Below are 109,568 nucleotides of genomic sequence, written 5' to 3'. Positions count from 1 at the left end.
ATATGTGTTTATGTGTGTTCACACACGATTACTATGAATCACTGAACACAATAATTTCTGAGGAATCAAAAATGTGGGTTATCAAAAGATCAATGGAAGCTGGTATTCTGGGCAGAAAAGTGCAGTATTTTACCAATGATGACTCCCATGCAAAAAAAAAATAGTATAAAAATGCATGATCATAAAAGGATGTCAAGATCCTGGGAAACCAATGAACAATCTGAATGATTCAATGTTATCTCCAGAATATGGACTGGCCTAAAAGAAGGCTCCTAGTACAAAGTACTACAGGCGAAAATGTCTTATCTGCCCTGTTGGTCTGCTGCTTATTCCCAGGGGAATCTTCAATTCAATTCAATACTGTTCAATTAAATAAAAATGCATTAAGTATCTCCTATGGAAGCATTTGAGCAAGACAATGGGATACAAAGAGAAAGCAAAGAGTCACCAGAATTGTGCGCAAGAGGGGGAGATTGCAGTGGAATGCAACATTTATACAAGTCAGTAATAAAAAGAATATGCAAAGTGGGTCCGAGTACAGTATTTTAAAGAGGAAGAGTGCTAACAACTAGAAGGATCAGCGAAGGACTCCTGGAGAAGGTAGAATCTGAGCTGTGCTTTGGAGGAAGCTGGGGGGATTCTTTGAGGAGGAAGAATTTTGCTGATAAGGCAAAGGAGAGAGCCTGGGCAGAGTCATAGAGGCAGAAGATGAAATGTCATACATATGGTAGAGCAAGCAGTCCAGTTTTATTGAAACAGAGAGTGCATGAATAGACATCGTAAGAAATAAATCTAGAACAATTGTGGAGAGTTGTAATTTCTAGGTGGGGAGTGTATTGTATTGTTTTATTGTATTGGATTGCATTGTATTGTATGTCAGTTCCCCTTTGTGAACTACTTAGCTCTTTTTCATTTCTTAAGTGAAGGAATTGAACTAGATGATCTCTAAAGTTCCTTTTAGCTCTAAAGATTCTCTAGTTCTGGAAACAAAGTCAACTGGGAAATGACCAAATAAATTGTGGCACAGGAATACAATGACATGTTGCTTCACTGTACGAAATAATGAGTATGTAATGAAATATTACAGAGAAGCATGAGAATACACATGTGAATTAATGAAAAGTGAAGTAAAGCAGAACCAGGAAAAACTATATATGACTACAACAATATAAGGGAAAATAACAATGAAAGTACATGCTATGAAAATATAATGACCAGGTAGAACTTCAAACAAGGAATATGAGAATGTACTTTCTTTACTTCTTTGAAAAGGTGGGAAACCATGAGCATGGACCACTGCATCTGACTTTTTTGATGCATTGCTTAGTTTTGCTGATGTTTCAACCCGCTCACTCTTAGCATGCACTTCTCCATAGCCCTCTGTGTGATGCTTATCTTGAATTCTTCAGAGGCTGTGGTTTTCAACGACTTGCAACATCAGTAAATATTAGAATTTGAAAATAGGCTTTTGTTTTCATGGAAAGCTGTGAGTCAGCAAAACAGTCAATTTTCTGACAGCAACATAGCCCACTCCCCTTTTTAACTCTGGACTCAGCTCCTTGTCCATCTGTAAAATATGTCTCAGACATATATACTGTTAGACATGCTCCTTAGGATGACCATTCAGGTGTTGAAACATGGGTGAGACATTGCTTATCCATTTAGTCTTTCCTGTATGGATGTACATAATTTCTTTGAGTGATAACAGATCTCATCCCAGAGGTTCTGAAATGTCTAGGAGCTTAATGCATTACTTCATCACAATACCAGTCACAAACAGGAATATCTGGAGGACCTGATTATCTGCAGAGAGCCCCTCTTTTATCTGCATTCTGTACCAGATCTCTTCTATCACAGTGGCAAATATTTTTGATGAGCATACAGCTCTGCTTGATGTTTATCATCAAATAGTCGTTGAACAGAGTTCAACACAGGGGAATAAGTAAATAAAACCGATAAAAGGAGGAAAGAAAAATGAATTCCTAAATAAAACACCAAAAGTAAGGGGTAACAAATGGGAGGGGGTGATTAGAGGCGAAGAGTACAGAGCCATTGAAAATAGGGCCACCTTGAAAAGATTAAGTTAAAGTAACTGAAGGGACATAGTATTGTATTTATAGCAGAAGAGGGGGAAAATCATAGCTTGAAAAAAAACAGTATTAGAGACAAATGGAGGAAAATATAAGTCTACCTCTCATAAATATAAATGTATTAAACAACACAATAAAATGAAAAGGGAAGATAGATTGGAAAACAAACCAAAAGTGTATTATCTATTGCTTAAAAGAAACACATTTAAAAAACAAAGACATGCACAAAATTAAACTGAGGGGATGGAAAAAAATTTAATATGGGTGAAGTAAATTTTTTAAAAATCAGAAGTTGTAACCATGCTATCTGACAAAGCAAAAACAAACATTTGATAAATAATGCATAAACGAGGAAACTACATTATACTGAAAGCTACCATAGACAACAAATCAATATCAGCAATAGACTTACATAATCCAGATGCCTTAGCATCCAAATTCAGAAGAGAAACATTAACTGGGCTACAAGAAGACATAGAAAGAAACACAATGATGACAGGGGACTTCAATGCCCCTCTCTCAGTTACAGAAAAATCTAACAGAAAGATAAACAAAAGGGAAAATGTGGAACGAACAAACTGCTGGAGAAACTAAAGCTAAAAAATCTGTGGCATCTTCTATTGGTAATATACAATATGCTTATGATTTGCATGGGTTCATATTATATCCTACAACTTTCCTGAAATTGTTCATTGTTTTGATTAGTTTTTTAATTGACCCTCTATATTTCTCTAAGTAAGCCATCATGTTATCTGCAAAGGATGATAGTTTTGTTTCCTTATTGCCCATGTTTATTCCTTTAATATCATTTTCTTATCTTATTTCTATAGCTAGCATTTTGAATACAATATTGAATAGTAACAATGATAATGGACATCCTTGCTTTATCCCTAATCTTGGAAAGGCTTCTCTACCTTATCTCCTTTACAGATAAATACTTACTCTCAGTTTAATATAGATACTATTTATCATTTTAAGGAATGTTCCCATTTATTTCTGTATTTTCTAGTGTTTTTAAACTAATTTTTATTGATATTTTCCATTCCTTACATCACTATGGTATCCCACATATCCCTCCCTCCTTCCCAGAGACCCATCCCATATGACAAATAGTGTTTTTTTTTAAGAAAGGGGGAAAAATAGCAGAAGGAATAGATGCATTTGAGAAAGTCCAAAAATGTGCAAAGTGTAACACTCATGGGCCTTTCACCTCCACCAAGGGATAAGTCCAGGATGTATTCTCATATCTCTTCATTTGGGTCCTGCTTGATTTTTATAATTTTGTTTCATTTACCTTTGATTTTTTTCATTCTGCTTACCTTGTTGTAGTTACAGTGTATATTGGGGTTTTTTTTTTGCTTTCCTTACTTCATTATTTATCCGTTCATATCAATCTTTCCATGCTTCTTTGTATTTGTCCCATACATCAGTAATGTTATAATTTCTTGAAATATGTCTCGGAGCTATTTTTTGTTCATTGCTTTCAGGTAGGCAGTGATTCTTAAATTATCTCTACCTGATCAATTTTTCAGGGCAGTTATTTTTCCTATCAAAAACTTCATATTTTCTTCTATTTTTTTCAATCTTTTGACTTTGCGTTATTATTTCTTGATGTCTCATGAAGTTGTTAGCTTCTATTTGGACAGTCTTAATTTTTAAAAGTTATTTTCTTCAGTAAGCTTTTGTACCTCTTTTTACCATCCTGTTAATTCTCTTTTCAAGATTTTCTTAATTAGTTTTCATTTTTTCCCCATTTTTTCCTACTACTCTTATTTGATTTCCAAAATATTTTTTGCTCTTTTTTTAATCTTTCTTTAAATCTTCTGGGAATTCTTGTTGGGCTTGTGGCCAAACTGCATTTTTCTCTGAGGCTTTGCTTATAAGTGTTTTCAAGACATTGTCTCCTTCTGTATTTGTGTCTTGAGCTCCCCTGTCACCACAGCTTCTTTTTTTATTTGTTTGCTTATTCTTTCAGCTTACTTTTTGACTTTCAACTTTATGTTAGTATTGAGCTCTGCTCACTTCTGGGGTTTGGGGGTAGGGTGGTAGTATGTCTAGCCCAAGTTTCTACTGCTTTCATAGCCTGAAGGCCTGCACTTTTTCAATGCTTCCAAAGTGGTGTGACCAGGGAGAAGTCTATCCCTAGCCCTCCTAGTATGAACTGGTTCCAAGTTCCTGACCCAGGTTTGCATCTGTTGGCTCATGTTGAATTTCAGTAGATTTTTTTTCTGGTCTCAGTCACAGCCCACTCTGAGGTTCTACAGGTTTAGAGCAATTAATCTGCTGTTTCCCCTTTGGTCTTGTTCTTTAGCTCTGATTTGTCCTCTGCAGACTTTTGTGCTAGGTTAAAGTTTAGAACTGAGTCACCACTCTGTTCCTGTTCTCAGAGCCACAGAACTAAGTTTCTGGAATTTGGTTTGTGCTCAATACTCAACTGGGGTGCTGTATTCCCTCACAGCTGTTCCTTTCCATCCTCAATCAGTGACCCAGAACTGAGTAATAGGTGACAGAAGTGCTAGATGGCATCTGTTCCTGCTCCTAGCACTAATTCTAGGATCTCCTAGGATCTCCTGCCCTAGTGCTCTATCTTATTTCCCTTTCTGCTTCTGGATACTTGAATGCTCCTAGTCATCTACAGGCTTATATACTGGGCTAGAGGTGAAAACAGAGTCACCACTCTGCTCCTTTGCTCAGATCCACACAGGAAAGTCTCTGGTATTTGTTTTGTGCTTAGTACTCAGCTAGAGCCCTATGCTCCATTGAGGTTGCTCATCTCCACCCTGGCTCAGTGACCTAGAACTGGGTAATGGGTAACATTGCAGCCAGATTGCCCATTCCTGCTTCCAGGGCTAGTTCAGGGATCACTAGGATCTCCTTCTGTCACAGTGCTTCCTACCGTGATTCCTTTGCCATTCCTAGGCAATGGAATGTTCATAGTTCTGCCATGCTGCCACTACTACTGTGACTTGCTCCTGGCCATTCCCCACCCCAGTGTCCACAGACATCTCTTCCTGTCTTCTTAAGTTATTCTGTACTGCAAAAATAACTCACTGTGACTTTTTCTTGATTTTTCTGATCAAAATTTGGTCTGGCACATTTTCTAGGTTGTTGTAGAGGAGGTGTATTATATAAGCTAAGCAAAAATGCCAACTCTCACTCCACCATCTTGACTCTACCCCCCACTTTCTGGCATCTTCTAAATGGGACTGCAAAAAAATACATATTTCTCAGCACCACATGGAACTTTTACTACATTTGACAATCTATTAGAGCGCAGAAATATTACAAATTTTAAAAGGCAAAAAATAGTAAATATGTCCTTTACAGATTGTAATACAATAAAAATAGTCATTGATTCAGAGACCATAAAGAAAAGACACAAATGGAGGCTTAACAATGAAATCCTAAATAAGGAGTAGGACAAGGAGCAAATCATAAAAACAATTAATAATTATGTTTAAAAAAAGATGATAATGATGAAACAATGTATCAAAATTTCTGGGATTTGGTTAGAACATCCTCATGGGGAAAAAAATCATACCCTTACAAATATATATTAACAAAATAGTAAAAGAGAGGTTTAATGAACTAATATACATTTCAAAAATTAGAAAGTCAACAAATTAAAAAACCCAAATTAAATACAAAAGAAAATTTATTAAAAATCTGAAAAGAGATAAATTAGAAACAAAAAAAGCTATCCCAGAGGAACAGTAAATAAAACTAAACCTGGTTCTTTGAAAAGACAAACAAAACTGACAAACCTTTAGCTAATCTGATTAAAAAGAAGAGGGCAGAAAATCAAATCAATAAAATAGCAAATAAGCAAGATGAAATCACAACAAAGTCAGAAGGAATGTTGTAAATAATCAGAACATATTGTGTGCAGATATATGCTAAACAAACAAACAAACCCAAGAACGCAAAGAAGTAGAGGAATACCTTCAAACGTATGAAATATGCATACTATTAGAAGAACACATAGGAATCTTAAATAGCCCAATCTCAGAAAAGGAAATATATCTAGCTATAAAGGTACTATCAAAGAAAAAAACTCCTGGTCTTTTTGGATTCATAGAAGAATTCTATCAAGCTTTTAAAGAATAATTAGTAATCACACTTCATAAATTATACTCAAAAATTGAGAAAGATAGAACTCTGCCTGAATCCTTTTATGAGACAAATATGGTTCTGTTGTTCATCCTTCATACTTGAAGAGGACCAATGACATCACAATGTTGGGGTCAATGTACGGTGTGTCCAACTGTGGCTGATTAGTCTGATATGAACTTGGAAGGCTCTAACACAGGTTGGGCACAAAGAGTCCATTTGAACATTTGGGATGAAGATGTCTCTAGATTTGTGCATCTCACATTTCCTTTGTGCTACTGTGATTCTGCTTTGCTCATGGAATACAGGGCCTTCTTTGATGTAGGCACGCCATGCTAGGCAATCAGTGCCAGCATCTCCCCATGTCTCACACTCTATACAAAAGTTCTTTGGAGAGAACTTGAGAGAGACCTTGTACCACTTCATCTGACCTCCATGTGAGCTCCTGCCTTGTACAAGGTCTCAGTAAAATGGTCTCTTCTCAAGTGACTGGGAAGCAAGCACTGTGGAGTGCTTAGAGCTTGGTGAGACATGGAAGACACCAAGGTCATTTACTGCATTCTGGGCCAGCACCAGTCAACCTGACTTTTGCCCTGCCACTGGGCTTCAATAATTGCAAGAGAGAATGAGGCTGACAAGTTTAGGCAACTCTGCCTCACTTAAATCCAATTTACAGGCAAGTCATTGGTCCTCTTTGAAAACAAAGGACAAACAACAACATACGTGTATATATATGTGTGTGTGTGTGTGTGTGTGTGTGTATGCACATACATATAAATATATATATATATGATTAATAACTATTCTCCAAAAGATAAGTGGTCAGAGCATATGAACAAACAATTCTCAAAAGAAGAATGGTAAAATATTACTACCATATGAAAGAATGCTTGCAATATTTAAAAATTAGAGAAATGCACATCAAACCATCCCTGAGGTTTCACCTTACACCTGAAAATTGGCAAAGATTCAAAAAAATGTCAATAATCAATGTTTTAAGGGATGTGGAATGATAGGCACACTAATATATTGTTGGTGAAATTGAAATAGTACAACTACTTTGGAAAGCAATTTGGAATTATGCAAATAAAGTAACTAAGATGTCCATATCCTTTGAACTAGAGACTCTGTTACTGGGCTTATACCCCAAGGAAGCTATTGATAAGATGAAAGTTCTTATATGCTCCAAAATATTTGTAGCAGAACTTTTTGTGATAGTAATGAATTAGAAACAAAGTAGATGCCCATCAATTGGGGAATGGCTAAACAAATTCTGCTACATTCATGTAATGGACTAGTACTGTGCTGTAAGAGATAATGTATGGAATGAATATAGAATAGAGAAGCATGGAAAAATTGATATGAATTGATACAGAGTGAAGTAAGCACAGTCAAAAAAACAACATATACAGTAACTACTATAATGTAAACTGAAAGAACAACCACACATACACAAATTTAAAGTGAATGTAACAAAATTATAAATGCAATCCCTAGTTCTAGTTCCAAAGCTTATTGCTATGAGACTCTCTCTTTAGTGGTGGAGATAAATGCCCTGTGTCTTTGTGAGGAACAATGGTGGTGAAAACGAGAAAGAAAAGAGTTCTTCAGTTCTTTTCAACCTTCAAGTTGCTTCACTTTGGCTTTCAATTGTTTCAGGTGATTCTGGCTTCCAACTTCAAGACAGAAGGTGGATGAAGCCAATCCCACTTCAGGGGATGATATAAGAGTCTCTATCATGTACCTATCCCCAATTGTCTACACTAGAGACTTTGGGGAATTTCCCCTTGTGTGAGATCTGGGACTTTCTCTCTTGGTTGAGCTGAGTTACTTTTCTCCAAATGAGAACTCCTTCACTCTCTAGTATTTGATGTATTCTCCTATGTATATATTCTCTATTTCTGTTTTGCCATAATTGGGATAAATTGGTTTCTTTGATAAATGCTATGTGTGTTCATTGTGGACCTGGTGTTGGGGGGGCGGGGGGTGGTGTAGGGAGTCAATCCTCAGATATAAAGCCTGGGGTCCTCTTTCCCACCCAATAATGAAGTTAGCCTGAAGTTTTTATATATATATACACATATATATATGTATATATACACACACACGTATATATATATGTACACACACACATATATATATATGTATGTATGTATGTATGTATATATAATTCTATCCTCAGATAGTAAGGGGTCCCTTTGTTGGTACCAGAGGCAGGGATCTGTTGCTTTGCTCATATTTGGATCTAAGTCCTAGTCCTGGGTCTTAGGCCCAGGGCAAGGAGGAGCACTAGCACACTAGAGCTTGTGGCCCCAGGGAAACTGGGACCCTGGTGACAGTTCTAGTGCAGAAAAGAGTGCTGGTGGTCACTGACAGACCAGAGCACAGGCCAAGAGAGTAGTAAACACATCTATCCCTAGATCATACCACCTTGGAAGAACTGAAGACTTACAGGTGCCCAGAATTATCTCCGAAAAAAGCTGCACAAAAACCTGAAGATTGGGACAGTGCCCCCTCCACTTCAGAAGCAGAGCCTCGCTATAGCATAAAGTTAAAAGTCAAGAAATAGACTGGAAAATGAACAAACAGCAGAAGAAGATTCTAAAAGTTATACAAAGTTACTATGGTGACAGGGAAGATCAAAACACAAACTCAGAAGACAAAAAGTTGAGACTGCTATATCAAAAGCCTTAAAGAAAAATATGAATTGGGCTCATGGAAGAGCTCAGATTTTAAAAATCAAGTAAGAGAGGTAGAGAAAAAATGGGAAGAGAAATGAGAGTGATGCAAGAAAATCATGAAAAAAGAGTCAACAGGTTGGTAAAAGAGGCACAAAAAATACTGAAGAAAAGTAACACCTTAAAAAACTAAATAGGGACTTCCGGGGGTGGGGCTGGAAAGCAGGGACTTGCTTAAGCTCCCCACCAGGTCCCTCCAAAAACCTATAAAAATGGCTCTGAACAAATTCTAGAACTGCAGAACCCACAAAATAGCGGAGGGAAGCAGGGATCCAGCCCAGGACAGCCTGGATGGTCGCTGAATGAGGTCTATCGCGCACGGAGTGGAGGGCAGCAGAGGGGAGCTGAGCTCAGCGTGGGAGGCAGCAGGACCAGCCAGACCAGGAGCTAGGCAGAACAGGCCCTAGCACCCTGAATCAGTGAGCTGTGGCATTTACCAGACTTCTCAACCCACAAACACCAAAGACAACAGAGAAGGTTAGTGGGAAAAGCTGTGGGGGACAGAGTTCGCAGTTCGGCCACCACCCCAGGGGAAGCGGAGGAGGTGCAGCTACAGAACTACAGCTGCAGTTACTTCCAGCCCCAGGCCCACGTGGTGGGAGGAATTAAGTGCGGATCAGAGCAGGAGTGAAGAGCCTACTGAAGATTTGCGTCAGGTCCGGGTTGGTGGTTCTTGAGGAAGGAGGAGTGCTGGGGTGGCAGAGCTGGCTATATAGAAATAGCTCTGAAATCAACGGCGCATCCCCTCAAGCTTGGAACAAAGTACTCTTTGCTCTACAAGCAGTCATACCCCGACGAAAAACTCAAGGGTCAAGTAAGTTGGCTGGGAACATGGCCAGGCAGCGAAAACGCACCCAGATTCAGTCTCAGACTTTGGAATCTTTCTTTGGTGACAAATAATACCAAAACATACAGCCAGAAGAAGTCAACAAAGTCAAAGAGCCTACACCAAAAGCCTCCAAGAAAAACATGAACTGGTCTCAGGCCATGGAAGAGCTCAAAAAGAATTTGGAAAAGCAAGTTAGAGAAGTAGAGGAAAAATTGGGAAGAGAAATAAGAATGATGCAAGAAAACCATGAAAAACAAGTCAATGACTTGCTAAAGGAGACCCAAAAAAATACTGAAAAAAATATTGAAGAAAATAACACCTTAAAAAATAGACTAACTCAAATGGCAAAAGAGCTCCAAAAAAGCCAATGAGGAGAAGAATGCCTTGAAAGGCAGAATTACCCAAATGAAAAAGGAGGTCCAAAAGACCACTGAAGAAAATACTACCTTAAAAATTAGATTGGAGCAAGTGGAAGCTAGTAACTTGTTGAGAAATCAAGATATTATAAAACAGAACCAAAGGAATGAACAAGTGGAAGACAATGTGAAATATTTCATTGGAAAAACCACTGACCTGCAAAACAGATCCAGGAGAGATAATTTAAAAATTATTGGACTACTTGAAAGCCATGATCAAAAAGAGAGCCTAGATATCATCTTTCAAGAAATTATCAAGGAGAATTGCCCTGATATTCTAGAGCCAGAGGGTAAAATAGAAATTGAAAGAATACACAGATTACCTCCTCAAAAAGATCCCAAAAAGAAAACTCCTAGGAATATTGTCGCCAAATTCCAGAGCTCCCAGATCAAGGAGAAAATATTGCAAGCAGCCAGAAAGAAACAATTTGAGTATTGTGGAAACATAATCAGAATAATACAAGATCTAGCAGCTTCTACATTAAGAGATCGAAGGGCTTGGAATACGATATTTCAGAGGTCAATGGAGCTAGGATTAAAACCAAGAATCACCTACCCAGCAAAACTTAGTATCATGCTCCAAGGTAAAATATGGATTGTCAATAAAATAGAGGACTTTCAAGCTTTCTCAGTGAAGAGACCAGAGCTGGATAGAAAATTTGACTTTCAAACACAAGAATCAAGAGAAGCATAAAAAGGTAAACAAGAAAGAGAAATCAGAAGGGACTTACTAAAGTTGAACTATTTTGTTTACATTCCTACATGGAAAGATGATGTGTATGATTCATGAGACCTCAGTATTAGGGTATTAGATTTTGTCTGTTTTCTTTCACAACATGACTAACATGGAAATGTTTTGCATGAATTCACATGTATAACCTATATCACAAATTGTTTGCCTTCTCAATGAGGCAGGAGAAGGAGGAGAGAATTTGGAATTCAAATATGTTTTTAAAAATATATTAAAATTGTTTTTAGAAGTAATTGGGGGAAAATATTTTTTAAAAATTTTAAAACAACATGATCATTAGCATATATGATTGTAAAAGGAGATAAGCTTGTCATGGGGTAAGAATGGGGGATAACAACAAGATGATGAACCTGAACATGGCACTGGTATTCACAAATTATTAAAAGCTCCAAAGGAAGTTCTCACGTGTTAGGCAGATCACAAAACCTCAGAGTGAAAAGGAACTTCAGAGGTGATCTAGTCCAGTGAGATCTGAACAGGATTCCCTTCTACAATATATGCAAAAAAGTGGTCATCTAGCCTTTTCTTGAAGCTCTCCAGTAAGGGGAAACCTACCACCTTCCAGAGGGGTCCATTTTACTTTTGAAAAACTCTTATCATTACAACACTTAAATCTATGTGTCAGCAACTCTCACTCATTGCTCTTAGTTCCTCCCTCTGAGTCAAGCAGAACAAGTCTAATCCTTTTTCCACAGGAAAGCCTTTAACGTACTTAAAAACAACTATAATTTTCCATTTTAAAACATCCAAACGTGGTCAGACTAGGGCAGAGTCCAGTAGAACTAGTAAGTCCTAATGTCCTTGAATTGGGGAATGGCTGAACAAATAGTGATACAGGAATGTAATGGAATACTATTGTGCAATAAGAAATGATAAGCAGCTAAATTTCAGAAAAACCTGGAAAGACTTGTACAAACTGATGCAAAGTGAAATGAGCAGAATCAGGAAAACATTGCACATAGTATCAGCAACACTGTATGATGATCAACTATGAATGACTGAGCTCTTCTCTGTAATACAATGATCCAAGACAAGTACAAAAGACTATGGTGGAAATGCTATCCACATCCAGATAAATAACTGATGGACCCTGAAGGCAAAATCGAAGCATACCTTTTTTTTCTCCACTTTTTTTTGTGTTTTTTTTTCCTTTTGATCTGTTTCTTCTTTCATAACTGTGACTAATACAGAAATGTTTTACATAATCTCACATATATAACCTATATCAAATTGCCTACCATTTTAGGAAGAGAGGAGGGAAGGAAGGGAAGGAGAAAAATCTGGAACTCGAAATCTTGTAAAAATGAATGCTAAAAATTGTCTTGACATACAATTGGGGAAAAAAATACTATTTTAAAAAATGAATGTTAAAATTGTCTTTACATGTAATTAGAAAAAAATAAAATACTATTTTTTTAAAAAAAGAATTACTAAATCCTAGACAGATTACCTCTCTTGATCTGCCTAAGATTTCATTTATTGATTGCTACATCATTATTGACTCATTGAGTTTACAATCCACTGAAACCCCTAGATAGCTTTCTATTGGATGTGGTCTAGCTGTTCTTCAATCATCATCCAATGCCATCATTTAATCTTTTTAATGAAGTATGTCAATCAGTGACCATTCAAGTGAAGGGCATACTTTCCAATCCTTCAAATGTTAAGGAATGTTATTTATACAAGCTGTCTTCAAAGACAAAGAAAATGGTTTATCCTTTAAAGTTGTCAACTTGACCATCCTCCTCTTGGTCATATTCTCTCCTAGGTTATAAATTCCACGAATGAGGGATTATGTCGTACCTAAACTTTTTATTTCTCCCAGGCTATTGTAGCATAATGCATACAATAGGCACTTAATAAATATTTGTTGGATGATTAATTAAATGAAAGGGGAAAACTTAGTTAACCTTATTCTAATATGTAAGCATAAATTATCATTACAATTAACTTTTTAAAAGGCAACATGTAATGCTATAGGAATGATAAGACACAAAGTACCATGGCACTTCAAGGGAAAGATCTTGTCTGCTTAGATGATCTTGGGAAGTTTCAGACTGAAAATAAGTACAATGAAAGTAAGATCTGAGATGGATCTTGAGTGGTAGATAGAATTGCTGCAGCAGCTGCAGCATCCTCAACAAAGCATTTATTTATTCAGTTCTTACTATGTGCCAGCCATTGTGCTTAGTGCTAGAGATATAAAGAAAGGCAAAAATAGTCCTTGCCCTCAAGGAGTTCATATTTCAACCAAAGAGACAACATATAAACAACTATATACAATAGAATACGTAGAGTACAAGTTGGATGTTGCTGTTCATTCTTCCTTCTCAAAGAGGACCAATGACATTATAAAGGTGATGTCTTGACTTGCACATGAGCTGGATATGAGTGAGGCAGAGTTGTGCATATGGGGAAGAGAATTATAATTAAATTGGTGTTATATTCACAACAAAAATTAAATTATAAAAAATAAAGATGTTAGCCATCTTCACCAGCCAGATTTTTAAAGAAGATAAGTTTTACATAAAGAAATTTGAGAATTAAAAAAAATTTTGTAAAGCCTATTCAAAAAAGGCAAATGAACAAAACTTTATATACAAATAGAGGTATTCTTATCTTTAAAGACATATGGTCACTGTTAATTAAGCTAATTTGAAGAGAAAATGATGACCTTTTCAGTAATTCATGATATTGTAAACTTTGGGCTGCCGTAATGAATAAAGGGCCAGTCTTAAAAGAGTCCAGCTTCTAAGACAAATACATTCTGTGACCCTGGAAAAGTCATTTAAGCCCTCAATGCCTAAGGCAGCTCTCTAAAACCATAAAGTTATAGAACAGTTATCTAACTGCATTCGTAGAGGAAGTTTGGAAATTAAATCTACTGTACAACATTTAAATGCTAGTGTTGATAATAGATAAATTGGATATAATACCAGAGAGAAGGCACTTGCAGTGATGGGGGAAGTCCAGGAAGGGCATCTTACAGAAGGTGGGATTTGAGATGAATCTTGGTCAAGTAGTGGGCCTGACTGGGTACAGGGCCTGGGAAGCCGTACCCGCCCCCCCCAACTTTCTTTGAAATTTCCCACATGGCCAAATCTCTGCCGTTTGCCTGAGGCATCCACCCATCCCAGTGAACTGGCCTTTCATTGTGGTCCAACACCCAAACCTCCAATTCTCTATTCTCTAACCTAGCCCAGCTCTTCATTGTTTAGTGCCCCCCTACTTCCCACTCCCAATTCCACCTAGACCCCTTCTGTTCACCCCAGACTACTTGGTCACTCCTTAATCAGAACCAGATGTTCCCAGTCTTTCAGTATATAAGGGCAATCTTGCCCCCCACTAAATTGCTCACATTCAATCTGGCCTGCTTGTCAATACAAGCATCACAAATGCTCAGATTCTTAAAATCTGGCCAATAGCACAGGTTCTTAAAATTTTGCCCACCCCAACTGGTGTTCTAATAAATCCTGTCTCTGGCTGAAAGAAGGGTTGAGTCAAAAATTCCTTTGAGGCAGGACCCATGTCATTTGCCCTTGAATTCTGAGGTTCCCAACACCCCTAGACCTCAATAGGCCTGGAATCAGGAAGACTCATCTTCCTAAGTTTAAATCTAGCTTCACACATGCTAGCTGTGTGAACCCGGACAAATCACTTAATCCCTATTTGCTTCAGTTTCCTCACCTGTAAAATGAGCTGGAGAAGGCAATGGCAAACCACTCCAGTATCTTTGCCAAGAAATCCCAAATGAGGTCATGAAGAGTCAGACATAACTGAAAAAGTACTGAACAACTTGAAGGAAGACAGAGAATCCGACAACCAAAAGAAGTATTTATTAAGCTCCTACTATGTGTCTCATGCAAAGGCGAGAAGAGAGAACATTTCAAACATGGAGTCATCAGGTAAAAAGGATGGGATCAGGAGGTCGAGGATCACGTACAAGAAAGTGCAAGTAGGCCAATATGGCTGGAGGATAGCTTGTGTGGAGGGGAACAAAATATAAACACGCTGGAGAAGTAGGAAGGGGCCAGGTTGTGAGGGGCTTTTAAAAAGCTGTAAAACAGAAGATTTTGTTTGATCCTGGAACTTAGAGGGAATGACTAGAGTTCACTGAGTATAGGGGGTAACATGGTCAGAACACCTTTAGTGATGGTTTGGAGTGCAGAGAAACCAGAATCAGGGAGAACAATTCAGCAGGCTATTGTAATAGTCCAGGTACAAAGGGTCTGAATTACAGTGGTGGCTGTGTGAGGGGAGAGATTTGCAACAGATGTGGAGATAGGACATGATCTAGAAACTGTCTGGGCATGTGAGATGAATGAGAGTGAGGAGCTGAGGATGACTAGGAAAATGGTGGTACTCATGATAGTAAGAGCAAAGTTCAGAAGAGAGGGTTTGGTGGGAAGAATGAGTTCAGTTTTGTACATGTTGAGTTTGAGATATCTACTGGTATCCGGTTCAAGCAGGTGATGGGAGCTTGGAGGCAGAGACACGTTAGGGCTTTACAAACAGATCTGAGAATCACCTACATAGAGATGACAATGAATCCATAAGAGCTGATGAGATTCCCAGTGACATAGCATAGTATAAGAAGCCCCCTTCAGGGACACCAGCAAGTAGCGGGCATGGTATGGATAAAGACCCAGCAAAGGAGCCTGAAAAAGAGCAATCAGAACTTGGAAAGAGCAGTTACAAAAATCTAGAGGACGGAGTATCCAGGAGAAGGGTATGACTGACTATATCAAAGGTTGCAGAGAGGTCAAAAAGCATTGAGAAAAGGACATTAGATATCAGCAATTAAGAGATCATTAGTAACCCTGGAGAGAGGAGTTTTCAGTTGAATGAGGACTGAAGTCAGATTGCAGATGGTTTAGAAAGGAACTGATGCTGTTTCCCATATGCCACATTCCATCTTCTGTGCCATGCATAGGCTGTCTCTGGGACCGTCCCACAAACTGAAGTGTACTCTCTCCTCACCTCCACATCTTGGAATCCCTAGCTTCCTTCAAAATGTTCCTCCAGAGCCACCTCCTACAAAACGGGACTTTTCCTGATTCCTTGAGTTGTTATGCTTCTGACCCATTAAACTACTTTGCATTTACTTACTACATATGTGTGTTTTATCCCCTCCATTATAATATCCTTGAGGGCAGACTTTCGTTTTAGTCTGTATTCCTAGTGTGGAGTGCCTGGCACATAGAAAAACTTAATGTTCGTGGATTTGGATTGAAAGAATGAGTTCCCTGAAAGATTTTCTTTTAAGTCTGCTATATTCCAAAAGTTCAAGTGCATTTAACTATTCTCAGCAATACCATGATCAAAGACAATTCCAAAGGACTTATGATGAAAAATTCTATCCACTTCCAGAGAAAAACTCATGAAGTCTGAGGGAGGATCAAAGCATACTTTTAAAACTTATTTTTCTTGGGTTTTTTTGGGGGGGTAGGGGTGGGGGAATTTCCTTCACAATATAACTAATATGGAAATATGTTCTGCATGACTACACATATATAATCTGTACCAAATTGTTTGCCTTCCCAGTGAGGTGGGAGGGGAAAGAGGGTGGGAGAGCATTTGGAACTCAATTTTTTTTAAACGTTAAAAATAGTTTTTACATGTAAATGGAAAAAATACAATATTAATTTTTTTAAAAGGCAGCATGTTTTCAACTCAACCTGATTCAGAAATCCTCAATAACCAGGAGACATCAGATATGAAAAAATTTTTTATTTTAAATCAAAATATCAAGCAGATACTGGCAAAAACAATATACAAAACAGAACTCAAAATGTCAACCCTTCCTCCCAAATCATCTCTGACCAGGCACTGATAGAAAACAAATATTCCCTTAGGAAAAGCAACTTTCAATTCCAGCTCTTCTGGAAAATGGAAGCCAAATAAAACCAGTCTGTCTGAATTTACAATTTTCATTTTATGGCAACCCTGCCTCTTGTACATCCTTACTTCTACCTTTGGGGTTAAAAGTCCTGACCATGTAGGGAGAGCAGTACCCTTTGATGGGCAGATGAGGGGAACAATGCTAACTGGGACCTGTGTCCTAAAAAGATGGTGTGTAGAATATACGTGTTACACTGTGAATTTACATAAATTAAATATAAAGAGGAGGACTTGGCGGGAGGAAGTGGGGGAGGGAGCCTGTTGCGTGCTGCCGCATATGAAAATGTTAACTACAGAAGCCGACAACTAGCTTGTAGATGAGTTTAAGTGGCGTATGATTTCTGTAAGTATACATCAGTATCTTCCAGAAGTCACACCTTTCCTAGTTCAGGCCCCTTCATCACCCAATTCCATATCCTGGCCTTGCCCCCATATTTCTAAGTGAAGCAAAAGATTCAATTATTAAAATATTATTTAAGGGTTGAAAATAACAAGAACTTTTCATTCAGTTGAAGTCAGCTTTTATTAGGTGCAATGAACACTAAAAGTTAACTAAGGAGTCACTACTGACAGGGCTCAAAGATCATTGTAAAGAACAAGTGGATCTACACCTTCACATATTTAAAAAATAAAATCCTTTCCCCTTTAAGAGAAAATCATTTTCTAATTATGTTGGAAACTTAAACTGGTAGCATTATCCTCTAAGACTATAGCCCAAAGGTCTGAGGCAGTCCTTCTCTGCTTGATTTTATCTAACCAGCGGCAAGTCCTTAAAAAAAAATACAGGTCTTCAAAAGATGCACTTTTAGAAAAGCACTTTTTAGTGCTTGTGGTTTATCAACTCTATTATAATGTTCTGGTGGTGGAGTGAGGGAACAGGGTTAGCAAAACCATGAGCTAGAAGTCAAGAACATGCTAACAATATGAATTTTGTTTGTGGCACTTAATTGTTGCTTTTGATTTGTGCTAGGTTGTGAAACTGAATTTTCCCCTCACCATGGGAAATAGGGGGAAAAAAAGGTTTTCTGCTCTTGCTTTAAGAAAAAGAAGTGAAACTGACCCACTTACTCTATTTTAGCCCTTTAGCTTCTTTCATTGAAGAGATCATAGGATCATAGATTTAGAGCTAGAAAGGACTATGGATGTCATAGCATGAAAAGAGAAGAGTGCAATTAGGTATTTAAAATTGAAAACCATATGAAAGGCTTTTCCCAAGGGCAACAACCATTTTTTTTATTAGTGACATGATTCTTATCCCAACAGCACCCCATTAAGAAAGGAAAATATGAGGGTGACCATTGATAAGTCTGATATTCACTGAGTGTACAGAGCCTTCAAGATTGAAGACACTGACAAAATCAGCATAGCATCCTAGGAGTATCAGAAAAAACCTGTTGCTAGGTTGACCTGCTGAATCATTGCTAACATAGTAAAGCTACAGGGCTTAATGAAAGTGGTAAGTATACTTTAACCTACAGCACTGGGGGAACATTTAGCCTTCGGACTTAGGTTTGTTACATCATGTATAAGATAATTTGAGTCAGTACCACCACTCGCTTTTTAGTTCCCTATACTTATTATGTCAAGAATAATCAGACTCCTACAGGTAATATGACTCATAACTGAAGTATGAAAAAATTATTTTAAAAATGAGTATCTATAAATAAGTCAATACTGGTATGTAACCAGATGCTTCATAACAAAAAAGTGAACAAAATTTAACAGAGAGGACACCAGGGCTTCAGTAATCTGACATGGTGAGAGAGTAGCAATATTGGATGAAAGTCACAAGTGAGAAGTGGAAATGTCAGGAAAAACAATAGATTTGTATATGAATCAATTCAAAGATGGAATATAGTGTGGTTCATTTAAAATAAGGTCCACTCAAAGCCAGACTACATTAAATTAAGTCAGTTTTCTAAGGGTTTTAAATAGAGTAAAGAGATACTGAGTGACCTACTGGTTGCCCTGATGTACTTAGGAAAAAGGATCCCCACAATAGCCACCAGCCAGACAATGAAATGAATGGGCTGCAGGGCTGCAAGACTGTTACAGGAAACAAATGTAACTGGCTTGACCTATAAGCAAAGGCATAATTAGTCTATGAGGGCAGGAACTGGGCTATGGCCAAAATTTCCTTCAAAATACATGCACACACAAGTACACGTGCATGCACAAACATAAAGAAAAATATATTTTAGGCCAGTGATGAGATTGTATAGTTTTGGCTGCCCTAGTAAAGTAAACTTACAACACAGGACACACTCTATACCCAGAAAGAAGTATAAGAAAATTCACTTCAATAAATATTTTCACTTCCTTCTATTTCTTAAGAAATTATACCTGACAGCTTTCAACTTCCTTTATCACCAAGCTCCCTGGAATAAGCTATGAGGCTGCTGGAAAGAAGAACACACACTGGAGCAGATCAGTATTTCCCAGTCAGTCAGGGGGCAATTCGAAGAAGGAATTTAAGAGTCAGCAAAGGCCAGAAAATTATGAAAAATAAAAATTTAAATCCAAGAATTTCCAAATTGGCAACTTTAATTAAAATTGTGACTCAGGCACTTTCATCTTCCAGATTACTGTAAGATATTTTCCTACAGGAAAATGGCCTTAGTCTTTAAGAAAGAATTTTTCCCTTATTTAAAAAAAAAGGGAAACTTCAAAGTTGATTGCTGCAAAATCACTTTTTCTTCTTTTTCTTTGACCCAGAATGCAACTTAGATTCTTTATTCTAAGACCACTTTCCCTAGAGTTATGAGCAATGCTTTTGAGCACAAAATACCTCAGCAAGTTGCTCATGACTTCACAATCAGGCAGCATTCAATGGTTTGATTCTTTACTATGCTCTGGCTATGAGCTTCCTAAAACCAGATCCAGAGCACAAAAGACCATCACTGCACATGATCTTTCTGCAGCCATCTATTTGTGCTGTTTTAAACTTTTAGGACTAGCCACTTGGACTTCATGATTTAAATGTGATTGGCAAATCCAAAGAGGTGCTCTGAGGCCAAGGAAAACCATTGCTTAGGCACATCCAATTCTGCTATTTAAGCAGGATTTGTATACACCAGGTTTCTAGTTGAAGGCTCAGGTGGCAGAGATAGACTAAATCTGACAAAGTGGCTATAGTGGTGGCTGCTTGGGATAAATCTATGCAAACAAAGCTGCACGTGTGAGGTATGAGAGCAACATTTAGTAACCACCAAATTTAAATTTGAGAATTTTATAACCCAGTAACAACATTTAACATACCGTATGTACCTTATTCATAGATTTACAAAGAGCTGAGTGTCCTATTATTATCTAAATCTTACAGTTATACTTCTAGCAACCTGTTATTGTTTTAATATCTATTTGGTGCATCCCAACACCTGGGCAAAACCTAATCACAGGAATGCAGGTTCCTAGATAATAGGTGTATACTTAAGTTCCCAGGGTTCCTTCTTTACTACATGTGAATGCAACACAATTTTTAAAACAACCTACAAGCTGCTGTAATGGCCACTAAGAACCCAGGCTTACTTCTTCTCACAACAGAGTCCCCAAGTCCTAGCATAGAGAAAAGCAAAGTAGTCCAAGAATTTTCATTATTGGTTCAGATAAGCTCATGAGATTATCTGATAAAGATTCTAACAGAATGCTAGGCCATTTAAAAAATATAAAACATACAAACTTCAGAGTCATCTTAGGAAAACTATACATGTAGCATTCTTTTGTTAAAAATGCTACAAGTTTAACTTTCTCTGAATGTTGAAATGATTCTTTTTGAAATATTCAAACTACTTGTTTAATCTGGCCTAGTCAGGATCACATATAGGACAAATAGACTGACTCATTAGCTCAATCTTCCTAGTTTGGGGTAAAATATTCACATTTATTGGCCCCTTTTATGCCCTCTCCCCTCTTAGTATCCACCTCGAGACAGAGAAAGGAAGTTTGTGTCTCAGTGTGGCCTGCTTTGAACTCATTCACCTACACCTTGAAGATTCCTCTAAAGTTTTCTCCCAGACCTGTGTGTGTACACATATACATTATATAAACATATAATGTATATATAATTATAAAAGGAAGGGGGAGGAAGGAAACTATCCAAATTAAAACCTACAGAAAAACTGTGGGAAGACACCAAATCCATAGGATCCATGGATTTTCCACACTTGGGTATGGTCCCCAAGACCTTTATTATTGTCCCTTTTTTCCCTTGAACACTTCTCAGACCTCAGGCAAGGAACTTGGCTAGAATTGGAAAAAAAAACAAAACAAAACATAACAGGCACATGTGACTACTGATTTGCACCAAGTTGTGCAGATACTTGCCACCCCAAGCTCCTAAGTCTCATACAGACCTCATCTGGTGCAAAAATGCGTTAACTGAACTTTACCACATACCTTATGCTGTAAACCAAACTAACCTTCACAGGAAATGACAAGAAAGCGACAGAAAACCCTGGAATTGAAACCCCAAGAATTGACATATGTTACTGTTAGAGAATCAACATTTTCCTGAGGTTCTTTAGGTCCGCATCCACAAATATCTCTTCAATCTTTTTCATCCTCTACTTTTCATCCACCCTCTTATTTTATCTAGACTTGCTTCTTGCTAGTCACTCTTCTGCTATTTCTAAATGTGAAACCATGCTATTAAGCAATGGATGGAAAAATACATATCCCAGGAAAAAAGGGGGAGAAAAGTTTAGTACTTGAAAACTTTTTATAAGTTGGTATAATTCATCTAACCTTTTTTTTCGTTTTTGTTTTTGGTGTTTTCTCTCTCTCTCTCTCTCTTTGGTTCAGCAGCCTCACCATTACCCACTTTAGCCAAGTTATCTCCAGTTTTGATTCCTTCTACCTTTTTTACCCTCATTTTCTTACTCTGCAGCACAGACTGGGAAAAGGCAGCTCTCAAAGACACAATCCATTTTTAAGTGTTCTGTTACAGGTCCATCTCCTCCTTTTTTAAAAGTTATAATTTTTTTTACTTCTGATCATGATCTTCTGACACCGTGGTTACCTCAATGGTGGTATGCTCCTCTGATGTTGCCCCACTCTCCACAGCACTAGATGGCACGGTCACAATTGTACTACCACTAGGAGACACCTGTGTTACGTTCTGTATGGTGGTGCCCAAGCCAGGCAAAGTGAGCAGCTGGAAAGGGCTCACTACTTTAACCACAGTGCTGCCATCCTGCATTGCTGCTGTGCTGAGTACAGTGAGGTTGGAAGCATCAGGATGGATCTCTACAGTGCTGGGGAAATTAGAACCCGAAGAGGCCAGTACAGTATATCCTCCAAGTAGTGGTGAGGCTGGAGAACTAGCAGGAGAAACTTGGGTTGAACTTTTCCCCAATATGGTAGATGGAAGAGTAGATACCACTTTGCTCAGTGGCAGGTTGGCAAGCTGAGACACTGGTACTCCTTGAGTGAGGGCTATCTGTGCAGACTGGGTCAGTACTTGAGAGGTTATGGCAGCTGGCCCAGATGTAGCCCTTGTAAGTCGGGGACGTTTCATGGGCGGTGGAAGAGAGACAGGGGTCAAAGTCATTAGTACATTATTCAGATGTTGGGATTTATGCTTCAGTTCCTTGGCTCTTTTCCGGTGTTCATCACATTGCTGCTCTAAAGCTGAGGGGGGGAAACAACAAAAAAAATGAGGCAAGCCAATGATTGTGAAAAAGTGCACCATCTTCAACTGACATGGAATTCAAACACAACGAAAATGTATCAGATGACATACAATTATGCTGAGTACTGTGCTATGGTCCTAGTTTAGTTAAGATACTACAGAGGCAAACAAAGTGCCATAATATGAGCACTGTGGTTTGAGAGGGAAGGTTGTCCCTGACAGGAGAACACAAGTTTCATGAAGAGGTGATTATTTGAGTCACATGTTAAAGTATGGGTAAAAATTCAGCACACACAGAGTGGGAGAGAGGATGTGAGCAAAAGTTAGACCAGAAAACATCATGGAGAACTACTCAGAAGAGAGAGTGGTTCAGTTTGACTGAAGCGGATCATGTTTGGAATGCAAAGAGGAGAGTAAAATTAATTAAGGCTAGAAAGCAAATGTGACATGAGCTTGTAGAGGGCTTAGATTTACAGGCAAAGAAATTTCAACTTTATTTGATGGTTAATAGGGAATCGCTGGAGATTCTCTTTTTTTAATGAAATCTTTTTGTTTTTGTATTAGCTCCTTTGAAAAATATACCTTCTCCCTCTCTCGACCCCTTTCCTGTAAAGCAAAATTATCTCCTGTAATGAGGATTTATTTTTTTTATAAAGAAAAAAAAATCAGGTAAGCAAAACCAGCTAACACATCACCCCACACCAGGGGCATTTTCTTTCTATCCACCATGTGGCTATACACTCCAGACCAAAGACCATGCCTGGAAAAGTTAAGCCTTTCAGATCTTGAACTCCTACCCAAAGGCTCATGCTGCTCTGCTGGTGCCTTCTGATGACCTATTATATCTAAGACAGCTCCAGCCTTGCTTCATTCTATACCCCAGCCATTTTCTTGCTATCTAATCTGTCACTAAGCATGTACTCTGACCACCTTTCCAGCTCTAGACTCATAATCAAATCAGTAGTACCACTGGGAATGGATCTACTACCCTATGGCTCACCCACCATCTCTGTGACTTACCAAAACACTCCTTCCAGACACTACTACCCTATATGTATTATCTCCCACTATTAGAAAGCAAGTACCCTGTCTCCCTTTTGAATTTGTTTCCAGCAGCACTTAGCACAGTACTTTGCACATAGTAAGTCCTTAAAAAATGCTTTTTTTATTCACAACCGAGGAGAAAAAGGTGCATTTTCTCAATTCTTCTCCAAAGCCAAACTTGGTCATTATAATTACACAGCATTCAGTTTTGTTTTCTTATTTGCACTGTTGTGCTCATTGTGGATATTATTTTCCTTGTTCTGCTTACTTCTCTAGCAGCAAATGAGTACAACAATGCAAGCTGATATAAATGATACAAATAATAATTTCACACCTGTGTACCTCCTACCTCTACAAAAAGAAATGTGTTCTCATATCTCTTCTTTGGGACCTTGCTAGTTCTTTGTAATTTTTCAACATTCACTTTTGTTTTGTGGCTGCTGTTCTTTATATTGACATTGTGGTCATTGTGCATACTGTTTCCTTGGTTCTGCTTACTTCACTCTTCACCCAGTTCATTTAAGTTCATACTTCTCTATAGTTATTACATTCATAATTTCTTACAACATAGTAATATTCCATTGCATTCATGTACCATATTTTATTTAGCCATTGCCCACTAGATGGGAATCTAGTTGTTTCTAGATCTTTACTACCACAAAAGGGCTACTACAAATATTTTGTTTTATGTAGGACCTTTCAACCTCCTTGGGCTATATACGTAACAACAGGATCTCTGGGTCAAAGGGCTTGGACATTCAAGTCACTTTTTACTACCTATCAATTAATCAATCAACAGGCATTTATGAGCACTTACTTGCAAAGGCAAGAAGACAGGTGATGGCTGGGTCAGGATGGGCTGAAGTAGAGAGGGACCTAAAGCAAGGAGACCAATTAAGTAGGCTATTGTAATAGTCAAAGTAAGAGATGAAAAGGGCCTGACCAAGGGTGGTGGTTGTGGGAACTGAGAGCAGCAAAGAATGCAATAGATGTGAAGAAAGGACATGAACTGGCGACTGACAGGATATGTGGAGCGAGTGAGAACAAGCAGACAGGGACAAGACTGAGGTTGTGAACCTGGGTGACTATAAGGATGGTAGTACCCTGGACAGTTCTAGAGAAGTTCAGAGTTTGAGATGCCTATGAGTATTCCAGTTCAAAATGTTAAACAAGCAGTTTATGTGGCAGGATTATAGCTCAGGAAAAAGACTAGGACTGGAGATCCATATTGATCTTCCCAAGCCTGAGTATTGGAAGCTACTTTCGCTTCTTCACACTTCCCTTGTCAACTTATTATCCCACTCTCCACAGAGACTCCTTCAAACTTCCTCAAATCTCTCATGGCTTCACCTCTCCCTCTCCTCACAGCTGAGAATCTGCTTCATATTTTACAGGAAAAATCGAGGCTACTCACTGTGAGCACCCTCTTCTACCCTCTTCCTTATCTCTTATCACTCAGATGCTTTCTGCCACTATCTCCTCCTTCACCCTTGTCTTAGAAAAAGGCCTTTCTTCTTAATAAAGCAAACCCCTCTACCTCGACAAGCAATTCCATTCCATTCTGTCTCCTCCAACAGACTGACCTCCCTGTCATCCTCTATCTACACACATGCCTAAGACTCCCTCATCCTCAAAACCCCTCATTTGATCCTTTCATTTTCCTGTATCTCTTGTCCTTTAAGACAGAATTCTAAAACAGGTACCTCTACTTTCTCTCCTCTCACTTTCTTCTTAAGCTTCTGACCTTTTCATTCCACCAAAACCACTCTCTCCAAAGTTACCAATGATCTTAATTGACAAATTCAATGGTCTTTTCTCATTCTTCTTGACCTCTCTGCAGGCTTTTGACATTGTTGAATATCCTCTTCTCCTTTATTCTCTGACACCACTCTCTACAGATTCTCTTTCTACCTGACTACTCCTCAGTCTCCTTTGCTACATCTGCCTCCAGATCACAACCTCTTAACCATAGGTGTCACAAAACCTCCTGTCCTGCGTCCTCTTCTCTTCTCCCTCTATACTACCTCACTTGATGATCTCATCGGCTCCCATGGATTTAATTATCATCTCTATGATGATTCTCATATATATATCTATCTGTGTATAACTTCTTTACTGACCTCCAGATGGCTTTCTTTTACAGATGGCTTTCAAACATCTTGAACTGGATGTCCAGTAGACATCTTAAACTCAAAATGTCCAAATAGAACTCATTATCTTTCCTCCTAAACCCTCCCAACAACTGCTTCATTATTGTCAAAGGCAACACCATCCTGCCAGTCCCCTAGGCTCATAATCTGGGATGTCATGCTTGACTTCTATCTCACCACCACCACCCCCATATCCAATCTGTTGTCGTGTGAGTTTCACCTCTGCAACATCTCTCAATTATACCCCCTTATCCCCTCTGACACTACTGCTACAGTGGTGCAGGCCCTTACCACCTCACACCTGGACTACTACAATTGCTTGTTGATGGGTCTGCCTGCCTCAAGTCTCTCCCCACTCCAATTCATCCACAAAAGTAATTTTCCTAAAGTATAGATCTGATCACGTCACTAACCCCACTCCATTCCCACTCAATAAACTCCAGTGCTATCATCTCCAGGATCGAATACAAAAATGTGTCTGGTATTCAGAGCCTTTCATAATGTAACCTTTCCACTACCTTTTCCAGCCTTCTTACACCTTACTCCCTGGCAAGTACTCTTTAATTCAGCAACACTGGCCTCCCTATTATTTCACAAATCTCTTGGCTCCAGGCATTTTCTCTGGATATCCCCCATGACTGAAAAGCTTCAAAATGGCTGTACCAAATCAAAGCTAAACCAACAGTGTATTAGAGTGCCTGGTCTTCTACAACTCCTTCAACACTATTACCATCTTCTGTCATCTTTAAATTGTTCAGGGTGAAGTGAAACCTCAGAGTTGTTTTGATTTGAATTTCTCTTATAATTAGACATATGGAACGATGTCCCATATCAATAACAGCATGTTTTAATATTTCTTTATATCTCATGGAGTCATTAGCTCTATAGGGTCAATTCTAGTTTTCAGGTGGTTTTTTTATCCCCTTGGGTAAGGTTTTGTACATCTTGTTCCAAGCTGTTAACTCTCTTTCTGTAGTCTTCTTACATAACTCTCATTTCCATTCCAATTTTTTCCTTTATCACTCTCATTCAGTCTTTAATCATTTTTTAAACTATTGCTTTATCTCTTCCAGGAATTCTAGTTGGACTTTTACCCAAGCTGCACTTTTTTGAGGCGTTACTTATAATTGTTTTGGAGTCATTCTCTTCTGAGTTTGTCTCGAGTTTCCTGTCACCATGACAACTCTATTTATGATAGGACTGCTTGTTATCACAACCTACTTCCTGACTTTGGACTTTATGTTGGGGCCAGGCTGTGCACACTTCTGGGGGGAATGTTTCAGCTGAGCTTCTGTCCTCTTTGGACCTTCTGCAGCTTTCTTGCCATATTGGGTATTATATTATTCTAGTATTTTAGGGACCTGAAACCTTCAGTGCTCTGAAAGTGGTGTAATCCAGGGCAAAGTCTGGTCTGAGCTCTGCAGGTTTCTAACTCTGATTTTGATCTCAGCAATATGCCTGTGGGTTTGTCCAAGGTTGAAATTTCCAGCAGACTGCTGTTAGACTCAGCCACTATCAAGCTAGCTGAGAAGTTCTGCAGGACAGAACTCTAGGCTCCCCTTTTGTCTGGGATCCCTGCACTGGTTATTCCACTGAAGACTTCAGCGTAAGTTGGCAGAACTGCTCTCCTCCAGGGGTCATAGCTACGTAGCTATTATTTACTTCTGAACTCGTTTCTCTTTCAGCGCACAGTCCAAGACCCACAACCTCATCTTGGAAGGCCACCCCTAGGCACAGATGCCTTCTTCTTAGTCCTCTCTGGATCTATGACTAGGATCAGGATAGTGAGCAACAAGGTTCCCAGATGGCACCCATTTGCATACCCTGCGACAGTTGAGGGGAGGATTTGGGGGTGGCACCTCTTCCTGTCCTGGTACACAACCTTAAGTCTTCTTTCAGTACCCAGTACCTGAGTCTTCATAAGGCATACTCCTGGCCAGACCCTTCCCTAATGTCCATACACCTCTCCCTGTGCTAACCTGGGCTGCACACTGCAACAATGACTCACTGGTTTTTTCCTTGGATTTCTTGAACAGGTCTTGGTCTGTGTATTTTCTTGATCTCTGTGGGAGTGCTGAGGTGGGGGTGGGGAGAATGGGGGAGAGAAGCTGGGCTATACTTCTTCCGGCTACACTGCCATCTTGGCTCTGCTCCCCAGTACATATTCTTAGTGCAAGAACTTTTCAATTTCATGTAACTGAAATTCTATCCCTTGCTTTCTTAAGAACTCTCCCCCAAGTTATATCTGTAAAAAAAAAATACCTCATCTCATTCCCTGTCATCAAAGATTTTTAGAGCAATGGAGATTAATTTTGGACTAAAGAATGTGCAAAGGATGGACTCAAGAGCAGAAAAAAAATGTAGTTAGGAAGATCTCTTAAGAGACTATTACAAAAGTCCAAGTGAGAAGTAGTAAGGTCATATACTAAGGTGTTGTTAGTAGAAACAGAGAAAAGGGGATGGATACAAAATATATTATCAGAAGTGGAATCAAGAGTATTTGGAAACTACCTAAGTAAGCAAAACAGAATAATAAAAAATAAAACCAATATTTCAAACATAGGAAGTGCATGATGTAGCAGAAAAATCACTATTTATAATCAAAAGGCTCAGATACCTGGATCTGCATTCCAGCCTGACATTTACTGTGTGACATAAGGCTAAGTGACTTTACCATTATAGATCTCATTTTTCTCATCCACGAGATGAATCTGAAGGAATAAATTATCTCAAATGATCTCTTCCAGCTCTAACATTCTGACTTCGTGGGTAAAGGGTGGCACCCCTCCCTTGAAATAATGAAGCTATAGGGGGCAGCCAGGTGGCGCAGTGAGTAGAGCACTGGCCCTGGAGTCAGGAGGACCTGAGTTCAAATCCGACCTCAGACACTTGACCCACTTACTAGCTGTGTGACCTTGGGCAATTCACTTAACCCCAACTGCCCTGCCTTCTTCCTTCCAAAAAAAAAAAAGAATGAAATTAGGAGAAGCAGGTTTATGGCAAAAGATAATTTTAATTTAAAGTGATGGTATGACATCCAGCTGGAGCTGTCTTGTAGATAGTTGGAGATGCAAGTCGAGAGCTTACCAAAAAAAATGACAGAGAAAAACATTTTGGAGTCATCTACATAAAAGCAGAAGCTAAAGCCATGAGAACAAATGAAACTGCCTTGTGATAACACTATAAAGAGAAAATGGAAGATGAAAGAGGGCAAAAGTTTGGCAAACATCCATTTTTAAAGCATCTGGAAGAAGATGTAGAACTGGTAAAAGAGACAAGGATAAGATATCTAGGTAGGAGCACTATGAGTGCAGTGTCTCAGAACTTCTCTAAGTTTATAGCTTCTTTTCTTATCCTAGCTGCACTGATTTGTTGGTGCAAAAGTTTTCAATTTCTTATAACTAATATTACCTATTTCATCCTTTGTGATAGACAGCCATTATCCCTTATATGCTTAGGAACTCTCCCTCCAGCCATATCTGTGAAATATCTGAAAAAGTTTTAGTAGGAGTGGTCAAAAGTGTAGAATGCTTTGCAGAGGTCATAGCATATAGATACTTCACTGGACCTGTAAAGCTAAATGATGTGGGTATTTCCTCAATGATGCAAACTACAACCCACCCTTTGTTACTCTTGTCCATGTTCTCCCATAAATTTGCCATGGGGCTCAACCCAGTGGGCTGGTGGGCCTTCGTCACATTCTTTTCATATTGCATGGATACCAATGAAGAAAGTATGAAGGCTGTCAGTTATCCCTTGCTCTTGTTATGTGACTAGCCCATCTTTTTTTTCCGTTGTGCATTTCTCCAATAGCATCCTTTACACTGATTCCTTATTTGTAGCGCTTTAAAGTCTGCTCAAATTCACCATGTGCTTCTTCCTTGCTTGAGGTGGTCCTCAACTTCAGTTCTCTGGAAACTATGGTATTCCATGAATCACAGTTATACATCACCAATGGAAGAAAACTAGTGTTCTAAAGATGGATCTTTGTTTAATTTTAAAAATCATGTGGATTCCCAAAGGCAAATCTTCTTTTCCTGTTCAATCGGACAAGTTGTCTATGTAAGTGAACACAGTCTAAACAATAAACACTGTTCATCCTTTTGGTTTTCTATTTTGATAAGTAGGCCTTAAAGTTGAGTGATTATGGATTTGGAGACTACTCCATGATATTCTGAGGCTTGATGTGATCAGCATAATGTCACGCACAAGCAAGAATACCTGGAAGTCCTCATGGCTTGATGTGGATCTCTCTTAAACTTAGACTCTATACTGATCATCTTCCATGATGGTAGCAAATGCCTTTGTCAAACATACCTCTCCATGCCTATGCTTCACTTGATACGAATAATCAGAGATTTGTTGAACAAAGTTCTCCCTATTGTTATATCTTTCAAGGTACTGTCTATGATTTTCACATATACATGGGAAAAACCTTCTGGAAGAGAGCCTTTAGAGTGACATTTTTCCTCTACCAAATCAAATGCTTTTTTATAATCATCAAACAATAAGCACAATGGAATCCTGTAATCTCTAGAATTCAGATAAAATTATGTGACTATAAAGATGTAATCTAATGCAGAATATCACTTATGAAAGCCTGGCTAATGACTTCATTAGGAACTCCCTCAGTGTGTGTGTGTATATTACTCTCATGAAAAACGTTGTAGAAATGGGAAAACAGGCATGTGGGTCAGTAATTACTGATATTCTTTCTGTTGCCCTTTTAAAATAATAAGGTTCATAATTTCCCCCCACATCTTTGGTCGTATACCTTGAGACTTCTACATGCCATGTATGCATACATATGTATGTGTTTGCATGTTGTGTATAATATATATGTATGCATGCATGTATTCTTACATGTACTCTTGAATATATACCTATAGATACATGAATGTATACCTATACACACTCCACAATTATTATTTTGCTCTTTTATCATCCTTGTCGATCTAATAAGTATTTATCACATGGAGGCACTTCTACTAAGGGCTAGGACTGGGTGGGGAAGATGGGTCAGTTGGTGGACAGAAAATGATACGGGAAAAGAAAAAAGTTATACTTCATTCATTGAAATTAATTTAACTAAATGTGGCTATTAAACAAGTTTAAGTAGCTGTAATAATGTTCACTATTAGGATTTCAAGTAAAAGCTTAATTAAACAATTAAACATTTGAAAATCTGTACCAAATCACTAATAATAAAAGAAATATAAACTAAAACAATTCTAAGGTTCTATCTCACAGGCAAAGATGTCAAAAGAGGAAACAGCCATTGTTGGAGGGGTTTTGAGAGGACAGGGTCATTAATTAACTACTGGCAGAGTTATGAATTAGCTCAAACATTCTAGAAAACAATTTGAAATTATACTTCTAAGGTCACTAAATTATACTTTTACTCACTTTTACTTTTACTCACATGCCTATGAATAGTCATGTACCCCAAGGAGATCAAAGACAAAAGAAAAGGATCCATATGAGCAAGAATATTTATAGCAACACTTTTTGTGGTAGTAAAGAACTAGAAACAAAATAGGTGCCCATGAATTGAGAAGGGGCAGTACAAATCCTGGCATGCAAATCTAATGAGACTTTATTGTTCCATATAAAGTGATGAATATGATGGTCTCAGAGAAATATGGAGGGATTTATGTGAATTGATACAGAACCAGGAATGATAACAGTAATGTGATAGGACACAACTCTGAAAGACTCTGACTTTAAAAGACTAGTAATAAAACAACTTCTCATACCTCTTAGAAGAGAAGCAATGGACTAGAGGTGCAGAAATCAGACAAGTATTCTCAAATGCGATCAATGCATTGGTTTTCTAACAAGGGAAAACTTTTACTCAGGGATTCAGAGGAAGGTAGGTAAGTACTGATAGATTCAGGGGAAAAAGACCATTAATAAATTTTATTTTTAAAAGATGCACATCCAGGACTGTAATGTTAAAATTCACATGCTCATTACACTACCCTTGCACCCTGACTTCTGACTTCACCAAAACACTAAAAATACATTCTCTAAGATTACCAAGAATTTCTTAATTGCTAAACTAACAGCATTTTCTTGACTTCAACTTCATCCTTCTTGATCTGTTTAGGGTTTGACACTACTGACCATCCCATTTGGATAACTCTCTTACCTGGGCTGTCCTGTTTCTCCGATCACCTGTCTGCTCTCTCTCAGTTTCTTGCTGAAACTTCATGCATTGCCCCTGTATGTTCTCTAGAGGTCTACCCTATCCCCTCTTCTCTTTTCTCCATGCACTCTCATATAAGCTCCCATGAATTTAAATATTCTGTAAGAATCACTTCCAAATCTATATGTCCATCTCTTATTTTGCATATTACCAATTATATTTCCACCTGAATGTCCCATAGAAATCTCGAAAATGTAACCACCCCATCTTGACCAAAGACAGCATAGTAGAGTAAAAAGTCAGAGGATCTGGGTGATTTTGAACTAGTCACATAGACTCCCTGGGCCTCAGTTTCCTCATCTGTTAAAAAAAAATGAGTGGGTTGGAGTATATGGCATCTCAAGTCCCTTCATACTCTAGAATTATAATCCTAAATTCCTTATGTTTATTGGGGGCACTACTATCCTCCAAACAGTCAAGTACAAAACCTCAAAGGGATCTTTAATTCTTCTCTTTCTCACCCCTCATACTGCCAAGTTTTCTTGTTTTTGCCTTTACAACATCTCTCTCATCCACCATCTCCCTCCATTCACCCAATCACCAACCTATCTACCTGGCCCTTATCACCTTTCACATAAATTGCAATAGCTTCCTAGTTGATCTTTCTGACTCCAATCTCTCTCCTCTCCAACCAGTCCATCCCCTCAGTTGCTAATGTTCTCCTCCCTCCCTCAAATTATTTTGTACTTATTCTATGCATACTTTCTATTTACTTATCCATTTACACGTTGTTTCCCCCCAACAGAATGTAAACAATGCTTGAGCTTGAGGACAAGAACTATTGTGTTTTTGTCTCTGTTTCACCAGTATATAGGACAGTGCCTAGCCCATGGAAATGTTTAATAACTGTTTGCTGAATTGAATTGAAACAAACGTTTCATACTTATTGTTTAGTTGTTAAAATACAGTATGCATCAACATAGGTATGACAGCACATAATCCAAAAATAATAATGTGCAGTTCTGAATTTATACAATGTTCATTTGCTGCTAGTAATGGAGATAATCATTATTTGACAGATTTCTTAACATGTATTCTGGGAAGACCATTGTCTTCTAAAGCATGATACTTGGCCATGATTATGGCTGGATTTTTCTGTACCCAGTGGTACATACCTGCCAAATCTCGAGTATATTGTTCTCGGGAGCGGTCCATCTGGCATTTGTGACTAGCCAGGACTTTCTTCACTAAATCCAACATTCCAAAGTTCTGTACAATGTTGTTGAGTAAGACAGCATCTTTAAAAGAAAATGTGAGACAGGAATAATAATCTCTGAAAGACTGAAAACTTCCCAAAGGAAGAGCTATACCTTTTCCCAGAAGGGAAAAGTTTTTCTAGGACTTTTGAATTGTTTTCAGGAACACATACTAGAAACCAAACCCCAAAACAACTTTTTAAATGAGCAAACCATCTTGGCATGTTCCTTAGGAAAACAACAATCCAAGATACCAGAGTAAGAGCTAAGTAATGGAAAGAGGTTATAAAAGGTAAACAAAATTTCTTCAAATCTTGAAGATTCCTTGATATAGGTTCTTACTACCAAAGGTGAAATCTTTCATCTAGGTCTTACTTTGTAGTCTATATTTCCTTTAGGACTTGGATGCTATTCATATAATACAGAAGACTTGACTTATAATAAATTAAATAAGGTACAATTTTCTTAACTGGCAGCAAGAATTTCTAAAACAGTTGAAAAAATATCTGGCTGACAGATTAAAAATCAGACTTTTATAGGACAGTTAGGCCCATACTATAGGATGGATATTAGCTACGATGCTCCCAAACTTGCCTCTATTGAGGCAGGAAGATAGAACTAAAAGAGGGAAGGAGATGTACTAATCATCAAATAATACAAGGAGAAAATCTTGTGACTACTGTAATTATAATGATAGCTATCAAATTATCACCTCGAAGCTGTAAGGGAGGATCCTGGACCCGCTGCTGCAATCCCTTCATCATCTCTACAAACTCCTGGTGAAACTCTTGAATCACTTCTTCTAAGAGACCAGCATCCTTCAGCCCTCGCCAAAAGGCAAAAGTCTCATCTGGAGAAATAAAAAGAAAATAACCTCTGGTGTCAAGAACGAGGTTTCACTGCAATTAACAATGTCTCTTTCTTCTCAGAATTCTATTCAGCAAAGGTTAATTACATACTTTCTATACACAAGGTGCTATGGTAGAGTCTAGGGCTACAAAAACAAAAATGTTATAGTCTCTTGCCTTGAGGAGTTAACATTCTATTGGGGAGAAACAACATGCAAACAATTAAGCATAACATAATGTAATTTGAGGAAGGAGAGACTACTTGCAACTAGGTTGGGAAGGAAAGGTGTCACACGGTGGGTGGCACTTGATCTAAGCCTTAAAAAAAAGTAGAATGGAATTTAATATGGTCCTAGCATATAAGAAATAGGTCTTTCATTTCAGGATTTCAGAGTCCCAGAGTAGGAAGAAAAATCCAATCTCCTCTAGTCCAATCCATGGCTGAACAAGAATCCCCTCTATAACATTACCAATGAATGGTCATATAGCAATAGAAAGCCTACTACCTCCTAAGGTACCTCATTCCTCTTTTAGACAACTGTAATTGTTAGAAAATTTTTCCTCACATTAAGCTATAAACTGCTTCTGTAACTTCTACTCATTGCTCCTAGCTCTTCCTCTGGGAACAGGAAAAATAGTGGCCTTTCCACGTATTTAAACATAGCTATCACATTCTCTTCTCCAGGATAAACAAACCCAGTACTTTGAAACAATAAACATATAACACGGTCTTCTACCATCCTGGTTACCCTCCTCTGGACCACCTCTAACTTGTCAATGTATTTGCTAAAATAAAGTATCCATAACTAAACCCAGTACTGTAGCTTGATCTGACCAGGGCAGAGTCACCTCCCATGTTCTAAATACTAAATGTCTATAATGCTGCCTAAGAAGAAATTAGCTTTTTTGGTTGCCATGTCATACTACTGACTTGTCCTCATTTCATAGATCACCAAAATACTCAACTCATTCTCAAGAGTTATTGCCTAGCCAGGTCTTCCCTTTCTGCATGTCTGCTGATGATTTCTTGGACCCAACTACAGAGCTTTCTTATTTCTATTTCCTCTTTGTAGAAGATATCATAGGAAGAAGGATGTACCCCCCCCCAAAAAATGGGGGAAAAAAATCATAGACTATAGCAATACCTAAAAGGTGACTAAGACCATCAGTAAGTACTGACCCACAATGACTATTTAATCATTTTTGTAGAATCTTAGAAGAATCTACATATGCATCCGTGTCATACTTGATATTAAATGAGAAGAGAACAGGGAGATTTTCATAAAGGACTGTCTATAATAGACCATATTCTTTAACTGTTCCAAGTGATTCAAAGGTACATAGAATACAAGATTCTATTTTTTATTGTATGTTGATTACAAAAAAAAAAAAAAAAAGCATTTGACTCAGTAGAGCAAAATAGAACCTTAAGGACTCTCCTTTAAGGAATAAGGAGTTTCTCATGCATATGCTCAGATTACACAAGACTCCTTGATAAATGCAACCACAGAAATAACTTTGTTCAATGACCTTTTGACTATTAATACCTAGTGAGAAATACACCAAGGAAATGTGTGCTTGTCAAAGATGTGCACACTATCATTAATCTCTTGAACAGAGAAGGTCCCAATGGTAGAGGGAATACCCATAGATGATGAGGATCTCCAGGTATTTTTGTCTGATAGGCAAAACTTGGCACTTGATGTAGTCATCCCATTACAGAGCTTCCTCAATGCCAAGAGATTAGCGAATCAATCTAAACAGGAAAAACTAAATGGATAGAAATGCCTATTGTGGGGACCACAACATGGCTTTGGATAGCTGGTTCACTAAATTAGTACGACAACATAGACATTTGGGGAAGGCACAGTGAGTTGGGTAGCAAAATGAACAAGAGAAACAGAGTAGGCTAGGTTAGTGCTGATAAACTAACACAATGCTTTTAAATGATGCCAAGATGCTATAATATCCAAAGAGTCAAGAGTGGGTGATTCAAAGAACAGAGAAGTATATGGTAAGCACAAGCAGGCAATAGCATGTTTCAAGTCAATCCAACTCAACATGTATTAGGTGCCTACTATGTACCAGGCACTGTGATGGGCACCAGTGACATAAAGACAAAAATGAAACAATCCCTGCCCTCAAAGCTTACATTCTACTGTGAGGATACAATATGTTTTCAAGTAAATACAAAGTACGTATAAAGTACTACAAAATAATTTAAAGTTGAAGAGACTGGTAATAACTAAAAGGAACAGGAAAAAGCTTCGCATAGGTAGTGGCACCTGAGGAGTGCATAAGTTTAAGAATGCCCATACCTAATCTAAACAAAATACTTCTAACTTATGAAAGGAATGGGAGGAGAGAAAAAAAATTTCCTACAATTTCTTGCCTATGTATAATAACTAGTACTGAAACAAAAATCGCTTTTTTTTTTGAAATTCAGTATGAATAAAGAAAAAGTTACCAAAGAGACTCCTTTAAAGGAAGATGAAAACAATACCAAGAAGACCTTCATTACTGGGATATAAAAAAGTAAAGGATCCTAAGGAGCATCTATGATTTCCAATGATGACATCCCATCTACAACTGGAGTAAAATATCATTAGAAAAGAAGTTGAGTCAACTGTGTGTTAAAAGATGGATAGCCAGAGTGTTCTACCAATATTCACAAAATGTAAAGTTCTAGAATGCCCTCTGGACCTTGTCTGGACCCTCTGTTGGAAGGAAATCTTACTATGGAAGATCATAGTAAGAACTACCCAGTGAGATAAAAGCTGGATGAATTGAGATTTGTACCAATGGAGAGTATATACATGATGAAGTATAAATTTCATTTATTTGGTTCATAATTCTAGACCAAGAGTTCTTAACCTGGGGCCCACGGATAGATTTCAGGGGACCTATGAACTTAAAAGGGAAAAATTACATCTTTACTTCAATACAATTGATTTCTTTTATAATCTTATGTATTTTATTTCATTCATTTAAGAACATTGTTTTAAAGAATACCTAGTTTTCACCAGACTTCCAAAGGGGTCTACGACACAAAAATGGTTAAGAACTCTTGTTCTAGTCTGTCAATTTTTTTGAATCCTGATTCTGTCATCCAATTTAGTTTTCTAATTTTGTGTCATCTACAAATTTAATAACTGTGTCACCTATGTTTTTATCTAGGTCACTGACAGAAATATTGAGCAATGCAAGGGATCAATCCCTCAAAAACCAGTCAAGACCTCTTCATGCTCTGCTACCACAAATTAAATAATTGTAGAATTTTGCCCAGAATTAAAGTTAAGCTCATAGACTTACAAATACTGACACTCTTATTTTGAAAATCAAGACATTCCTCTATGTCTCTCTCCAGTCCTGCAGCCACTCATTCTCCATGATTTTCCAAAAAGCACTCAGACAACAGTTCAGAAGTCTCACCAGCCAGTTCTTCAGTACTCTGGAATGTGATTTGTCTAAATCAAGTGACTTGAAGACACTGAAGACAGACAGATGCTCTGTTTATGTTGCCTTACCTATTTCTCAAATGCCTGTCAACCATTTTTGCTGTATCCTTTCCAACAGAAAACTGCTCTCTTTTGATACTGAGCACAGAAGCGAAATCAGAAATAACTAGTTGTATCTTTTCTGTCACGCTACTGTAACCTCCTCTGTCCAGAATCTTAGTGGTTCCATCCCTCCTGCAAACTTTTGGTTGCCCTCAGCAGTCACTGCCAGCCAGCTCATTCTAAGCTTTAGCACTCTTGGCACTTTTCTTACAGGACTGTGTCATTCTTTTATGTTCATCCTAATACCTGCCTTTGCTTCCATCTTTTATATTTAAAAAAAAAACATGTTGATCAAGAAATTTCCTATACCTCCACGTGACACTTTAAAGAGTTTCACTATTCCTTCCTGAACAAAACAGTTTGTGCTTTTGGAATTTTATTTACTTAGTTTCTCATCCATGCTATGCCAGCTTCCTTGGTAGAATTTTAGGCAATAAGGTCCTATCTATCCTGTCCCTGAATTCTTTGAAATCAATTCCTCCCAAATATAGGATACATAGTGGATTACACCAAGCTTTCCCCCTCCTTTTCGACAAAGCTTAAAGATGCAGCGGTCACTTCTTCCCAAGGTTTCCGTGGTTTCTATCTCAACTAACAGTTCCTCTTTGCTGATCAGAATCAAGTCCAGAACAGGAATTCCTATGGTCATTTAATTATGGTATTTACCTTTTGAAGAATTAAATGATAAAGCAAGTCAAGAATGTATCAACTGCTCTCCTTCTGGTAAAGAGTTCCACCAGATATTCAGATGGCGTTTGTGTCAAACTTGTAACATGTTTCCTGAAATTTTCATCTACTTCATCCTTCTGGTTAGTGGTCTTTACTATACTTATGCCACAATATAATATCTGAATGATCTTGATTGACTGTCATTGAAATATGCTTCACCATGGTTTTCCCCTCTATTTCATATGCTAACTTTGTTCTTAACTACTAATCCATTTGCTTTGAATAAAACTAACCCTTCTGTCATCACAGTCCAATCATGAGTAGCAGCCCACCAAATTTCAATGATACCCAGGAGGTAGTGATTACCTTCCCCACATTAATAAATTTGTTCACATTGTTTATTACTCATATTTTGTATAGATAATATAGATTATGAGGTTACATGTTTCCCTCTTCTTGGACATCATCTGCTTTGAAATCCTAGTTCTCTTGAGTCAGAATCTTCTTCCTATTTACCACTTGTTATGTTCTGTAGTATCTACTTTAGTGGATACATATGAGCAGTTTTTCTCCTGCACTCTCCATTTTCAGTTTAAAGCCTTTTTGATCAGATTCACATTTCATGGCAAAGAAACTTTTTTTTACTAGCTTCTGTTGGCTGTACTCCATTCCAGATCTATTCATATTTTTTTATTTTAAGCTATATAAAGTCTTTTTTCTGACACTAGCTTCTTAGACAGCTATTCTCCTTTGCTTAACAAATTCCAGTTTCCAAACTTTGCCTTATCATGTGCACAAGTACAACATAAAATATAGTTCCTATACCCTAATAGCTTACCACACATAATTTTTACAATGCTGTATATATAGCACCTTCCCTTCAGGTTCCCTTGTTTGAATATCTCCTTTTTCATTTCCTCAAAGTTCTAAAATAAGAGTTTCCAATTGTATGATTAATGACAAACAAATGGTCAGCAATCACTACCCTTTGTCTTGTGGTTTTCATGCATTATACCTCCAATGGTGGTAGTCCAGTCACCAGTGTCCTCACAAGTTTCTATGGTGATTGTAGCAGGAGACCCATTCACTGTAACCAAAACAAAAACAAAAACAAGAACAAAAACCAAACCCACAATCATTTATACAGATTTTGTTTTTCAAAATAGTAGGCAGCTTTTCTTTGTTAATTTTGGTTTATTTCCTTTTGTTATATTACTGCTCTCCTTAATTTCCACTTCCAAAATAATGCTATATATACATCTCAGTACATGAATATTTATTGCCCTCATATTAAGTTCCTACTTTTATTTTCTCTATTATTTACTCTACAATTCATGAGATCTTTTCCATGAATATCAACAACATGACATAATGTAGGTATTTTTCTGCTTGAATCTTTTCTATTTAGAACTGCAGAGGTTCATCCTAGGAGTAATCATTCTTATTATCATACAGGACTATAACAGATATTTTTAAGTTTCATTGATGATATTTTGTTTTTCTGTAACTTCTATATTTCTATACTTCTAGATTTAAAAATTGAGGACTTTTTATGTCGTTAGGAGAAATACCAGGAGTTAATTTGTCAATCTTGTATCTAAGAAGAGTAGCATAGTATAGTGGAAACACTGGACTGGAAATCAAGAGACCTAGATTCTAGTCCCACATCTGTTACAAAATATCTTTGTAATCTTGGGCAAGTCAACTAACGTCTCTGGCCAAAGGTTTCTCATCTGTAAAGTAAGGCAATTGCATTAGAATATATCTAATCCAATTCATATCTGTTAAGGCCTATATGCAAGGCACTATGTTAAGCAATGAGAATAAAATAAAATAAAATAAAATAAAAAAACAGCCTCAAGCTTATATACTAGATGACCTAGAAGGCCTCTTTCAAATCTAAATTTCTATGATTTAATATAATCAATATATAAAATATAGTAATCCAAGTACCATCTCAGTTTATACTAGAGGACTTTAATGTAAATGTTAATATTCCATCAAACACTCTAGACTTGATTTATCACAATTTCTTCAAATACCATGACCTAGAATAGCTATTCCGAATCTTCTTCTTCTCTCTTCAAGTTTCCCACATAGTCCCCCCTCCCTACAACAGAGAATTTTGACTCATACTTTTTTGAAAATATAGAAGTCTTTTGCTTGGAACTCCCTCTCTTCCTCTACTCTTCATTTCAAGACCCCCTGATTTCATATCTATTCTCTCTTCCTCTATTTTGACCCTAGGTTCTATCTCCCCCAGCAGGTTGCACACTGCCCCATCCTAGCCCCAACTCTCAATCATATTAATTCTTCCTCCTCCCCCCCTCCCAGTTCCTTCTGTTATGGCTAAAATTATGCTCAGCTTTCCCTCGTTCTTGAAAAACCTTCACTTGACCCTTCCATTCCTTCAAGCTATCATCCTATTTATCACAGCGATAGTCCTAGGTTCACTGCCTCTACTTCCTCTTATCTCATTTGTTTCTCAGCCACTCATAATCTGACTTCCAACTGTATCACTCCTCTGAAACTTCACTCTCCAAAGTTACCAATAATTGCTTAATTGCCAGATCCCCTGGTGTTTTTTAATCCTCTTCCTATTTGAGCTCTGTGAAGCATGTGACACTGATGACTACCTTCCCCTCATTAATACTCTCTCTCCTTCTCTCTTGGTTTTCTTCATACTTGTATGACTATTCCTTCTTAGTCTCTTTTGCTTCATCATCAACAGCATTCCTGATAACTATGGAGACCTTGTTCTGAACCCTCATCTTTTTTTCTACACCCTTTTTCTCAGCGATCTTATCAGTTCCCAAGGCTTCATTCATCATTTCTATGCAGACAACTCCAAGAAAGACACACACACACACACACACCGCCAGCACTAGCTTCTCTCTCTCCTGGGCTCTAGTTCCAAATTGTTAATAGCCAACTGGACACTTCGAACTGAATATCTTGTAGATACTTCAAATTCAACATATTTAAAACAGAATTCATTATCTTTCTCCTAAAACCCTTCTTTTCTGAACTTCCTGATTTCAGCTGAGAGTCCCTATCATCCTGACTCACAGCTTAAACTCTCCATGTTCTTCTACCCATTATATCTAATCAGTTGCCAAGGACAACGTAGTCTACCTCCACAATATCTCATATCTCTATCTCCTACTTACCCACATGGTCACTATCCTAGTTCAGGCCATTAGCTATTTCTTCCCTCCCAAAACTACTTTTTATTTACTTTGTACATATTTTGCATTTATTTGCTATGTACACATGTTGTTTCCACCAAATGAATTCAAGACTCTTGAGGGCAAGGACTATTTTGGTCTTTGTGTGCCCAATGCCTAGCACAGTACAAGCCCCATAGTAGGCACCTAATAGATGTTTGTTGAATGACTAAAAACTAGGGAGACAATATGGTACAGTGGAAAGGGCACTGAACTTAAAAGTTATAGGACCTGAGTTTAATCCCAGCTCTTCCAATTACTATCTGTGTCTTGGACACTGGAGAAGTCACTAAGCCTCTTTAGTCCTCATTTCACCCATCTGTAAAATGAGGGAGTTGGACCTCTAAGGTCTCTTTTCGGTCTTGATTTATAATCCTATGAATGGAAAGTCTTGAAAAGGCACTTTACTAAATTATTTAAATATATCTCAATTTGGACATCCTGTGTTTCCTCCAGAATTTCCAATCAAATCTACCATTTACACATAATATTTTTAAAAATTGAACATACTCTAGCCTTAACTATATAAAGTAATTTAATTTTTAAAAACTATAAAGATCAGGTACTTTAATTTTTTCTTTGGGCAAGACTGACAAATTTTTATGAGCATTTTTGACACACTGATAATGCATTATTTAGCAGAGAACATGAATAATATAGAATGATGGGTTAATATTCTCTAATAAGCATATATTCTTGCTTGTCAACAGCTTGATTTATTTTAGGCCTAGAACAATTTTTAATTTCTTTCAGATGCTAGATCTATGAACTGATGCTAATTCTAAATTAGTATAAAGTACTTGCATTAAATGTTATAAGAATCTATTTAGAACAGAACAATCTCCAAGCCCTCAATGAGCTGCATTACAAATTTTTCTTCTTTTGTACTTATTGGGTAGAACTGTCACAGGTCTTATAAGACCCCTTAGTTATTTCAAAGTTAATTGGTGTTAATGTCACTGATTTATACTTTTATTTGGTTAGCTTGCATTGACTAGGGAAGATTTGTTTTTAATACAACATGAAGAAAATTCATCTCAGTGTTGCAGCAAGTATAGAATAGGCATTTATAATATTAGTGCATAGAGAGCATTTTCCTAGTAATCAGAAAACAACTAATTAACTGGGTGATTGTGGTTAAGTCATTTTAAATCTGCCTCGCTTCAGTGTCTTCTTCTGTAAAATCAAAATTATTAAATTATTCCTAACATCCCTTACGTGCTAAAAAAAAAATTCTATTTCTTATTATATGCCTCAATACTGATAAACCATCTGTAGGCATTAGGTTGCTTTTTTCAGAAACTGGGATGAATTTCTGAAGATCCATGCAAAGTCTCTGAACCAACATGTGACCAAAAGCATTGATGTGTGTGACTAGGAAAATCTTTGTAATGAGTTTCTCTGACAAGGGACTCATTTCCAACTCTATAAGGAACTGATTCAAATTTATAAGAATAATAGCCATTTCCCAATTGATAAGTGGTCAAAGGATATGAATAGGCAGTTTTCTAAGGAAAAAAATCCAAGCTATCAATAGTCATATGCTCCAAAATCACTACTAATTAGAGAAATATAAATTAAAGTCACTCTGAGATTATCCATCTCATAACCATCATATTGGCAAAGTTTACAAAACAAGAGAATGATGTGAAAGACTTGAGGAAAGATTTGCAGCTTTGGCACATAAAGCTAAATAACCTTTACATAGCTCTAACCTACAACTTCACTAGCAACATGCTTTAATGTAACTTAGGTACTGAAAGTCCACCTTTCCCTCATAACATGCAAAAGAAGCATCAATGACTATATGTCTAACTGCCTGAAGCTTCTAGGTCTTGGGTTTCTTGGGCATGCCTTTTAAATGAGATACTGTTTAATCACACATTTTCTCCTCAAGAAGGACCATACAAACTTTTAAAGTTAGTGTCATATTAAATGGACCTAACACTCCCAAAATTCTTCTCCAAGTACTAAAAGGCATAAATGTGCTATAATTGAAGGACTATTAGAAAAGAACTACTGCTTTAGGACTAGTAAAAAAAAAACAAATGCCCTTTCAAATGAAGTTCTTCAGTTAACAGCTGAGAAAAACATAAATAAAAGAGTTGGAAACCCAACTCTGCCCACTAAAATATTATTAGTTAAATTTAGGATTTAATTATGGCTTTCAGAAAACCCCATAATTTAGAATTCTAGGGATTACTTAATTCTATCAGATGAAAATGATAAGTAATTCAATTAAGGCAAACTTCGGTGAAAAAAGTTAAATGACTTATTAGTCATTTGTTCATTACATAAGCCGGAAGAAAATGAGACTCAAAATCCTATATGAAGTAGTAGAGTGACTATAAAATATTCTCACTAAAAACAGAGATAAACAGAAAGAGGCCAACACAGTGAGGCAAAGAGGAATTTCTGTAAGTCTAGGGAGGCAGTCTCACTTATTCAGCTCTCCTTTTGCAAGCAGAAACTGCTAAAAGGGGGAGTTTATCACAACCAGACCTCATTTATTTGAACTATCTAAATTAGCTTATGTGATTATGTGATTATTCTGTTATGCCTAACAGAACAGTAAATTAAGAAAGGGAAGCAACATAAATATAAAGCAAAATGTAACATAAAGCAAGAGAAACAAGCCTGTACCTAGGATATAGTCACAAAATATAAAACCATATTTATATAGCTCAATCAGTGATGGGCACGGAGAAAACATACCATCTGCAGAAGCAGGGGTGATAGGGATGTATTCTGTTGATGTCTGACTACTTAAAGACACTCTGGCACCAGACAAGTCGATTTTAGTGCTGCGGCAGGTGTTAGAACAGACCTTGTCATGCTGATAAAAGTCCAGCTCTCCAGAATCCATGATCTTCCTGTGGCAAAGGATTATATATAAGAGTATAATCACAAACTGATCACAAGCCACCGAAGGAACACTGAAGTCAAAACTTACAACCATCCGAACTGAAATATGAACTATTTATCTTTCTATCTAATCATCTTTTATTCTTCCTTAACTTGAAACAAGTGGGAAAGGAACAATTTACGCTCAGGCAAAAGAAACTTCTGCAATGATTTGAGGGCATCTGAGAACATGTTAAGAGTCCTGTCAAGCAGCACCTGCAAGTTTTGGGACCTATATGCTAAAGGATCATAGTATCAGGTTTAGATCTGAAAGGAACCCTACTTCAATAACCTAGTTCAACCCCGTCATTTTACAGAAGAAGAAACTGAGGCCCACAGACATTAAATGACTTACCCATGGTTAGAAAGGTATAAATGGCAGAGCCAGAATTAGAAGCCAGGTCCTCTGACTCCAAATACAGCACTCTTTACACTAAACTAAAAAGCCAAACAGAAAAGTCACAGTAGCTATAGCATTTAGCAGTAGCCTTCAACTTATTCAAAGGTTTTGCTAATTTAGTAAGAGATATTTACATAATCATCAAAAATCTCTTAAATGACAAAAAGCAAAGAGAAAATGTTATGCAGTAGAAAAGGCACTGGGATGTGAATCAGGAGACCTGGGTTCTAGTCCTGGCTTTGCCACTTATTTGCTCCCTAAGCTTTCCTGGGCTTCATTTTCCTTATCTATAGAAGAGTAGGATAAAAGGGAAGCTTTTTCTAAGATTCCCCCCTTGAGCTCTAAATCCTATGACTGTGATTGTTCAGAAATATATTAGTAAAACTGCATATATTATGAACTTGACCAAGATTCCTCTTATCTTTTTTTTTTCCTGCATGGGAAAAGTAAAAAAGCCAATGAGAAACAAGTAATGGAGTAGAAAAGACAGAAGGAGGAAGTAGTTGACAAAAGCTCCTCTCTAAACTACAAATACTGAACAAGTCCCTGAATTGTAACTGGGTCTAGAGATTATTTTGCTTTACAATGAATGAAAGGGTAAGGGTGCCCTTTCCTATGTTTTTGCTTGAAAATCCAAATGCCCCACTACGCTTTTGTAAAGCCAATGAAGACAGAAAAACAATGGTGTTTGAATTATAATGGACTATTTTCTAATTCTTGATTTAGCAAAAATGACTCATAGATACTGGTAAGGAGTAATTTGAAGAAGGTTTGTAGAAACCAGAAGGAAAGAAATAGCACTTAAGAATTCTGGTTATTAGTGCAAATCCCAAAGTATATGTAGAGAAAACCATTATCTAACAAAAGGAACTATTAAAGAGTCCCCTCTCCAGAAGCAAACTAACATGACAATTTCCAGGCCATTCTACCATGTCATTCTAGAAGCAAAATTCAAACAGAAAAAAATAGCAGAAGGAAATGGACAACAAAGTCTTAAGATATTAGAATATAAGAGCTTGTATAATTTATTCTCTCTAACTAAAACCTAAGAAATAAATGTCAGAAAACCTAGTGCTGGTAACCCTTCTGCCTTGGGCTCTAAGGGAATGGAGATAACATGGTAGGTTATTTTCATCTCTGGCTTCCTTGATACTCATTACTGCTAGATAACTATCAGATGTATTTTTAAAAGTTACTATATGAATGAGGATTCTCCATTTCTTCCTTCCTATAGCATCACTGCTTAAGCAGAGGTTCTTCCAAAGAAAGTTTCCATCTTTTTCCCTATAGCTCTGATCTCAGGCCATATTCTACAAAATCAGCAGCTGACTTATACTTCCCTCTGCCTAATGAGATAAATGGAACTTAAAAGATAATACCAGAAATTCCAGTTTGAAAAAATATTAAGTGCTATACAAGTATAAGGTGTTACTGATTTGTGATTGAAAGGAAGAAAAAAACCAAGTTATACTGGCAAGGGAAAACTAAGATATAAAGTTCATGAGGGGGTAGGGCTTAGTTTTAAAGCTTGTTTATTTGTAAATCTGTGTCTAAATATTTTAAAATCTGTTTGCCAATGTCTGGCACAGATGGATTGATCATTTTGCTACAGAGATTCTGCCAAAAGGCTCCATTTTTTCAACCAAAAGTTTATATTCTGCTGGAGAAATGGCTTCTTCCTCAGCTTTGGCAAACAAAGGAATGAGAATGAGGTATTAAAGGTGATAAGGTCTTCTGCACCTTAGGCCAAACTTGAAAAGAAGTCATCACTGCTAAAATAGCCAGGCAGAAATCTGGTTAAAAATTAATTGGACTGGAAGGAATATAATATTCAATTTTACTTAACAGTAAACTTTTCTAGAGGTACCAGCTGAAAGATGTTAAGTCCATACATTCAGCCTGAGTGTGTCCCATTCCTTCTTTTTCAGATTATTAAGAAGGATAGTATGCTAAGCATTCTAGGATTGACTGTGTAACCAGAGGGCTCTAGGTACTTAAGCAGATTGTAAATTATCAAAGGAAGAGAGTGAAAGGGGCTTATCTCAGAGTCTAGACCAGTAATTCTAAAAGTATGGTCCAGGGTCAAAACTATTTTCATAATAATATTAAGTTTTAATTTCTAAAATGGTAAATATCAATAGATAAAACCCATGTAAACAAAAGCTCTTTGGGGGATCCTCAATAACTTTTTAAGAGCATAAAGAGGTTCTCAGACCAAAAGGATTGAAAACCAATAGTCTGAACAGACACAATTATACTCATAAGGCAATAGGAAAATATATACAGGAAATCTTAAAATGAAAAAAGATACTGGGAGCTGCCACTAGGCAGAGAGGGCAACTTGAAATTATATCTCTAAACTGGAAGTACCAAAAAAGACCCTAAGGAATATATGCACAGCAATATTAGACATGTCTGAAAATATCAAATATATTTCTAAAACTGATAATAATAAACATTTGTAGTTGACAAATCCCTATATGATCACGAACAGTTTCAGAACCTGTTAAGAGATTCTACAATGTAAAGCACTTTGCAAACATTAAAGCACTATATCAATGTTAGTTACTCTTATTAAATCAAAGGAAATATTAAGAGGGAGACTAAATTGACTCAACCTTTCAGCTTACTAAAAGTCGTTCAAAAGGATGAGTTCAGCCAAAATGAAAAGGAAGAGGGAGAAGAGGGAAAGAAAGAGGAAGGTGGAGAGGGAAAGCGAGAGAAAAGAGGAGGAGAAAGAGAGGTAAGGGAAGAGGGAGAGCTCAGAGGGTGGAGAGAGAAGGAAGAAAGAGTTTTTGAGAGCAATATGATAAACACTTCAAGCAAGATATGCATGGAAGAACTGTTGATTAGAAAAAGCTTCCTTTACACTCCCCGTAGGAAAACAATATGGAAAACAAGAGCCTAAGAGCTTTGCCACTAACTTGCTCAGGGTCACACACCTAGTAAGTATCTGAAACCACATTTGAACTCAGTTCTTCCTGACTCCAGACCCTAGTGCTCTATTCACTGAGCCACCTAATTGGCTCAAAGACGCAGTTAGCTGAAAAGGTGGAACTGGAAGCCAGGTGAAATAAAAATTTTTATCAAGTTGGTTTCAATTTCTTGTCATTGCTATGGCAGATTCAGTGAGAATAGCTAGGAGATTATTTGCACTGGAAAGTAGGAAAATCACGCAAATGATATAAATTGGCTTCCTAAATAGAGAAGGGAAAATTAAAAAGCTTATAAATGGGTTCTCTAAAATTCTAAAGCAGAGATTTCTGTCTTCCTCATCTAATCTCTGTCCTTGTTTAACTAGGAACTTAGCTTCATTTATTATCTCCAATTATCCAAATCTATGATCTTCCCTCCTGCTAACTAGTCGCCTGTCCTTAAGTCAACTGCAGAACTTTTTGGACATGTAGCCTCATGCCAAAAACCAAGGCCAATTCCAGAATAGCTGAGGATTTTAGCTGAACTACTAACTTTTAACATTCTAAGCAGGAAAAATTACCTACTACTAAAGTTTGGTTTGTTTGGCTTTTTTTAAATGGAGAGAAGATTCTTGGTTCCTGTCACCAAAAGACTTATGAATATCAATAGCTTAGCATTAAAAGGCTTACCCAAATGCAAATGAGCAAATATAGAGGGGAAGTTTTGGCCCTGGCAACTGGGCTGGTTACTTTGGGTATTTCTGATGATAATCATAATGACAAATGTGGATGATTAGAGTAGCAATGATTCATCAGTTCAACTTCTGGATCAGAACCTGTTGCTCAGCCTGAGATCCTCCCTAACGGGGAGATTATATTGTCATCCAGGTGCTTGCTACCAAATAGGCTGACCTGAGCATGATCCCATTCATGCGGATTGCTCTTTTCCAGTCCTTCAGAGTTGACTTGCCAGCCAAGTGGACAAACTCCTTAGGGCTGATCACATGCTCATCATACTGAAGAAAAAAGAAAAACAAAACAATCAGTAGCTAAGTGTAAAATTCTGACTACATCATCATTAGCAAAACTCTACGAAGTATTCAAAGATTACCAGGAATTTATTCATTCATTACATTTACCACTTATTTCATGTGCTTCTCATGTGCAAAGTACAATGCTAGATACTGAAGGAGGTACAAAGAAAATTAAAAAGTAATCCCTGCCCTCTTGGGGCTTACAATCTGTGTGTGACACACAAATTTGAAAAGCTATTCAATAGTTATAAAGCTACAATAGTGTAGAATAAAACATAACAAGAGGCTTAGATAGGTACAAAGTAATATGCAAGAAGGTAGGAAATTTAGGATCACTTTCTACGTCAGCAGTCTTCTAGTAATAAGTAACGTTCACTGCATAGAAGTTATTAGATCAGGCAAAATCTTTGGTTCTATCAGGATTTGGCATGGTTCTAGAGATAAACCTAATTATTCAAAAAGTCTGAAGTTGATGAAAACAAATGATTGGCTAACAGGAAGGGAGCTAAGAGTCAGTAGAAGATTTCCATGAAAATAAAAGATAGCAGAAGCTAGAGATAGCATTTTACCTTGGGAGTTAGGAAGAACTAGATTCAAATTTTGCCTTTCCCTTTTAACTGGTTGATTAACCATAAGCAAGTCATTTAAACTCTCTGAGCCTCAGGCAACTTACATATATGGACTGGAATCTGCCTCAATGGAGGAAGTTCCATAACAACAAAATCATAGGTCTTTGATGTATGATGCACTCCAACTTTGGAAATTAGGGGGAGATATCCTAGAAACATTGACATTCAAGCTGGATCTTGAAAGATGAGGATTATTTCAAAAGGGAGAGATGGTGGCAGAGGTACTCCAGGCATATGAAAATATTGGCTATAAATAAGAGATTTCATGTAGTCCAGTTTGGATGAAACATAATGCATACAGAAGTGGGCTGTGTAAGATAAAATTAGAAAGGTCACGTCATTTTCTTCAGTGAAAAGAATAAACTTCTATAGAAATGCTCTTAACATTTCATTTCTACATGTCCTTCGGATTTAATCTATAAATGCCTTTGGAATAATCTAGCTCAGTTGAACTTCATGCCCAGTTTTCTGGGGACTTGTTTTCCTTCTACAGCTTTTCACTGTTGTACAGGATTGCTCAAAATGTTCCATCCTTCTCCTCAACGTTTTACAATTGAGCTTGTATTCTAAACTGTTGTTACCTTGGCTACCATGTCTCTCCACTTGGCAAGGAAATTGTTTGTTGGCTAAGGCAGTTTCTAGGTTCTTTTGGTCTCCTAGTTAAAGTTTAAGAAAAGGCAATAATCACAATCAATGTCTTTATTTTTGTCTACTTCCCATTTTCAAAGTCAACATCTCATTTAAATGAGTCATTATGATAGCAGTTTCTCATCTTCATTTTTTCTTATAATTTAATATTTTTGCCTTTCAAACCAATCAATATATAGATGTCTGATTCTGAAATGACTCCCAGAGTAACCAAATGGGTCTGTTAAAGTATTACTAGCTTAATTTTTGTGATGTCAGAAAGAAATTATTTGTAGTATAACCTTCTGAATAATATATGAGCTTTTGACTCCATTTCTTATCCTGAATCACATTTTCCCAACATAATTTTCTACTTCTGTGTACTCACCTTCACACTGCAGAAACCAAGTATATGTTAATGTGGTTTGGTGGAACCTGTCTTGTTCCTTGCAGAATTTCTCTACTTTTTCATCCTCTGCAATAGATGATGGCTCATAAGCTACAACTATGTTCGTGGCAGGGTGGTGCCCTTACCTACTTTCATCATGAATACTGCAAACATAAAATAGCCAAGTGTTCTTTGAAAAAGTGTTTCTTGTTACCCTTGAGTGTACAACGAAACCAATGCAGATAACTTCTTTAATTGTCTTTCAAGAAGAGCTCATGAAGCCATCCTTCCACTTACTTGCAACTTCCTCTTGTGTACTGGTTTCATTTATATTGAAACTGACCTCATAAACACAATTTAGTGGCATATCAATTCACCCAACAGTTAAAGCTCAGAGATGGCCTAAAAACTAGGAAATATCCTCTGCCCCCTCCTCTACCACTATGGATATAGAAAGGAGACACAAAGGAATAAGGGACATTTTGGAATTTTACCTGTTTCAAGAGCTGCCATGGTCAAATAAATCGTCATTTAGTGACCAACATGTTGGTCATAAGTTACTGTACTTAGATTGCTCCTGAGATTACAAATAAATGTTTTAAGGCCTATGTTTTACATCATTCCAGCTTGGTATGACCTGCCAGGGCTTGCACTTTGCTGGTATAGCCTTAGAAAAGAAATTGGGTTGTCTTCCACAGCACAAGACAGCATTAAAGTAAAACTCTAGGAAACTTCCTTTACATAAGAAAGATTAATCTGGCAGTAGTGTGAAGGATGAATGGGGGAGGAGGGGAAAATGTCAGCAGGAAGACCACCAAGGAAGTTTTTGTAGTAGTCCATTGAGAGGGCAATAAAGGTCTATATTAGAATGACATCGGTGAGAACAGAAAACAAAGTCCTAAAAATGACTGAAATGGTACAACTGATAGGAATTGGGAACTGACTGGCTATAGATGATGAGAGAGAAGAAAGAATCAAAGATAGCATAGAGATTTTGAGCAAGGCTGAGTGGATAAATGGCAGTGCCACTGACAGAAACTAAGAAATGAAAATAAGGAGTCAGTTTTAGGGAAAAGGAAAGTTTTATTTTGGGTATGTCGAATTGGAAGTGCTATCAGCACACTGAGATTGGAGACAGGCCCCTGGAGTTCAGGAGAGAAATTAGTCCTAGGGATAGAAATTTGGAAATCATCCCAATAAAGATGAGATTTGAAGCTGTGAGAGTAGATGAAACTTCTGAGGGAGAGCATTCGGAAGGAGAATAGAACCCTGAGAAGCCACCACTTTAAGGGGTTGGGGAGAAGAGTCAAAGAAGAAGCTACAAAAGGTACTAGACAACATATAAATGGATATAGTAGGTAGATAAATTCTATGTGTGAATTCACATTAGATTATAAACTCCTTAAGGGTGGTGACCCTCAAGGAATTTATAATCTAATGTCAAATCCTAAAAGTCTAAACATATATAATATGGGTGATTAGAAAAAGGTATTGTCTGTATCAGGGGTGTCAAATTCAAATAGAAACAGATCCCTCTGGACCACATGTTGACTTAGAAAACCACAAGTTAATATTATTGATGCTATACTGCCTTTTCATTTATTTTGTTAAACATTTCCTAATTACATTTTAATTTACTTTGGCACTCAGGAGTTTTGCAGGCTGAATTTGACATCTGGTAGAATAAACAAAAAAAATCCATAAATACATATTAACACTTATACAGAAGGACGACTTAGGTGGAGACCACAATTTGATATAGGGTATGAGGTACATATAGATTAATAAGAGAAGGCTTCCTAAAGGGGATGGATTATAAATATGGTATGGAAAAAAAACAGGATGATATAGCATGGCAACTTAGTCTAAACAGAGGACAGTTTAGATAAAACATTAGATGTAGCAGGAAGGACAGAGGATGACATGTAAATTGATCTGGCTACAACAGCAGAAAGCAGCTACAGTTAAAATAAGACAAGTTTATGGAGTGTCCTGAGAAAATAAAATAAAGATCGATGCTTGCTTGATCTGTTAGGTGGCTGGATGCCTAGTGAAGATATCTAAAAGTGGTTATGACAGTCTGTACAATTGATAGCCTATCCTGTCTGCAGTACACAAGATGGACTTAAATAGAGAGAAAGAAGGTATATCAAGATATTAAGATGGTAAACAGAGAGGCTCTCCCTCTAACAAAACAGACTTTATAATTACCATCTTGAATAAACAAACAACTGTTAGGGCTAAATAGTCAAATTTAGGAAGCAAAAAATAAAAAAGTAAAAAACTGGGGACAAGTCACTGTCTCCTGGCAGAGAGAAAAAAAAGAGCTCTGATCCTTGCTTTGCTTATAAAAACTATGCTTCAGGGAGGAAGACTCTGTGGACAATTTCCTGATTTCCTAATAGAATTTGAGCTAAGAACGATTTGTAGAAAAGTGTCTTTGCTTCCCACTTCTCCTCTTTAATTATGCTTATCAGCTTCCAGTAGTTATTTGGTCTTGTAGATCAGAGGAACCAATTCTTCTTACAGTACAGATTAGAACTTCATGCTACCACTACATGTGAATGTAAACTCTCTCTTACATCTATAAGATGACCAAAAAAGATCTTGTATGCTTAACAGAGATATCTATAAAACATCTAATGCCTTTTAAGGTTATCATCTTAGAACAGTCTTCTATATACAATTCATATTGCAAAATCCAATTTTTTTTTCTTAAAGAGCTTTACAATCTTAAAAGTCATAAATCTCTCCCTAGGCCCCATAAAAACAACTGGGAATACATATACTCTGCATATACTAGCCACTTAATACTCGCTGAATTAATTTGTTGACTAAACAAATAGTGAAAGATCTTAAGTGAAGTGATAATAAAATCTCATGCTTTGCTGACAAATGAAGGTATAGTCTAGTTAACAGTTTTCTTTGTAGGTATGATTCCAATCAAAGATTTTCTTAAGAGAATTTAGTCCACAAAGTGTTAAATATTCGTTTAATTGGTGGATGAACAGAGATGATCCTTAAAGACAATGTACAGAGGGCTTGAAATGTCTAACAACACGAAGTTCCCACTTATAGCTTCCTCCTGTAGTCTTTCAAAATATAGATCTTATATGTGCCTATATGGACACACATGTTGTCTCCCCCTCCCCAGCCCCTACCTTTAAAATGTAACTTCCTTGAGGGCAAAGACTATTTTTGCCTTTTTTTGGTTTGCCTAGCACTTGGCACAGTTCCTGGTCCTTAACAATCACCTAGTATATTCTTGTTGATTTAATGATCCAGATATCACAAGGCAATCCTAATACTGTCACTTGAGCAGAATGTGCACCTTCTAATCTCTAGAACCTACGAGTCCACAGGAAGAGCTTAATTCCATGACAGAAGGGGTTACATTTTAATCTTCTTTAATTTTTCAACTGAAAGTCTAATTGTAACTCATGATCATATATAAGTTCTGGTTCACTCTCAGAAATATAGTATCACCACTAGCCTTCCCACTCAAAAATAAGATGTCTGCCTTCCTTCAATGTCTCTCAAACCCAGAAGAATGTTAAATATCCTCACCTGAACACACTTCACATTAATGCCAGGACATACAAACTTCCTCCATATCAAGTTGGCTTTACTATCTCCACAGGTGATGGGGTAAACAATCTCAGTCTCCAAACTCTCCTCCTCTTCAGCCATCTTCACTTCTCACAAGGTATACAGATAGGAAGAAGGAAAGGAAAGAAAATCAATTACAATCTCTTAGTACCATTTTCTGCAAATGCAGAAAGCACAACTAATTATCTACAGACTGAAAATTCAGTTATAAGCAGTTCCTGAGACAGAACACTTAATTTATAAACATCTATTATATTCCAGGGAGGAAAAAAAAGACAAGAGTGAAGGACTCCCTTTTGCTCTTACTATAGAGCAAATGTGTTTTCACCATCCTGAATTCCAATTTGGCAATCCAAAAATTATCTCCCATAGAAATAATGCAAGGTGGCTCAGTGAGTAGAGCACTGGCCCTGGAGTCAGGAGGACCTGAGTTCAAATCCAACCTCAGACACTTGACACATTTACTAGCTGTGTGACCTTGGGAAAGTCACTTAACCCCAATCGCCCTGCCTTCCCCCTTCCAAAAAAAAAAAAAGAAAAGAAAAGAAAAGAAAAAAGAAATAATGCTTACAAATGGTGTTGAAGTTCTCAAGATAACCCATTACAGTCTATTTCAATTCAATTTGTTTATTAAGCACCTACCATATGATATGTAATGGACCTTAAGGACCAAAAGATAAGACCTACCCTCAAAGAATTTATCACAAGACAAACATTTAGATAACTATAAAAAAAAATCCACATGCAAAAAGTGCCTAAGCCCATAGGAAAAGTCATAATAGAATGGTAAGAGAAATATGAATAAGGGATGATTACTTCATAGCTAGAGGGTATCTGAGAAGATTCTATGGAGGTGGTGTCACCCAAGCTGGGTCATAGGAAAAGAAGGATTTCAACAGATGGAAGGAGTGTGTTCCAGTCATGGAAGACAGCATGTGCTAAAGCACAGAGGATGAAATGACAGAATGAGGCTGGGAAAGCCAAGTAGTCTGGTTTAGCTAGAACCATTTAATCAATGATGTAGCTTAAATTATTGCCACTATAGTTCAGCTACAACATGAGCTACAATCTGGATTAGCCTAAAACAGTATTTCTATGGGAAATTGTGATCTAACTTCCAAACAACCAATATACAAATCAACTTTTGGGCTGCTTATAAATCAAACAGATATTCATGAAATGCCCATCAATTTAGCAAAGTCAAAAGTACAGAAACTGAAGAATCCCTTGAGGAGGTAAAGTCAAGTTTTATTTAAAACAGTTATACTGAAATTTCCTTATACTGTTTGCAATTATTATGAGATTTTTAATTTTATGGAAAGAAAAATACTAAAGTTGTTATAAAAATATCTACTAGCATCTTCTGTAAATAGTTACTGATTGTGAGTTATCAACAAAATCATAACAATAAACCCTGATAAATTATTCAAATGAACAAACTAGTAACAAATAGTAAAAGAATGAAACAGAAGAGGGCAGCAAAGTGCCATCCTAAGCTCTGACTTCATCAGAAAAATTACTAGCAGAGATGTAATCATAGACTCAGAATTTTAAAGCTGGAATGACATTAGAGATAATCTAATTTAAGAGAAAATTAGGACTATTATGATAGAAGTTAAAAAAAAGAAAATTCATTAAAAATGACTGTAGTCTCTCCAAAAAGAAAAACAGGTCTTCTAAGTTAGAGGATAATGTCCAATACTGATAAAAGGCAAACATAGTCCTTTAAAATATTCTGAAGTAAAGTAATGGGAATGAGTGATGAAAAAAGAAATGCTTTGCATGTTTCCTACCTAATACTGCTTCCTTCAGCTGTGAAGAAGCTGTGAAAGCAGCTGCGGCTGCAGCTGCTGCATTTTCTGTTTCCATGTTGTCTTCTGTAAGGTCTCCCCTGATAAGCAATTAAAATTTTAAAAATTAGTATACATATCAAAACTACTGAACTTTTAGTGCACAGTCTAATCTGAATAGTTATTTCTCTTGAAGAGAGCTCAAAGCTTCCCTTTGAGACTGCCTTCATTACTCAGTATATTTTGTATGTATTTAAGTTATTTTCATGCCATCTCTTCCACTGGAATTCAAACTAGAGGAGACCTCTGCTCCAGCCTTTCCTTTTATGCCCCTCTTAGCACAATGCCTAGCACATATTAAACACTTAGCCGGGCCTACTGGCTGATTAACTTATTTTACTTGTTAACCGTTCAGTCAAGACCACTTTTCTCGTTTAACAAGATGTCCCATGCTGAACCGATAATCAATACACTTCTGGTTTCTGTTCTCCAACAAGAAATAGGTAGAGATCACAGAATGTTAAGAGTTGGAAGGGATTTTAGAAATTACTTTATCCTTAATTTTACAGATAATCACTTCTAATATTCTTTTATTTTCAGTCAATCAAACAACTACTTGTCCTTATTTAGGAACGGATGCCCAGGACAGTTGCCCTACAGTTAAATAAAGTCATGGATCCCTAAAGTCCTAGGAAAAAAATCCTGAAAGCTAAGAAGTATTACATGTGTGACTAGGTAGCAAAGTGGATAGAATATCAGGCCTGGAGTCACAGGGACTCATCTTCCAAAGACACTTAGTAGCTGTGTGACCCTGATAAATCACTTAATCCCTTTTGCCTCAGTTTCCTCATTTGTAAAATGAGCTGGAGAAGGAAATGGCAAACCACTCCAGTATCTCTGCCAAGAAAACCCCAAATGAGATCACAAAGAGTCAGACACAACTGAAAACAACATTAATTCATTAAAACCAATTAATCATAATTCCAGAGCTAATTTCCTAAACCTGGTGTTCCCTGCTCTTTGTCTTTAACTTTCTTCTTGACCATCTGTTCAAAAGTTACTGTGGGACCAAATAAAGCTTTTCCTTTCTAGTTCTGCATGCAGATTCTGGAATTTAAGGTTTACCAGACTTTACTCTCTGTTCAGGGAAACTGAAGCCCTGGAAAGGCAACAGCTTTCAGGTAGTCAACACAGCATAGAAACAACGACAATAATAATAACCAAGTATTAGAAACTCAAGATACTTAAGCTTTCTTAGCATAGCTAAACTCTGACTAGAAATCATCTCACTGAAACGTTCTGGTTCTGTCTGCCATTGCTCAGTCCGTAAGCACCGTCACTTAAGCTGTGTTGGTTGGAACATGATTCAATTCAGTAAGTATTTATTAAGTTAGGCAATAAGCATTTATTAAGTGCCTACTACGTGCCAGGCACTGTGCTGTGATTGTCTACTACATACTAAGTACAATCCTAAATGCTCGGTATATAATCACAAAAATGAAATGCTCTCTGCCCTCAGGAATTAGTTACATTGTAATATGGGATTCTATGAGATAGAAATGAGGAGGAGAACAAACCAGGCACGAGGGACAGCCTGTTCAAAAGCAAAGAGGTGGAAGAGATAAGTCAGCCAGTCTGGCATACAATGGTATATAATGCTAATGAGAAAAAGAAGATGTATCTGGACGCAATAAGGGCCAGTTAACTGCATTCTATTTCATGATCAAAGACTGTATCACCAATGACTGACATAAATACTAGCTATCAGTCCCAAGAAATGAAAATATCTATCAATCAATACAAATCCACACAAGCCTATGGAAAGGATCTCATAGTATGTTTGTTCAACAAACAGCAAAAATAAGCTATGCCAGGAACTGGAGGTTACAAAGATAAATAGGACATTCTTAATGATTGTCCTCAAGAATGACTGTAAAATGTAATAAGGGAGGGGAGATAAGCTACATACACATAAAAATACGGGGTGTCCAAAAATCTTAGTGCAGTTTAAGCTATTGAGCCACCCTTTATAATATAAAACAGAATGTGATAAACATATGAGGGGTACAAAAAAAGGTTACTATCTGACCACATGTATAAAGCCCCAGGTATTTTCCATGGCCTCCTCAGGCATGCTGTCTGCCGATGCACGAGTGTTTCCTTGTTTCCATATGTGCATTCATCATAGTCAGGCTAGAAGGCAGAGCATACATACTTTAGGACAGTCAGCCTTTGGCTGATATCATTCAGAAGGAATCTGACACAGGCTGAGCTCAAACCCCCTTGTGACTAATGACAACTCTGTTATATGGTGCTTTAGGGTTCAAGAAGCACATTTCTCATAACCCTGCAGCATAGGCATTCTCTCTATATAAATACTAAGATTCCTTCTGCAAAGCAGAATGGGCACCAAGACTCCTTTAAAGATTATGTCTGGCAATGAAAAGCATCTTGCTTAAGATTTTTCTGTCCATCCTAAGGGCCATTAATAACCTATTCCAGTCAAGGACCTAAATTAATTGCTATGGCAACCACCCTTGTGGTTGCCAGTGAGCTCGGTACTAAAAAGGGATAATTAACTACTTTCCAAAATTTCAAAGTTTTGTTCTACTTTAAACCAGGTCAGAAAATAGAGTTTATTAAAAATGCAAACTTGAAATCTGTTCATTAGCACTCAGGATTGATTATATTAATATGATTCACTGTCTGGTTAAAGTTCAGGAATAAGGCTTTGAGGTGAAATTACGAAATTATAGCCCTAGGAGTTTCTTCCCCACTCTCACTAAGTTACAAGATTCTTGGGAGTACATATCTGGAATCTGAAAGCAGATAAAAACCAGGGACAGGCAGTGTGATGCAATCAATCAGAAAACAATCATTTGTTAAGTACCTACCAAGTATGTGTCAGGTATGCCAGACCTCGAAGGCAGAAGACCAGAGTGCAAGTTCCACAGTAGAGTCATTATACTACCTTGGAGAAGGCTATCTCACTTCTTAGTGCCCCAGGCAACTCTTTAGACTAAGTTGAAGAGTAGTTATTTATACGTTTGGTAGAGTTCCTCACACGAGCTTCTTACTTGTTGTAGTTCAGTAGTGTCCTACTCTCCTTGACCCAATTTGGGGTTTTCTTTTTTTTTCTTTATTTAGTATTTTATTTTTCCCTAATTACACGTAAAAACAATTTTTAACATTTGTTTTAAAAATTTTGAGTTCCAAATTCTCTTCTTCACTTCCCATCCCCTCAATGAGAAGGCAAGCAATTTAAAACAGGTTATACAAGTGTAATCATGAAAAACATTTCCACATTAATCATGTTGTAAAAGAAAACATAAACCAACTTCCCAATGAATAAAGTTTAAAAAAAAGGACTCATCGATTTGTATTCAGACTCCATCAGTTATTACTCTAGGGATGAATAGCATTTTTCATCATAAGTCATTTGGGGTTTTCTTGGCAAAGATACTGGAGTGGCTTGCCATTTCCTTCTCCAGCTCAAACAGGGTTCTGTGACTTGCCCAGGGTCACACAGTTAGTCAGTGCATGAGATACTATTTGAACTCAGGAAGGGGAGTCTTCCCAACTTCAGGCCCAGAACTCCATCCACTTCGCCACCTAGCTGCCCTTATACAGATGAAATTATAGGCTGTCAAGAAAAAAAGTACCAGGGACCTACTAAGTGCTGGGAATACAAAGACTTTTAAAAGCAAGAGTCCTTGCTCTTAAGAAGTTTACTTTCTACTGGGGGAAAGTATAAATTATATCAGGTACAAATATAAAATAAATACGAGCTCTGTACAGCATAAATGGAAAGTAATCTCAAAGGGAAGGTACTAGCAGTGGGAAGGAAAGGTCTCTTCAAAAGGTATAATATATCAATGAGAAATGTAGTTTAGGGAGGTAGGAGGGAGATGTACCAATAGAAAAGGCTCCATACAGAAGCTAGGAAACTGGAGACAGAGAGCCACATGGGTGTGTGCATCTGCATGTGTGCGTCTGCATGTGTGCATGTTACACCAAGGTGGCCAGTTTGGGAAGCAGATTAGTATATAAGACCAGAAAGGTAGAATGTGGCAGGGCTGTGAAAGGCTTTAAATGCCTAAATGCTTAACAGAGGAATCTGCATCCGATTCTAGAAGCAATAGGGGCAGCATACTGGAGTTTATGACCAGAGCTGTACTTATGGATAATCACTTTGGCAGTTAAGTAGAGGATTCATTTAAATGGGAAGGGACCTGAGGCAAGAAGACAGTACAATAGTCCAGGTGAGAGGTGATGAAAGCCTGAACTAAGGTGGTGGCTATGTGAGTGGAGAAGGGTAAGAGAAGTGGTGGAGGTCAAAACATCCATATGTGACAACGGACCAGATAACTGGGGCAAGGGGGAATGAGGCATTAATCATAATGCTAAGCCTGGGAGGCTAGAAGGGTTGTGGCACCCTTAACAAAAACAGGGAAGCTAGAAAGAGGGACGGCTTTGAAGAGAAAGTCCAGTTTTGCACATACTGAATTGAAAATGTCCTCGGGACATCTAACTTGAGATGTCCGATAGACAATTGGTAATGTAAGACTAGAACTCAGGAGAAAGACTGGGGTTGGATATATACAAACTGGAGTCACCTCTAGCAAAGGAGACTGAGGAAAAAGGTTAAAGAAGAAAGACTCAGAAGAGAATATAGTCACAAAAACCCAGAGAAGATAGTGTCCAGGAGAAGGTAGGTCAACAGTGTCAAATGCTACAGAGGTCAAGATGATTGAGAACTGAGGAAAGACCATCAGATTTGGAAATTAAGAGGTCAATGGCAACATTGCAAAGAGTTCATTCAGTTGAATGATGAGGTCAGAAGCCAGAGTGTGGAATTCAGTCAGTCAGCAAGCATTTATTAAGCACTTACTGTTTGCCAACACACTGCGCCAAGGGCTGGGATATAAAGAAAGGCAAAAATATGGTCACTGCCCACAAGAATTTTATATTCTAATGGGGGAAATAACATTCAAACAACTCTAAACTTATGAGCTCTGTACAGCATAAATGGAAAGTAATCTCAAAGGGAAGGTACTAGCAGTGGGAAGGAAAAGTCTCTTCAAAAGATATAAGGTATCAATGAGAAAAAGGAAGGAAAAATAGTTCTGGTTTTAGAGGTAGTACATAGTAGACAGAACACTAGACTTAAAGTTGAATTGGAAGAAACATCTACCAGTTAGGTGACCCTGGACAGGTCTTTGTGCCTCAGTTTTCTCTAAAAATAAGGAGGTGGCACACAATGGTCTCTAAAGCCATTCACCACTCTAAATCTATGACATATAAGTCAGAAGACCCAAGTTTCATATGCTGTTTTGCTGCTTGACCTCTTTGAGCCTCAATTTCCTCATCTGTAAAATGGAGGCTTGCATTTTGCACCTTTGTAAATGCTTTCTAAACTTTTAATTCACATGAAATAATCTTATCTTGGTGGAACTAGTTATAGCAAAAACAAAACAAAAAACAAAAGGCAAGAAGGTTAAAAAGTACCTTCACCTCAGTGCAAGTCAGATGCTGCTTACTTCCAGGTTCAAACAGTATAAAAATCACCACACTTTAATGGACACATGAGCAAAGCAGAGGTGAAAACGTGAACTTTTCTCATATCTTTACTTAGGTGATTTAACTATTAAAAATAACAATTTACATTTTTAGAAAATACAAAGCACTTTACATGGAAAATCTCAATCCTCACCACTCCCTGTGAGGTAAAATGGAAGAGATTATTTTACAGATGATAGACCTGAGGCAAAGAGAGGTCCAGAATACTCTCATTTACCCAACGTTCTTTCCATTGTTCATGTTAAAAAAATGTGAAACTCCATTGATTTATTTATATCTTTTCTTCAGACGGAACAGTGTGGAAGCTGGATGGCATGGTAGAGAGAGAACCAGATTTAGAGTCAGAGGACCACGTTTAAATGCCCACTCTTCTACCTGCTAGCTGTGTCAACTTAAGCAAATCATTTAAGCTCTCTGGACCTCAATTTACTCATCTGCAAAATGAAGTGAGTGCTGGAGATCTGACAATTTCCCAAGTCTCCTAGCAGCTTTAAAATCTAGTATCTTTTGACAAGCTTCATCAAGTGAATTCATGGAGGATGGCTTCTACATGGAAACTGATCACTGCTGCAACACTACATACTGATCACAGCTAAAGAGAGTTAGAGTTCACTAAAATTTGCATTTAGGAGTACAGAAGCCTTAGAGATCACAAACTTTGAAGCAAAGGCTGGTATATACTGCTGAGATAGAAAAGTGCTATGAAATGTTCCTTCAAATAGATGCTGAAGGAGACATTATAAAACCAAGAATAGCAATTTGGCCTTCCCCCTTCCTCCCCTTTTCAGAGAGGGAGCAGAATAACTGTCCATTCTAGTAAGAGAAAATGGAAAGAGAAAAAAAGCCACACAATATGTGTTTCATCCCCAGCAGTACATATTTCCACCCAACAGAAATCAGCCAGATTCCAAGACAAAACAATGGAGAGGAGAAAAAGCAGTACTAGAATTTCATCAATGGGGAAAATTTCCCCCAGAAAAATACCCGAAAAGAAAAGATAAGCGATCCAGTGCTCACAAAGTAATTGGCTCATCTCTGCTCTTTTAAAACAAATTTCAAACTCAATCAAATCTCTGTAAGGGGCTGGATAATAAGAAATTCCAACAGGAACAGAGACAAACCCTTTAGGCCCTTTAAGTAATCTACCTTAGTTGCCTTAAGTATTAGATTCCTGCTCAAAGTAGAATGCACAGATCTGCTTTTCTTTCTGTGACCCAGTGAAATGAATAATGAACTTTGAGTCAAAGGACCTGAGTTTGAATCCCAGCTCTGTCATTTACTAACTGTATGACCTTGGGCAATTTCCAACTTCTGTGGGATTTACTTTCCTCATTTGTAAATAGGGACTTGGACTAGATGACCCACAATGTTTCTTCCAATTCTAGCTCTATGACTCTATGAATGTCTAACAAATAAAGAGCAGTTCTTTAGAATTATACACATAAGAAATAGGACAAAGTGAAAAGTGACAAACATTTGCCTTTATTGTTAGTTCTTAATTTTCTTTAAAAGTCTGTTCAGTATAAAACTGAAAGTTCGTTAATAGATTAAAAAAAAAACATGCTAGAACAACAGAAATTATAAACTTTGTAAGAATAAAACGAGGCAGTTTCTGGAAAGCTAATAAACCCATGACATAACCAAGTTAAAGAATGCAAAAGCTAATGTTTAGATAGCCCTCGTGTAACTGGCAGATGAGGCACATATATAAAGAGATCATAAAAGATTTTTTTTAAATCATAGCTTTCACATGGGTATTAATAATCACCTACTTTAACAATTTTTTTTCACATTTCCTCTTCATGATTTATAGTTAGAAAGGAAAAAACTCTCAGAGCTAAAACGTGGTTTGTGTAGACTTTGAAGTTGTACCTCACCGACATGAACAAGCTAGAGAAAGAGGGCAGGAGGCATGCAAACTTTCACCTTTAAATCTATACTTTAGAGATGCTCTTCTACTAAGCAAGAAAGTTTAGATGCATACATATTGTATTTTTCAAGTAGATTCTAAGTAAGAGGGGGAAAAAAATCCCAGGGAAAACATTAAATTCCAATACTACTACCCAAGGGCAATTTTGAAAGCAATGGGAAAGGGGAGTCTCAAAGCCTAGATAGATTAAGAATCATTCTAAGTTACAAGCAAATATCTACACACACAAGCCTTAAGTTCCAATTATTTCTATATGGTAAATCAAGCAGTTTAGTGGCAGGACAGTAGGGAGAGCTCACTCATGCTGCAGTAACTGAGTTAACAAGAACAGTATCTGCTAAGTATCCATATCGGAACTTGGGCAAATAAAAAGATTTATCATGGTCCTGTACTCAACGAGTTTATAATCCAGTAAAGGATTAAGGATAGCAGTATAAAATTGATCATCATTTTCTAGGTTTAAAATGTTAAAGTACATTCTACTCTGCACATAAAGTGATACTGAGGTACACAGCAGTATGGAAAGAACACTGGACTTGGAGTCAGGAGACCTGGAGTTGCGTCACAGCTCTGATGTTTATTAGGTGTGTGACCTTAAGGAAACTATTTCACTTTTCTGAGTTTCAGTTTCCTTATTTGCAAAATGCAAATAATACTACCTACCTCTTCATAAGGATACTTGTAGGAATAAATTTTTATAAATCTTAAAGTTCTCTCTCTATGGGATGTATATCACCATCATTATCTTTTTTATGGGAAAGGAAAGACTGATAATCATTTTGGTCATGTGGCTGCATTTTTACTTACAGAAAAGTCAATGAAAACAAAATATCAGCCTCTTATTAATCAACATTTCCTTATTGCCACAGATTATTATAAGATTAGAAAAATTCACAAATGAAGTTATTAACAGAAATTTAATAGAAATCATCAAATTTTCAATTCTATCTAGAAAAAGTGTTTAAAGGTCTTTAATAAGAAAAATCCATAAAGCTACTACCTCCATGGCAGCTCACCTGATATGAAAACAAGTATTAGGACACCAATTTGATGTAGGCAAATAGAAGACAAATATCATGAAGTCACAGCTAGGTTTTCTTAGATTTCAGACAAAAACTAATTTTTATTTTCTCTCAAAAAAAAATCACTGAATACATGAATTGACTTGATTCTAAAATAAATGTGACCAAGTAAAAGAAGGGGGAATAAGCATTTATTAAGTGCCTACTATGTGCCAGACATTGTGCTAAGCAAGTTGCAAATATTATCTCATTTGATCCTCACATCAATACTGTGACGTAGGTACTATTATTATCCCCAATTTTCAGTTGAGGAGCCTGAGTCAGACAGAGTTAGTTAAGCAACTTACCCAAGTTCACATAGCTAGCAAGTGTCTGAGGCTGTATTAGAACTTGGGTCTTCCTGATTCCAAGCTCAGGGTTCTATCCACTGTGCCATCAAGCTGCCTCTAAAAGAAAAGCTTGCAGAATGCTACTCTTTAAAAAAAAAAATCCAAGAAAAAACATATTGGGTATGATGAGGACAAAGTCCTAACAAGATTCCAATTTTTAACCTTGCAAAAAGCAAGATGAAAGATCATTCTTACCCATGAGGAGCCAGGTTTGTTGTCACCAACACAGTTTTCACTTCTTCCACACCACTGCCATCAACTGCATTGTCAGGTGTTGTCACAACCACTACTTCCTCCATGTGGACACTCACATCGGGGGTTGCCATGATTAGTCAGATGAGGATACTAATTACCAGTAATGCAGTGACTCCCCCAGGATTATAAGTCCTGGCCAAAAAATAAATAAGATCACAAATGGGTCACAGGGAATTTTTTAGATAAAATAACTACAGGGCAAAACCAAATATTTTTCAAAATTGCTATGTGTAATATAAATAATTTCCCAATCCAACTGCTGGCACAATTATTTTGAGCAAAAGTTGTTAACACTAAAATTCCAGTACAACAAAGAGATCACAGCAGTCCTGTCCAAGTTATTTTAAGAAGTTTTGACACACAGAAATTGGGGTGTTTTGGTAAAAGTCACTAAAGAAGAAAATGAACACTTACATTTCTATTACAATATTTTTCACATTGAAATAACACACAGTGTACATGGTTATATAAGCTTTATCTGTTAAGTCTTGGGCATATAGGAGTATTCAAAAAATAAAAAACTTTTGAGTTGCAATTAACTGATAAAAGGCAAGGATCCATCTTTTACCACAATCCTTTTCCCCTTACTTGAGATAAGAATATTAACAGCATATCCTAGCAATTTTTTTGACTCAGAGAAATGATGGGACTTTAAGATTTGGGAGGAACAAGTAAGTATCTAAAGTCCAATCACTTCTCTGAATCTAAAAATCGCTAGGATAAGGTACTACTAAGCAGCCAAGGTCCCTCCTCCAGTTCTGCCTAATGCTCTACAGAAAAGATTCTAAAAGTATGGCAGCACTTCAAAGGAAGTGTCACAGGCCTCAACAAACTCCAAGTTTAAGTAGCAACTGATTTTCATCAGCAGCTGATAGTATCTTTCCGAATAATGTGGGAATTTGTGAAAAGAAACTTGTCAAAGAACATCCTGGCTGCACCATCACCCACCAGTGGTCTCAGCTCTGAGAAGCAAAATTCAACTTACTAAGTAAGGAAAACTGTCAGCTGGATAGGCTTGCCTCTTTCTCTATCAAAAGTACATACCAGAAAAGAATGGGCAGAGTTTTTTTAATCATTTGAACTCTCCAAAGAAAAACCTAGGAACCTTGTGTTAATACACTAAACCATATATAAAGTGACACTGGCCATGTCAAATTTCATAAAACTCTCAATTCCAATAATTACTAACAAAACCTACTGTTCCAGGTACTATAAAAAGTGTGCCATACTATACTGTTTGCTACAGTTCAAGAGATCCCTAGTTTCACCTTTCAATAGAGTGCTATCAATACAATACCATCACTAAGACGTGGGTTTTGAGTTGCTTTTTTAGTAGAGGTGACAGATTTGCCCAGAACCATACACATTCTCACCTAGTCATTTTTGTGACCTGGCATGTTCCAGAAAACTGGCCAATTCAACACTGCACAAAATTGAATGGCTCAAGGTAAATCTAAAACCTTTGCTTAAACACATACTCTGTACTTACTTAGCACCTAAAGTTTCTTCAAGGCATAAAGTTATATAAAAGAATATTTCAGTAGTTATCTCGTTTTTAAAAAGCTATAAATATTATTTTCTCTATTTAATATAAAAGGACACATATGGGCAGTTAGGTGGTGCAGTGGATAGAGTGCAGGGCCCATGGTCAATCTTCCTGAGTTCTGGTCTCTGACACTTAGTAGCTAGGCAACTCTAGGCAACTCATTCAACCCTCTTTGTCTCAGTTTCCTCATCCATAAAATGAGCTGGAGAAGGAAATGGCAAATCACTCCAATAACTCTGCAAAGAAAACCCCAAATGCAGTCACAAAGAGTCAAATATGACTAAAAAACAAAATATAAAAGGAAGAAAGGACAAATTTTAAGTAACTCTACCTGAGTACTCATGAGTTAGCTCAGGGTATTTGATACTCTACCTTTTGAATAGGAAACAAAAAGATTAGACCATTTAGCCACTGCAATCATACTTACGTACAAATTTTGCACTAACAAGAAAAGACATAACAGTAGCTTTTGATCTAAATTCATTTGGGTGGGGGTGGGGGAGAATGTGCATACCTTTACAAAAGGTTTGTTAAGTTGGATATTCAGCTGGCTATTAATTCTTGGTCCACAAATAATGATAAAGAGAAAGGGCAAATATGAGGACCGCTGTACTACCCCACAACTTTTAGAATCCTCCTCTCCCTGAGAAGGGCCCCTCCAACACTCCTGATTCAGCAAGCAGAAATAAGCAAGTTTGGTAATAAATGAGGTGAAGGAGCACGGTGACCAAGTGGGATTTACAGGTCCACCAAACTGCAAATTACAGTGCTTTTCTCTTTAGTCCTATATAAAGCAGAGCCAAGAAATCGACTAAGTATGAAGACAGTACTTATATAAATTTCTAATCAGAGAAAAGTACCATTTAAGGGCCCGCTAGGTGGCGCAGTGAGTAGAGCACTGGCCCTGGAGTCAAGAGGACCTGAGTTCAAATTCTGCCTCAGACACTTAACACACTAGCTGTGACCTTGAGCAAGTCACTTAACCCCAATTGCCCTGCCTTCCCCTCTCCAAAAGAAAAAAAAAAAGTACCATTTCTCAAAAAAAAAAAAAATCCATGCTTCTTAGGGAAAAGTACCAAGAAAAAAATTATAGGTGGATGTCTTAAGAATGTGGTATTCTTCTGAGATGGAAGGTTTAGGTAGGGAGGGAACTGTGAGAAAAAAAGAGGGAAGAATTCCAGGAATATAAACAACAGCTTGAGTAAGACTCAAGTTACTTCCAAGTTATTAATAAGATAAGGGGACTGCTTTAGAGGACCATAGGAAAGTGATGAATGCAGAAAAACTGTAATAAAAAAAGTAAAAGGTTTAACTACATAAATAAACAGCTCCAAAAAGTACTCTTACATAATACATTGTTTATTAACGTTTCAATTTCAAACAAAACAGTAAGCTAATACAATATCAGTATGGAGTGGAAGGGAAGTGTTCACATGTGCATGAGCATATCTTCCAGTTGTTGCATGTGACCCAGCCTGTGCCAGAATCTCCAGAAGATGGACTCCATTTTCAAACAATTCTGTGAGAGAAGCTGCAAAATTGAAGCTAGTTATATTTACAGTTTTAAATTCATACTCCAAAGTGTATTAAATGCTTACTTTATGAACAGTATACATTTAAAATAAATTTTGCATTTACATAATAAGCAGCTTAAAGCTACTACACAAAGATTTGTGAATTTAAGATACATACATAGACAATTATTTTTAAGTATGTCACAGTTTTTAAAAAAAATCACATTTAATAATTCTGAAATAAATATCCTACACTGATTCAAGTTCTAGTTCTTTCTTAATTTTAACTTTTCTTCTTAAATGTTAGCTCTCTTCATAACTGGAAACATTTAAAGACACTCAAATTTTCTTATCTTTATTAATAATTTACTTGCAGAAAACTTAAGTAGACTGAGCTCTGAGCTTGCTGTTACACTAAAATAGTCAAACTTAAATAGAAACTTGACTCTCTTAGTGTCATGGGCACATCCTCAAGTGTAAATTTCTCAAACATACATGTTTGTATACTGTCTTCCTTGTTAGAATGAGCTCCTTGAGTGCAGGAGCCATGTTTTTGCCATTCTTGGCATCCTTAGCAGTTAGCAGAGGCTGGGCACAGAATATGCGCTTAACAAATGTTTGGAGACCATCATTATTGAATAAACTCCAAATTCCTTACCCAGGGATTCAAGGCCTTCCAAATCTTGCTTGACTAACAGATAATGCTGAACAAAATTCTTATTTCTCCAACAGAAACTGGAATACTTTAATATTAAACTGGAAGTAAGGGGCAACTAGGTGGCACAGTGAGTAGAGCACCGGTGCTGGAGTCATGAAGCCCTGAGCTCAAATCCGACCTCAGACACTTGACACACTAGCTGTGTGACCTTAGCCAAGTCAATTAACTCCAACTGCCTTGCGTTTCCCTCTCCGAAAAAAAAATTGCAAGTAAATTTAATACAGGTCATTTGTACATTATCCTTGGCTACAAAAATAAACTAGCTACGTGGCAAAATGTTACTAAGGTTACAAAAGGTATGACTTGATTCCACAGTGTACCTACATAACTTTCCATACCTTCAGTGAGGTCCAAAGAATCTACACTGTGTGATAAATTCAAACACAACAGAATTCAGTCTATGCCCAAATGGAAATTATAAAAAGCTATCAACCACATTTTACGTAAGAGTCTGTACATAAAAACAAGGTAAATATAAATACAGTTTCAACTTTAATGTGCTATATCAGTACACTCAAAATGCAAAGCCTAGCTTTTCCATTTCTTATGGAAATACCACAGTCATTTCTCTTTTTGACAAAATGCCACATAAAACAAAGAAATGTTCATGGAAACTTGTCTTTTTGTTCTGAAAGCACATCTTAAGAACCTTGCTGGTAAAAATTAAAGTTTGTTGAAAGGCTTTTTGGGAGTATATGAATACACTTGGCAAAAGTGTCCTAAATATATGTGTGTCTAATATATACAAACATTTTATCCAAGCTTTCTTCCTAAAAAAACTTATGAATCAAAATCTGTTTTATTCCTCTTGTTATGCATGCCACCTATTTCGGCTTCCCTTTTTAAAAGATAACCGAACTAGTACAACTGAAACCTATGTTGTATATAGTTTATTTTCAGAGAATTAAAACTATTTTTTTCAGGAGCCAATTTGCTAAAAGAAGTAACAGAGGGAAATAAGAACTATGACAATAAAACAATTTTATGATACTTACCAAGTTTTTACTAGTTCAACGGCTAATATAGGCCATCCTGTATACAAGGAGCTTTTAATCCAGTATAGAAGATATGACACCCACAGACATCCAAAAAATAAACTTAGCATGGTTATGTGAGTAGGCAATGCGGAACTTATCCTTACCAAAAAATAATATATAAAACACATGCACAATATGTGTACCATACACATATGTACTGAAAGCCAAAAGATGGCATACAATTTTGGGGTGGGGGGGGACTTGTCAGTAATCATTTCAGTATTTCCTCCTCAACTAGGATCATTATGCTTTTTTTTTAAATGAGCATGTTGTTTGGTATTTAAAATTCATCTTTCTTCAAAGGAAAGTAATGCAAAAAATGTACTTATCAATGAAAAATGTTTTCTATACAGAATACAGTCAAGTCCATATTAATCCAGTTCCTGTAAATGGGTCTATTTTCAATGCAAAAAGAGCAGGATAGCATTCTTTAAAATATAATACCTAACCTCACAATTTTTAAACCTTGATTGTTATATCATGTCTTTGTGAAAATAGAGTTCAAAGTGTTTTGTTAAAAAAAAAACTGTTAAAGAAGGCTACACAAAGTGGAATATATTTTAAAATGAATGCAAAGTGAGAGCAAAAGACATTAGTAACACAAATATTTATCAGTAGTCTCCTTTCCATTTTAACTATTCAAGAAATTTCATTAAAATTAATTCCTTAATCTTTAAACTAACAGGCACTATCAATTAGATTTATAGTTAAATTTTACTAGTCAGCTAAATATAATACTGCAGCTAAAGATGGATCGTTCACACACAGCTGTATCATCAACCAATACTTTGTTCCTTTTAAAACTATTTTTAAAACATCAGCTTCACCCACAGAGGTATGTACTCCCCCACATCTCAGCAACCAGAAAAGAAATACATAGATGAGCTTCTCATTTTTACACAGATACTCTACACCCACATAAGTTACATGGACAAGTTCCCACTTGAGCACACCTACGGTTGGTTGGTTTGCTCACTCACTTTGCTAAATGCATTCAGTTCTTTGTAAAGCAAAAACATTGCTTAAGTTCATCAAATCTAACGCTCTCCATAAGAACTGATTTTGCACACACTTTTAGGGCACCACTAGTCTCATGTCCGCAAAAAGATAAAAAAATCTCTCATCACCCACCCTTGTGACACAGCTCCAACTCAGAATGCCCAAGAATATTACTGCAATTTGCATTTTTTTCCTAAATGAAGGGGGAAAAGACCTAGAAATGATCATATGAACTTTCCCCCTCATAGTTTACCCACAAAGCTAGTAGGTCTGCACAGTGAAGTTCAGTCGTTCAAGAATCTGGCTAAGTAAAGGACGAGTATCTTAATTCAGAGAGACTGATTTGGGACCTTAACTGTATGGACAACAGTGCTGTGCGTTATACAGTACTGTGTAATACCAAAGACACCCCCTTCAAATAATCCAAATCTTGCACCAACTGTGCAGTCACAGGGATTCTAGCATATTAAGATTTTTCTAAAGTTATTTTTCGTGTTCATGAGATACTTTAATACTGATTTTACAACACTTCTGATCCCCCACTCCCCCCAAAAAGTACTTGTTTTCCTTTTACAAGGCAGCATAAAGCTGTTCAGCAAGGACTGCAGTGTTTCGCCATACGTGTATGGTGGAAGGGGGGGAGTGTCTGAAAAAAGACTTTCCTCAGTCAATAGAGGAGCTCGTGGGGGTTAAGGCTGGGGGCCGTGCGTGGCCAAGTCGGGTTAGTTTCTGGAGCGTCGATGAATCAGTCGCCCAGTAGCCTCGGATAGCAGCGCCTGGGGGCCCGGGAGGAGCACACGCCAGCAGGGGCCGGGCGGGGCGGGGGCTCCGGCGAGCAGCCCCGACACCGAGCTGGGAGGGCAGAAACGCCGCCTCCCAACGGCGTCGCAGAGAAGGGCACAACGCCCAGCCCCGTCCAGCGCGGCGCGGGGGCCCCCTCCTTCCTTCTGCCGCCTCCTCCTCCTCCTCCCAGCCACCCGGGCCGGCCTGCTCGGGAAGAGCCAGGCCAGGCAGCCAGGCGGAGCCCGCAGACCCAGCTCGGGGGACTTCCACTGGGGCGGGGGGAGCGGGATCTTGCAGGCAGCACCACCCGGGGCGGGGAGGGCTTCGGATCAACCTGGACACGGTACATGCAACTGCTGGGAGGCCGCGCGGTGGCGGGCGGGCGGGGAAGGAGGGGGGAGCCAGCTCCAGGCATATAATGGAGAGAACCAAAAGGGCGCCGCAGGGAGCTATTCACGGGGCATGCGGATGCGGAGCGGAGGCCTGCATGATGCATGCAACCGGGGGAGGAGGAGCTCCTGAGGAGGGAACAGGCGAGCGGGACGAGGGAGGAGGCTACGGGAGACTGCGCTCTCCAGGAAGGAGAGGAGCAGGCCGGCATGCACGCGCCGCCCGCCAGCCCCGGGAAGCCGAAGGAGGAGGCGGCGGGGAGGGCTGGCGGGGACGCCACCAAGCTCCCCCAACCCCCCTACCCAGGCCACTTTTTGCAGCACGTCCCAGTCCCCTTCCTCCCCTCCCCCACCTCCCCCCTATCCTACCCCTCCCCCCCCATGGGGGCTGAGGCGCGAGGCGAGGGGGAGGGCGTGGGAATGGCCTGACGCACGCGGCAGCCGGCTTCGTCTCACGCCGTATTTACGCTGCAGTCACTGCCGCCGGCGGCCGTTGCGGCCGTTGCCGCCGCCGTCGCCGTCGCCGTCGCCTCCTCCTCCTCCTCTCCCCCCCTCCTGCCGTAACGTCCTGACGCTCCGCAGGGACCCCTGACTGGACGGACGGGTGCGTGAGGGGAGCCGGAGAGGCCTCGCCGCGGGGGGGTAAGAGGGAGGTGAGAGGAAGGGATCGGGCCGAGGAGACCCCACTGTGGCTGTCGCTTACCTCGGGGAGAACCGAAACCAGTCTTGCTCAAACGCCCAACGACAGGGGCACGAAAGGGGACTGCGGCGGCGACTCCGCTGGCGAGGACGGCGGCCACTGGGCTCGCTCCTTGTTGGATATTCGGCGGCGGCGGCGGCAGCTCGGGCGCGCGCCTCCCGGGTGACGCAGGAGGCGAGGGGCGCGCACGCAGGAGGGGTGCGGAAGGGGGAGGGGGTGACTTTTTTGGTGCTCTTGTGATTTGAAAAGCCTCCGTAGGGAGGCGGGAGCAGGGCTGATTGGGAACTGTGAAATAAGTCGTGGGCTGGCCCCTACGCGCCTGCGCGTAGAAGGCAGGGTGCATGCTGCGGCGAGCAACCGCGTTAGCCGATTCGGGCTTCAAGTTGGGTGGAGAGATCAGGGCGGCTTCTCTGGTGTCGTCCTCCACTGAGGGAAGCTGTTTGTGGGTGGACCGCTAAGTGAAACTAGAGAAGAAAACAGGAAGGTAGCTCCAATCTAGGGGTGATGGGAATGTCCAGAAAGCACCTCTCCCCAAATCCGGCTCTTGGAGCCTCTGTTTCCCCACCCGTAAAATGGGCATCATAATACAGGTTACCCCTTTCACCTTGTAGGAAATTGGACACAGGAATGTTGTATTTTGATGACAGACCGGAAATCAAATTTTTACTTTGGGAGAAATCCAGCAGGCCAGGATAGAGAACAGTCTTGAGTTTCTCCTTGAGGTACACTTAAGTATCCTGCAAATTCCTCAGTTTTGCCTACATCTGACCCTGCCCCCAACAGCCCTATGAGAAACGTATGCGTCAGAGTCAATATTTGAACCTCTGCTTTCTTCATAGCCAAGTTCAGTATTTTTTTTTCTTCGTTACTCCGTTCAAGTAGTATATATAGGTGTTAATGATGTTCCTAGTCCCCGTGAGAAAAAAAAATAAGTGGCTGCATATGTAAGCCCTCGAAATCTTGAAGAATCATTCCCGAAAACACCATGTACTTTCTCATTGTTTAGAAATGCCTGATAGTTATGCCAAAAGGAGTAGCAAAATAATTTTGGTCACCTGGAGAAACACTTGGATCTTTGTCCTCTATGGTGTTGGTAGCCACAAGGTTCCAACTTTATATTTCTCGTATCTTAATATCTCATATCTCAGTGTCTTAATTCTTGGGCTTCTTTTAGTTATATGTGATCCTCAGTCCTTTTAATTCTGTCAAGTTTTAGGTCTTTTCTTGCAACCACCATAGAGAGGTATCCAGAGTAGGGAGAGTAATTAACTCATTAAATTGTTTGGGGATGCTAAGGTAAAGAAGTTGTGACTCTTTAGGGATTCCACTTTACCATGATCTTTCAGCTATAGTGAGCCTAGCTATTGCTTGTGGTCTTTTTTTTTTTAAATTAACGAAGGCCAAGTATTCCATTATGTAAGCCAGAGAGGCAGTATGGGAGATAGAAATGGAAGTGGTCTTGAGTCAGAATATCCTGATTCCACTTGGCTCCATTTTGGAGGGTTCTTTTAATTTTTCTGAGCCCAGGTTTCTTCACATGTGAAGTAAGTAGAACAGATATGATTATTCCCATCTCATCAGGGTTGTGAGGAAAGTGCTTTGTAAACTTTAATGTGCTACATAAATTACTATTCCAAAAGATTCCTACAGTCATAAATTTGTAAAATTGAAGTGAACTCTGTCCTTGGTCCAAAGCAACATGTGGTTTGCATTTAGGGATGTGTATGCATATCCTGTATTATAAAGGAAACTTAGTGAAATTATTCCGAGTTATCACTTGTTAAAGAAACCTTTATCCATTTAGGTCACTTCATAAAATATAGTAAAAGATAAAGTTTGTTTTTATGCTTTTGCTCCATATTTATATTGATTTGGTTTTGAAAAGCCAAAGGCAAATAGTAACATTTGAGTAATAAAATATTACTGTTCGGTCAAAAATGGTAAATATAGGGGAAAGGGGCAAGGCTTATAGAAATGATACAAAATGAAACAAAACCATGTATATAATGACTACTACATAGTAAGTAGATGTTATTCATTTACAAAAAAAAAAAGCTAGGTGGTACAGTACCTGGTGTCAGAGTCCCGAGTTAAAATCCATGCTCAGACATTTACAAGCTATGTGACCCTGGGCAAGTCATTTAACCTCCCTCGATTTCCTTAACTGTAAAATGGGGATAATGATAGCATCTACACAATCTAATCACAAGATTGTTGTGAGGAACGGATATTTATAAAAGTATCTAGCACATGAGTGTTTAATAAATGCTGATTTCCTTCCAAAGAGGAGGTGAGACTGTAACCCCACCTTTTTTCCCCCAGAGATTGAGAGCAGTGTGGAACACTGCTTAGAATGTCAGGCTTTTTTGATATGTTGGTTACTTTTGCTAAACTGCTTTTTCTTCTTTATAGGAATGGCTCTGAGAGGTAAAATGGAGTATAGAATGGGAAATGTATGTGATGTAAAAGCAAAATATGTCAATAAAAACTTTTAAAAGCCAAAGGAAAGAACATTAGTGGATTTTGTAGCTCACTCAAAAATAGGTAGGCTATATAGCTAAGGCATGTTTAATTGTGCTTCCAGCCATTTGTTTTAAAATGACTTAATTTGATGGGTGGTTCTTATGTCTTCCAGTATTTTACTATAATAAAATCTCATTCCAGAACATCTCAAGTCATGTCAGTATAGGGTGTAATATAATACTTTTCATTATAGCAGGTAACATGTATTCTGAAAACTTGGTCTAGTTCATTCATGTATATCCATGTTAGTAGCCAGAATAACAGTCTCGAAAGCAAGTACAGCATGAAGTGAATGTTAGCTACTGTAATATAAATACCCTAGAAATTTGGAGATTGTATTGGATCAATATAGGTGATAGTAAAGTTTATTAGTTCAGTATTTGGGGGCATTTAGTAGAAACATCGTGTTTGAGAAAGTGATTAAGTACCTTCTTAAGTACATTCTTAGGGAAACTTCGGGCTTATCTTCAATCCAGATTAGTGGTAAAGTAATTTTTGGATTCTTTTTTAATTAATATTGTGGAAAATATTATACTATTTTATATCATTTTTGTAATTTCAATAAGACTCAGGGCCTGAACTACTTAATCAGAAGAAAAGCCTGATCCTAACAGTCTCTTTGTTCTCTGAGTAAGCTCAGAGATAGCTCTATCTTATATCAACAAAATCCAGATGGAGCATTCCTTGCTCTGTCCATGGCCATTAAGGGTGAAAACCTTGACCAAAGACACTACCTTGAATTATGTGACTTTTCCTTATCTTAATATTTTATGGGCATATACTATGTTGTGGAATATTAATGGCCAATTAAACACAGAGATCCTGGGGTTGCAAATCCAATTGACACTGACAACTATCTAATTTGTTGTATTTACAATCTATTCCATTAAGGAAAATCCTCTTCTTGTATCATGGTTAAACATACATGGGGGTCATAAAAATAAGGTCATACAGGCTTGCTAGCTCTGCTAAAATAACGTATATAAGTTTTCTCATTGCTTTGTTCAGGCAGCCAGAGTTTATACTCTGACTCCTTGTACGTACAAGTAAGCTAGCTCCGCTATGCTTTAAGGGAAAATAATAAACAACATGGATTTTTCTATCACCTAGCTCTGTTGTTTCCTTCAACCAAATTTTCAGGTTTAACAATATATACCTCTGACTTTCTGGGCATCAGAAATTTTCTTTAAATAAAAAAGAAGCACGTATTTTAATACCAACTTTATTCTTTTTTATCATCATTTCTTTTGCACAACAACAACCTTAAGTTGACAATGAAATGCACTAAAGGAACTAGATGATGTCAGATTGGTAGGAAATCCATCACAAGCTTCTTGTTTTATGTATTTGAAAGCTGTACACGTTGTGAGGAATGGATCCTATGTAGGGCCAGTGACATTAAAACCCAAACTTGATCCATTGAGGGCTGTGCTGAGTGCCTTTTTGGCTTTGACTTTCTTTGTCAGTGATCTGGCTGTTTTTAAAAGAAACTGGATTAATTACATAGAGGATATGATCCACCAGCTTAATGATAAAAGAAGCCTTCATAGTGGCCAGCACTCCCTCTTTGTTCCATAAAGGACACCTAACAAATGCATTATTAGTCCTAATATATCACTTTATCCCCTAGCATGGTTAGGAACTAAATCACTATAGCACCATAATCAGCCTTTCCCTGACCATGTGGGGATAAAAGTGTGTCAGTGTATACATATTACACGGATGTACGTAACCGTACATCTACGTACTTCGTAGTGGATGCATACACATTACAGATGTATGTTTGAAATAATGCAGGTTTGATAAAATGCTAGAGTACAGCAGATAAAGGTGAACTATGCAATTAAGATGATTGTTAGAAAACCACATTGGCCCAGGGATCAACCCAAATGAAACATTAAAATTTCAGTTTTAAATGGATACTTATAGTCTTGGTATGGAGTGTGTATTAATTTGTAAACAACTACTTACACTGACAGTCTGCAATCAGTATTTCTATTTTATCTTTATATTTCTACCACAAAAAATGTTTACAACAAAACCAACCTCCCTCCTACCGAATGACTACAACGTTTATGTGGTGTGAATATTATACTAGGACTACCCTGATTTGACAGTTGGGTGGGGGGGATAACCGAAAGTTTAAAGAGGAAATGGGCTATAATTGCAAATGTCCTAAGACCACAGATCCTTGTCATATACACACACACTCTTCCCAGAATTGCTAGTCTCATCTGACAGCTGCACAGAGAAAATGGCATTGAATTGTTTTTTTTTCCTCCTTACCCCTTTTATGAAATCCCAATCTCTTTACTGACATTTTTACTTCCCCAAGGTTTCTAATGATAACTTTTTATAATTTTTTTATCTCCCTTATTTTCCTACTTTAAAGCCATGGAAAGTGAAAACACCTCTATTTCCTACCTTCTCACAGGAATTGCTGTTAAGGCTTCCCTTCCAGCCTTAAGGAACGATTGATAATGCCCAATGAGCTAGTAGGAAGAGGGGGGATAGTTGAGGTTTTTTAGTCAGATGTAAGGGGCGGGCATTGTGCCTTAGGAATGGAATTTGAAAGCTAGGTAAGCTCAGAAATGACTTGCAAACATGATTTAAGGAAGGTATAACCCTCCACATTGTTGATCTTACAGGAAACCAACAGTAGTACTGTTTTTGTGCTTGAGGGATCAGAAACAATTTCCAGCACTAAAGATAATTATCTTTAATTTCTACTGAGTTCTCCACCACCAAGGGATATTACCTCCCTCTTTGCAATCTAGGGAACATCAGGGGCTCAGCACAGCATGAAGGAATCCCCATAATTATTTTAAGATTGCTATTCCTTAATAAACAGAGGTGGGGAGACATAGATAAAGAGAGTAAAGTTATAGTAATTAGGTGAAGAGATGGAGGCCTTTCCCAAACTGCCAAATCCTGACACAAGCTAACCAAACAACCAGCTTGGACAGTAAAAGTAAGTTAGCAAGAAAAGCAATAGGCAAAGCCACCAAGAAAGAGCCCTTGGGGATTGGCATTGGCCTTCTCTAAGGCTGATTCATATCCTCTCTGCCAACTGATGAGGGCATTGGAATGCTGTGTCCTGTGAAGCAGTTAACTGTCTTTCCCAAAGAAACCTAGTAGCATCCAACGACTCAGGTAAGGAATATGAAGTTTTCTATTCACAGATATATGAAACCTTAGTCTTGATTCTTACATCTTAACCATTTCATTTTCTTTTAAATTACATATCCCTTAGGCCGTAACAGGACTTAGGAGGAAAACTGATTACCATCAGTTACTACTCCCAGGAAATCGGTAGTTTAGGCTAAAGCCCTCTGAGAAAGAGGCACTGGCAAACATCCTTAGCTTTAAGTCCAAATCTACTCAGAATGCCTCTTTAACCCCAACCCCACATCCTCCATTTGAGAGTGGCTTCTGTACCCCAAGGCTGTCCTATTTCATAACCAATACCCTTCCACCCCCTCCTCAAAAGGGAAAATGGTTTTGCTGTGTTGTATTCAAACTCATGAGTACAACATTTCTTAGGATTATCACTAATAAAAAGTATTTACAAGTTTCAGTTTGGAATTATACCCCAAGCAAACAGTTACAGAGAAGGACAGAATTAATAAATTGCAGACAGTTTCCCATATCCCACAGATGTAGGACACCCACATTTGGACCATTTCAACCATTACTTACACTCTAGCACACGCACAGATTTTATTACTATTAATTTAACTTAAGTAATTCTTAACTTTTAAAATTTACCTTATTATATGAGTAAGATGAGTCTGAATTATAATAAATTTCTGCTATGAGAATTGCTACCTGCTAGAAACTGGTGACTATTAAGAAATTCAACCTTCAGTTCCATTTCTTCTTCCCTTTCCCTGCCCCAAGCAACTTTAGCCTTTGGCCACAGCCAAATCCTAATCGTGGCCTCCAGCTCCCTCTGGAGGCAGTCTTGGTGGTAAGTCTTAAGCAACTTTATGGGGACTCAGTCTCTTTGATGCTGAATGGCTGGGGCCCCCACCAGTAGATTTAAGTCATACCTAGCACCTGAACATGAATGAAACACAAAGTAGCACTAACTTCAACACTTCCCCATCCCTGCTTCCAACATAAAAGAAACTAAAAGTGGGAAGCAAATCGCTACCTGTTACAGTTAGCCAAAAGAACTCTAGACACCTGCTAAATTTTTGTGAGAGTACTAGATTAACAGCTTTGTGTAAAAGGAATATTTTGGCCAAGGTAAGGTAACTGTGGATGTCTACCTGTCTTGGCTTTTACTCATGAAAGTGCTTTAGGAGGTAAGAGGAATTAACCTAGTTTTTTCTACTAGATTCAGCAAATGTATGAAAAGGCAAATTTGTTCTCAGTTCCCAGATTAGTTTAAACAAGGCAGTAAGATGGCCCTGACAATTTAAGAGAAAGGAATTGCAACACTAATGATGGTCCAACCCCATTGGAACTGCCAGAGAGGTTTGGGATTTTTTTGTTGTTTATTTTTCCCATCAGTAAAATAGAAAATGTAAGCAATGTTTGGGCGATATTCAATTGAGGAAATACTTCTGTGGATTTCAGCCCTTTTCACTCTTCCCAGACATTTAAATCATCAATTGAATCGATGAAATTTCTTCTACTACTATCTGACCTAGAACAAATTATCTATGTACCTCAGTTTCCTTATCTGTAAAATGAGGGAGTAGGATTAGGTGACCTTAAAGATCTCTGCCAACTCCATCTCAGGGATAGATCATGAGTCTTTGATCTATCCATGTGCTACCTATGCCGTATGGAAGAATCCTCAGCTGATGTAAATTATTTACACTACCAGAGTTGAGTGCCAGAGAGAGGTAAATAAAAATAAGTATTTAATAAGGTTGCTAGAAGTTAGAAGCAAATGGTATCCAGTTTTCACAAGTTTTAAAAATATAAGAAGGAAAAGAATTAAAATCTTTACTGTCCACCAAGCATAGAGTGGTAGAACGCAATGGATAGAAGAACAGCCTTGGAGGCTCGAAATTCTGAGGTCAAATCCAAACCTATGACAGACAAGCTATGTGACCAGAGAAAGTCACTTGACATCTCAGTACAGTCAAGGCAATTCTCGAGACAGTAAATTACAGATGAGTTGCTAAAGTCGGAATCACAAATCTGGGCTAATGGCTGCAGTTTGGCTGTCTTAAAAAGGTGAAACGTCTAGGTCATGCTGAGTAATTAATTGCCTTTTATGTTGTCTTCTAGTATTCAACCTACTCCCATGTATGGTCTGGATCTGGAATTTGTGTCCACCTGGGTGGTTGTTTTCATGGAACAAGTAGACATTCCAGAATGTTCACTCCTCTACAGTTAGCAGAAAACCTGACCTTCCATCTACCATACAACAGAAGTGAGTCTACCTGTTGACCTTTATCTTCCAATTTTTGAGCCCTTTGAAGAAAATAAACTATGGACTTTATAGCCTTCTATAGATGGATAAAGTAGAGCTTCCGGTGAACTTTTCTCAGTAGCGCTTGAGGAGTTAACTCTGTTAGTACTAACTACGTCTTCCTAAAAGGTACCATATAGAACAAGTTACCATACCCTTGTGGCAAAGTTTTGGATTTTCAGTGCTTTAGATAGATTAATAGTACCTAATCCTCTCTGACCTAATGTTTTTTTGTGAAAATTTCTGTCCTAGGTAAGAGACATGTCCATGTTCCTGATTGGAACTATCATAGACATCCCCAGACTTCCCAACTCCAAACTTCATTTCTACCACAGAATATAGATCTTCAATCTCCACATCTCCTCTAAGCACTGATATGATTAATAATGGAAAACCAGCCATGAGTTAATATTTGACATCCATATATTCAGTCTCCCCACATTTGTTTTCTAGGAATAAAGCTAAGACACAGACCATCTAAACAAGCCCACTAACAATTGTCCCCAGGTTATGTTTATTTTTTGGAACTTCATCATGGATAGAACCTGTAACTCAAAGGGAAACTGCCATAATTTTAATTTTCCCACCCAATTTCCTTCCTTCTCTAATCCTAAAGACATCTGGATATATTTATTATTCTTCCTCCCATGGTTTACCATCAAAGAATAAAGTATTACTTTTGATTCCCTGTCCCCTAGACACTGAAAGCTGGCTCAGAATAAATTCTCTTAAATGAAAAAAAAAGTATCATGAACAAACTTTGGGTAAGAAATCCACATGTCCATGCCACTGTTGGTTGAATTTATTAATGTCTCTATCTTTTACATAAGTTTAAGAAAGATTCCAGGAAGGAACCAAGTGAATTGATTTGTCAGTTGATTAATGTGATTGACTCTATATTCATATGAACTAGTGGCTACTCTGTTTAGAGTTCTCCAAGGCCAGCAAGGCCCTCCACAAGGACTGGACAGATAAGGATCCTAAGAGAGAAGCGTAAACTAGGGAAGTTAGCATAGGAGTAGGCAGAAGAGAAGGGGGAGGGTAGTAAAGAAACAAAGTTGCATCTAGACAAACAAAATAAAAATGTGGGTTTGTTTTTTTTTATATCAGGAACCAGGTGCTAGGCACATAGAAAAGCCCATTAACCAGAGATCTCCTCCCGCTGCTCCTTGTTCCTGCGGACTTCAGCTGCATGAAGTTCCTGCAAAGACACAGGAAGGGTTAAGCAAGGAGAAAGAAAAGACCACCTAGAAACCTAATTTTCTTGACATTCTTATTTTCCCTCCTGATTGTTGGTTTCCTCATTCCTTCACCTTGGAAAACTTTCTTGTACCTAGGTTCAGATCCTTCAACCCCCACTTTGACTACTCATTCTCTATCCTTCAAGGGTAGATGAGGCCAGATTAATGGGAAAAACTTGGATTCATGGCATTAGGTTAGCGTAATAGGCTCTTAGGCTTTAAGAGTAACGTGAGTTATCCCTCCCCATTCTTCTTGTCATTCCAATGTGAGTACTGTGATGGGGCAACCAAAAGAACTGTGTTATTAGGCCAAGTCAGTAACAAGAACAGAACAGTGCTAACAGAAGTGTCTACAGCAAGAGAAAGAACTACTGTATTCAGCCCTGGCTGAAATACTAGGTCCAATTCTGGGGATGGGGATTGGGGGTGGGATTAAAAAGGTCAGTGCCATGTTTTAAATGAGTCTCTTAATTGAGGCAAGAGGGTTTGGGGGGCGAGGGGAGGAGGAGAAAAGGCTTCTGAGGATTGAATGACTTGAGTTTCAGTCTTCTCTACCCACTGCCCTCCCTCCCCATCCCCCAAAAGTACATAAGACAATTTGGGTTACTTACATTGAAAGTAACTAGCCTGGAGAAAACACTTTTTATAAGCGATGTTTATAATTCCAACCCACAAAGCCCAGGTACTAAGGGTCATTGATGACTATGGAAATTGCATTCTTTCTGTTGGTTTTACATTGGTATTCATCATATGGGGATTTTTAGGGTGGAGTAGGTAAAGTTAGTCTTTCCTACTGGCCTTGAGAAGGATTTTCATAAGGATTCTTGGTCCTAAAGAAGGAGAAAGGGAGTGGGATGAGTGGGAAGCCGGCTGCCAGACTCACCTTCTCCCGAAGCCGTTCCCTCAAGGCAGCCAGGTGAGCCTCACGAATCTCCTTACTGAGTTCCATCTTGTAGTTGAGTTTCTCTTCGGCCAGACGGCTGAAGTTGTTATTCTCCTCCAGGGCCTTGTGTAGAACCTCTCGCTCATGCTCCCGTTTCTCTGCCAGCTGCTTCAGGACCTGCGCCTCCTGAGTCTGGCAAACCAAAGGGTCCCAGTGAAAACGAGTGATCCTTTCCTGAAGGGGCCCCTCTTCTTTTCCCTCCCCCAGACATAAAAAGGCTTTGCTTACCTAACTACATAAACAGTCATAGAGTAGTCTTCCCTTGGCACATATAAAGTGGGGAGGATCAAAGACGTATTCTTTATGCAACTTACATAGAGTAACTTTCCTTAACGTGGAACACGATCAGTAGAAATGGGGCACATAATTTACCACGTTTTCAATAACAGACTTGTGGTGTTGAAGCTATTCTCACAAACCTCTCAGAGGCTCACCACCGTGGGATTAGAAGGTTGTCCCCATTTCACAAAAAGTAATCTTCCCAAAGCCACTACTTTGATCACATCAGTCCCCTGCAGTCCCCTTTCCTAGTTCTAAAACATCTAACCCTCCCTATTCAACAAACATTCATTAGGCCTCTCAAATTATGTGCAAGACCCCACCCTGGCATTAGGAGCGCAGAGATGAAAAAGATAGTTCTGGTTCTTACCTCCCCTGACTTTGTCTGCAGTAGCCTCCTAACTGAACCTCCTGCCTCAGATCTGCCTATTCCAATTCATCTTCCACTGGGCTGCCAAAGTAATTTTCCTAAAGCACAGGTGTTGCCATGCTACCCGTCTCCTCCATAAACTGCAGTGTTTCCCTGCTACCTCTAGGATCAGATGTTAAAAGCTCTTCATAACCTGGCCCCTCCCTACCTTTCTAATCTTCTTACATGTCAATCCCATCCAAAAACTTTACAATCTAGTCATATTAGCTGTTCCTCACACATAACACACCATTTTCTCTGTATTTACATGGGCTGAACCCTATGCCTGGAATATTTGTCTTTCTGTAACCCTCCAAGGTTATTTTCTATCTACCTTGTATGCATCCTGTATATACCTAAGTATGTACACATTGTCTAACCTTTTAGAATGGAAGCTTTTGAAGACATTTTTTCTTTGTATTCCCAATGCTTAGTACAGTGCCTAGCACATTGTAAATATCTGTTTAATTAATTGAAAGATGACAATAGCTGACAGTATTCTCACCCTCCACAAGTTTTCTTTCTTTCCTTTGCCTCCATCACACCCTACCTTGTATCTGTGAATATATTGTATTGTCCTACGTTCTCCCCCCATATAAGGTCATAGAAGACCGAACTATATTATTTTATAATCTTTATTACTCCGCCACCCACCAGTGGCTAACACAGATGGAGCAATGAATAGAATGTTGAACTTAGAATCAGGAAGACCTGAGTTCAAATCTTGCTTCAGACACCTTCCCAACTCTAGCTAAGTCACTTAACCTCCCTTGGCCTTAGTTTCCTTATCTGTAAAACGGGGATGATAATATCACAAATTTTATGGAGTTGTTGTGAGGATCAGATGAAATAGTATATGTAAAGTCCTTTGCAAACATTAAACACTACAGAAATGCTAGCTGCTATTATTAACATAAAATAAGTGCTTAATGTTTGTTGAATTGAAGGAGCCCGTCAAATAGGGAGAATGAGGTTATGAACTTTACAAGGTATCCCCAAAGTCTTAGTGCAGTTTTAAGCTTTAATATTACAGCTCACATTTTCTATAGCACTTGAGGAATTCTGCCTCCTGTTTTAATCACAATAACCCTGAAAGGGTAGGTCGTACAAGTCTTCCTTCATCTAATTTTGCAGATAAGGGAATGGAGCCTCAGAGATGTTGTAACGTGCCCATAGTCATACAAGTTTTACACAGCTAATCAATGTCAAAGGTGAACAGTCATGATTCCAAGTCTAGCCCTTGCCAGTGCAACTTGATACCTCTTACTACATTATGCCTGCTATAACCTTTATGTTTTTAAGGTCAAAATTGAGTGTTCCACTTCCTTGAAACCTTTCACCCCAGTTAGAGGGGAAGCTTGGTGGTACTGGGCCTGGAGTCAGGAAGACCTGGGTTCAAGTTTGACCTCAGACACTTACTGACTTTGTTGCCCTGGGCAAGTTACTTAACCTCTGTCCATCTCAGTTTCCTCATCTGTAAAATGGAACAGCGCCTACCTCTCAGGGTTGTTGTAAGAATTAAATGAGATATTTATAAAAAGCACTTAGCACTGTGCATGGCACATAATAGGTACCATATAAATGCTTATTTTCTTCTCCCTACCAAAGACAAGTCTAGTTCAATCTTGCAAGCATTTGCTAGTGCCCACTATGTATAACCCTGTTTGCCTCAGTTTCCTCATCTGTAAAATAAGCTGGAGAAGGAAATAGCAAACTACTTCAGTATCTTCCAAGAAAACCCCAAATGGGGTCACAAAGAGTTGAACACAACTGAAACAACTGAACAATTGGGTATAAGTCACTTGGCTAAGCTCTGTGAGTATTCCACAACATTCTGCTTAGACATCTGTGTGCTTGTTCTATTGTGCTACATCGCCTACTTTTTATATTTTCCTTATCCCCATCACAAGACTACAAGATTTTTTAGAAGCAAGAACTGTTTTGTTTTTGTATTCCTAGTGCACAGCACAGTGCATTTGCACACAGGAGGCACTTATCAAATGTATGTTGACTTGAATGAATTTTGAATACTACCAATACCCAGAACAGGCTAGACACAACACAGCTACTCAATAAATACTTGCTGAATTTAACCAAATGGAATTCTGTTCAATTGTGTACCAGTCAGCCGGAGCTGAGAACAGATAAGTGATCAAAGCTAAGTGATTCAGTAATAGTGAGCAGATTTTGAAAAGATGACTACCTCTCTAGTAGATTAACAAGACTAGATCTTATTTAGGAAACCAAAATAATGGGGAGGCTTTGGCCACAAGGGCAGGGATAAGGGAATGAGACTTAGCATTTCAGGGGTCCAAGAGATCTAGTGAGGCAGGGAATTTGGCAACAGAATTTTCTGAATAATATTAATTCCCCTAAGACCTATTGGGTCCAGAGATGCCAATTAATTCTACAGTGATGCAGAAAAGTCCCCAAGGGGAAGCCATAGAAGGGGAAAAAAGGCCCTTGTGTTGGGTTATCAGGCGCCTCATTGTCCGTACCTCGAAACTAGAAAAGCCTTAAAGAAAACAACTCTTTAAATTATATTTTTGAAGTGTTTTCCAAAGGACTCAGGGAGTAACTGTCCTGCCCACTAGGTACTCCTGGTTAGTACTCCCATTAGCCCAGTGCTAGAAGGTGATGCTTTGGGACACAGAAAAGACACCCCTTCTGGCACACAGTATTAGCTGCAGTCAGTCAGTACTTAATATATTGTATGCAAGCATAATGCTAGGCAAGCCCTCATAGCAGGAGTTTTTAAACTTTTTTTGTGTCATAGAACCCTTTGGCAGTCTAATGAAGCCTATGGACTCCTCCAACACATTATTGACTGCATTCAAATTAAAGAAATGCTTAATTTCATTTAGAGGTTAGTAAAAATAAAGATGAAAAAAATTTTCTCATCCAAGTTCATAGGTCTCCTTGAATCTATCCATAGAACATTTGAGGTTCTGTGAGCCCTAGGTTAAGAACTCCTGCTGTAGCAGCTGGCCTAAATCAAGGGTGAGTTAGTAAATGTTTAACAACCAGCTGGGGGGTGGGGGGGGAGGGATGTATGCAAGATGTACTTTTAAGTTTGATTTGCATTATTAACATATTCTCCATCATTTTCTTAAGTCTAGACAATCAGCAAAAACAAATCAAACCCTGATCTGTGTTTGCTGATTTTAGAGGTGTAAATATCTCACTGAAAATTTAATAACCAGCTTTCAAGAACCTGTTCAAGCTTGCTCTAACATAGTTCTGTAGTCACTTGATAAATGCCCTGTCACCCGTTAAGGTCCCACATTCTGAGATCCAATGAGGGTGATATGTTTCATGCAAGCTCTCCAGAATAGTGTGATTTCCATGGGGATGAAGCTGCCTTTAGTTCCTGCATCAAACTGCCAGTTCCAACAACTCAGGGTAAAAGTCCAGACTGCTGAAGATCCCAGCACCCTTTCTATAATCCAGTAGTCTTGGTAGAGAAAGGCAGAGTGGAAAGAACTCCAGAAAACCACCTGCATTTTACAAAAAGGTCTGTGAGAGGGAAAAGCCCCATATAACTTAAGCCACCAGCCCTGCTGATCAGCATTTTCACAAGCAAAACTAGAGAAAATAAGGTTGCCACACGTCTTCATATTTGCATATTGATGTACATGACTGATAGAGCCAGAGCAGGAAAAGCTAAGGTCATAGCCACCATCATTACCTTCCTTCTCTCCTCGGCAGCCTCCAGCCTCTTCTGCAGCTCCTCCAGAGAAATGTCCTTCTTCTTGGGTGGGGAAGAAAGTATAGGACTCTCTGGAGACAGATCTGAAGGTGATTTCAAGATCACCTCAAAGCTCTGGCCGGATGCTCTCTTGTCCAGTTGCTTCACCTCCATGTCTATGAGAAGGCAAGTTTGATACATTTATCATCCATACTACCTAGGGAAAAGCTGGACTAAAAGGAGGGACTTAGAAGAACCCTTAGAAGCTCTTCAGGGCACATCCATGTTTAAGGCAGATATGTTGGAGAACAGGGACATACCTCTTAACTTCTGGCTAGATTTTAAACAGCATTTTCCCTGATATCTTTACTCTAAATTTTTTTTTACTAGGTTCCTTCTCTTTCTGATTCAAAGCTTCTCATTCATCAGCTGTGCCAAACATTTTAGCCAGGCTCATGAATGAAGGGCCAGAGTCAAATATAAAGGCTGAGGGAGGGGAGAGTAAGATTTTCTGGGTTCTTGTTTCTCTCTTCTGTTTAATCATATAGCAAATATAGAAGGAGATGCCAGAAGTAGTTACCCCACTCTGTTCCTGACTAATAAAGGAGTGCCAGTTCCCTAGTCACCTTCATAAGCCAGGGCAGCCTTTGTGAGCTGGTAGTCATTCACCTAGCTTTGAGGCTCTGTGGCATGAACTGAGATACTTTTAGTAAAGCCAGAGAAGTTATGGGAGTAGGATCTTGCTGGCTGAAATGGTGGTGGACTGGGCACTTACCTCCATATTGATAAATGGTGTTTGGGTGTGGCTGGGTATAAAAGCAGGAGCAGATCAGTGAAAGCACAGACAGCTCCTTCATTTTCTCCTTGTATGCTACAAAGATAAAAATCAGAATGGAATGAGAATGAAAACAATGTTCCCTGTGGCCTTCCCATAAAAACAAACACACTCAGACTCTCTCTTGCATGCACACACATGTACATGTACATATACATACACATATACATGTACGTATCATGCAACAGCAGCAGATAGAGCTCTGGACCAGGAGTCAGGAAGATGCAAGTTCAAATGTGGCCTCAGACACTAGCTTTGTGACCCTGGGCAAGTTACTTAACCCTGTTTGCCTCAGTTTCCTCATTTGTAAAATGAGCTGGAGAAGGAAATGGCAAACCACTCAAGTGCCTTTGTAAAGAAAGCCCCAAATGGGGTCACAGAGAGTCAGACATGACTAGTCATCCTTTGTCCTCTAAGAGGACCAATGACATCACAACTGAAATGACTGAACAAAAATTAAATAATACTAGACAAGTCACTTAACCTCTGTCACAGATTCTTCAACTATACCAAAGTGATCATAATAGCACCTACCTCACGGGGTGGTTGTAAGGATAAAATAAGATGATATTTGTAAAGCATTTAGCACAGTGCCAGGAACATAGCTGGCTCTTAATAAATGTGAATTTCATTCTAAATGTGAGAGTTCATAACTAAAAGGCCAGCTATAAAAACCCTTAGCTCTCATATCCAGTGTACTAAGCCAGTGAGTACAGAACCAAATAGATGTCTCATAGCTCAGTAGTTTAGAGGGGCCTGGAGGAGGTGTCTAGAAAAACAAAAGAATAGTTTCTGAGAGGGTTTCATTTTGAGCAACTGCTACTAACATTTTAAGATAGAAATTCTAGGTAATTGTCACATCCTTCAGGGAAGGCATGCACAATGCTGAGCTATTCAACAGAAGGTATAGTAGAATGCCAGTACTGTAGTGTTGAGCTCAGAGAATGAATGTACACTCCTGGTCTGGGATTGGATGTCAGAAACCAGAAGGTATAGAAGTGGCATAAGAAATGAAGTAGATTAGTATATGTGAGTGTGGCCGATGATATTTTCTGGGATTTGGTAAGTACATCTGTTGATTGGAGATTTCTTTTAAAGGGCCTCGTGGACACTGACATCACTAATATCATCCATCCCACCCTCCAAAAAAAAGATATAGGTTGTTTAATCTAGCATGTTAATATCCAGGGATGGGGAACCTACAGCCTCAAGGCCACATGTGGCCGTCATAGGCACTTTTATCCTGGCCACTTTTTAGATACACATATACATTTTTTTCCTGTTGATGTTACACTGGAACAAAGATCTGTAAATAGCCATCCTAGGGTAGGAAATATCCATTCGGCACTACGTACCTCTCTTATTCTAAAAGGCTAAATAAATCAAAGCTTTCCTCCTTCCAAAAAAGATGTTTAACCTATTGTTAGACATGGTCACTCAGTCAAATGGCTGGGAGGTTGACTTCCTTCCATGAAAAGAGATCTAGAGGAGGCTTTGGAAACTTGATGCTGGTGAGTCTCATTTCCATAACTGTCAAGTAATTGTAATCTATAAGAACCCATTATAAGCAAGCAACTCTCCTAGTCATTGCTTAGTCTAAAGAGATGAGATGTGATCCTTGTCCTCAAAAAAATTACAATTGAGTAAAAAGAGATAAGATGTACACAAATAACTTTAATACAAGGCACAATATGATATGGATATTGTAGAATAGATATTCCTTTCTTTCACAAAACTAGAACTTCCTACACCTAAAATACTGCATATGATTTTTATTGCTACATATCAAGGAAGAGAAAGGGGGGAGCAAGAGAAGGGAAAGACCTAGAGGGAGAAAGACAAGGACCAGAAAGGAAGTGAACAAGCATTTATTAAGTGCTGATTATATGCCAGGTACTGTACTAAGAGCTTTGCAAATATTGTCTCATTTAATCATTATAACAACCCTGGGAGGTAGATACTATTAGGATCCCCATTTTACAGTTAAGGAAACTGAGGCAGACAGCAGTTAAGTGTTTTTTCCCAGGGTCACAGAGCTAGTAAGTACCTAAGTAGAACTTGAACTCAGGCCTTCCTGACTCCAGGCCTAGGAAAAGGCACAGTAAAGTCAAAATGTTCAATGGGCTAAAGGGAGTAGACTCCTTCATCCCATCAGTCAATAAATCAAGTCAATTTGACCTCTAAGATATTACTCCTGTCCTCTTCCCATAGCCAAGACTTCAGTACAGTAGAACTTAAGCTTCTTGAGGGAAGGAATCATTCAATTTGTTTCTCTTTCATCCACAGCACCTAGAAAAATGCCTTGAACACAGAAGGCACTCAATAAATGTTGAATTGAATATAGGATTGCTCTTTAAAATAATTTTATTGAAATCTTTTGTTTTTATATTGCCGAAGAACTGCGGGTCTTCTTCCAGAGAAGCCATCCCTTGTAAGAAAAAAAAAATTTAAGGAAAATGAGAAAAATTTCAGCAAAACTGATTGATATATCCAAAAAATCTGATGTTGTGTGCAGTGTTCCATACCCATCAACCCCAACCTCTGCAGCAAAGTGAGGGGAGGTGTCTTCTATCTCTTTTTTAGAGCCAAGTTCTTTATAATTTTGCAATACTTATTTTTATTGTTCTATGATTATTCTTTCATGTGCATTTGCAGTAGAGTCTTAATCAGTTTTCTTACCTCTAGTCCCTGCTCACTTCAACCCCCAATCCCTCCTATACACTGTTGTCATGTTATTTCCTAATATACATCTCTGATTACTTCTCCACCTTGATGTCCTGCTGACACCTCAAACTCAACCTATTCAAAACTAAATTAATCATCTTCCTTCCAGACATAGATGTCTGTTTGTTGGTGGCATAGCTATACTTCCAGTCACACAAGTTGGAAACTCTAGGTTATCTTTACCTTTTTCCTTTCCTTCAGCCCATATATGCAATCACTTGCTTAACGTTGTTTGTTTTGCCTATACAGTATCCCTCACAATGCCATTATCCTAGTTTAGGCCCTCATCATCTCTCAACTGGAATATTGTAATAGCCGCTTTAACTAGACTCCCTTTTCTAGTCCCTCCTCTTCCATCCATCCTTCAAATATCTGGCATATTAATTGTCTTAAGTCATGTATCAGACTTTGTCACTTCTCTGATCGAACACTTTCAATGTCTCTCTCTCTCTCTGTTGTCTACTGAATAAAATACAAATTCCTCATCCTGACATTTAAGGCTCTCACATAAGACTAATTCCAATATAACCTTTTTTCATACTTCCCCTACTCTGGACCACTCATTGTTCCCTGAGCATATCCTAAACTCTCCTTCCTCCATGGATTTGTGTAGGTCATCATACATGCCTGAAATGTTTATCTTCCACATCTCATGTAAGGCTTAGTTGAGGTGCCAACTCCTCTATAAAGCCTTTCCTGATGACGCACCCAATCTAAAAGTTGTCTCTCTTCAAACTTGCTTATAACATTTTGACTGAATTTCTTCTTAGCCCTTACTACATTGTATTTTAGGGAGGGAAGAAGAGGGAGAGAGAAAGAGAGGAAGGGGAAAGAAAGAGACAGAGAGAGAAAGGAAGGGAGAGAGAGTGTATATAGAGTGTGTGTGTATATATATACAAATATATACATATATACATATATATTATATGTATATATTCTTGTTTGTACATGGTTGTTTGCATGTTGTCTTCCCCTCCCAATTAGCTCATGAGCTCCTTGAGAGCAGAGACTTTTTTTTTTCTCCCACTTTCTTTGTATGCCCAGTACTTACTGTAGTGCCTAGCATGTAGTAAGTGCTTATTAAATAAGTGCTTATTTATTTGACTTAACATTCTCACTATATCTCACTAACATTATCACTATAAATGAGACCATTTATGAAAGGAAGATGCAACTACATGAAAGACTGGTTTATAGGTTCTTCTGTGAGAGGTAAATAAAGGAGCTGGTAGAATTGGTTTTTATCATGCATCTAAAGGCAAAAAGAAACATAAATTTTGGGAACTCAGTCACATCTCATATTTCAGTGCTCATGATAAGTATTTCAAAAAGACCACCATTAACCAATCAACAAATATAGTCAGGCTGGGATATGAAGAAAAAAGTGAAACAGTCCATGCACTCAAGAAGCTTATATTCTCTCAGGAGAGATCACATGTACACATATATCTATGTACACGTACATAACCAGAATGAAGCCAATAGAATATGATGAGTCCAATTGGTGACTGGCCTATGATCACAATCCTTATAAAAATGTGTAGCTGCTGTAATTCCCATGTAGACTTTGGAGCATACATAGACATTCTGTAACCGGTTCTGAAGTTGCTAACTACATGGGAAATAGGAGCCTCTTTGAGTGACCCTGAAGAGTGGCCTTTGAGACCCAGACCAGCAATAGTGGAGACAAGGGCTATTGCAGCAGAAATTCTGCATTTAGATGTGAACTTGGTGGGACCAAGGTTATGCAGAAACTGCATTAAGTCTGAGCCCACTCTCCTAGAGACAGAGATGAGGAGAAAGATACTGGAGTACTACTCAGAAATGTTTGTGCTTTTGTTCTTGCTAAATTCTTTAAGTAAATATTCTTTTTGTAAAAGATAATGGTGTTAACTGGTTAAATGGAACTGAGGTATTAGTCACTGGAGGTTAAAATGAGGGAAGGACATGGAGGAATGAGGGCTTAAGTTAATGGCATTAGAGAAAAGACTCTCTAACTCCTCAGAGGTATCCCTAGAATTGCAAGAAGGCAATGTAGTAGACCTATTTCTGAGAGAGTGAAACCAGAAAGTACTGATACATGGTCTCTGCTTATAGCATTGCCTCTCACTGGAATGCCCCCAGACTGAAAGAAGTCAATTCAACAGAGGAAAGCCAAGATCAACTATTACCTTGCAAATATACTCCCAGTTCCAGCTACACAGCTAAAGCAAATCAGAGGCTCCTATTCACCATGTGGTTAGCAGACCAGTACCAATTGCAAAATGTTTCCATATGCTACAAAGTCCATGTGGGAATTGCAGAGGCAAACACTCTGCAGATATTCATAAGGACTAGCATCATTGGCCAATACTTTTGCATTCATAATGCACTCTTGGCTTCATGCTAACTTAGGGTGAGAGAGGGCCAGATGCTCATTATATATTTACAAAATATACAAAAAAAGATACAAAGTAACTTTTGGAAAGAAAGGACTAGGAGCTAGAGAGTTCAGGAAAGGGTTCACTTCTATTTCACATAGAAGAATAATTTCAGCTGAGTTTTAAAAGGAAAGAAGAACTTCTAAGAGACAAAAGTAAAGAAAAGGTACGTTCCAGGCATGGAAAACAGCCAGAGCAAAGGCAGGGTAAACGGAATATCATGTGTAAGGAACAGCAAGCAGGCTAGTCTGATTAGGTTGTAAACTGCAGGAAAAGAGAGTAATGTATAATGAGGCTCAGGTTATTACATCCCAGTCCTAAAGAAGGGCAATGCCAATGAATGTTCGATTGCTGAACAATTGCATGCATTTCACACTCCAGCAAGGTTATACTAGGCTTCAGCAATATATGAACCAAGAATTACCAGAAGAGCAGTCTGGTTTTCAAAGAAGCAGAGGAACTAGAGACCAAATTGCCAACATTTGCTGGATTATGGAGAAAGAAAGCAAGGGAATTCCAGAAAAACATCTACTTCTGCATCATTGATTACACTAAAGCCTCTGACTGTGTGGATCACAACAAAATGTGGCAAGTCCTCAAAGAGATGGGAGTACCAGATCATCTTACTTGTCTCCTGAGGAACCTGTATGTGGGCCAAGAAGCAACAGTTAGAACTGAACATGGAACAACTGATTGGATTAAGATTGGAAAAGCATGACAAGGCTGTATATTGTGACCTTATTTATTTAAATGTACGCGGAGTACATCATGTGACATGCCAAGCTAGATGAATCAAAAGCTGGTATTAAGGTTCTGGGAGAAATATCAATTATCTCAGATATTCAGATTCTGCCATTTTGATGGCAGAAAGTGAAGAATTAAGAGCCTCTTGATGAGGGTGAAAAAAGAACAGTATAAAAACTGGCTTGAAGCTTAACATCAAAAAAACTAAGATGTTGGCAACTGGTCCCATCACTTCCTAGCAAATAAAGGGAGAAGAAATGGAAGCAGTGTCAAATTTTATATTCTTGGACTTGAAGATCATTACAAATGGTGACTGCAGCCATGAAATCAAAAGATGCTTGCTCCTTAGAAGAAAAGCTATGGCAAATCTGGACAGCTTGCTAAAAAGCAGCGACATCACCTTGCCAACAAAGGTCCATATACTCAAAGCTATGGCTCTTCCATTAGCAATGTATGACTGTGAGAATTGGACTACAGGGAAAGCTGAGGACTACAGAGTCAATGGTTTCAAGTTAGGGAGCTGGAGATGACTTTTGATATTCCCTTGGGCAGCAAGGAGATCAAATCAGTCAGTACTTAAATTAATTCACACTATTCACTGGAAGATCAAATACTGAAGCTGAAACTTAAATACTTTGGCCATGTAATGAGAAAATGGGATTCATTGGAAAAGACCCTGATGTTGGGAAAGATTGAAGGTAAAAGGAAAAGAGGATGATGGATAGATAGTGTCATGGAAGCAATAAACATGAATTTAGAAAGACTCCAGGAGATATGGAAGATTGAAGGGCCCTGTATGCTATGGCCCATTGGGTCATGAAGAGTAGGACACAACTGAACAACAACAACCACAACAGCCAGGTTATAAAATGCTTGAGAAGCCAAACAAAGGAGGCAATAGGAAGCCATTAAGTTTATTGAATAGAATAGTAATATGGTTAGCCCTGCACTTTAGGAAAATCTTTTAAGCAGTGATGTGGAAAAATGATTGGAATAGGTTGAGGCTTAAGGCTGGGAAACCAATTAGGAGGTTATTATAACAGTCCAAGAGACAATAAAGTCCTGAACTAGGATGGTGACTGTGTAAGTAAAGAAAAGCAGATGGGTGGGAGAGATACAGTAAAGGTAGTAATGACAAAATTTGACAACTAATTGGAAAATTTAGGATGTGAAGGCAACAAATGGAGATTATGTTGAGGTTGCAAACCCGGACAATTGATAAAATGGTGGTGTCTTCAACTGAAATAGGGAATTTAGGAAGAAGGGTGAACTTGGGGGGAAGAATGAGTTTTGTTTTGTTCCTGTTGAATTTTATCTGAGAACATTCAGGTCAATATGTCCAATTTAAGATGTGTGATTGTAGCTCAGGAGAAAGATGAGATCTGGATTTATAAGATCTGGGAGTCTGCCTAGAGATGCCAAAAACCCATGAGAACTGATGATGTCACCAAGTAAAAATGTAGAGAGAAAAGAGAGCACAGGCCAGAACAGAGCCATGGGGTATGGCCACAATTAGAGATGTGGATGATGAACTAGCAAAAGAGACTGAGGAGGAATCTCAATCAAACAAGTAAGAGGAGAACCAAATGAGAGCATTTTCAGGAAAACCTAGAGAGGAATGAGTGTACATAAGAAGTTGATCAATAGTGTCAGATGCTGCAGAGAAGTCAAAAAGGATGAGTACGGAGAAAAGATTATCAGATATGTTAAGAGATTATTGATAACTTTGAAGAAAGTAGTTTCATTTGAGCAGTGAGGAAGAAAACTAGAGTGAAAAGAGTTGAGAATTGAGTGAGAAGGTCAGAAGGAGAGACAGTGAGTATAGACAGCTTTTTCTAGAAGTCTGGTTGTGAAACAGGAGAGAACTAAGATGATAGTTTGAGGAAATGATAGAGTCTGGCAAGATATTTTTAAGCATGGGGGATATTTGAGTGTATTTAGAGCCAATAGGGATGGAGCATTTAATTTGAGAGTGAAGATAGAGGCAGAGGGAATGATTGTGGGCACAATATGCTGCAGAAAATAGGAGGGTATGAGACAAGGGTATATGTAGAAGGGTTGGCTTTGGCAAGGTCAAGGACTACCTTATCACAGCCTTCAGTAAAATGGGGGGGGGTGATATCAAGGGGTTTCTGAGGTGTAAAAAAAGGAGAAAAGGAAGTTCATGGTGAACTCACTATTTTCTCACTCAAGTGTGAAGCAGGATCCTTAGTTGAGAAGTTTGGGCAGGGGATAGATAATGAGGTAGGTTTGAAGAAAGAAGAGAATGTTTGGAATAGCCTGTCTAGGGAGTAAGATATAAAACCAATTAGGGAGAAGTAAAAATTGAAGTTTACATGCAACATCAGTTGCAGGGGATGAGGAAGAAGATAAATTATACGAAGAACTCAGTATCTACAGAATTTCAAATTACATCATTGTGTACCTTAATACTTATGTGGAAGGAAAGGTGACGAGGAAAAGTAGGGTAAAAATAAGTTGGGAAATATGGTTCAGGAGTAAGAAACGAGAGGCCAAGGACTTGTATATTTTACAGAAATCTTACAGCTATGTATCAAGAGTAGTCTTTTCAAGAAAAAAACTGGGAGACATTGGATGTGGCAAGAACCAAATAACATTGCAAAAAATGAAATTGATTCTATTTTGACAGAAAACAACTAATTGCCAATGTGGGAGCCATTTCTGAATCAGCTATCAATGTCAGACAACCTATGTTAGATCAAACGAAAATCAATACCAAATTAGAATAAAAATGAGATATATGGCATGAAACTGAGGCAACTCTATCCTGACCTATTGGAATAAGCTCTTAAAACTGACAAATGAGAAATGTATGAAAGAACAAGACACCAAATTAGACTATCACTCTTTCCTAAAGATGTCTGGCAGATATGGATCAATCACCACAATGAGGAGAGTGCAAGATCTTAAAAACCCACTTAGCCAACAAATGCTTGATTTCCTTGCCAAGTGCACTAACATGAGTGTCCAAGGCATCACTGGTTTAGAATATAAACGCCTCTAGTGAAATATTGTTAGTAATGTGCTGGAGTCACCTCAAACTGGCTCACAAGAGCTAACTGGTAAATTTTCATTGTGAGCATTTACATTTCAGAAATCAGCAAATGCAACAAATAAGGGTTTGATTTATTGTTTTGATTGTCTATATTTAAGAAAATGATGGAGAAAATGTTAATGCAGATTAAACTTAAAAGTGTATCCCACATATATTTTTTGGGGGAAGCCAATTGTTAAACATTTACCAGCATACCTCTGAATTACCTCATAAAACAGCAAGAAGCAAGGATGAGAAAGCAAGTTTTCAAAAGACTTCTGAAGAGATCCAATTAGGCCAGAACATCCCAAATTCATTAAGAAAGAAAGTAAAAGGACAATGAACAAAAAAATTAGATGACTTGTGAAAATTTCAGTAGCAATCTCTTTTCTCCATCAGTGACAGTGAAACCACCACATTTGTAGTCTTTCATCATAGTCCCTGATATGTTAGATAAGAAAGTAGAAATGGCTTTAACAAAAGCAAAGATGGAAAGAGAGGTTGTATTAGACCAGGTACATACAAATAAGTCAGTGAACAAGCTTTTATTAAGTTCTTAATATGTGGCACACATTGTGCTAAAGTGCTGGGAATACAAAGAAAGGTAAAAATGCTGTCCCTATTCTCAAGGAATTTTCATTCTAATGAGAGACAACATATAATGACTATGAACAAGCAAGATGTATACAGTGTATATGGCAGGTAATCTCAGAGCAAAGATTCTAGATGTTGGGGTGGAGAAAAAGCAGTGAATGGGAATGCACAAGATAGGATTTGAGTTGAGTAGGTTAGGAGGAAGAGTATTCCAAGCATAGGAGACAGTGCAAAGGAATGGAATTGGGAGATGGAGTATCATGTGTAAGGAACAGCAAATAGATCAATGCAGTTAGATCAAAGACTGTATGGAAGTATAAGACTAGAAAGGTTAAAAAGTGGCTGGGTAGTGAGGAGCTTCAAAGGCCAAACAGAGAACTTTATATTTTAATCTGAAGGTAATGGGGAAGTTTGGGAGTTTATTAAGGAAGGGGGTAATATGGTCAGACTTGGTTTTAGAAAAAGTCACTTTGTACCAAGATAAACCCAAATGAGTACATGACTTAGACGTAAATTGTGACATCATAAACAAATTAGAGGAACAAGGAATAAATTATCCATCAGATCTATGAATAGGGGAAGAGTTCATGACCAAATAAGAGATAGAGAATGACAGAAAGTAAAGTGGACAATTCTGTTTACAAAAAATTAATATTTTGTACAAACAAAACCAATGCAGCTAAAATTCAAAGAAGTAAGTAAATGGGGGGAAAATTGCAGCATTTCTCTGAAAAGGGTTTCATTTCTAACATATTGGGAACAGATTCAAATTTATAATAAGAGCCATTTCCCAATTGCTAAATAGTCAAAGGATAGGCATAGGCAGTTTTCAGAGGAAGAAATCAATAGCCATATTAAAAAAATACTCTAGAGTAATTACAGAAAATTAAAATTAAAGTAAACAAATTTAAAAAATAAAAGTAAATTAAAATTAAATTAAAGCTACTCTGAGGTTTTGCCTTACATCCCTCAGATTGGCAAAGTTTCCAAAAAAAGGAACATGACAAATGTTGGAAAAATAGGTACATTAATGCACTGTTGCTGAGACAGTGAATTGATATGGCCATTCTGGAAAGCAAAATGAAACCTGTTGAGAACACTATTGAACTGTGCTTACTCTGTGACCTAGTATGATTGCTACAAGATCAGGATCCCCCAAAAGATCAAAGAAAAAGGACCCATATGTACTACACATTTATATCAGCTCTTTTTTGTAGTAACAATGAGTTGGAAATTTAGGGGACTCTCATCAATTGGGAAATGACTGGACAAGTTATGGTATGTGAATGTAATGGAATACTATTGTGCTATAAGAAATCATGAAGGAGCTGATTTCAGAAAAACCTGGGAAAAGTTGTATAAACTTCTGCAAAGTGAAGTGAGCAGAACCAGAAGAACAATTTATACAATAATAATAATATTGTAAAAATAATTGGTTTTGAAGAACAGGGGGTTTGTTTGTTTGGTTTTTTTGCTTTCTTAGTGAAGGGGAGGGTAGCTACCCTTCTTTCATTGACCGAAAAAAATTTTTAAGTTGGCAGTTGAGTATAGGATGGATTAGAGTGGGGGAGAGTTGGAGAAGTGAGACCAATTAGAAGGCCACTGAAATAGTCCAGGTGAGAGGTGAAGAAGGCCAGTATTAGTGTAATGGCTGTTTAATTAGAGAGAAGGGGACATAACATAAGAAATGTTGGAAAGGTAGAAATAACAAGGTTTGGTAACAAATTGTATATGTGGGTTGAGTATAAGTGAAGAGTCAAGGATATGACTAGGAGAATGGTGGTACCCTCAACAATAATATGGAAGTTGGGAAGAGGAAAGCATTTGAGGGGGACAGACAAGTTTTGTTTTGGACATGTTGAGTTTAAGAAGTCTGTGCAACATCAGTCATCTGCGTAGAGATGATCATTGAACCCAAAGAAGCCAATGAAGTCACCAAGTTTAATATTATAGAGAGGGAAAAGAAAACAGTCCAGGATAGAGCTTGGCTAAAGATCTAGCAAAAGAGACTGAGAAAGAACAGTCAGACATAGAGAAGGAGAACCAGGAAAGAACAGAGTCAACAAAAACCTAGAGAGGAGAGAGTATCCAGGGGGACATGGCAATCTATAGTTTCAAAGGTTGCAGAGGTCAGAAGACTGTATATAAAGCTATACCACTTTGAGGACATTGAGATATCTCTTTTCCGGATAACTAAAAGAGGAGAAAGTACCAAATACTTTTAAAGAATCATGGACCTCATTATTGCTGAAAGCAGGGTTCTGGAAAATATATTGATAATCACTGGTCAATTCAATTCAACAAACATTCAGCACCTGTTATATGCAAGGTACTGTGCTAAGTACTAAGGCCAGGATACAGAAAAATGTATAAAATATTCCTTTCCCTCCAAGAGTTATATTCTACTGTGCAACATGTTCACAAGGAAATGTAGTATAAGAAAAATTGAGTAGGTGGAGAGAATTGACAAGAATCATATTACTACTTTACCATCTCTATAAAAATCTTTATGAAACTAATCTATATAGTCCCCAAAGGATTAAATGTTAGAGCCAACCAAAGACTAATGGAAAATAAAGCAGGGTCTGAGTAGGTTATAGTATATTAACACTGAAGGGTTGCTCAGGAGAAATGATTAAAGGATATTATCAGGGATCAGACTGAAAAAGAGTCATGCCTTAAAAACAAAGGATAACCAGTGGAGACTTTGAGAGTTATACTGATATCCACACAATGTTAAAAGATTCAGACAAAGGCCCCTCAAGATGTTTGGTGGACCCCCTATGGAGGATTTACATGAAGACATCATTGACAAGAATCACATGGAATGGTTTGAATCTGTACTACTATAGGAAATATCCACAACAGTTAATATTCCGGTTATCTGCATTATTGGTTTTTTTAAAAATTAGAATATAGCAAGATAACACAAACTAAATGAACATAATTTTAAATTATTTTACCCTAAACACAATGAGCTTCTCTGATATGGAGTTTCTAATACCTGTGGTTGAATTTCCAATACCTGTGGTAGCTACTTCATAGGGTTATTGTTTGTTTAAATAAGATAAATGTGTATAAAATATTTTGTAAACCTTTAAGTGCTATACAAATGTCAATTATTATTATTATAGGACTATGAGTGTATCAGATTATGCTAGATCTGTACTGACCCTGCTACTGTAAGATCACCAAGTTAGTCAAGAAGGGACTATCGCCACCAACTGATTCTGATTCTCTTTTTCCTAGTTCCTCATTCTCTTCTGCTCCTCTTACTCTTAGTGTCTTTACAGCTATACCCAAGAGATGGATTCTCCCCCACTTTTCATTTTTAAATCAATTTTAAATCTTAGACCTAGGATTTCACTGCATGTAATCTCTGCCCTCAAGGAGCTTACATTCAAATTGCAGAGACAACATGTACATGCATAAGTAGATACAAAATAAATACAAGGTAATTTCATGGGGAGGGCATGAACAACTAGGGGAAGGGGAATGAGGAAGGCTGGAAAGACTTCATGCTGAAGGTGGTACTTGAGGTGAGGTTTGAAGGAAAAGCAGATAGAGTGCAGTGTGAGGAACAGCAATAGGGCCAGTTTGACTGGACCACAGAGCTTATGAAGGGGAATGATGTATAATGGAGCTAGGGTCCAAGTTACAAAGGCTAAACATTTAAATGCTAAACAAAGGAACTTTATATTTGATCCTAAAGGTAAAGGGGGCCATTAGAATTTATTGACTAAGTAAGTAACATAGATCTCTGCTTTAGGAAAATCACATAGGTGTTTATATGGAGGATGAATTATAAAGGGGAGAGACAGGAAGCAGGGAAACTAATTAAATGATGATTACTCGTGAAATGATAAGGGCATGAACCAAGGTGGTAAACTAAGAGGAAGCCTATACAGAGGCTGAAGCTAGCATGTCAAGTTTGGGGGACAAGTAGGCCAGTTTGGCTATAACATAAAGTTATGTGAAAGAGTAATGTGAAATTCAGAAAGCTATATTGGAGGCACAGTTTAAAGGGCTTTAAATGCCAAGGGGAGGAGTTTGCATCTTATTGTAGAGGCTGTAGGGAGACACCAAAGGTAAGTCTTAAGCAATGAAGTTAACATGGTCAGACCTGGAGTTTAGAAAAATTATTTCTTCACCTGAATGTAAGATGAATTAGAGAGTGAAAAAACTGGAAGCAGAAAGATCAATTAGAAGGTGGTTGTAATTATCCAAGTGCAAGGTGATGGGGGCCTAAACTAAGATGACTGCCGTGTGAGTGGAGAGAAGGGAAAGTATAGGAGAAATGCTATGAATGTAAAATCATAGGAATCTAGGATCATAGATTCTGTATCAACAGACTTGGTAACTGATTGGGTATGGGAAGAAGATTGGGAAGAGAAGAGTCAGTGACTACAGAGGGAAGAATCAAGGTTAAAATTTCCAGTGTAGGGAAGTGAGGAAAAACTTTTACTATCTTGGCTCAAATAGTCTTACTTAGTTCAGGACCCACTGAGATGGCAAACCTGGATGAAATGGTTGGGCAATGACTACTTGCCCTTTTCAACAGTGGAATAAAATCCTATGGTGGCTTGCCTGAGTGTTCCTTTGACATGATAATAACAAACATTTCTTAAGTCCCTGAGCTAAGATGCTTCATAAGCAAAGCCAATTTGTGACTATAATTGAGTTGTTAGAGACAGAAGACTACATACTCTTGTCAAACATGTATCTTGCTATGCTTGCTTGCTATGTGTTTCCTGCCCATTAGTATCCTTGTAAAAGTTCCTTTTTCTTTAGCCAGTATAAGTGGAATAAGGTCTGCTATATTGGAAAGAGTGTTAGATTCAGTTTCAGGAGACCTGGCTTTGAATTTGGGCTTTGACACTCATTAGCTGTATGACCTTAGTCAAAACACTTCATGCTCTTTTGGACCTCAGTTTCCTGAACTGTAATATGAAGGGGTTAGACTACATAATCTGTAAGGTCCCTTCCAAAGCACAGTGTTTTGCACATAGTAGATGCTTAATAAATACTTTATTCATTCATTCATTCCAACTCTAAAATCCAGTGATTGTCAATTCAGTAGATAGGAGGAGCCATGCGGAGAGGCAGCTTGGCATAGCAGATAGAAAGCTAGCCTCTAAGAGCCAGGAAGACATGCGTTCAAGTCCTCCCTCCTTTATATCCTGGCTTTGAAATCCCTGGCAAGTCAGTTACTCCAGCAATTCTATAAGAATATAAATTGCATTGGTGGAGAGATTTCCTCACCAATAGACATGATGTTATCTACAGAGAGCTGGGCAATTTAATTAGAAGGTAGTGTTTGTGAAGGAAAGTAATACACAGTAAACCTTGAAAGGTAGGTTGGGGCCAGATTGTGAAGGGCTTTAAAAGCCAAAAAGAGGGGAGAGGGGAGAGGGAAGGAAAAAAAAGGAAAAAAAAAGAAATTTACATGATAGCTTTATTATATATTTAAAAGGAATAACAAGTTGTACATAGTAGACTTGCAGTTTCATGTGCAATCTTTTTTTATTATTATACTATGTTATGGAAATACTTGTTTTATTCCATAAATTAAAAATTAAAAATGAATTTTTGAAAAGCCAAATTGAGGAGGTTGCATTTTATTCTATAGGCAATAGAGCACCAGTGGAGTTTTCTGAATAAGTTGGACAGATCAGTGCTTTAAGGATTTCAATTTGGCAGCTGTGTGCAGGATACATGGAAGAGGAGTGAGCCTGGAGGTAGGAAGCCCAATTAGAAGGCTATTTTAGTAGTCTAGTCAAATAGTAATAAGAGCCTAAACTGGAGTAGTAATTGTATAAGGGGAAAGCAGGGGATAGATGCAAGACATATTTGAAGGTCAACTGTCTGAAAATGACAGGGAAGGTGAGGGAAGAATCCAGGATGATTCTAAGATTGTGAACCTGAGTGACTAGAACAGAGAGATGAGAGGACATGAATGAAAAAGCACATTGTTAAATATAATATGAAGAAAGGATAAAATAGAAGGGTAACTCCTGATCTTTAAAAATGCTATCCATCCCCAGAAAAAGAACTGATGGAGTCTGAATACAGATAGAAACACTTTTTTTTTACTTTCTTTTTGTTTTTTTTGTCTGTGTTTTCTTTTACAACATGACTAATATGGAAATATGTTTTGCATGACTACATATCTATAACCTATATCAAATTGCTTTCCTTCTCAATGGGAGCAGTGGGGGTGGTGGTGGAGGGAAGAGGGAGGGAGAGAAATTGGAATTCAGAATTTTTTAAATGAATGTTAAAAATGTAATTGGGGAAAAATAAAGAACAATTTTTTTAAAATAGAAAAGAATGGTAAAAAAAATAATTTTTAAAAAATAACATCTTAATCTTTACCAAAGAAAATAGCATACTGGAGATTAAAACAGATAATATAGAGAACAAAATGAAAGGAAACTGAGCCAAAAGTGAGGAATTAGATTAGCTCAATTCTAGAGGTCACAGCGTACCATGTTGGCACAGTGGAGCTGCAGCAACTCCAAGCTGGACTTGGAGTCAGAAGACCTGAGTGTGAGAATAGGCTCTATCACTTTATAGCTATTGTGACCTTGGGCAAGGATAACAACAGTAATAACAATAACATATGCATATTGATCTTTTAGGTGTGCAGCCTCTGCCCCTTAATGATGTAAGCAAGTCACTTCCCCTCAGCCTATGATTCTCTTGAATTGCATTCAGGGCTACTAACTATAATTTTAGAGAATGTATAAAGGTATAGAAAACAGTCTTAAAGCAATCAGAGACAAACTAATACATGTGGTGTAGAGGATAAAGAACTGAGCTTAGAATTAAGAGATCTGTTTCTAGTCCCAACTCTGCCCCTTACAAGCTGTGGGGAAATTATTTCACTTTACTAGATCTCAGTTTCTCATCAGTTAAAAAAAAAAGTGGGGGGTGGCGGAGCATTCAACTACTAGATCATTTCCAAGTCATGGTGGTCAGCAGAGACTGGGCATTTCCAGCTCTAAACTCTATGATTCTATAAGATAATATTGGTTAATTACTCACAGAGCTGTCAATGAATTTTATCTTCTATGACAGAGTGAGGGACAAGAGCAGATTAGGAAAATAATAATCGTTTACATTTGCGTAGCATTACAAAGTGTTTGACTCAAATTAGCCATGTAAGGCAGGTATCATTATTTCCATTTTTACAAACCAGAAAAATGAGGCTCAGAAAGTTGATGTTACTTGCCTGGGATCACACAGGAATAAGTGCTAGAGCAAAGAGGGGTCTGATTCCAAGTCTGGGGCTCTTGCCGCTTTAAAATGTGGCTTCCCTAAAGCATTCAGTTCAATTCAGTTCAATTCAACAGACTGGCATTAAGTGTCTGCTGTCTTCTAGGCACTAAAGGAGATCAAAAGATTAGCTATAACACCGGTTCTTCTGGTTGGAGCATACAGTGGAGGAGAGAGATACTCTGGGAGTAGTAAATCATTGTGTATAAACTTTAGTGAGGTCTTTTTAAAACATTTTTATGTTAAATAACTTTTTTTTAAGAAAAGGGAAAATTTGTACAAGACAAAATTCTTAATGAAGTGCAAACTAGCTGAAAGGTTGTATTCTAAAAGCTTTGCTTCAGTATCAACCCAAGAGAATATTATGTTGTTTGGCAGAGACTAGACCTCATTCCAGTTACTACTTAATATTTTTTAGGACCCTCAGTGATGGAATAAAAACCCAGTCCCTAAGTTGTAAGATGCTTTCCACATCAAAACATAAGGAATTAAATTAGGAAAAAAAGGGTGATGCCTTGGAGAAAGAAAGGCAAACGTTAGACCTTCAAAGTAGGAGAATATAGAAGAAAAATCTCCAGGGGGCAAAAGAGTGAAACATTTTATGGCAATGAATCGGCAATGCTGGGTTGCTTACAAAGTGAAAAATCTACTGGGAATATAGAAAATCAGAACCACAATGTAATACTCTTGTCATAGTCAGCATCATTCAGCCATTTTAGAAAATGGTAGTCTTCTGGTCCTCACAGCTCAAGAGGTATATTTAAATTTGGAAAGGGTTCAGAGAAAACAGTAATAAAAAAGGTAAAAACCAAATCTTTTTTCTATGCCTTTCATAATTCATTTTCCCTAAAGATGAGAATGTTAAATGGAGCTTAATAATTATTTTCAAATTTACAAAGAATTATTATATAGAGGAGAGTGATCAGCTGTTCTTCATCTCTGGGAACAGGATCAGAAGAAATGAATTGGAATGACAGTAAGATTCTGCATAGAGATAATTTCCTGACAGTCAGAGTTACTGAACATTGATGAACAAGAGAATAGATGACCCAAGAAGCTGTGTAATTTCCTTCTCTGGAGTCTTGAGGGCAAAAGAAAATAATTTTCATCTGTTTAAAATGGCTTAGGTATGTTCTTGTCAGGAGGTAGAGAGATGGATTAGATGTGATGTCCTCTCAAGGTCTTTTCTAGGATTCTATTTAACCCAGATTTGGAGGCAGAAGATTTGAGTTCAAATCTTGCCTCGGATACTTAATCCCTGTGTGACCCTGGGTCACTTAACACCACCGGACCTCAATTTCCTCATCTGTAAAATAATAGGGATGGACTAGTTGGCTTCTGAGATCCCTTCTAGCTTTAAATACTATGATGCTAGGATCAGTTTCCACAGAAATTTAAAATATTCTGAAAAATGAGTGGAAAAAAACTTAATGAAGGGATGGCAAATAATGGCAAGTGCCCTAAAGCACCCACTAGGTATACAGCGTCATTCACTTACAGTCTTCATAATGTACTTTCAAATGAAGAGGTCTAGGGTTTTGTCATTTGTTTTTTCTTAACTGAGCTAATAAAAGCAGAGCCAGTTCTGCAACAAAATATAGGACAAACTCCTCTGCATAGACCAAGACTCCCCTCCCACCTCTTCTACTAGAGTATAAAGCCTTGGAGGATCAAGGACTAATTTTTTTTCATCTTTTTTTGATCCGCTTCCTTTCTCTGCTCCCGGTCTATTGCCCTGCACATAGTAAGTGCTCAATGAATTTGTTGAACTGAATTGATTCACACAGGTCATCCAGAGACAAGCCACCGCAATGAAAAATCTCTCCAACCAAAGCTAGCAGAGAACAGAAGATAAACGGGAAAAAAAACGAGGCCACGCGCAGAGAATGCTGCTGTTGCTGCTACCGCAGGGAGTGTTCCTCACTCCCCCACCCCCTCCCGAGATGTTCTTCGGGGGTGGGGCTGGGAAGGAGTCTTCAAAACCACCTCCACTACGGCTCCTCAACAGTCCTCGTATTACCTCTGTCACAATCCCTGTTTCCTCCACCTAAGAGAGACTCTTAAGAAGTGACAAGAAAAAGGAGGGGCAAAGGGGTGAGAAAGAAAAAGGAAAGAGAGGTTACTAATTTAGAATATCAATGAGCTTAAGGAGTTGGATCCATCAGCAGTGAGGTCCTAAAACTAGGATCCGGTTGCCGGTTATCTTTGCTATTAGCTGATTAATCATGCATCTTTATAGCTTTAAGTTAATCTAATAGAATCGATTAGTATCATGTAGCTCTTAATACATCTATGCCACCTCCCTTCCCTTGCTCATCACTTGTATCAGGGATATTGATCCATGCACCCGGAGTCTGCCTCCTTCTTTTCACTGTATCTACGCAGATCCGTTGGTCACTCCCCATCTGCATTTAAAGCCTGGGCTCGTGTGCCGAGTCTCTGTGGAGCATGGAGCTGAGGAACATTAACCCCATAAAAAAAGAAAATTTGAGGATGCTGCTGAGTTTCCAGCTACCCAGGACAGTGCAGTGGGCTGCTCAACCCTCTCCCATCTACCACTCAGCCCCAGGAGCTCCCTCAAGTGATGCAAGGCAATTGGGGGGTGGGGGCGAGAGAAGGGAGGGGATTACTGGTAGATGAGGCCACCTCAGAAAGAGGATGCCTTGTAGTATCAAATCCAAGAAAAAGGGTAGCCCTGTGGGGTTCTGGGGAAAGGAGATGGGCCGCGCCCTGCCCTTCCTTACCGCAAGGGAGGCGGGGGAGTGGAGTATGCGACTAGACACTGCAAATGCAGGGCCGCTCCCCTTCCCTTTCTCCCTTGCCGCTTCCTCATCCTCATTTTCAATTTTCTCCTCTTTTCACCTTTCCCCAACCTACTCCGATTTCTCATCCGGCTAGTTGAGGGCATCCAGATCCTGAGGTTTTGACCAACCCTTTTCCAGACTTTCTGCCTCCGAATAAACCGCAGTAAGCAGAGATGCTTTTTTTCCTCCTGACCCAGGCTGTTCTACCCCTTCTTGCTTCTCTAGTCCCTTTTGCCCCTATCAGGCAGGTCTTACACTGGCACCTACAGGGGCTCCTCTGCCTGGTTGACCTGGCAGCGGACCCTGACTCTCGATTAGGGAGGGGAAGCAACAGTCCTCATATAAGCAACTAAGAATGAAAAAACAAACAAAAATGGCATCTATTTCTATACAGCTTTATGGTTTTTGCAAAGTGCTTTCCATAAAACACTCCTATGAGGTAGATAATGCAAGGTTAATTATCCCATTTTACAGATGACGAAACTAAGGCACCGAGAGGTTAAGTATTTTGCCCAAGGTCACACAATAAGTATCGGTTCCAGAATTGAAATCCTGTTCCAATCTGGTTCCAAGACCAGCTTTCTTTCTAGTATAAAAAACAATATCTCTGAAAATATCCAGCCAGGACGAAGACAATAGCAGCCACGGTTTCCTCTCTCCCCCACCCACCCAACCCCGCCCAGCCGCCCCTTGAAAAGCCTATGGCTCCCTCTGCATAGACTAGAAGCAGTCGAATTCTGATGGATGTACAGGCGCCTACCAGATACGGTGCTAGCCATGGTGCTGGGCGTTGAGGCTCTGCGAGGCTATGGGGCTGAAGGAAAAGCTGCGGAGGAGGCCCTAGACGCAGGTGGCTGCAGAGACGGAAAGCTGCTTGCTGTAGGCTCGACTGCTGCAATGCTGTGGAAAAGAGCAAAGAGAGAGCCAGCGACTCAGCTCTAGGGGGCTGCAGCCATCCAGAGGGAGGAGAGAGAGAGAGAGAAGGGAGGGAGGAGGGGAGAGAGAGGAGGAGGGAGGGACGGAGGGAGAAAGAAAGGAGGGGCTGAGAAGTGGGAAAGGAAGAGTTGAAGGAAAAGAGGGGTCATCTATTCAGAACATCAATGGGCAGATCAAAGCAAGTTGCTTTGAGGTTCGAGTCATTTCTTCTAGAAACTGCCTTCCTTTGCTCCTGATGCCCTGGAAGCTGCCTGTAATAGGAAGGAAAAAAGAGCAGTCTCAGACAGTCATAATGGACAGCTTTTCTTCTTGGAAAACGCCCTTATTTCTACCCTCCCTCCCTGTATTGTAGATGGACCAGCCTGAAAAGTTCAGCCCTTCTGCCTCCTCCATTGATGAGGGGAAAAAATAGGTGAGAAGGGTGTTGTGGATTTTTTTTTTCAATTTGGCTGTTTGGGGGCAGGGGGCAGGGAACTTAGGTTGGTTTTTTTTTTTAATATTTACTTACTGCTTTGTAGATTCTCTGAAAATGTAGTTCGTATAATCATTATAGTCAAAGATTTAGAGTTGGGTGGGATCTAAGAGGCCATTTATTTAGTTCAACCCTCTCATTTTGCAGATGAGGAAACTGAATTCCAAAGAGATTAAATGACCTACACAGAATCAAGATTTGAACCCATGTCCACAGACTCAAAATCCTGTGCTCTTTCTACTGCACCAAAAAGGAGAACAAAATTAAACACTGAGGGGCTGGAGCTAGTGCTGGGCTGTAACCACAGCAGGAGGAGATAGGAATATATGAGCTGGGAAATGGGGTCAAAGGGGTTCATTAGATTCTTTTGAACTTTTCCCCAAAGCAAAATAACTCAAAATTCTATAGTTATTTGAAGCTGCTTAAAATATCAAGAAATTGTACATCTATGATTCTGTATCTCCTGCTACATCTGGAATAGGACACTACTCAGTCAGTAAGAATTTATTCGGTGCCTGCTATGTGCCAGGCACTATGAAGAAAAGTAAAAGACAGTCCCTTCTCTCAAAGAGCTCACAATCTAATGGTGGAAACAACATGCAAATGACTGTGTACAAATGAGCTATATACAGGATGAACTGGAAATAATCAATTGAGGGAAGGTACTA

At 38.3% G+C, this 109,568-nt stretch overlaps 2 protein-coding genes across 5 annotated transcripts; both read right to left on the bottom strand.

The window, feature by feature from the left end:
• Positions 1-16,649: 16,649 nt before the first annotated feature.
• GMEB2 (glucocorticoid modulatory element binding protein 2) lies at positions 16,650-72,691 on the bottom strand. Of its 4 annotated transcripts, XR_005009862.1 has the most exons (11): positions 72,528-72,660; positions 64,779-64,970; positions 55,666-55,763; positions 53,831-53,961; positions 48,498-48,601; positions 44,082-44,239; positions 39,155-39,226; positions 33,775-33,912; positions 32,982-33,104; positions 21,579-22,463; positions 16,650-21,077 (listed from the first exon to the last, which is right to left on the bottom strand). XR_005009862.1 is itself a non-coding variant. In XM_036749181.1 (10 exons), exons 2-10 carry the CDS (start codon positions 64,907-64,909, stop codon positions 21,817-21,819), a joined length of 1,599 nt encoding a protein of 532 aa, XP_036605076.1. In that variant the 5' UTR covers positions 64,910-64,970; positions 72,528-72,691; the 3' UTR covers positions 16,650-21,816. The 4 variants fall into 4 exon arrangements, 3 of the variants coding, with proteins under 3 accessions (XP_036605076.1, XP_036605075.1, XP_036605077.1); XM_036749181.1 differs by having other exon boundaries at positions 16,650-22,463; positions 53,831-53,958; positions 72,528-72,691; XM_036749180.1 differs by having other exon boundaries at positions 16,650-22,463.
• An 8,546-nt stretch (positions 72,692-81,237) lies between these two features.
• Positions 81,238-108,679, bottom strand: STMN3 (stathmin 3). The gene is made up of 5 exons (XM_036751198.1): positions 108,253-108,679; positions 87,814-87,909; positions 87,039-87,214; positions 82,603-82,794; positions 81,238-81,679 (listed from the first exon to the last, which is right to left on the bottom strand). Exons 1-5 carry the CDS (start codon positions 108,269-108,271, stop codon positions 81,620-81,622), a joined length of 543 nt encoding a protein of 180 aa, XP_036607093.1. The 5' UTR covers positions 108,272-108,679; the 3' UTR covers positions 81,238-81,619.
• Between the last annotated feature and the right edge of the window lie 889 nt (positions 108,680-109,568).

This window comes from Trichosurus vulpecula, chromosome 3, assembly GCF_011100635.1.
Source record: "Trichosurus vulpecula isolate mTriVul1 chromosome 3, mTriVul1.pri, whole genome shotgun sequence".
Lineage (NCBI taxonomy): Eukaryota > Metazoa > Chordata > Mammalia > Diprotodontia > Phalangeridae > Trichosurus > Trichosurus vulpecula.
This window is presented reverse-complemented; position numbering and strand designations above follow the sequence as displayed.

What these genes read in the sequence shown, in the direction of transcription:
- STMN3 (XM_036751198.1), bottom strand. An exon ending in CACCATTTATCAATATGGAG is followed by an intron (nt 87,215 to 87,813) that starts GTAAGTGCCCAG and finishes GCCTTCTCATAG; the next exon opens with ACATGGAGGTGAAGCAACTG. An exon ending in CTGCCGAGGAGAGAAGGAAG is followed by an intron (nt 82,795 to 87,038) that starts GTAATGATGGTG and finishes TTGGTTTGCCAG; the next exon opens with ACTCAGGAGGCGCAGGTCCT.
- GMEB2 (XM_036749180.1), bottom strand. Translation starts at nt 64,909, where the DNA reads ATGGCAACCCCCGATGTGAGTGTCCACATGGAGGAAGTAGTGGTTGTG. An exon ending in ATGAATGGGATCATGCTCAG is followed by an intron (nt 44,240 to 48,497) that starts GTCAGCCTATTT and finishes CCTTTGCCACAG; the next exon opens with GAAGATCATGGATTCTGGAG. An exon ending in CACCCCTGCTTCTGCAGATG is followed by an intron (nt 39,227 to 44,081) that starts GTATGTTTTCTC and finishes TTTTGGTTACAG; the next exon opens with TGAATGGGTCTCCTGCTACA.